Genomic DNA, 144179 nt, shown 5'->3' on the forward strand with positions numbered 1-144179 from the left:
ATATCCTCATCTAGTTTTTTCCATTGGTGTATCCATTGGATAGTAGATACAATATGGTCTGTTCTTACCTGATAATTAAACTAAATCGCTTTAGCGAAGGTGCAATGAAGCATAACATGGTCTAAAGTTTCGTTTTCATTACAGTTAATACAAGAGAATTGGTTACCAATGTATTTACCTATTTTTTCCTTTACTGGTAGACCATTAGTACAACATTTCCATAAAAAAAATTTGACTCTAGGAATCGTATTCATATTCCATATAAAGAACCAGTCCGTTTGATCCTGCATAAGGTTAGTACATCTAATTCTCAGAGAATTATACATAGATTTAATTGAAAAATTACATGATCTAGTCAGAGTCCATCTAGGAGTATCCTCCTGGTCACTATGGATGTTAATGCTCAGGATAGCATTACAATTATCAGTGATGAAACAACAATGTAATATATTAGTATTCCAAGTATTGTTATCCATTAATTGTGAAACCCATTTGAGATTAATCTCATTGTGATTCGTGATAGGTGGAGGGTAATCCGGAATCCAGAAGTCCTGCCAAATATCAATATTGTCCCCTTTGTTGATTTCCCAGAAAATCAGATTCCACATGTGAATAGCTTGTTTGTTGATGGATTTCCAGATCCAAAAATGGTTAGGTTTGGGAGGAGTGGGTTTAAACGAATTCGGGAAATATTTTCCTTTAAGAATTTTAACCCAAACTGCATTAGGATTTTTAATAATACGCCAGTTGATCTTGTTCAGAAAAGCCTGGTTATCCAAAAGAGGAAGACGAATGCCCAATCCGCCAAATTTGCGAGGTTTGCAAATAGTGGCCCAGTTAAGCGTATGAAAAGTTTTGGATTTTCCCCACCAGAAGGTCCTTTGAATGGACTCAACGCTATTGCAGATGCCTTTAGGAATGGCAAAGCATTGCATTTGGTATCGGGGAACGACCGCTGCTATGGTCGAAATGACTACAGAGCGACCAGCCTGAGAGAGAAGATGAGTTTGCCATTTGGCGAGTTTATTCCGCATCTGAGAAATGAGAGGTTGGAAAGCTGACTTCTTGTTGCTATTAATGAACAAATTGGTACCAAGATATTTGTCTCCTGCCGAAGAATAATGAACTTTGAGATCACGAGTGATCATCCGTTTAAATTTGGGGTGGGCATTTTTAGAAAAGAAAATATTTGATTTGGAGTAGTTGATCATTTGTCCCGATGCATTACTGAATTCCTTCAGAATGAATTTGAGATTGTGGATGTTCTCCAAAGAATTTTGATAAAAAATGAGACAATCATCGGCAAACAGAAGATGATTAATAATGAGCTCCGAATTCGGCACCGGAAAACCTATGAAAGTATGATTATCATTAGTCTTCTCCAGAAGCCTGCTAAGACCTTCCATAGCAATACAAACAGGAACGGCGAAAGAGGATCTCCTTGTCGAATACCGCGGCTCACATTAAAGGTCATTCCAGGGCGGCCATTGATGAGAACCGCCATGGAACTAGTAGAAAGACAAGTGTGAATGAGCTCAATCCACTTCCGATGAAAACCCATCAGATGCATCACCTTCTCTAAATAACTCCATTCTATCTGATCAAAAGCTTTGGACATGTCTAATTTCAGACCAAAGTAACTCTTAGCTCCTTTGCAATGTTTATAGGAATGAATAATCTCTTGGCTGATGATAACATTATCCTTGATTTGCCTGCCCGGAACATAAGCCGCTTGAAAAGGAGAAATCAAGTCAGAAAGAATAGCTTTTAGCCTGTTGGCTAGAATTTTGGTGATGATTTTATAAGTGGTATTGAAGAGACTAATAGGTCTATAGTCTGCCTGGGATTGGGGAGTTTTCGTTTTAGGAAGGAGACAGATATGAGTGTGATTGACCTTGTCCGGAAGATAAACCTCGCTAAAGAACTGGGACACCATATGAATAATGTCATCTTTAACCGTATCCCACCTTTGTTATTGTAAAAGGAAATAAACCTACTTTCTTCATTTCACCAGCAAGGGACGAATAGCAAAATTAAAAAGCCCCAATAGCACTATCACTTTATACTCATCACTTCCCTCATTCACTTATTGTCCACGTCTCCTCCACTAGCCACCTCACCCTTTCCCATTTTACTTTCAAGCTCAACGAATAAAGGTCAGGAGCAGTGGGCGTTTTGATATTTGGTAATGAAAACCCTCAAGTCTTTCGAATAGTTTTTTGTTGATTTCTTCGCATTCGGTAGTCGGAATTCAATGAAACTTCTTTCAGGTAATCTCATTCGACTTGTTCTATATATCTATCCGTTTAGAATTTTTAATTTCGTCCATATTTGGTGGTTATTTGATGGTTATTTCGATAACTGTACAGTTGTACTAATTTCATTTGGGATCAAAATTTGGAGCTATTTAGACGATTATTATTCAATTTCTTCGAATGATTTGTGTTCAGAAATATGTTTTGGAGATTGTAGACTATTTCGGGGTGTCCAAATATAGACGGGGTGCTGCCGAATTATTTTAGTGCTCGAATTTCATATTTGGATCAGTTTTATAATGAATTATAATAAAGATAGTTACCCGAACTTTGTCGTATTTAACATAAATGGATAGGTTGAGTTATGGATTCGTAACATTGGTTTCATTTTATGAATTGACGGTTCTAGATTCATAGTATTTGGTTCATTATATAATTTGTCAGCTTATGGGATATCGGAAATGTAAAATAGAGTTTATGGGAAGTTGGTTGGTTGGTTTGTATGAATTTCAGGTATCCGGCGGAATGTTTCTGTGATCTCTATAGTGCCGATAGGACATTCTTAGTCTAGTTTCATTCATTTTATGCATTCTTGCTCTGCAAGAGGACTCTTGACAGTTATGTAACTGTCAAATGACCGTTTTGCCTTTTTATATTCCAGTTGGACTAATGTACCGCAATAGGGAGCTCGAGGAGAAGTGGAGCTTAGTCAGGAGCACCGTTGGAAGCGCAAGAAGAGGTAGGATCCTGTGAATCTTACTTGGAGCACGAGTATACCCCGTTTCACCATTATATATATAGTCATTTACTACTTTTTATAGTTCTCTAGTTCAATTTATGATATGATATGGTATGATATGAATGTAAGTGGTGTGCTCTGTGTTATAGATGTTTCTCTTTTCAAAACAAATTATTTTTTCTGAAAAAAATAATCACATGGAGGCGGAATCACTTGATCTGTGTGATCGTTTTGTGTGAATTGTAAACACGTGGTGGCGGAATCGCTTGAGCTGCGTGTATAACATGGAAGTGGAATCGCTTGATCCGTGTTACGTGTATTGATTGTTTGACGTCGGGCATTGGTTGGTTCCCTTGTTTATATTTCGGTTATGGGTTAGCCATGAATTCATGTTAAGGGTTACACTCGGTGCGTGTGGCCAGCCGTTTGGTAATACGACCATTCTTGTTTACCCGGAATGGGGTCCGAGAGAGATTGGGAGTTGGGGGTATTCCGACCCTTGGAGTGATTAGGGGACTGACCAGTGCCATGTTTGTTTATTTATTCTGCTAAGCCACTGTTGAGTGTGGTTTGAATTCTGTAATGACTTGTGTTTAATACTTACAATGTTTCACCGAACTGAAAGAGGGTGTTTACCCAAGTTTTCTTAATAAGAAAATACGTAATCCCTGAAAATGGAAACTTGTAAATGCTTGGCTTTAAACAGGGTTTACCCTACCTTAAGACACAAGAACGCTCTTCTCCTTTGGTTGATGGGACTTGTTAGGAGGGATCTGTTTTTGTAGCTTTGGGAGCCTATCAGATCATTTAATATTATTATAGGTTCATGCATATGTTTGGGTATTCTTCGAATGGTCAATGAGTTACTTTGCGAGGAAGCGTCAGATCTGGCCGGAGATAGGACGCGCCTCAAGACGAGATAATTGTATCGCCGTGGGTATATGGCTCTACTGAGCGACGATACTCTTATTGTCGTCTGGGTAAGTCATGACATATTCTAAGCGTATCATTGTTTGGGTGAGATTTACTATTCGATGCGTATTGAGATCACAAGCCAGCCCCGATGGGCGATGATGACGAAGGTAGAGTTACGGAAGCTCTTACCGGGGTATTACGTGGATCCATGTGTACACTGCAGTAGTCAAACGTTCGATAAGGCGCCGCCTGCCTACGCACTAACAAAGGCCTACAGGTTCTTCCTAGCCGAATAGTATGTGACCCCGATTGAGGGCGTATTCAGTCGTGATCTTGGTAAGCTAGAAGAACTATCTTGCTATATTGCTTTGCTTCATGTGCATATTAATATCTCTATATATATGTCTGTATATATGTAACACTTATAATTATTGATATATTAAAACTGTTGATGTGTGTGGTGCGGGTAGGATGTCTAGGTATCCTACTGAGCTGACCTTCGGGTTATCTCATTCCTATTTGTTTTTGTTGAGTTGCAGGTATTGGTGGCCCGGAGTGACAAAGTTTACTTCGTTGGTTCACATTATGTAAGAATATAATTTCTATTATATTTTCAACTTACGATTTTATCACAACGTTAATATTATATATGTAACATCTAGAATAGTCAGGATCGTTCTCTCACTCGTTTGTGATTGTACGCATGTAAATTGTATGCACGTTATCACTTTTTATTTGATGTTATTGATATTTAGAAGTTTGTGAGATATGTATGAATGTTGACAGGTTTTTCAGGTTTGATATGTTCAATTTATAGAGGAGACTCTGTCCAAATTCAGTCTCTTCTATGAATTGTTCATATAAATGAATTCAAATTGTTTTTATCTTTATGAAAACTATTTTTGGGTTACATATATTTTCCGAGCATATTTTCGAAAGGTTTAAACTACATTTGATTTTCCGCTGTGTTTGTTCTCGATTTGTAACCCGTGATTAGAGTTTTGGCTTAGGTTTATATTTGAAACTGGTTTGAGTTAGTATTAAACCGAGTTTCTTTTATAAACTGCCTGGCAAACCGTGATTCGGAACACGGGGCGTCAAAATTCCTTTCTAATTTTTTTTCTTAACCTCTTTACTTTCACCTATTCTCGAAGTACTATTAATTGGATTTGGATCATACTTGGAAACCATTTGGAGCAAGGAATTAGGTGATTTCTTTTCTTTCTCTCATTTATTTCTATAAATTTTGTTTTATCAATGTATATGTCTCGAAATTTAATGAGTAGCTAATCTTGTATTTAGGGTTGTAGAGAAAACCCATACTTGAGTTTTTTTTTTTGAAATATGCTTATTGACTAAAATCCTTCTATTGAGCTTTAATGTCTATTAGTTGTCATTCCTTATAGATTTTGTAATCTTTTTATTATTCATGCTTCATAATAGATATTTTATGTTTTTGTTAAGTTGTTAGATTGAATATGCTTGTTAGATGATGAATGATAGTTAAAGAGTGTAGTCTTTATATGATAGTCAATTAAAATTATATGATTTTAAAATGTGTTAATGAAGAATATCTTCCGAAATCTAAATAATTCATTATGTTAGATTTTGAGTTATATTGGAAAAGGGTTAGTTAATCAATTGCATGTTTTAGGGAGTCAATTTATGTGGTGGAATAAATAACCTTAGATTTCTTTCCTATCTTGTTTTCTAGCTTCTTAGTCTATTATCCTTTTCTTTTTAAAATAGTTTTCACAACAAAACAAAATCAATTTTACGTTAGGGGTGTTAATTTAAGATTTAAATCAAAATTACTTATCCTTGGATCGATTTCCGGACTTACTATAACTTGATCCCGTATACTTGCGGGAATAGGCCCATTTTGGGCCTCTACTGAGAGAGATTATTCTAAGCTAAAATTGATCAAGTCTTATCTCCGTTCCACCATGGCACAAGAGAGATTGAACGGGTTAACTAAGTTATCAGTTAAACAAGATACGACGGAAGAATTGGACTATGAACGCATAATTAGTAATTTTGCATCTCGAAACGCAAGCAGAATATTTTCGAAACATATTTACTTCATCTCTATATGTAAATTGGATCTTCTTATAATATCTAGTTCAGGTTTATGCATTCTAGTTATGCTTTGAATACTAATTTATCTGTTACAACAAAAAAATTAATTTTTTTTATAACGAATTTGAGAAGGCCCTCAAATTTTTCTTCGCTTTAGGCCCCTGAACTACTTGGGCCGCCCCTGCACTTACCACTGCCGCCACTCCTTCTGGGCGATATGAATCATCAAGATTGATCTTCAATCTATTGCGCCTAGGAGGTCTCCATTCTTCTACTTGCGAGTGAAGAGAAAAGTGAACATCAAGAGATAAATGGATTCTGAGGTTTGATATCATAGAAGTGTAAATCTAGAGTTTATTATACTTGGGTATAAATAAAGTAGAGGTAAAGTAAAATGAGATTTAGGCCCCTTAAGATGACTTTTAAAACTAGACATGCCTTCAGGGTGCAAATCAAGCAGTTATAATGCTTATTTAATCCATGAATCTTGATATATCTTTGCATTATCTCTTTATAACGTATCAATGTCTTGTAATGATGACTCTTGTAGTCTATTTCTCAAAAATAGCATCATTAATTTTAATATGGTGTGGTTTTATCATTAATAAATACATAAATTGATTTGAAATATAAATTGAATAAGTTTGATAACTACCATAATCTTGGGGCCTACAGGCCATCCTAGGGACATGAAAACTCATTCATATCTTTTGTAACGGTTTCCGGCATAAGCCATTACAAATAATGTAGTTATATCGGATTCGTGCAAGCCGTTACAAATAACTCATTGCTAATGGGAAACATTTTTGTAGTGTAAGTCAATAAATGATAGATTTCATCTCTACCGTGAATGGAACCTGTTATTTACAAATTTTTGGAGTAGATACACAGACAAGCAATTGTTGGCATCAACCAGGTTTGTTGAAAACCTACTCCTTTACCATGGGAAACTGTACTCAACCCCTTAATACTACATGAATACAATAAACAATTCGACGAAGATAAAAATGAAAACTGATTGGTTTGAATCTTTGGTTTTTTTAGGTTTGGCTTTATGATATCTTCAAGTTTAAATTTAGAAATTTGTTATATTTTTCGAAGTTAAATGGATCAAGAAATCTTTTCGATTGGTTTTGTTTTCGGGGTAGATTCAAATCTGAGCGAAAAAACTACCGTTTTAAAAAGGCCGTGGCTTTGGGGAATAAAAAGAATTCTCCGCGGAATAAAGATTTTAGGTCAATAAGTATTGACTTAGGAGCATAATTTTTTTTGGTCCAAAAATTGACTTGATCAAATATTTCCCCCTAATCTTTATCTTCTCTCCCTCTTTCTCTCTCTCTCTTTCTCTCTCTCTCTTTCTCTCTCTCTCTCCCTCTCTCTATAAATATATATATATATATATCTATCAGTTTCCTTCAAAATTAAAAGAGTTTGACAAGCCATTACGAATCAAACTTACTTGAACTTAAAAGAAAACCCTAAACTGATTTTAAATTGAAAGCTAGTAAAACCCTAATTCCCATATAAGTTATAAATAGACTTACCATCTCTTGTTCTTCAACATCATGAAGGTACTCCTGAATTAACGTTGTATACTTCGTCTCGTCTTCAAACACATTAGCCATAATATCACAAATTCGAAGATTTTAATGAACTTGGGAAGTTTTCACTAATTTTAACAAACCAATACCAAAAAGCTAAAAACCGTAAATTGATACCCTAGAAAAGAAATGCCCTAAGCCTTAGGTTAAGTAAAGAAATGCCAAAAACGAGCACCAAGTTGTCTGCGGTTGATACTTCTCTTGTTCTTCAACATCATGAAGGTACTCCTGAATTAACCGTTGATACTTCTCCACAAAATATTGAATGGTCTTTGTATTTAAAAACATGAAATTTGTTTTAGCCACATTAGGGTCTTGCCACAATGATAGTGTATAAGCTCGAGAAATAAGGAATCACTTGTTGGATTGTGGTGAAAGAGAAAAGGTGGCAATGGTGGTCGAACGGTGGTGATGGGAAGTTGTTATGGTGAAGGTGATAAAGAGGATGAAGATTAGAGGGCAATGTTTGATCAAGTGAGTTTTTGGACTAAAATAAAATATTCTCCGGAGAATATAAAATAAAACATGGATTCCCTAGAGAATTTATTCCCCGGAGATTATTCTTTATTCCCCAAAGCCGCGACCTTTAAAAAAATGATTTGTTCAATCTATTTCTGTTTTGTTTTATATATTTTTGATTTCGATTGATTTAATTTTTGTTTAACTATCTTGTCTTTTGATCGAATTTCGACCCAACCAGATATTTTTTGTAGTTTATAATGCGAATTATTGAAATAAACAAGTATTTTAGTACGACGAACAAGTACTTTTTTATGACAAACAAGTACCTACTTTACCTGGAAAATAAATGAACAAACAATTGTGTATTGGTGATGAATAGTAATATGTATTTGCCAAAAAAAAAGAGGCTCTTAAGAATATATATGAATAACATTTAAAAACAATGAACAGGAAAAAAAAAAAAGTTCAAAAGATGGCGAAAGAAATGAAAATGGAAAGAAGTTGTCGTTTCGTTAAAATCAAATCACCAAATAAATATTTTTAGAACCATTTTGGGTTTGGGTATTAGGGATTAAGATATAATAGTCATTTTGTAATTGTAATAGATTTTAGGCGGGGGAGCCACATGTAGGCTGGCACTTGCGGCAACTCTAACCATCCCTATTTGAGCAGAAAGGTCCCTTTCATTATCACACAACTCGAATAATTTAGGTAGTAAGACATTGAGATGTTACTAGTAAACCCTGGTGTGGATCTCATAACTGCACTTGCTATTTTCATGGCTGTATTCTGTCCACATTCCATCCATGAAAGCAAATGGAAGCTGGTTGAATACAATTTAATGGTTAGGTGCAAAGTAGTTCAATTCTAACACCCAGCTGACACTCTTGCAGTGATATGCCCTCATGCCATGTCCTGAGGGATAATCATCATATGTACTTTATTTATGATCCAATCATCTGTGTTTCCATGTTATGGTGTTGGAATTGTGTCTCTCTCTGAAAGCACTATTTGTGCAAGCACTTTTAAATCTTATTTACTTGTTATTGGTTCATGGTGTTTTGTTTACATTGTTTTTTTCTTCTTGTGTAGCATATAATTAATCCGACGAGTTGTTTGTTACGTATTAGTTTTGGTTCTTTGTTGTTAACTTGTTTTGTATACTGTGTTGTAAATGTAACGGTAGATGTTTTTGACCGCGGCTTTAGAGAATAAAGAAAAATCTCCAAGGAAGAAAGACTCAGTAAACCATGATTGATTTAGGGGCCATATTTATTTTTTACCCAAAAAATTAATTAACTTGTCTCTTGACCCCTAATCTTCATATTCCTCAAACCTCATCCTACCACAAATTCCGGCCACTAAAAATTCTTGCCACCACCTTCATCTCTCACCCTTTCTCTCTCTTCCTCCTCTTTTAACTCTCTAAAACATATTCCTTCACCTCAGGTCTGAGTTGAAGAAGATGACGAAGGGGAAACCCCGTCATCTCTTCCATTAGTGGAGGACGAATGGGTTTCCCCTTCGTCATTGCTGCAACATGGCGAAACTAAAAATTCCACATAATCTGATTCTTCATTTTAGAAACTAAATCTTTAAAAAATGTGTTCTTCAACTCAGATCTGAGTTGAAGGAAAAGCCTTTAGAGAGAGAAAGAAAGATAAAAAATGTGTTCTTTAACTTAGATCTGAGTTGAGTTTGCAGCGCATGATTGTTGGGCCAAGTAACCCTAATATCTTCTATAATTTGGCGAGCACTTCTCGGGTAGTATCAACGGGCTCGGGCGTTGGCGGGGGTCGGAATGGTTTGAACTCGATCCCGCCCACCAAAACTTTGCGGGCCGGGCGGGGTGTGCCCGAGACAGGCCTTGGGTGCCCATGGTTTGTGATGGGCTTGGGTGCCCATGGACGGGTTCAAGCCCACAAGTAGAATTCCCGACCCTAGGTTTGAGGAAGATGAAGATTAGGGGGCAAGAGAACAATTAGTTTAATTTTGGGTCAAAAAATAAATATGTCTCTCCTAGGTCAATCATGGTTGAATAAGTCTTTATTTCCAGAATTTTTTTATTCCCCAATGCCGTGACCATGTTTTTCTACCTAAGTTATTTAATAAATAATTAGCAAACAACCCAAAAAGTCCAATTGTAATATGAAAAAGAAAAATAGAAGAAATATGTCCAAAACTAAAATTAGGGTACAAAAAGTCCAATTCGGGTTGTTAAAGTCAGGTTCGGGCTAAAATACGTTATTCAATAGATATCTCAGTATCATATGCACATGGTTTATATCAGCTGCACAATATCAAATGACACAACCCGTTTTGAAAGAAGCGGTATATAACGACATTTTTGTTAAATACAAGTTTTTTTTGTGTTTTAAACGATGACATTTTGTTATGTACGCAACGAATTTTAACTTTAAATATGATGAAGAAAAGTATATTTCATTACAAACCTCTTAGAGGTATTTATAGGATTACAAAGGATAACATAATATATTCTAATAATCCCTAATATGTTTCTAATTCCTTGGTATCATACAATTCCTATAGTATCTCAAATATTTGATTTTGATATCTTGATCTTTTGCCAACTATTATTATACACAAGATTAAAACCAATATTCCATAACATATTATCATGTCCACCCTCCCCCTAAAGGTGGATCATAAACATCATGCATCTCCAACTTGACAAGTGAGCCATTGAACGCTTGACTTGAAACAACTTTAGTTAGAATATAAACCAATTGGTCTGAGGTTTTCACATATGGAACTTCAATGATTTTATCTTCAAAATTTTCATATATGAAATTACGATCTATCCCACATGTTTGGTACGGTCATGTTGAATAGGATTATCTCCAATCTTAATAGCTGATTGGTTGTCACAATATAACTTCATAGGTTACTTAGGAGGAAAACCTAACCCTTCCATAAGCCTTTTGAACCACAATAGTTCTTGAATTCCTTTGACCATTGCTCAGTATTCAACTTCTGCACTGGGTAACGAGACAACCTTTTGTTTTTTTACTCTTCCAACAAACTAGATTACCACCAACGAATGTGAAGTATCCACTTGTCCAAAGTTGTTTAGCTTCGCACCCCAATCAGAATCACAATAACCTGTAATTGTGGTATTATTGTGCTTAGAGAACATGATACCTTTTCCTGGTGTGGACTTTAAATATCGTAAGATCCTAATGACGGTGTTCATATGAGCCGCACTTGGATTATGCATAAATCGACTTACCACACTAACTGCATATGCGATATCTGGCCGCGTATGTCATAAGTAAATTAAGCGACCAACAAGTCTTTGATATTTTCCTTTGTCACTGGGAACTTGATCAGGAACTTCCTCCAACCCATGATTTTGCTGAAATGGTGTATTGATGGGTTGACAACTTAACATACCAGCCTCCTTTAACAGATCGAGAATATATTTGCGTTTTGATAAAAAAAAATTCCTTTCTAGGACCTGATAAATTTAATGCAAAAAAAAAAACTTTAATCCTCCAAGGTCTTTCATATCAAATTCAGATGATAAACAAGTCTTCAACTTAGTCATTTCATTAATATCATCACCTGTAGCAATCATATCATCTACATAGATGATAAGTGTAGTTAAATTACCATTTTGTCTCTTAAAAAATAAGGTTTGGTCTGCATTGCTTTGAGTATAGCCATGTTTTTTCAGTGATAGTCGGAATCTCCCAAACCATTCCCTGTGTAATTGTTTTAAACCATATAATGCCTTCTTTAACCTGCACCCTGAATTTGCATTACCAAAAGTATTATAACCAGGAGGTATATTCATATAAATTTCTTCTGATAAATCTCCATGTAAAAATGCATTTTTTAAATCATATTATTGTAATGGACAATCAAGGTTAGCAGCAATAGACAATAGATATCGAACAATATTTAACAACAGGCGCAAAAGTCTCTTGATAGTCAACACCATATGTCTGTGTGAAGCCACGAGCAACTAATCTTGCTTTGTATCGACCAATCAAACCATTTGACTTATGTTTTATTGAAAATACTCATTTACATCCAACTGGTTTCTTTCCTTCTAATACAGTTATGATATCCCAAGTTTTATTTCTTTTTAGAGCCTGCATCTCCTCAGTCATGGATTTTGCCCACTTAGGATCATTTAACGCTTCTTCTGTTCTTGTCGGAATTATGATATTTGCCATTTTGTTAACAAACCCTTGAATACTAACAGGTAAATGTTTACTAGAAATATAATGAGCAATTGGATATCTAATGACCTTAGAGTTGTCAAGTGAATATCTCTCTGGTGGCTTTCTTCGGTTAATCCGAGAAGGTAATTGATACCTGTCATCATCACTAGGAAACACTAGAATATCACCATTGTTTAAATTACTAATATCAATATTATCCTCGAAATTAATACATACCTCAGGAACCACATCAGAAGAAGAATTATTGGTGGGTATTGTAGAAGAAGGGGGTTCTTCAACATTTCGTTGCATCACTTGATTATGAGTATAATCTATGTTAGGTCCTTCATCTACCATATCCTCTGTTGAGAATGTCGGATCACTATTATCTGTTGAGGCCAAATCATTTAGCAAACGTGACACATCATTATTGTCCGGTAGTAAACTGGTCCATTTTTCTCGTCACTCATATTCTCCCCTTGAAAAGTAGAAGTGGACGTTGGAGAAAAATACAAATCTGCCTTAGAAAAAGGAACATTCATTGTAATATATAACTTCTTGTTAGGAGGGTGTTAGCATTTATACCCTTTTTTATGAGGAGACTCCCAATAAATACACACTTTAATGCACATGGATCAAGTTTAGTGCGTTGATGTTTAGGGATATCACATCCAAACATCCGAGCTTCTAAATTTAAACGTGATGGGATACTGCAATTGCTAGAAAGTTTCTCGAAAGGAGTCTTGAAGTTTAAGACACTGCTAAGTACACGACTGATAAGATACACAACGTAGGTAATAGCATCTCCCCAAGAAACAGGTTGCATATTAGCACCAATTAAGTATGCACGTGTGACTTCTAGAAAATGGCGATTGTTCCTTTCTGCCACGTCGTTTTGTTGTGGTGTAAAGGAACATATTGTTTCATGAAATATCCCATTATCTTGAAAATAAAACTTCAAGACTTGATTAATAAATTCACCACCACTATCGGACCTAAGAACTTTCATTGTAGTAGAAAACTGTATTTGTATCATTTTATGAAACAAACGGAAGTATTCTGAAACATTAATTTTATTCTTCATTAGATAAAGCCAAGTTATACGACTACAATCATCAATAAAAATCACAAACTAACGAAAACCAAATAAAGTAGGAAATTGAGCAAGACCCTACACATCTGAATGAATCAAAGCAAATGGTTCGGTCACCTTACTGATGCTCAAAGGGTAACTAATACAATGACTTTTAACTAATACGCAAACATCACAATCAAAATTAGAAAGTTTGCAATCTGAAATTAAGGTCGAAAATAAGTGTTTGATATAACCAAAAGAAGCATGGCCAAGTCTTCGACGCCACATCCAAATTTTACTTTGTTTAACAAACGAAGAACCTTGATTCATCAAGACAATTCCAGGAGATACATCATTAACATAATAAAGCCCCAAATTAGTACCAAGCCCAATAATCTCCTTGCTGTTGATGTCTTAAAAAGACAAACTCGATGATACATTAACACTAGACAATTTAATTGTTTAGTTACTTGAGACACAGATAGAAGATTATTAGATAGTTAGGAAACATATAATGTATGTTCTAGAGATAATGAAGGTGTTAGCACCACTGTTCATGCACTGTTGACAGGGGATGATACTCCATTGGCGTTAGATACATGTGTCTGGCGCAGTATATTTGAACTTTGTAAAAGTGACCGGTCAAAGGTCATGGGATCAGTAACTCCTGAATCAATGACCCATCTGGAGTCTTTGTCTAAGTCAGTGTTTATAAAGACATATCCAATATTACCAGTTGAATGACTCGATATATCAGAGTCACCAAGTTTAGTTGAAACTGATGAAAAAACTTTAACATTAGATGGTGGATCACAAGTACTAAATGATACCAGGACTGCAGCTTTCCCATCTGTCTTGTCATCCTCTTTTCGACTACGTCATTCACGAGACTTCTTTTCATTAAAACCATCCCACCAATCTGTGTAAGTTGTAACCGTATAACTTGAATTTTTTCTACAGTATGCTTAGAATTGCCGCAATGAGTACACCTTTTTTCACTAACATTTTGAATTTGTAAGTGATTATTTCGATTCTGATTAATAGTAGTTTTAGCTACCATGGTCGTACCAGATTTTACATTATTATTTAACATGGTATTTGCTTGTTGTTCTTCACTATGAACCATAGCAAATGCAGATTCTGGATTTAGAAAAAGATTTATGCGAAGAATATCACTTCGCACTCGATCATAAAATCATCAAGACCGAACAAGAAAATATAAACACGTTCTTCTTCAATTTCTTTTTGATGAGCAATTACAACATCAGGTTGCGTGAATGTGGTTGGCTTGCGATAATCTAGTTTTTGCTATATTTTTGGTAAATCAGCAAAATATGTCGACATAAATTTACTGTCTTGTTTCTTACGCATAGCCTGACATGATAGATCATATATTACTGGTATATCAACTCCTTCGTAATAGGTTTGAAATAAAGTATCCCAAATCTAATTTGCAGTGGGAAGTCGAACAAATAAAATCATCAGATCGGGTTCCATGGCACCGACAAGCCAACCTTACACAATAGTATTCTCTACACACCATTTCTCGTACGAAGCATCATCAATAGAAGGTTCTTCTATTTTTCTTGTTAGATATCCCAATTTTCCTCGACCGGCAACAAAAGGTTCAACAACTTGGGACCAAAGAGAGTAATTTGTACCATGACGTTTTACTCCGTAAGGAATGGTCACTGGTGCAGGTGCAAGATTTGAGGTTCTAGATGAGTCACTCATGTTTGCAAAAAAAGGATAGAGAAACAATTTGCAATACCCTACTAACAATCAGTCAAAGTAACAAAGAATAAATCAAAACTTTTTCTTTCTCTGTTTTTTCAAGAAAAAAGAAAAAAATTGTAATAAAATATGGAACCGCTTTGTATACCAACTTAAAATGTGATGAAGAAAAGTATATTTCATTACAACCCTCTTAAGGTATTTAGAGGAATACAAACGATAACATAATATATTATAATAATCCAAAGTATGACTACTGTGAGGGTATGAAATCGCGGGTCAAGAAGTCAATAGGATTGGGTCGTTGACCGGAAGTTAAACCTTCCCTACTTAATATTTTTATGGGCACCGACAGCGTCTTTAGGCTTAACATGTGACAAGAGACAAAACGCACGTGACCGTAAGATCCCGGGGACACCAGGATGGTGTCGACCTAAGGGGGCTCCGATGGTCAAGTCAGTAAACTTGTCAAATAGTAAATAGGAATTGTAGACCAGTGTTTGAGCTATCGAGTTAAATATGTTGTCTGAGCAATACGATCGTTGGGAGAAAAAATGATAAAACCAGGTGTATCCTTGCCTAATTCTCTGTTCGTCGAGTGAAATAAAGTGATTGCACCCCTTAGACGTGTGGAGAGAGAAAAAAATCAATCATCAGCTGTTTGATCAAGTGGTCGTCAGGAGAGAGAAAGATCACTCGTTAGCTGCTTAATCAAGTGGTCGTTTGGAGAGATGGTGATAGTGCAAGAGGTTTGGATGATCGATGTGAGGGAAAAAGCAAGTGGTTAGTTGATTGTCGGTGTATTGGATGTCAGGTGTTATTATCCGTCCCCCCCCCCCCCCCCCTTTAATCGATCAGCAGCTGATCCTTATATAAAGTTTCGTGGTCAGCTGTCACCTGGTGGTGAGCTGTTTGCCTTAAATGTGGTAACGCATGGAGCTATTACCATGAAAGGGGACATGGTAACTCCCATCCAACGGATATATTGATGATATCTTTGACCAACTATTATATTGAGTAACAGTAACACCTCAACGGGTATGTGGGACGTAGGTTCGCTTAAGAAATAACGATCAACCTTTTTATGCAGGGCCGCCTTCGTCGTCCACGACCGACTTCTTTATTTAATGCGCGCGTCACTCCTGATGCTTGAAGATGAATGGATCGGGTCCATTTGTCGTTTGGTTCACAAGCTTGGCCTTCAAGTGGGCCCATTGATCGTGGATTTCTAAGGGCGCTCCTGATGACGTGTTTTGACCTATACAACTACGAAAGCAAACAATGTACTTATTTATAGAAGCATCATATCACGAAGCGGGGAAGCTGGAAGACACTAGTGATTGTGTACTCTATCTTGAGAGTTCGTCCCATGTCGCCAAAAATGTCGGGGAATGTTTACATGGAAATTCATTAAATCGCACACCTAACCTATAAGAAGAACAACAACTTGATTGTACTTATGGTGACTTCTTTGCACTAACGTTCCATTCCATAAAAAATGTGTCGCCTTTATCAGCACCCTACATTATCTACAGCTGGGCCTAAGATGAGTGGCAATAGCAAGATAAGAAATTCTTTAGACAACTTTGTGGATTATTGATTGACTCCGCCTAGTTTTTTGCATAAATAACATCGATTAACCGATGTCTTGTCTTTTAGAGTTTATGTGCAGCTTCCATAGAAAAAAGATGACATCATTGGTACTTTCGCAGTTTCATACTGGTCTACAATGTTCTGTTTTCAACTTGTTTTTTATTTTCTTGGTGTTTCTTAACTGCAATATATGCCGACATAGACTGCAATTTTATTTGTTTGCTTATGTACAAATGCTCTTGTTCTTTTGGCGTCTCGAAGTTGTCAGATAAGATATTCATTAACTTTCCGTTTACCATTTGACTCAGGAACATGAGAATGAATTTCTAAAGTCTTGGCAGACAAACCCTCATTTGACAACTAAAGTGAAGAACTTCAATAGCGAGGCACAAAATAACTCTGAAGATGATGCAATCCGACCTGAATGGATGACTGTTGATAAGATTTTCGCCAGCAGGTGTAACATCCCATGTTTTTAAGGTTAGTTGAGGGATTATTTGACATTTGGTTCAAGTCAAAAGAGGGGCTAAATCAGCAACTAATGCAAATTTGAGGAGTATTTTGTAATCCGGCCAAATCTAGGGACTAAAGTGAAATTTTGGCTATTCGGGGAAAAATTAAAACTGAGATTCAGATACTCTCTTGCTCGATTTTCTTTAGGATTTTGTAAGAAAAAAATGGAAGGAGAGAAGATTTTGGGTGGAATTCAAAGGGGAATACTTGATTTTGTCGAATTAAAGCATGAAGAGATGACTTAAGCATGATTACATGAAATTTTGGGTAAGAAATTTGTTCCTCTCTCTAAAACTCAACATTACTCTAATTGGGATTTCAACGGAGTCTTGTTACTTCGAATTTGTAGGAGATTGGGAGGAATGGATGAAATTGTGAAGAAGCAGCTTAGCACCATCTAAATCAAGGTAGTAATTGTATTTTCATGTTTGAATAACTTGTATAAATCCTAGGGTTTTATGATCTGAAAATTTAGGGATTTTTATGATTCATGAAATTCCAAGATGTATATAGCTGTGAATTAGGTTATTATGAGATATAAACAATGTTAGAGAAGATAATTTGGTTAAATTATCGATCGAACGACGAATCAAGGGATTGAAATTCAGTCTACTGTTATCGAAAAATATGGGCCTGTTATAGTATCCGATTGGACTTACCCAAAATACGAAAAGCTTAGGATGTTAGTGTTCCGAAATGGTGAGGTACAAGTCGTTTGGATCTCAGACGAGGAAGTTATGGATGTTTTAGTAAGCAGCACGTTGTTCCGCAAGCTTCAGAACTGCTTACTGTTTTTAGTGTTTAGCCAGACATAAATGTTTCAAAAGAATTTCGAGTCTTCAGAAATATTGTAGCTCGTCTCATGACGATTCCAGAAAAGTATTGTAATAGTTATTTAGAGTTCAGATGAAAGAGTTATGGTTGTTTAAGTGCGTAATGCGTTGTTAGAACTGTTGCGTGTACTCTACTATTTCGATGATGTTTCTCTCGGGTTTTGGCGAAGTCATTCATTAATAAATTGTTAAGGACATAAGTACCTTTCAAACGGTGTAGGATTTATCTTATTTGGACATGTCTATGAAAGTTAAAGATCGATTAGAATTCGAGTATATCTTCGAAGTCTTCCAGACTTGACGGTTTTTCTTTTATGTTTTAAGTTTTCATTATTTTCTTTTTGTTGTACGAAGAACTAATGTTTCCATTCGGTATTTTTGATTATTCTTCCTTATCCCAGGGTATGCGAATGAGGAGGAAAAATAAAATCGTCTGGCAGGCGGGAGGTATTTGGTTATGCAGGACTGAGGTAGGGGTTCTGAATCATTTCTCTATCATGGTTTTATAGATAATGAAATGTGTTAGGTCTTATAGTTTTATGTACCATTATAACTAGAGTTTAGGTAGCATGAAACTCGATTTTACGTGATGAACTGAAATATGCTTGAATGGTTTTGTGAGGGTAAGAAATCACGGGTCAAGAAGTCACCTGGACCGGGTTGTTGACCGGAAGTCGAACCTCCACCTGTTAATAATTTTGCGGGCACCGACAACGTCTTTGGGCTTAACCTGTGGCAAAAGATACAAAACACCCATACCTGACCATAAGGTCTTAGGGGACACCGGGATGGTATCAGCCTAAGAGGGCTCTGACGGTCAAGTCAGTAAACTTGGCAAAGAGTAAATAAGAACTGTAAACCAGAGTTTGAGCTATGGAGGTAAATATATTACTTAAACGAGTCGGTTGTTGGGAGAAAAGGTGACATAGCCAAGTGTATGTCTGCCTTAGTTCTCTGGTCGTCGAGTGAAGTAAAACGCTTGCACCCTTAGTCGTATGGAGAGAGAAATAGTCAGTCGCCTTCTTTGAGCAGGTAGTCGTTAGGAAAGAGAAGGATCACTCGTCTTCCTTGAGCAGGTGATAGTCAGGAGAGAGAATGATCACTCGTCTTCCTTGAGCCGGTGATCGTCAGGAGAAAGAATGATCACCCGTCTTTCTTGAGCAGGTGATCGTCAGGAGAGAGGATGATCACCCGTCTTCCTTTAACAGGTGGTCGTTTAGGAGAAAGATGGATCACTCGTCTTCCTTGAGCAGGTGATCGTCAAGAGAGAGAATGATCACCCGTCTTCCTTGAGCAGGTGGTCATTTAGGAGAGAGATGGATCACTCGTCTTCCTTGAGTAGGTGATTGTCAGGAGAGTGAATGATCACCTGTCTTCCTTGGGCAGGTGGTTGTTAGGAGAGAGAATGATCACTCGCCCTCCTTGAGCAAGTGTTAGTTGACTGCCAAAGGTTTGGATGAGCGATGTGAGAGAGAAAATCGGTGGTTAGCTGATTGCAAGTGAATTTGGATGTCGGGTGTTGTTATCTGGGATATTGCTTGGTCACCGCGTCAGCCTATTAATCGTGGATTTCTAGAGGCGCTTCTGGTGACGTATTTTGCCCATACAGGTTTTACTGTGATACGAGAAATACTTTCGAACGGTTTTTACTATGAAATTACTTGGGATTTTCTTGTATGTACCCGACTGCAGATTATGTCAACCTACGGGCACGTAGGCATGAGACCCGTGGGTGTGAAATTACTCTGAGATTACATGGGTGTAACCCGTGTGAGACTGGTGAAGTGGGTGACACTAGTCATGAGACCCGTGGGTGTGAAGTGCTCCACTTACTCGCCATTGGTGCTCGTGCCTCCCACTCGAGGCTCGGGGTCGTACACCCTGACCGCTCGCTTGGGAGGTGAATTGATTGGGGTCCCTCTGCTTTGTGTGTGATATGACTCTTGCTCGTTCTCATTTCCGTGTTTGATAAGATAATGAAGTGAATAAGAATATTGTTTTTGAGATATGAATGTAACTGATTGTGAAAGTTCACATCAGATGCATGATAGGGTACCGAAGATAATAAGGTTCAGGTCCTTCCATGGGTATTGGGGGACGACTCTCTTATTCGAAGTCGGTGATCAAAAACGTATTTAGGTACTTAAGGTATATATGTATCACGAGGTTAACTCTTGAATGATTGGTGAGTCCCTTGGTGGGAGAGGGACTTACCAGCTACGGGTAAGTCTCTTCCTCGAGGAGATGCTAGTGCATTAGCTAGTGCCGAAATGGGACGGTACTATCTTACGCACTATAGATTATTCTGAGGTACTATCACTGCTATTGCTTGCTAGATTAATCAAAATGTTTTATAAATAGTAAATACCGTTTTGATAAATCGTTTTGTCATAATGTTTACAACTTATTAAATGAACAACGTGATGGGATTAGGATTGGTCTTCTACCAGAATAACTCGTGTCATAATATTATAGCCTCGGGGTGGAGTGTGTATTCTAGTCGGTGATCTTGTCTGACGAGGCTAGTGGTGTTACGTCGTTTTCTTTGGTTGTTTTCTTATCGGTTATCTCTATTTCAAAGTTATGTACTTATTGCACAAACAAACCCGATTATATATATACTTAACACTTAGAGTTGTTTAGAAGTTGTATCAGTGTTTGAGAGGTTTTTGTAGTTTTTTGTGTTTCGGGCTTCGACCTGAAGTCATGTTGAGTTTGTTTAGCTTCTGCTTCGTAGTTTATTTTTGTGTATGCGAATGTATGGTTTGCATAACAGGTGCAACCGGTTCGATTCACAAAGGAGACTCGGCCGGAAATTTTGTCTCGTCTGTGAATTGTCGGGGTCTGGTCGTGTCTATTTTGGGACACGGGGCGTCACAGCAGCTATGCAACCATCGGAGCTATTAGAAATGATACTTACATTATCTAACATTTCAAGTGGGTTAAATTTAGAGATTGGAGCTTAATTTAATCCTGAACTGTTGACTACATTTCTGTTTTCCTAGTCTGATTTCATCATATTGTTTCTCCTTTTGTCTATTTGAAATCTTTGCGAATTCTATATCACCAAGTTTTAGTCTACTTCCCCTAGTTCTATGAAGAGTTTCTTGTAGAAGTCCCTCACTTTAGCAGACTACTGTGATGGCCCCCGAATCATATTCTACCAATCTTAAGCCGGAAGCGCAAAAATTGCAAAATCTTTTTGTTTCTTAAATATCCAAAAATTTCAAGTTGGCTGAGCACATTTATGAAGTAAAAATTCTTAATTTTTCTTGAAATTTACGTAGTTATTGTTTTAGTAGTTATTAGTGTTATTTCTCAATGCTTCCACGACATTTACATCATATAAGTAGTATTATTGTACTTTACTTGATTCTCTACAGGGATAACGACGATGAGAGGGAATCTTTTGTTAAATGGAAAGATCTTGACTATGACACGTGTAAGTGGGAAGTTGACTCAGACATTGCAGGGTTTCAATCCGAAATTGAAAATTTTGAAAAAATTAATATGCGGTCTTGCAATGCATGTTCAAGCAAGTTTAAAAGCTCAACTAGAGATGTGAATGTATGAAGAGAGAAGCAACAAGAATTTCAACAGTTCGATCACACCCCTAATTTTCTTTCTGGAGGTACTTAATCTATATGCAGTCCATTCCAGGGCAAATCCTATTACATAGTTCTTTTTTGTAAACACTATTTTGCTTGTGGACGGCCACAATATCTAATAAGCTTTGGCTCAATGAAGGATCCCTACATCCCTATCATTTGGAAGGGTTGAATTTCTTACACTTCTCTTGGTCTAAACATACACATGTTATTCTCACAGACGAGATGGGTCTTGGTGAGATTCTTTACTAGAAACTTTATAATTTACGAGATTTTCTTGCTAAGATTACTAATTAGTGTGGGTTGTCACTTAAAATTTAATTGTGTGTAGGTAAAACCATACAGAGTATTGCTTTCATAGCATCTCTATGTTAAGAGAACCACTTTCGCCATTTAGTAGTTGGACTCCACTTGAACGTTGTATGTAAATAAATTGACTGTGAGCTTATCGATTAATTCACGCATTCTCAGCTCATTTCATGTTAACATGTGTTATGCAAAACTGTCTTCACAGTTCTGATTTGAAACCAAACTTACTTCAGGTGATGTATCATGGAAACGGTAGAGCTCGTAAGATCATCAGAGACTATGAGTTTTACTTCCCTAAAGGTCAACTTAAGAATAAGAAGAAACGAAATATGCTCTAGCTGAAAACAAGCAAGACAACCTAAAGCTTAATGTCCTACTAACATCATATGACACAGTTAATTCGGACTCCACATATCTAAAACCAATAAACTGGGAGTGCGTGGTAAGATCACGTTAGATTGTTAATTTGTTTGCCAAATTTTTTTGCAACCTAAATGTTGATGTAGTGATATTGTTTTTGTAGATTGTCGATGAAGGTCGTCGACTTAAGAACAAAGATTCAATACTATTTCAATCACTAAAGCTACTTACGAATAATCACAGTGTGCTTTTAACAGCGACTCCCATTCAAGTTTATTTCTTTATCTAAATATTTTGTGTCTATGTTCTACCTCACTTTCCTTTCATGAAGGGTGGAAATAATCGTGGAAAAATAAAATAGTTGTTTGATATCTATCATACGTACCCCTGCTCGGTAGTTGATGGGTCATGAAAATGTCCCGTCTGGGTCGGTTAACTTAGGTGAGTTAGTACATTTCGAGGCCTTATTGTAATAAAATGATTGGTTTCCTTGATTAAGTGTCTTTTGCGGAGTTTGGTGTGAAAACAACTAAAAACGAGAGTGTATTTCGGTCATGTGGAGCCGTAGACACTCTTGGAAATTTGGTTAAAATCAGTATATGGGTGAAAAGTGGAGTCCAAGGCTAACTGGGAGGCGAAAAGGGAAGTCAAATCGGAGTCTAGATGTGTGAATTGTGCTAAGTTAGAGATGGATCAACATTAGGGACTGGTTTGGGATCTAGTTGATTAAGTGGCGCAAATCCTGAAGGCATCGCCACTCAGTTCTGCGTAACCGCAAAGTACCAAGTTTGTCCCTACAGGTGCGATTCAGTATATCACGACGCAACTTAGCTTCAGTAGTCTTGCACACTATGAACCGTGCATAGCCGAACTCCCAAATAAGACGTACATTCAGCCAAGAGACACACCTTTCTTAAATGGCAGCGAAGCATGAAAGAGCAACCCGGGAACGCGCTTCAGTGTAGCGCGTTATACGTTACCTTCCGTGGACCCGAGCACGTGCCCAACTCATCTGCCGTCCATTCCCGCGCTTTGCTGATCCAGCGGTCGCTGATGCTTCCACAACTTAGCTTTGTTGCTTTGTGCTCTATTGTAGCCTGCGTTTTCCATCTCCCAAACCCCAACCGCTAGGGACTTGAGGGAATTTATTAGGGTTGTGAGAAATTTACAGAATTGCGCACAACTCTTTCGCCACTTAAAACCCTAATTCTATATAAAGGCTTAAAAATGCCAATGATGGCTCTCTCTTCATTTGGGTTCTAACAAAAAAAAGCCTAGCCTCCAATTTCTCGTATTAGTCCTTCTGATCTACACTAATTTCTTTCTCATATATCTTTCTAATTCTTTCCTTATCTTCTCACAATTTCTTTCCTTCTTCATTTTCTTTTTTAAATCCATTTTCTCTCATCTTCTCAATTACAAAGATATAGCACTTGAAATTTGGAGCATAATTTAGAGATCTTTATCTTCTCCCAATTATACATCACTTCTCATAGTAAGCACTTTATGAAGTCACACTGGGAGCTAGTGCTTGTTATCCCAAATCTCGTGGAGACCCGTTGACCCCCCGAAGGTATGTGCTTCTAAAAGATCTTTCTTACTGTGCCCAATTCGGAAGTTAGTTTTATACATACGACCAGCAATGGAAATAATAAATGCAATAGCTAAATGATGATGAGCCAAATCGGTCAGCCATAAACTTTGTGTCCGTGGATGGAATCCCTTGAGAAGGGATAGTGTGAGATTTCGTAGTGAGCAAAATAGTTTGAGTGATTTTCATTAATCCAATTATGAGAATACAATCAGTATTTATACTGTTTAGTTAGAGAGAGAAGGAGTTAGTTAATCCTAACAAACTTGTCTTACGAAAAGACTAATCTACCCTTAGTATATAGACACCTCTCCTCTTCTTTATTCAAACACTCTTATTCTTACACCATAAGAACACCATCTCCCTAATACTCCCCCTCAATCTGAGCAAGAGACAAGATGCATTAGATTGGATAAAAGCCGAGAGAAGAGAGGATTGGAGAGTCCCTTGGTGAATACATCAGCTAGCTGCTCAGAAGTAGAAACAAAAGAGATTGAAAGAACCTCAGATGACACCAACTCACGAACAAAATGATAGTTAATCTCGACATGCTTGGTTCTTGAGTGAAACACTGGATTCATAGCCAAATGATGAGCTCCTATATTGTCACAATGTAGCACAAAAGGATGATCAATAGGAAATCCCAACTCCTCCATAATATAAGAGATCCATAGCAATTCAGATGTAGCATTAGCCATGGCCTTATACACTGCTTCTGTGCTGGACCTAGCAACAGTAGGTTGCTTCTTAGAAGACCAAGCAACCAATGTGGAACCAAGGAACACACCATAGCCAGTAGTTGATCTCCTTGAGTCAGGACACCCTGCCCAATCAGAATCACTAAAAGCAGTAAGAGAGGTGAGATCTCCTGGAACAATTGAAATCCCTGAGCCAAGAGTTCCCTTAAGGTATCTAAGAATCCTCTTCACCAACTGAAAATGAGAGGTCCTTGGTGCAGACATAAACTGAGCAGCATAGTTAACCCCAAATGCAATGTCAAGCCTGGTCATTGTTAAGTATTGAAGACCCCCAACTATACTCCTATAAGGAAGAGGATTAGGGAGTAAGTCACCATCATTAGCCGAGAGCCTCTTACCAAAAGGAACAGGAGTGGATAGAGGTTTGCTCTCAAGTAAACCAGCCTTTTGAAGCAACTCAAGTGTATATTTAGTTTGGGTTAAGAGCAAAGAAGTGGTTGAAGAGGTTTGAACCTCAATGCCCAAAAAATAATGTAAATGACCAAGATCCTTCATAGCAAATTCCAATTGAAGCTGAGTAATCAATATTTGAAGTAGATCAGAAGAAGACCCAGTCAATATAATATCATCCACATATAGTAATAACACCATAGTGGCATTGGCAACAGTATACACAAACATTGAATGATCAGTGGAGCTTTTCTGAAAACCATAATCCAAGAGGAAGCCAGCAAATCTCTGAAACCAGGCTCTTGGTGCCTGTTTCAGACCATAGAGACTCTTATGAAGCAAACACACTGAATCTTTATGAGAAGGATCAATAAACCCAGGTGGTTGCTTCATATAAACCATTTCATCAAGATGACCATGAAGGAAGGCATTAGATACATCTAATTGCCTTATTTCCCAAGAATTAGAAACAGCCACAGTAAGCACAGCTCTAATGGTAGTGGATTTAACCACTGGACTAAAAGTTTCATTATAATCCAACCCATCAATTTGATTAAAGCCCTTAGCCACTAACCTGGATTTATACCTCTCAATGCTGCCATCAGAGTGTAATTTTGTTTTAAACACCCACTTATACCCTAAAACATTCATAGAAGGAGAGAAAGGAACAAGGGACCAAGTCTGATTTTGATGGAGGGCATCAATTTCATCTTGCATTGCTTGACACCACTCTTTTGACTTGGATGCTTGAGTATAGGAAGAGGTAGGGTCAGGAGTATGGTCCAAGAGAGTTATATATGCCTCAGGAATAGGATGACAAATGGTATAATGTGTAACAAAGTCAGACAACTGCTTGGGCCTATGAACACCTGCTCTAGCTCTAGTGATCATAGGATGCACAGGTTGCACATCAACAGGCTCTGCAGAAGAAATAGGAGAACCACCACTTGAGATGATATTTGGGTGAACATGAGGTGATAGGGAATCAGACAATGAAGGATGTGGAATTGAGGCAATTGAGGTGATAGGAAGCATCACTTGGGTAGATGGTATAGGAAGCACCACTTGGGTTGGAACAGACTCAAGAGAAAATATAGGCTGAGTATCCAAGAAAGGATAGGACTCTTCATCAAACACTACATGTCTTGAGATATGAAGCTTCCCTGTACTCAAATCCAAACACTTATATCCCTTATGTAAAGAGCTTACACCAAGAAAAATACATTTTGCTGATTTTGGACTCAACTTATCATCTCTAGTGGCTCCCAAATGTGGATAACAGGCTGAGCCAAACACTTTGAGTGTGAAATAATCAGAAACCTTTCCATCAAACAAAACCTCATAAGGAGACTTTCCATCCAGAAGTTTAGTAGGTAGTCTATTCAATATATAAGCAGCATACTCAAAAGCATCATACCAGAATGTCTTAGGCACAGAAGCCTGAAAACACATGGTGTTACCCATTTCTGTAACTTGTCTATTCTTCCACTCAGCTCTTCCATTTTGCTGAGGGGTATAAGGACAAGAGACTCTTAGAAAAATACCATTGTCATCCAAATATTTCTTAAATTCTCCTTTAGTTAATTCAGGAGCACCATCACATTGGAAAAACTTCACCTTAGTAGATAAGAGATTCTCATAAGCAGCCTTGAATTTCTTGAAACAACTAAGACTATCACTTCTGAGTTTCATAGGATAGATACATAGAAATCTACTATAATCATCCAAGAACAAAATATAGTATCTAATACCAGAAGAAGTAGCAAGAGGGGCTGGACCCCAAATGTCACAATGAACAAGGTGAAGAGGAGTGGGAGTTATGCTAGATGAGAGTTCAAATGGAAGACATTTACTCTTACCAATTAGACAAGAGTGACAAGAAGATGGTAACTCTTCATCTGTCATATGAATCAAATCACTTTTATTAAGAGAATCAAGTACTCCTTTGGCAGTGTGACCTAATCTTCTATGCCAAAGGGTAGGTGAGGCAGTGAGATTGGCAGACAAAGCTTCTAAGTATGCACCAGAGAGATTATCAAATTCTATAGGATATAAATCATTAACCATTGGCCCTTGTGTAATGATAAGCTGAGAAAATAAATCCTTAACACTATATCCCCAAGGATAGAATTCAACTGAGCAATTGTTGTCCTTAGTAAACTTAGAAATGGATAGCAAATTCTTTCTAAGATTAGGCACAAGTAAAATATTGTTTAGATCAAAATGATGTGAAGAATGCACAACTTCAGAATGACCTGTTTTCTTAATAGGAATAGTCTTGCCATCACCAACTATGACAGATTCAACTCCATTATAAGGTTTAGAGATAGAGATTACCTTTTCATCATGAGTCATATGACTAGATGCTCCTGTGTCTGCTATCCAAGAAGATGACACTTTATTTGATTTAGGAAGAACACCATCTTCAGTAAAAGCAACATTACATTCTTCATGAAGAGAAGAATTATCATCTATAACTTGTTTGCCTTTGTCTGAACTATCAATATGAAGACCAGCAAAGTTTTGAGGAGAATCTGTCTCTCTAGCATTTGTATAACGAGAAGGAACATATCTAAACCGACATTTACTTGCTTTGTGACCCCATTTGTGACATATACCACAAGGAATTGACGAAAAATCAAAATTCTCAGCCTTTTGATTATATGTTTGATGATTATTTTGTGAATTTTGATTTGTACCTGTTTGATGTGATTTGGTTGCTTGATAATCTCTCTGTTTTGATTGATTTTGAGTAGTATGTTGTTGATCTGAGACAGATTTATTGTTTTGGCTGAATCTTTGTTGACTATTTTGCCTTGTATTCTGATTATACCTCTGATTTTTGGATGATTCTCGTTTGACATAATAGGCTTGATCATCTGCCTTTTCATGAGATGATAGCCACTGTTCGTGATGAAGAAGACGAGATCTAAGTTCAGGAAGAGTAATTCGAGACACTCGATTATCTATAGTTACTACGAATGAATCAAATTCTCTGCCTAAACCACCAAGTATGATACGAATCATTTCTTTATCTGAAATTTTATCATTTACAGCTGTTAATGCATCAGAAAGAGATTTAATCTTTCTCAAATACTCATTCACAGTTGCTGATCCTTTCCTTGCATTTTGAATTTCTCTTCTAAGTAGATCTTGTTTTGCCTCAAATTCCTCAGCATAGATCATATCTAAATACTTCCAGATCTCATGAGAAGTTTTCAATCCTAATACATCAGATGAAATTGACCAAGAAAACGTAGCTTTTAGGCATGATTTAACAAAATTGTCTTGTTTTCGCCAGATCTGATAATTTGGATTCACTATTTCTCGTCCTTCTTCCATAATCAGCATCGATGGAGCTGTGATAGATCCATCCACATATCCTATTAGATCATTACTGATTAGAATGGTTTCAAATTGATCTCTCCAGAGTAAGAAATTGGTTTCATCAAGTTTTTCAGATATGAAATTTGTAATATTCAATGTTTGATGATGATTTTGAGATAGCGATGGAGAAGAAGCAGTATTCGAGCTTGAATCCTCCATTAACGAAAATTAAAAACCCTAGAGCTCTGATACCATGTGAGATTTCGTAGTGAGCAAAATAGTTTGAGTGATTTTCATTAATCCAATTATGAGAATACAATCAGTATTTATACTGTTTAGTTAGAGAGAGAAGGAGTTAGTTAATCCTAACAAACTTGTCTTACGAAAAGACTAATCTACCCTTAGTATATAGACACCTCTCCTCTTCTTTATTCAAACACTCTTATTCTTACACCATAAGAACACCATCTCCCTAATAGATAGAATGGCAGTTTCCGCCCCTTGCGAGGTATCAAATAAATGAATCATTGCTACTGGCAAAAATTAATTTTTTTGCTATTATGATTTCAATCCATAAATCATTTATAACACCAAACTATTTTTTTACAACATGAACAAGTGAAATATTTAACCTCCTTTCAATACAATAAATCACTAAATCAATAGTATATTATGAAAATGGAATTTTAGTAGAAAATCCAAATATTAAATAAGAAAATAACTAAATAGAAATGAAGCAATATTTTTCAGATCCCATATAATTGGTTGTGGCATGAACTCGTTGGTGGTCCTTGGTTTAATCCGTCTATGTATTTGTTATTATTTGGTATCAATGTTAATGCCAAAAAATCATTAATTTGTTTGCTTTTTCGATTTCAAACCCGTTATAATTTAGGGATATGCTGCTCTTATAATAGACAATTGATTTGGTGATTTATTGTATTTAAAGGTGGCTAAATATGTATCTTGTTTTCATTGTTTTTAAATATTTTGAGATTATAAATCATAACCCCAAACTATATATTTGCAATGAAAACAAGTAAGTAATTATCCACCTTTAAATGTAATATATCACCGAATCAGTAGTAAATCAAAGAATTAAATTACAACATATTTTATATTCTGCAATTTTGGTAGAAAATCTAAACATTAAAAGAGAAAATAACTAATAAAAATGAAATAAGATCTTTCAGTCCCTATATAATTGGTTGTGGGAACTCTCTGGTGGTCATGGGTTTGATCTATTTTCAGAACAATCTAGGCGAGTTATTCATGGTGGTGCACTTTCTTGATGCTATGAAGGTTTGTATTTTTTGAAGATTCTTTCTTTGTTTTTCGCAGATCGCAAATTCTAGGGTACAACTTGTTATAACTTTTATGATAATTTCAGTTTTGGCTTCTCAATGTCGTTGTAGTTCTATAGTTTAGAAGAGTTCCTGAAGGAATTCAAAGATATCATACACGAGGAGCAGATCGGAAGACTTCATAAAATGTTGGCACCGCATCTACTGAGAAGTATGTATCTTGAATATTTCTATAAAACACAGTGACCTTTTCATATCTTTCGTTAAAGAAGGCATAATTACTACATTTCTAGTTTTTAGTTTTGAAATAAGGAAGGAGTTGAATATTGATGGAATATTTACATGGAGGGTTCTATTTTCTTCAAATAATTGGGACGAAGGCCCAAATTTTAAGTTTTTTTTGTTAAAAAGACAAATTATATTTTGTTTAGATAAAAATTCAATATAAGTATTTCTTTTTTTTTTTTTTTTTTGTTAAAAGGATAAGTTAATGATATTTATTTTTCAGAAGATCGAGTTAATTTGAAGAACTAATTTAAACTTTTCTTTAGATTTAAATTATACTTCAATATGTCTAGTATTTCCTTCGATGTATGTCTCTGGAACCTATTGGAAATTTAGACTTGAGTAAATGTGTTTGTGTGAATAAATAATACAATTTGTGAGGGAAAATTTTATTAGAGAATGACTTTAAAAAAATCACAGGTTCTAAACTATTAAATAAAACTTCCGATTATTAACTAAAACATGACTATCTTATTTGCTCTATTAGGAGTAAAAAATGATGTCTTGGAGCGGAGGTCTCCTAAGAAGGAACTAATTTTATGTCTCGAGCTAAGTAGTAAACAGAAAGAGTACAACAAGACATTACTGACTTGCAAGGGAGATGCACAGGTAAAAATGCCTTATTTTTGTGAACCAACCTTCTTTTCTTCGTAGTTCATAGTTAAGATGATTGTTTTTCTTCAATCTACTCAGGTTTCTCTTGTAAATGTGGTTATGGAACTCCGTAAGCTCTGTTGTCATGCATATATGTTTGACAGAGTTCAACCGGTGATAGAATATGCTAATGAAGCCTACAGGTATTGTAATTTAAATTTGAGTCTCTAATTATGTTTAAATTATTTCTTCAAGAAAGTAGTAGCATCAATTTGCCTATGATAGCATTAGCATGAATTTCAATTGATGATCTAAAGTAGGATTGTGTATATTTGATTTTTCAATCATATATAAATGTTTTTAAAGTCTAAATTTATTCCCCAAATTTTTGTTCATCACTTTAGCCTTTACCTTTGCCTTCTTTATCTTTTACTCTTTTAATTAATAGACAACTCCTGCATCCTTCTGGAAAAATGCATTTATTAGATCGCTTCAATGCCGATAACTCTTCAAAAAAAATTTATTTGAATTTGTCAACGGGTTAAAGTGCCCGACACTTCCAATAGAATTACTTTAAAATAAAGAATAAAGGACAGTTAAATAACTTCAAAAAAAACTAACAAGTACCTAATTGTGTCGAACTCTAATTACACCTCGTTTGTCTTCTCTCAATATCTTCTTGACATCCTCTGACATTTCTTGTGGTAACATTTCTAGTATGTTCGTATTTGATTTCATCTTTGATAGAAAGTCCGTTGTTTGGTTGGTCTCACGAAACACATGTACAATGGAGCACTCCCCTAACTTTTCCCAAAGTGAAATGATCTCATGGTAGATGCGTAAGACTCTCCAAGGTGGTCTAATTTCTCTGTTCGACAGAATGGTAACCGTGAGTGATGAGTCAGAGGCAATTTTAACTCGCCTAAAGCCAAACTTGATTGCTAGTTGCAATCCCAATTTTACTCCTTGCATCTCATGCATTAGCACCGATTTGCTCTCTGTTTTTGCTGCTGCAGCCACAATTGTATCTCCTTGTGAATCTCGTAGAACAGCTCCGAATCCCCCTAGTAACTCTTAAAAATTTTGTTTTCTGCTATCTACCAGAGTCGGTGGAGTGGGAATAAATCTTGGTACTATTGACACAATTAGTCTTTATGATAGGTACTTTGCTTGCTTTTTTAGTCTCAAACCCTCTATAATCATGTCCATTACGATTCCATTTTTATGAACCCTTTCCTTTCTTCAGTGATTGGAACCCTCACGCTGATTTACAAGCAATTGCTAGGGCTCACCGGCTCGGGCAGACTAATACGGTTAGACTTTGTTCCTTTGTTGTTCATTTTAAACAAGCATTTGGCACCAAATTTATGGATACACTATGTGCAACTGCTATTATTGTTTAGTGATGATGACGCTTGTTGCAGGTGATGACATATCGGCTCATAACCCGAGGAACAATTGAGGAAAGGATGGTGCAATTGACCACGAAGAATATGGTTTTAGAACACTTGGTTGTCGGCCGGTTAGAACCATAAAATCTTAATCAGGTAATATTTTACAATATGCCAGAAATGTTTAGTGTTGCGAATCTTACCAAACAAAATGGTGGTCAATAGTCTAAATATTTTTAAGAATCTAAGTGTGTGGAAAATATTAGTAAAGCCAACTTAATGATGCCTCTTTCCTTTTCCTTAGTTTTTTATAAAATTTTATTACTATAACCATATTACTAGTATAATTTCAGGCTTATAACCAAAAATCAATAGCCTACATTTTCTTTTGCCAAAAAGATTTAATATAGTTTTTCAGGATTCAACTCTCTATGTCACAGGTTTTGCACAGGTTTGCAGAGAGTATGTAAGGTTTGCACATTGTTTTTACATGTCCGCATAGTTTTTTACAGGTCCACGACCAAGCCTAAAACTATTGATATGTCTTTTTAATTTCTTATATATATTATCATTATTAGTTTTTTAGTTTGTATGGTAGATATTGTACTTTATATCTGAAGTCGTAGATATGTAATGCTTCTTATGCATGATATACCCAACTGAGAGAAAGCGCTAATTGAAGTCTACGCAGTTGAATTGCAATATTGTTTGATTGATGATATAATTCCTTAGTTGTTGCAAATTTCAATATTCTATTTTCGTGGTGTTTTTATCTTATATTTTCTTTAGTTTGTTTCCTTCGTGATAGGTTGTTTTATTTTAAGTCACTTCTCCAGATGTATTTTTCTCCTTGGTTGGTTCATTTATTGTTGCAATTAGACGTTTTTCTAACATGTCGTTTCAACATTTATAGGTAGAGGTAGATGACATATCGAGATATGTTTCAAAGGAACTATTAGTGACAAAGCGGGTAAATCTCGTTAAATACACTACGATGACGATGCAATAGACAAGTGAACTTGTTCTGCAACTTATCTCTATTGCATTTATTCTTCTAGGATCTTACTAGACATTCTTAGGGGGTGAGTTATTGATATGATCCTTCCATAAGGAACCAATATGGAGATGATACCGAGGGTGATATCTTGAGGAATAATCTACTCAAACCATCAATGCTCGTCGTAGGGACACCAGTTTAAAATCTCCAATCCCTAAAAACTAAACTAATTTGTAGGATAGATTTTTTAAATTTTAGACAAAAATAACGAAGGTTTAAATTCCTAGAAAATCGACCTACGTAGATGTGCAAAAGCTCAAGAACCAGAATCACCTGATTAAAATCTAGAATGAACTAGCGAGTTTATGAAGCCACAGCTGATATTAATGAAGAGATGAATATATGTTTGATTTCTTTGATGGCTTATATTACCTAGGTTTTTTGCTACTTTGCTTAGACGATTAGAAATTATTGACAATGGTAGGCGCCGAAGTCCTTTGGGAGGTTACCTTTTCTTATTCAACTTTGGTTGTGTTTCCACAGGCTGACAATGAACCAAGCGAGACAGCAAACACAGAGCCTGGCATTTTAAGTGTCAGATGTTCCTACTTCGCTGGGAAATGTTGTCCTATCCAGCAAACACAATAACTTGAAATTTTCCGAACCATACGTGGAAATAACTGATGCGGATCCTGAAAGACAGTGGAGTTGCTAAGGACGAGATAGAGACATGAATCCAAAAGATACTCCAGAGGCTTCAGGGATCAAGGTTTCATCAAGGGATCTGGTAGATCCCGAACCATACGTGGAAATAACTGATGCGGATCCTGAAAGAAAGTGGGGTTGCTAAGGACGAGATAGAGACATGAATCCAAAAGATACTCCAGAGGCTTCAGGGATAGGTTTCATTAAAGGATCTGGTGGATTAGGAACCATACATGGAAATAACTGATGCGGATCCTGAAAGACAGTGGAGTTGCTAAAGACGAGATAGAGACATGAATCCAAAAGATACTCCAGAGACTTCAGGGATCAAGGTTTCATCAAGAGATCTGGTGGTTGACAATTGTTCGGACTTGGTAAAGGTTGTGGCAGAAGCTGTAGTAGGATTCTGACTTATCGAGATGCCCATGAACCAATTTACGATGTCGCTGACGTTCGTCAAGAAGGTTACGTGCATTCGTCATACCGTTATGGTTATCAAAAAGATACTCCAGAGGCTTCGAGCATCGAGGTTTCATCAGCCAAAGAAGGCCCTGGCCAATGCACGTAACCTGCTTGACGAACGTCAGCGACGGAGACATCATAAATTGGTCCATGGGCATCGCGATAGCCCTCTGTCCTACTACAGGTTCCGCCACAATCTTTACCAAGATCGAATGATTGTCGACCACCAGACCGTTAGTCTGCATTACCAACAAGCACAAATCCTATGCGTAGAATATAATCACAAAGTACTTTGAAGGCTCAAGTATAGTCATTCAAGCAGAGTTCCACAACGTTGACTAAGTAGAAAGGGAAGTAGTAACTTCCTTTCATTTTTCTTCTGGTTACAAACAGAGCCGGAGCAGAAATTAATTAAGAGACGGGCTGAAAATTTTAACTGATGAAAATTAATATCTTTTATCAATAGTGCACAAAATTATATTTTAGTCGTACGTGTCTAGAAAAGTTGAATGCATTATCTATAAACTGCTCTCGGGAAGGCCATGGGAAGCACGCACCAGCAGCAGCCTCCAGCGTGCCGAAACGGCCGGAACAACAAAACGCACAAGCAGCAAGGCTGCTGTTTGCAGCAACTCGAGTTCACAAGAGTTGCTGCTCGGGGTGCATCCTCATGCTCGGGTCGTATGGTATTGCTAACGGGACGCGACATGCTCGGGACAGTGGGTATCTTGGCCGGGAAGAGCTACTTTGGCCGGATTTCTTGTGTTTTTTTTTTGCCAGATTTCATGGATCTTGGCCGGACTTTTTATGAGTTTTCCGGCCACCTTCTTGGCCGGAAACCTTAGGGCTTTTACTCCCCATCATCTTGGCTTGCTTCCCATATGGTTTAATTTGATTTTGAGCTACAAATTTCTAGAGAGAGAAAGCTAGGGTTAGCTTTAATGGAGGTTGTGTTCTAAATGGAGAAGATGATGGTGGTCGTTATGGGGAACCCAGAAATTTGCTAAGGGGAGATCGGGTGTAACTAAAGACTAATATTTTCTGACAAACTTAGCCTCGAACCACATCGAAAAAGGGGGATTCTCTCATCATTTTCTTTTCATTTCTTATTCAATCACCATGTTTAGCTAACTTTAGTTTGTCGATCATATGAGATGAAATGTGATGAATCCGTGATTGTGTTTAATGTGATTTGATGTTTTGATTATAAATTGATGTTCATTTATTTCGATTATCATTTTGATCGTATTTTCATGTGTCTTGTCAAGCACTTCACATAGTTAATAGACGAAACGAAGTATTCGATATCGATCGTAGTCTAAGTCATAATTTCATGTGTCTTGTCATGCATTCCACATAGTTAGGCGACTAGACAACACTTTCGTTGACTCGGGATTAACCGATTATGACGTTTGTTTGACTAAGTATGATCTCCGGATATACGTAGAGCTTATAGACATCACCTTAGGAGTCGAACATCGATTATACTTTGAAACATTAGATCGGACTACACATAGTCGTAGATTTATCATTATGAATTCCCGGACTTCGACACCTCTCTCACTTATTTGTCTCCCGACTCTTGTTCCTCCGACTATTCTCTCGAATCTCTCTCGCTCGTTCACTTTGATAGTTTAGTTTACTTTTACTCCTTTTCTTTTTTTGTTACTCTTTCGATCAAAACCCCCATTTATCTTTGTTGTTTTCCTTTTTAGCCTAAGTTAGCTTTTAATATCTAGACCGAGGGATAAGCCCCTTTGATATCCAAACTACCTTCCTATCCTTGGATCGATCCCGGCTTTGCCGGATTACTACTTGATACCTCCGCTTGGGTGTGCAACCTTTTCGGGTGCATCAAAATTCCACAACTAGTTTCTTTCAACAAAAAAATAAAAATAAAAGTCCATAACTAATTTTATTAGATCTCGAAGTTCTACCTGGAATTGGTATTTGGGTTGCATTCACAAGCTTTCTCTCACTAATCTCTCTCTAAGAGGAACTATTACCCCTTTCTCTATAACTGCTCAAACCTTCAAACCCTTAATCTTTCTTCCAACATTCTCACAGAATCCATTCATTCTGATATTCACTTATTAGTCAATCTTGTTGTTCTTATAACTTGAGAATGTTGGATGAAAGAACAACAAGATTGACTAATAAGTGAATATCATAATGAATGGGTTCTATGAGAATGTTGGAATAAAGATTAAGGGTTTGAAGGTTTGAGCAGTTATAGAGAAAGGGGTAATAGTTCCTCTTAGAGAGAGATTAGTGAAAGAGAAAGCTTGTGAATACAACCCAAATACCAATTCCAAGTAGAACTTCGAGATCTAATAAAACTGGTTGTGGACTTTTATTTATTTTTTTTGTTGAAAGAAACTGGTTGTGGACTTTGGTATATATGTTAAAGTTACCAACAAGAGTAGAAGAAATAATGGAACCCAAATACCAATTTAAGGTACCCTTTCTTTTGCTTATATTCTTTCATCTTTTCTATCTCTTGTTGGGTTTGTGTTTACCAGAGAGAAAAAGAGAGTGAGAAGATGAATACGTGAGTTGTATTTTTTCTCTTATTTCGTTGTTTCTTTTATTTTCTTGTTGAGTTATTTTCTTAGGGGATTATTGGGTTTGGTGAATGAGAGAGAAGAAGATTCAGAGAAGATGAATATTAGGCGTTAATGTTTGATTAAGTCAATATTTGGATTGGAAACAAAATATGTCCCTAAATCAATATTTATTGACTAATTATGTATTCCCCGGAGAACTTTTTTTATTCCTCAAAGTCGCGGCCAAATAAATTCATTTAGTTTATGTACACAGTTATGTTTATCTCTCTCCTCTCCAATTCTCCCTCTTTTGTTCCTCCTCTCATACTTCCATCTGCATAGTCATTCCCTCTCATCTTAGTTTTCCTTCTTTCTCTCGTCTTGATTCAATTTTTTATGAACACAAATAACAGTTATCAAGGTTCAAATAAGAGAAATCCTCAGTCAACACTTACTTGTGCGAGTGGTTGAAAATGTTGACATAAACTCCAAAACTCTAGAGATCTCAGGTTTTTCTCTCCATAATCTTTCGAAATAACCACTGTAGAAAAATCCTAAGAAATCCCTCTCCCAAAACCCTTCACTTTTGAAGAGGGGGCACTCGTTTTAGTGTTTTATTTTTAGATCTAATATAAATTTCTTGGAGTAACACAAGGTAGAAGAGATTTACAGGAAAGAGAAAGTTAGAATGTGTACAAATTTTTTCTATCTTAGAAAAATCATCATCTCGATTTTCAAAAAGGGTGCGGCTAAAGGCCCCTTCCCAAAATGTTATAGGCCCCGGATTACACCCAATTTGTGAGAGGCCCCGTGTTTAATCCTTACAAAAATATCACCACTTTAGATTCTCAACATAAAATAGAGACATCAACACGATAAAAATACTGACACGAAGAAGAAAAAAATAAATCAAGAAGAGAGGAGCAAATGAATCTGAACAAGCCAGTCTTTTACAATGTTGGATTTTATGATCGTTTCTGACCCAAATAAAACAAGGTATCAAAAAGAAAGTTAATCGGGTTCGACACAATTTGATGTTCTCAGAAGATTTTTGGGGAGTGCTACACTAATTTAAATGTTTGACTTGATGACTCACCTGAATTGAAAGACAAAAAAGAATTTAAAGTGTTGACTACATCAAGACCGTTCTTTTACATGGTGTATCATTGAGTCATAAATTAAGTTAAGATGTTTTGCGCATTCGCCGTCTTAAAAATATATGTGGTAGAATGTCACTGACAATTATGGACTTCAAAATATTCATAATTGAATGTCACTAACAATCGCAGACTTTGAAATGTACATGGTTGAATGTTGCACAGATTTTGGAATGTCATCCAATGTCATCATTAACTATTCCTCTTTGTCGGATTTTAGGTCTCTTTCACATTATTGGGATTTAGACATCTTTCAAAATGGTTTAAATTAGACGGTTATCGTGCCTTAGAAACGAAATTCTGTTCCCCTTTTCATTTCATTCTGCCACTTCTCAAACCGGATTCGATTGAAAAGAAAAAGGGCGACGGTGATGAGAGATTTGGTTACGGGAGGAGCTCTCATTGTGCAGTACCAGGATCTCCTGCTTCAGATTTGGTGCTTCTTCTTCTTCTTCTTCTTCTTCTAAAACCCTGGTAACCACTCTCTCTCTCTCTCCCGTCTCTAATACTTCAATTTCACATCCATTAGTTATGTCAATCAAACTTGTCTATTGTGTAATTTTGTTTTTAGTGCTGCTATCTCCTGTTAACTAGTGTTTTCTCTAACTCAGATCTGAAATCTGACTTCCGGATTGATTTGAGTCAGATGTCAGTATGTTTGTTTTCGTATCACTCAGTGATGTGTGAGTCGTATTTTTGTTGATTTTTGGGTCCATTTGAGTTAGACGATTCAAAGTCAGATTGAAACGACTTCGTGTCTATTCTCTATAGAGCGAACGAGCAGATTCCGATCACTTCAGTTGGTATCGAGTCCATTTATTTAGATGTAATAAGGAATTGAAAAAGTTACGTCTTTATATTTGCAGGTTGTTTTATCGTTCAATGAAGCTGCTATTATGTTCACATAGTTCTTGGTGTCCTGCACAACTTGACCAGAGATTTCGCCAAAGCTATATCATCGTTCCAGACTCTGCGTTGAGCCTCAAATTAACTGAAAGCTAACGGTGTTCAGAGTCCAGATGCAATGATGGCTTATCAACAGGTAGTTTGATATTTATGTTTCGGTGACAACTTGTGATGTGTGGTTTAAGGGTCTCAATCGTAGTAAATTCAAGGGTAGAGCCTACTAGAAGTCGATAAGTGCATTAGACAGCATCCATATATGATTCTTACGACTTAGGCTCTTTTTGTTAGTGTTCTTGTGACCCAATAGTATGACACTCAGATTTCTGGTCTTGGAGGTACGCAAATTGAAGAACACTTAGGACCTAGGACAACTTGGACTACGGGGTTCTACCGTCTAATTGCTGGCGGGTTTGGACCTAGGAATGGACTAGGTTTTGTGCCAAGTTGCAATAAGTTAATGAGAATAAGCGTGTGGAAAGATTTCTGCTTTAATTTTTTTTTTTTTTTTATCTAACTAGATTATCTGGGTAATGGGGGCTAGACTGATAATGCCGCGATAAAGCATGGAGCAGTCTAACTGGATTGGCTTTATGCGTTTCTGTATCTCTATACGTTGCGTAAGCAGAACTAGATTAGTCATAACTAAGAATATTCTAGCTATCTAATCAATCTTGAACAGACCAACTTGGACCTCCTTGCTTATGCTGTCGAAAGCATGGGCGAGAACCTACAAGGCTCTATCCTATGTTTTGGCACAGCTCCTATCTGATTTCTTACCTTTTTAATTGACCTAGTAAAAGATTCCACCTCATCTTCTCTCCCGACAAACTTATTCTGCAGTTTTTAACCGTCTTTCTTGGTTTGGAACTGGCTCATTTTGACCTGATCGATAATTATTCGCACGTTTTTTCTTATCGAACTCGTTTGCTAATTATTGACTTAGTTCCTTGAATACCACTTCAAGGCTGAGAGAGTTTACATCATAAATTGATATAAGTTGAGTTCGCTCACATTTCTAGGTAGGTGGGTCTTTATTATAGTTTTACCCTTACCTACTAGTATCTTTTCAACTCCCTTGAGTTTTGGGCTAGACTAGACTTTTGACTCAGACCGAGTCAATAGAGGAAGGTAAGTTTGATATGTTCGTTGAGTTATATTCATTGAATTTTGGTTGCTATAGGTGTCACGGGGGCCTGTTTCCAACTTGCAACTTCATGCTATTCCCTTCAGATACTAGCAGTTTATTGTAACAAAGTCATATCTTGCTTATACTAGGAATCAGTTAACAATTGCGATTTTCTCAGGTAAATGCGCTATTGCATTCTTTGGAAATAGATAATGATCTCCGTGCAAAAGGGTATATGCGAGCTGGAATGCATGAAATGGAAAAATATTGGAATGATAGTCAAGGTAATCTGGGAGCTGGAGTTCCTCAAGCTGGAGATGGGTGGGCAGGTGAATTTAACCAACAGATGGTGTTACGTGGTAATCCAGAATCTTCGGCCCATTCATTTCCACAAGAGCATGGGTCTAAGCATGGGTCTAATGGTTGGGCATCTGAATTTGCACAGGTTAGAAAGCATAGTAGCAATTAGCACCTATTCGTATATCAAATTTAACTTAACCCGCTCATATTTAATAAATCCGGTTATTGAATGTAAACTTATTTTTCACCTATTTTGCATAGACTCAAAGCATAAAGCGGTTTCAATTCATGGGAACACTGAAATTAAACCTGTCATTTCTTAAAAAAAATATTAGTTAAAAGAGCCGTTGTAGATTATGAATCATTACAACTATTTGTAAGTTAAATTTGATTATCTAATTTTAAGCTCTACATCTTCGTATTATAATTTTTTTATACATTACAATTTCATAAATTTACAGGAGCAATCTCAGATGATCTTCATGGGTCAAATGCAAGGTGCTTATCATTGATAATTAATGAAGTCAAGCCAGCGGGAGCACCTATGTCTGGTTATTGGGCAAAGGAATGTGAACAGAAGCAAAATGCTGGTCCACCTCTTGGACTGATAAGTTCGCTAATGAGGTAGATTCATACTATGTATTTAGGCAGGATTTCCGTGAAACTGCAGTTAGTTAGGACAATTTGGAAGTACAAGAATGCAGAAATAAGGAAAACACATGTCTCTCTTTCATCTATTGTAATACAAAGTTTCTGCAACAAAAGAAGAAAGAAACTAAGAAAAATAGAAGATTACAGCACAAAATTAGAGCACCTAATGAAAGAATAGGACCACACAAGCGATAACTCATCAAGAGTAAAAATTACCCATACGTGATGAAATCACACCCACATAGGTTTCCTTCTATTATCGTCTTCTTTAGTTTTCTTCTCAAGATGTCTCTGTTTTAAAAAAGAGTCATATTCAACAAATCAATCTGCAAATTTGAAACGATATATTCCGCAAGGGCATAGCAACATGTTAATTGCATACTGGTTTTCCTCCATTTTTTGCAGCAGGTGTTGCCTCCCACAGCTGGGGCAAAAGAAATCGAAGCGAGCCAATTCTGGTGGTCCTTGTATTATTACAGACTTTATCATTTGCTTCTGATTCTTTGGGGCAGGAACAGAAATCATCAAGTTATTAGTAACGGTCTTCTCAGCCTGTTTGAAAGACCAGTGATCTTTAATGATGGTGGAGGAAGGTTTTTTTTGTTTTGGGGTGTAAATGGTGGTGGTGGAGGAAGGGGTGACTTGGTTGGTGGTTGTCATGGTGGTGTTGGAGGAAGGGATGACTTGGTTGGTGGTTGTGATGGTGGTGTTGGAGGAAGGGGTTTCTTGGTTGTTGGTTGTCATGTTGTTGGTGGTGGAAGAGGTTTCTTGATTGGTGGTTGTCATGTTGTTGGTGGTGGAAGAAGGGGCTTCTTGGTTGGTGGTTGTCATGTTGTTGGTGGTGGAAGAAGGGGCTTCTTGGTTGGTGGTTGTCATGTTGTTGGTGGTGGAGGAAGGGGTTTCCTGGTTGTTGGTTGTCATGTTGGTGGTGGTGGTGGAGGAAACAATCTCCATAATGTCAGTGGGACTTGTAGAAGGAGAAAGAGAGGTGGTGGTGGAGCTCCTGAGAGGGGGCTCACTGGTGGTGGTGGGGGGATTAGTCTCCATATTTTCTCTCTTTTCTGAAGGCATTCCTTCTCTCACTCTGGTTCTCTGATTGATTGGGTGATCAGGCAAGGGAGAGATTGAAGAAGTGGGGGAGGGTTTAGCTTATAAAGGAGGAGGAAGAGAAGACTGAAAATAACAGTTTAAACTAACTGAAATCTGTAACAACTTAACTAACTTTCTTGATTTCAAGACTTCATATTATTCTGAATGTTGAGATTTCTTAAAAGGACAGTTTGATTATAGAAAGAATCTGACTTAAGTTAATGCCTTCTTTGGGTAAGTTATATATCTGAAATCTGAGTTGACTCGAGCTAAATTTCAAAATGTTTGGGGTGCTTCTAAAGGCACCAGGCCAAAAAGCTGTTAGCATCCAGAAATTTTATTGACACGGATCAATGACCATTGACCCGGGTTTTCTATAAGCACCGGTTTTAATGTGGGTGACGTTCACCTTCTAATGCTTCTTCCATCTTCTTCTTCCAAAAACAAGAGAGAGATGGGTAACATTACACTTCTTCTCCATGAAACTCCAACCTACATAATATTACGTACAAATAGTTAATTTAGAACATACAATCATCAAAATATATGAATAGAAAAAAGTATTATTAATTGCTCAATAGGGTTAGGGTTTTGTAAGCAGCTCAAAGGAACTTTGTTTACTCACCCATCAACATCACCCATCATCAGGTATTCCCATCTCTCTCTCTTGATCTTTTTGTTTTCTTCTTTAATTGACTTTCTTATATACTATTTTCCTCAGTTTATGTTCGTTTTTCATGATTCAACCATTCTTGTTTGTGTTGGGATTACCCTCTCGTTTGTTGCTTCATACATTAACCAAACTACCCTCTCTCGTAACTTTGTTTTTTTATGGACTAAAAACCTAGTTTCATCTTCTTTCTTCCATTGCCTTAAGAATTGCTCAACTCTTTTCAATCCCCATTCGTATTACAATTCAGACAAAAGAATTTCTACTAAGAATTTGTTATTGTTGTTCAACTCTTCAACTCATCATCATACTTCATTTATTCTTTCTACTGAATATACAGAAACAAAAGAAAGATGGATTTCTCATCCTCAGATCAGTCACGGCAGCTGGTTACAACTACTGATCAAGAGAAGACTAAGAAGTTGAAGACGGTGGGGTTAGTGTTAACTCTACCTTGACCGGTGCCTACATAGTTGGACGGTGCTAACAGAGAAATGAGTAGTTGGACCTGGTGCTAATAGAGATGGATGCTAACAACCTTTTGGTCTGGTGCCTTTAGAAGCACCCAAATGTTTGTTATGGTTGGAATCGTGTTGTCTCCTTTTAAATGTGACGAGCTAGAATCAATAGATAAACAAAGACCACCTTAATAACGAGAAATCATTATAGCTAGATGCTTTGCCTTGCACACAATGTTGCTTCAATCTAAGATTTGACTTCACAACTGACATCGAGAAGATGAAAAGAAAAGAATAATTTATCTCCGCTCAACAACTTTAGTCTGACAGACTTAAGCACACCTCAAGTTGGAGGTTTGGTTCTAAGAGCCTCTTATAAATTGTTCAATCCACCCCTTTAGATTTCACCTAACGACAAAGTTAATATCGTTAGGTCAAAGTTACCCTATCCCCTTCATTTCATCTTCTCTTTTCATTTTTTTTCAGTGACTTAGATTGAAACCCGTTTTCTGTTACACCCTGGTTTTATTTAGTTATTTTTATATTCTGATGTTTGTTATGGTGTGATGCATGTTTGTAGTCTTCACGAATAGATCTCGGTCTGTTCTTCAAGAACAGACCACTCCGGCGAAGGTCTCCCTTCGCCGGAGTAGTTTTAGAGAGAGAGAGGAAGAGAGAAATTTTTTTTTTTTTAGTTTGAAAGTCGCCGGCCGGCGACCTCTGCCGGAGAAGGTGATGATGTGGCGTGACTTGGCAGAGAGAGAAAACATGATGGAGGAGAGAGAGTGACGGTGTTATAACGGAAGGGGGACATATGGGTATTTCTCGTAAAGTTGGGGGTCAGGCGGGAAGCTAGTCACAAAGTAGGGGGCCATTAGGGAAATAACCCAAAATTTAATAGGGGCAGTCTGAGTTTCTAGTTTACATGCGGATTGGGTTTAGGAAGCATATTTCTAGTTAAACACTCTTATAATCCACCTAGAATCTAGTGGTCTCCGTTTTACTAGTATAGATTATGTTTCCTAAACCTAATCATATTAAGATTTAAGAAAGAGTATATAAATAGGAGGGAGATACTAATTAACCATAACAAAACACAACCTATTCTCTGTCTCCACTAAACACACAAAAAGAAGAAAACCTAGCTAGTTATGTCGAATATCAGTAGGTCCAACCCAAACCCAGTGGATGGAATTGATGAAGATGATAGCATGTCCTCTACTGGATCATGTTACCTTGATGAAGTATACAATGACCCTTTTCCTTATCCTTCTCCACCGGAAGTCTTTCCGACCGGTAGTGGGTTTGAACCGAAGATGTTGCTTTCGTTCCCAGAGGATGACGACAAAGCCAACGAATACCTCAGACAAGCTACTCTAAATAATACAGTTTATCGTCGAGTTCATGACGATTCGCATTACATAAATCCTCTTCCATTAACTACTCTCGTGAGTTTTTCTTCCTTCTCTTCTTATTCTTCCATATGTACCTTATACTATTTATATTGTTAACACAATTTACAATCCTAATTTTATATATCATTTGATATTAATACCGTTACGTTTTTGCACAATATTGCAGAGTTATTCTTGGCGATGTGCTCGTTGCGAGAAGCGATACATAATTAGCGAGGAAGTAGAAGCACCGAACCAAATAATTATGGGAACTTATGCTTTAATGGAAGACATAATATTTCCTTGTACCATATGTGATTTAAAACACTATTTTCGTCCTTACATAAACTGCACTCCGCTGTAGAAGATAAGCGACAACAAACATCATGAGGGTTGCTGCCGCGGTGGAAGTATATATATAGCTCTATATATATATATATATATATATATATATATATATATTTATCACTATTTGTTTTCTTTAGGTTCTTATTGTTGGTCAAATGGTCATATTCGTTTTTTTTTTTTGTGGATTTCGGTTGATTATTTGATGAACCAGATATAGAGATCGGTACATCTTCATTAAGTATTGAAGTATTTGTGGAATTTATTTGAATCTGTTTTAGAATTTTTCTTTTAATACATTAACTAAATATTTGAAATCTAATTGTCTGAATCATCTAACTTAACTATTAGGCCCAAGTCAAGCAGAAACACAACTCTTGAATCTGATTTTAAGTCAAATTCCAAACGTGGCAGAAAAAAACACCAAGTAAAGTCGTCCGACCTAAAACATTAAAGCCGAGTAGTACCCGGACGAGCTCGATTCCATTCCTTGTCTGAAACGAATTATATTCCCATTTTTTTGAATTTATAATGAATATCTATATAATAAAACAGAAGGGAAAACGATGACTGAGACAAATATCCTTTCTTAATAAAGGATATTGTCTAGAAGCCCTTCTCAAAATTTAAAATATGGTCCTTCGTAGAAATAAAGTTACCAATTTAAAAAACAATAATCGTTTCCTTCTTAGAAATAAAATAACTAATTTAAGAAATAAAGAAACAAAATAAATTTCAAGGGTTGAAAAAAGAAATTGAATCTCTCTCTCTCTCAATAGAATAATAATTAATTTAAGAGAAAAGAAACAAAAAAGTAATACAAAAAAATGATAACTAATAAAAATCTCTCTCTCTCTCTCAATAAAATATAACAATAAATTCAAGAGAAAAAAATAAATTGTAAGGGTGGAAAAAAAAAAAATTTCAAGGGTGGAAAAAAGAAATTGAAATCTCTCTCTCTCTCAATAGAATAATACGTAACTAATTTAAGAGAAAAGAAACAAAAAAGTAACTAATAAAAATCTCTCTCTCTCAATAAAATATGACAATAGATTTCGTAACATTTGATTGATACAAGTGTCCGTGCCCTAGGGCACGGGATATACCCTAGTAATATATGAATGAACAAACCTTGCTACTACCAGAAAAAGTTTTGTTCTATAGCCGCTTTTAACACGATCTTTTATCAAAAAGTCAGTACTAATTAAGTTAAAATCAGCTAATGATGCGTGGCTCTTCACAAAAAACTTTTTATAACTCGGGTATTTAAAACTATTTGCTCGTTTTTCTGTAGGTTTATGGGTTCGCCCCAAACAACATTACCGTTAATAATTAAGCTAAATTATTACTATTTATGGTCCGTAGTTCGTTACTTTATCACTATTTATGTGGCCTAGTTAGGGGTGGGATCTAGTCCCGGAACCAGCCCACGATCGTCCGATTCCGAGACGTCTGTGACCGCCCGTCGCCTAGTTCAGTAAAATGGCCGGAGTTCCCTTACTGAACTACTACTATACATGCTTCCCTTACTGGACTATTACTATACATGCATACAGGAATTCATGGTGTTTATTTCTTTTATGCAATAAGTCATGTTTTTCACCATTAAGGTGGTGTTTGTTTGATGTTGCCTAGTCTGAATTTGAATAGACTACTTAGGATCCGTTTGTTATGCGGGAATGTCTGAGTAAGAAAAACCATTTTTTTTTCTAATGGGAAAGAAAATGAGGTGCCTTTAGAAAATCGTGGTGGGTGCTTGTCGAAGGTTATATAATGTTAAGCATTTGAGGAGTGCCTTTAGAATTTCGGGTTCTTTTCTTTCCCAAATCCTATCGAATTTCAACAAACCCTAAAACCCCCATGTGTTAACAGAGATGAAGAGAAAGAGAGTTACGGTAGGAGAGAAATATAGAGAGAGGGCTACGGGAAGAGAGAGAGTGAGAAATCAACTTTCTCATCTAAAAGGTGGGAAAAAAAATTAGATCATTTGCACACTATTTTTTCTTAGAAAAACGATTTTCTTACTTAAAGTGGTCGATCAAACAGCGGAAAACTGATTTTCTTGAGAAAACGACTTTCTTACTCACGTTTTCACACGTACCAAATGGGTCCTTAACCTAAATTAGTCATTCAGACGAGTAAGATATTACGAATCCAACAAAATAAACATTTTAAAATCCAGCTTGAATCAATTAAAACATCCATTTAGTCAACCAATCATTCGAAGAAATCTCAACATTCATCAACTTTCATGATTTTCTTAGGTTTTCCAATGAAATAACTTCACTTGGACCAACAACCAAAGACCTGAATTCGACCCTACCTCGTGCTTATCGGGAGAAGGTCAATAGAAAAATCCCCATCATTATAAATAAAGGTGGTCGTTTCAGAAAATAAAAATAGAAAAATAAAGTTCATCAAAACATGTGATTTTTCTTGATGATGTGGGTTAAACCACTTTTAGTCCCTGTTTATTCTTTAATGGGTTGACGTTAATAACCGGGCGATATGAGAAAATATACCGAGTTGGGATGTCGAGTAGCACCTCAAAACCCAAGCTCGACCTGTTTAATTCATCAAGTCGGTTGAGTTGGACTCGCCTTCAGGTTTCGAGTCTCTGTGCTCTAACGGGCCTGAGCATCCATGATAGACTTCGGGTTTTCAAACTTTTTCCCCGCACTAACCACCTACTACTTTTAGCCAATCGTTTTGCGTCAACCAATTAACCAAAGAGTAATGCTTGAAGAGACTACATATCAAAGCCTAATTCAAACCTACACGAAATCAACAATCTCTATTTTTAATCAACATCCTCTCTTTTGATGGACTTTATAACTCTCGGTAGACCGTTGATTCCTATTTAGTTATGGAGCAAGTCTACTTTTGTGGTCTATTCTTAACCATATAAGTCTTCCTCGGCTAAAAGGTCTATTTTACTTTTATTTATTTTTATAGAAGATAAGTTAAAAGTGAGTATAAAACAAAACTTTTTGTGATAATACAGAGGATATTGTTCATCCAAACGTTACATATTCATTAGACATCCAAAAGAATTAAACACACTAGGATTTTGATAGAGGTAGAAATCAGGCTTGTCCTGGTACTACCATGCTTTAGTGTCATCTATCACACGATTCAAGCACATTTACTTAGTGTTCTGTTTTTTTTTTTATGCAGCCAGGGTTGAAATTTGATTCGAAATCAAATTCTAAAGTTGTTGTTTCTCTCAGACTCATCCAAATAGTTAAGTTGGAATGTTGGTTGCCTTAGATTATGACTAGATTTTTTATATTTAGTAGACGTATTATAAACTTCTAAACAGATTCAGATAAATCCATGTAATTCAAAAAGTACTTATTAACTAAGAGCATCTCCAATGCAACAAAACTTACAAAACTCAATTTGACACATACGACTACTTGAGTTTTTGACAAAAAGCACTCTCCAATGCAACACTCAACTAGAGTCTTAATATGACGTGGCAACAACAAAAATTGAGATACTCAAAAGAAAACTCAATTGTTGAGTTTTCTTTTGAGTATCTCAACATTTATTGTTGTATCTCAATTGATCCACATCAACATTTTATATATTAAAATAAGAACCAAAAGTAGATCTAAACTAAATGTTGAGTTTTTCTGAGTGTTGCATTGGAGATGAATTTTGAATTGAGTATCTCAGTAGTGCAACCTAGGAAAGAGAAACTCAACTCATACTTGACACATTAGATTAATTGAGTTTTTGTTGAGTGTTGCATTGGAGATGCTCTAATGTAGATGTGCTAATCTCTATATCTAGCAATCTTAACAAAAAAATCGTTATATCTAGCTCCTCCAAAACCAACCAAAATGGAATACCACAATGATTTCTTAATTAACAAAAAAAAAAATTCAACTATGACCATTTAGCCAACTATAAGAATCTAAAGAAAACAAATACTCCCTCCGTCCCATTTTGTTTGACCTTTTGGGAGATCCAACTTATTAAGGATTATCATTTATTGCTTCCTAACTAAAAGTATTTTCCTAAATTACCCATGTTTACTTTAAAGTATTACATTGAAAACTACATTGGAACTAGTGTAGAACCAATAGAATTTTTTTATTAGTATTAAAAGTAAGGGTAGTTTAGGAAACCTCACTAAAACTAGTAATAAATGAGTCTTATTTAAAGTAAGTGGACAAACATTTTGGGACTTCCTCAAAAGGAATAACACCCAAACAAAATGGGACGGAGGGAGTAGTACTAATAAATTTAGTAGGAGAACTATATTCTCAGGGGTGGAGCCAGGATTTCATTCTGGGTAAGGCTAACTTAAGTAAAATTTGCATATTAAATTTGTATTCAGAAAACGTTAGTGCTTGCAAAAGATAAAGACATTTATCACTCGATAACAATTACTTCGTTTTATACATTTATTCATTTTATGATAACTTTTTATTGTTTGTTTTCAACTAGTAGACATGCTTAGGATTTGAGAAGTGAGAAATTTTTATAGTTATATTCCATATAAACAAAAAAAATAGGGCATAAACTCTTTTGTCTTTCCGAGAAGAAACAAAATATTGTAAACATTACTAAACTCTCTATAAAGAGATAAAAAGATTACGACAAAAGAATAGTCACAACAACTCTCTATAGAAGAGAACCTCTGACCTTGAGGGCGCAAGAGTCAACATCAACCAACCGGGCTACATCTCTTAAGTAATATTATTGTGGTCTGGATCTATTTGAATCTAACCCAGGCTATAGCCTGGGTTAGTCTTCACATAGATTCGCCCTTGCTTATTTATATTCAAGTTCAATATTCTTGAATTTACACTTCTATAGTTCTATGTGATCGAACTTAGGACCTCCTTATATGAGGAGTAGATGCACTTACCAACTGGGCTACCAATTGTTGGCAAGAGCCAAAAAGTCTTTACTAATAAAAAAGAATTTTCTTTTAATGAAATTGACTACGACCTACGTTCGTCATTACAAGAGGCCTAAAGTCTAACCACATAGAGTTTTAAAACCCGACAAATTTATTACATTATTTATACATTTAATAACCCAAATTCAATGATTATAAATTCCACTTTCTTTAGAAATCGAAGCTGGGATCTTGGAACTTTTGAAATTGATGTCAACACTATCAAACACTTGGACAACCAAGTATTTACTATTCTATTAGGATCAGTACTGAGTATAGAAAAATCAAAGACAATTGTCAAAAGAGGACTGCATTGCAAACTAAGTTAACTGCCATGTGGCATTCTGTAAAACAATCACTTTGGAGGAGTTACACACAAGCTGCATCAGATTACTTTCTCCAGGACACGATTGAAGGTGCACGTGGAGCCTATCCAGTCGTACACCGAGTGCCCAATTTTAGCCGACCTATTTTGTCCTCTGGATAGAGAGGGGGTGAACAATACCCTGATGTTTGGAGGAGTTAAAGGGCCCATCATAAGTGCTGTAGGCGCCGGATTACAAGACGTACTTGAAGGAGTTGAAGGAGATGTCCTTCGACCAAGGTGACAATGCGAACAATTTGTCGGATAGGACAATTGATGTGGAAGATCATCAAGTCCGATTGATTTAGGGATCGTAGAGTTGTAGCTAGAGACCAACTACGATCGTCGAATTACGAAGTAATTCGCGGCTAACTTCGATCGGATCCTACAACGGGTTACACATAAGAGTGACAAATTGATCTAGGATATGACTAGTGGGAGTGAGATATAATCATGGGAGTGTCCCATAAACATATCTCATAGGCCTAAAAAGGAATTAGGCAAAGATAGTACAAAAAGGCCAAAAACAGGGTTTTGGGCCTAGACCGGTTCGGGTACTTCTAGGACTCGGATTGGGCTGAATTTTGGAGGGTTAGTTGCTGATATAATAAAAATTATATCTGCCAATTTTCGTGGTGTTTGAACACCTCCTCCTTAGGGAATTGAGAAAATACCAATAGTTGCTATTTTCGACTATTTCCCTAAATCTTATTCTAAAGGGTGTTTTAGGAAACCTTAAAAGAGGTGTTCTATATAAACACTCTTAGGACAGAGAATAAGGTGTGGAATTTCTCTCTAAGCTTTCTTACTCTACCACATCAAGTAGAGAGGAGAAAGTGAGCTAATTCCCATTACTATCTATCTAGTCAAAGAAGAAGGTGTTCTTCTTTCCAACCACCATTGGTGTGCTAGCTATACAACAAGGTGGGAGATCAAATTGATTGCTCGTGTCCCAAGTAGAGGAGCTACGTTTGAAGCTCTTGGTCTTATTTAATCAATTCAACTAGTTCGAGGGAAAAACGATTAAGGTAATCTACTATCTCCATTAGTTTAATTACTAGTTTTGCATGATGATCTTGGGGATATTAGTGTTAGACATTAGATGTCGTTATCCGATATAAACACTAGTATAAGGGTATAAATCCCTACAGTACCCCCTTAAAATTTGGTTGTACACTACAAGTACATGCCCCATGCAATATAACTATAATGGGAATATGTAGAATTTTAGAGGGAAATTTTAGTCGTACATTTTTTTTTGTTAAGAAGTCATTGTGGTATTTTTGTTTTCTGGATTTTGGTTGATTTGGAGGAACTAGATATAAATAGGCCGCGACTTTGAGGAATAAAAAAAATTCTCTGGGGAATACATAATTAGTCAATAAATATTTGATTTAGGGGCATATTTTGTTTTCAATCCAAATATTGACTTAATCAAACATTAACGCCTAATATTCATCTTCTCTCTCTTCTCTGAATCTTCTTCTCTCTCATTCACCAAACCCAATAATCCCCTAAGAAAATAACACAACAAGAAAATAAAAGAAACAAGAAAATAAGAGAAAAAATACAACTCACGTATCCATCTTCTCACTTTCTTTTTCTCTCTGGTAAACACAAACCCAACAAGAGATAGAAAAGATGAAAGAATATAAGCAAAAGAAAGGGTATCTCAAATTGGTATTTGGGTTCCATTATTTCTTCTACTCTTGTTGGTAACTTTAACATATATACCAAAGTCCACAACCAGTTTCTTTCAACAAAATAAATAAATAAAAGTCCACAACCAGTTTTGTTAGATCTCAAAGTTCTACCTGGAATCAGTATTTGGGTTGTATTCACAAGCTTTCTCTCAGTAATCTCTCTCTAAGAGGAACTATTACACCTTTCTCTATAACTGCTCAAACCTTCAAATCCTTATCTTTCTTCCAACATTCTCACAGAACCCATTCATTCTGATATTCACTTATTAGTCAATCTTGTTGTTCTTTCATAATTGGAGAGAGAGAGAGATCAGTTATTGGTCAATCTTGTTGTTCTTTCATTCCTTCTACTCTTGTTGTCAGTTATTAGAGAGAGAGAGAGAGATAGTTCGTGGGAGTCCGTAAGAGAGAGAGGGTAACAATTAATTAGAGAGGAAATAGAAGCGTTGGCAATGGTGGTCGGAGTGGTGGTGGTGGGAAGTTGTGGTGTTGAAGGTGATAAAGAAGATGAAGATTAGGGATCAATGTTTGATCCAGTGAGTTTTTGGACTAAAATAAAATATTCCCCCGAGAATGCACAAAAAAAATACGGATTCCCTAGAGAATTTATTCCCCGGAGATTTTTCTTTATTCCCTAAAGTCGCGACCTATACTTATTAACTCAACCACAAGAAACTTCTGGCTTATTATAGGTTAAAATATATTTATAAAAGGGCAATAATATGAGAAAATAAATAGCTTGAAGCGTGGGGCCCACCAAAAAGTACACTTTTGGACTTATTTACCATTTCATATTTTATTTTGGTCTTATAGTGTTTATTGGTTTAGGAGTGGATATATGACTGATTAACCCCCCTATTTTTAGACCTTAGACAAAAAATTTCAACTTTTATAGGTTGCAATGACCGGTTGCAGAGAGGCAGTGATGATAATGAGGCGGTTGAGATCCACTGTGTTGGATTGAAAGTACTATTTCGTAGTATGAAGATATCATGATTCTTCTTTGGGATTATCTCGTATATTTGATATTTAGAAGTTACCTTGTTCAAAGATACTTGATAGTTTATGTTTCCGAGTTTGTAGATCATTTTAGGAGAAGTTTCCTCCTTGAAGGGACTCTTGAAGTCCAAGTCTAATAAATGCTTAAGATCCTCACCGACTGGGATCTTTGATAGGATTTGGGATTAAGTCGGTAAGCATCAGACACGCTTCTAGCCCCCATGTTTCATGATTGAGGTGTCAGTCCCATTTACGTGGACCCTCTAGTCTTCTCTTAAATTTTAGGACAGACCTGGTTGTATTTGAGTCAAGGTTGGGCTTAAGGCACCTAGGATAATCGTATCGACCTCCGAGTTTGGGAGTTGAGTGACAGATCTCTTTCAAATTCAAACTCCCTGTCGACTTGATACTTGTTGACCTATTGGGTTGGTAATCAACTGATGACCATTTTTAGGATCATCACACCTCATCTTATCTTTTTTCCTCCACTTCATCACATCTCACCTCCATCTCATAGCTTCTCTCTACCATAGAGCACCGGGCAACCAAAATCCTACGTCAACCTTGAAACTTTATTTTTTTCTTCTTCCTTTTTCTTTCTTCTCTCTCTTTACTTTAGGGTTTGGAAAATCCCAAACCCTCTACCTAGTTTGGGGAAACCTAAACTAGATTTGAAGCTTCAACGAGCTTTTACAGTTCGTTGAAGCTTTTCTCGTTCAGGTTTCACCAAACCACATCTAGTTTAAGGGAAAACCAAACCAAATCTAGGGGTTTGAAATCCCAGACCTTACATAAAGAGAAGAAGAAAAAAAATGTTGAGGTGAAGAGATGAAATAGAGGTGAGATGTGATGAAGTGGAGGAAAGAGGAGGAGTTTATGTGGCCCTTAATGTTTTTAAAGTGTTGGGGAATTCATTTCATTTTGGCCCAAGGTTATTTCCATTTATTTTTTTGTCCTTAGAGACCAAAACGAACTGCCGAACGCTATAATAGTATTAATCCATTTCTTAATACTTCTTTTGCCAAAATTCATCTTTTACCTTTCGATCAAACTCCATAACCCTTTAAAATTTTAGAGAGAGAAAAGAATGCGAAAGTGAAAGAGATGAGAACTCGGACAAGCAATCATGGAAGAAGAAATTAGAGAGAGAAAAAGTCCTAGTGTGAGAGAAAGAGAGGAGAAATCATCTCTTCCAAGGAGCCTTTGTGAGAGGCAGACAGATTTTGGATGGAGTGTTGATAGAAAATGATTTAATAGATTCTAGGAGAGAAAGACGACAAGGGACTAGTGATAAAAGCTTATATAGAAAAGGCATATGATTGCATCAATTGGGAATTCCAGTGTCCAGCTACAGAGAAAATAGGCTTTGGTTACAAATGGAAGAGTTGGATTTACTCTTGTATATCCTCTGCAACATTCTCAATACTCTTGGATTGGTAGGCCCACGAAAGTTTTCCGGAGTTCTAGAGGAATTAGGCATGGCGATCCATTATCACCTTTAATGTTCCTGCTAGTGGGAGAGATTCTAAGGCAGTGTATGCAACAAGCGGAAGACAAAAATTGGATCAGAGGTTTTAATGTATCACGTTCAGGTAAAAGTATCAATCACCTGCAATTCGCGGATGATACTTTGTTTTTCATACAGAAAGAACTAAATCAAATCAGAAGACTCGGGGATATTTTCATACTCTACGAAATTGCTTCAGGGTTAAATGGCAACATGGAAAAATCTTACATCTACAGAGTAAAAGGGTAGGTGATAGAAATGTGCACCATGAGTTAATCAAAGAATTCAGATGCCAGGAGGGTATACTACCGACTTCCTACTTAAGATATAAGGCTAGAAATCCATAGAATCTTATCCTCGAAAGATGAGGAAAGATTACTTTCATAAAATCTGTTCTCCAGGCTCTCCCCACTTATTTCTTATCCTTATTTACCATGCCAATGGGGATTCTAAAGGAAATCGACAAAAAGATGTCGGTCGTCCTATGCGACAACACCAAAGATCAGAAACAACTGGAGTAGGTTGTTTGGAAATCAATATGCATAGGTCGCCATAAAAAGGGGCTAGGTGTAAAAAACCTGAAAGTGATGAATCAAGCCTTATTAATGACGAGTAGGAACATGGCAACTCGCAAAAAGAAATAATAGAGGACAAATATGGTAGAAACTCAGAAGAATGGGAAGTATGAACTCTACATATGAATGTGGAGTATGGAAAGGGAACACATGCCCTCTAAAATCAATACCATAGGTTTACAAGATAGAAACTGGGAAATGGTGAAAATATAAAGTTTTTGTCAGATGTTTGGTTGGGCTGCACTACACTTAGAGAGAGACATCCGGAGATGTATGCAATTTCAATAGACAAAAAAGCTAAGTTTAAGAATTTTTAGATCACGAAACTCAGATATGGGTTACTCCCACTAGAAGAAATTTGAATGATTGGAAAATCCAAAGTACGTGGATATAATGGGAAATCTTCAACAAGTCGGATTATCAGACCATCAGGATAAAAGGGTTTGGAAAAAAAAAGGATCAGGAAAATCTTTCAGTTTACAATTGCTACCCTCGTCTGGACCAAGAAGATCAAATTATAGACCCAATATTAAGCAAGCTAATCTGGAAAAAACTTTCCCTGTCTCTCCTCCATCTTATCGCCTCTCTCCTCCATATCATGTATTGCGCCACCTCATCATCTTTTCCGATGAAGGTCGCCGGCTTGCCAAATTTTCCGGCGGCCTTCAAATTTTTTTATTTTTCTCTATTCTTTCTCTAATCTCCCTCTAATCTCTTTCTGTAATCTCTCTAATTTCTCTCTATATCTCTGATTTCTCTCTCTCTCTCTCTCATCTCTCTATAATTCCGACGAAGGGGAGGAGCGTCGGAATAACCAGACCTTCAAGGTTTGGTTTCAAAGTGAAATCATGCCGGGATCTGGTTTCAACCTGCCAGACCGAGATCTGGTTGGTTGAACCCAGATGCCAGTCTGATTTGAAACCAGACCGAGTCTGGTATTAACCAGACCTTCAAGGTCTGGTTATTCCGGCGAAGGGGTATTACAGAGAGATGAGAGAGAGAGCGAGAGAGAGAGAGAGAGAGAGTGAGAGAGAGATTAGTTAGAGAGAGATTAGTTAGAGAAAGATTAGAGAAAGATTAGAGAAAGAATAGAGAGAAAGACATAAAAAAAAGTTTGAAGGTCGCCGGAAAATTGGGCGGCCGGCGACCTTCATCGGAGAAGATGATGAGGCGGCGAGATATATGATGTGAAGGAGAGAGGCGATGAGATGGAGGAGAGAGAGGCAGAGATGAAGTGTTTTTACAAAAAATTTATATGTATTCTGTTTGGCCCTCTGGTTTCTTCTAAAGTAACTATAATTTTTTAGAAATTGACCCAAATTTAAAAGGGGGTCAATTTTGAATTTAGAAATCATTCTTATAAGAAGCGTAAATACGGAAACAAAAAGATTATTAACCATAAAAGTTGACTGACGGTGTTAACAAAAGGGGGCCATATTTGAATTTACGGAAAATAGGAGGCTATAAAGGAAGTTGGTCACAAAGTAGGGGGCCAAATAGGAAATACCACTAACTTTTTTTCAGGTTTGTTTCGAGAATTTACCACCTGATTTTCTTTACTCTCATGTCAGTGGCGGAAACTGGAAGCAACCAATCACAAAATTAACTAACGGTTCAATTTTTTGTTGACGATTGAATGAGCGAAATTATTTCATAAGTTCCAATTTCTTAGTCCCACCAAACAATCAAATTTGAATATCTCAGGAAAATCCTAGTCGTATCAAACACTTAAATTTGATTTGGCTGTTGGAAATCCTTTTTTTTTCCGTGAGAAAGAAAATGACTTTCTTACCTAAATATTTTCACGCGTACTAATTTTTTTTTTTTGTTGAAGTAGATTTCATTAACTTAAACCAAAAAGTTGTTACAATAATAATCAGCAAGCATAAAAGGAACAGTATTCCACACTTTACAAGAATTCTTCTTTCGCGCCCATTTAGCTAGGGTGTCAGCACTGGAGTTGAGCTTCCTCTTCGTGTAATGAAATGTCACCTCTTCAGGCGTACTAATTTGATTTCAGAGTTCACACATACTCTTGTTAAAAAAAATTGATTTTCTAACTTTGATTTTCTCACGTATCAAACAGACCCTAAATCCAAAAACTTATTGGAAATGAAATCAACCAACCAAACGGTGCAAACCCGAACTTGAGAAGGAAGAAATTTCAGTGAGATCTATTTACTCACGATGCCACTTCTAACATTTCAATGCGGTGGTGGAACATCTCTATGATCTCAAGTAAAAACCCTAAAACTTGATACCATTTTTCTATTTTCCCAACATATTACAGCTCTAATATCTCGATCTAACTCTTTTTTGTGAATTTTGTATCAAATTTCCATTAGATCTTCAAGTGTGGTAATCCATACGTGATCTTTATTGCGTCAAATTTTGATTTTGTATACTTGCATTTTAATTTAATGATCGCAAGGAACCTCAATTTCCAAGATTCAATTTTATTTCTAGGGTTATTAGTTTGAATTGAATTATCTCCATCTCTCTCTCTCTCTCTCTAGATCAGCTGCGATCTTGCTCGCTTATTGGACGATATGGCTGCTACGATGACAAACGAAGTGGTAAAGTGACTTCATTATTTTTGAACTTTTCGTGGGACTTCTCTATCTTAATTGCCTAGGTTATGAAATTTGTAAAGATTTCCATTGGAACTGAAACGACTAACTTCTATGAATTAGTTTAGATATTTCAAATTATTGAGGAGTTAATGAAGAACTAATAGTCAAAATGAATATTGATGGAAACAGTAGTGAACCTGGAATGACTATATTACTAGGGTTAAGCTTTTGTTTAATGTATTCTAACACTAATTTCCCTTAATTTCTTAATCTTGGGCAGGGTGAATCTTATGGGGAGGCACATGATATCCATAAAGCTGGATTTGATTTGGGTGTTTTTGTAGGAGATTTGGCTTTTGAGGAAGATTTAAGCAGGTACATATCATTGTTATTTGGTAGTATGCACAAGCTATTGAGATTTCACTATGTTAAATTTAAGAATGTTTGACACTAAAATGATTATAAGAAACTAAATCACGCACGCGGTCAACCAACACAAGCTAATTCATACTACCAAATTGATTATACTCTGGTAATTCATGCAGTTAAACCCCCTTTATTACCAAATTTTCGAAGATACAAGAGTAACACCCATGTCGGGCATTGCCTCCACCCTAGTCTGTTATACAAGACACGATTGTATTAAACCTTTTTTATTTTTATCAACTCTGGAATGATGTAAAAGCTTTGTCGGAAGATCCATGTCCATTCGCTCTATGCTTAAAAGAAGTAAAAAAGTACTAGTAATAATAGAAGTTTTAGGCACTGATAAACCGACAAAATATGTAAGTTTCTAGAATTTCAGATCCATGTCCACGTGCAGTTTGAATTTCAAATCTTGGTTGGGTCTAAAATTTATTTTAGTGCTTGTTGGCAATATCTCAGATAGTCGAATTGATATTCCTACAAACAGTTAGTTCCATGTCCTGAATAAAAGAATTTAAAGTACTATTCCTACTTATCTAGTCATCCATCAACTGGTTATCCGTTATCATTGATGAATCTCAAACAGTTGGATGGGATACTAAAATCGCTCATGGGTAGTTATAAATATTATAAAGTAAAGAACTTCAAGAAATTTTTTTTTATAGTTTTGGTTGTTCAAGACATGCAGCCCTGCATCAAAGTGTGAGTTGGATAAGATGATATTCTCACGTCACCAGACTCACCATCTATCAATCTATAATGAATTACATGGTTCAGCACTTAAGTATGCTCTAGCTAATGACTGCCGACAGTTGGATACATTCGGCACCCTCTCTGGAGATAGGACTCTATGGTAAAAAAAAACTGTCCGTTGGTATCTCCTATTCTCCTGTACCCACAAAAGTCTGCAAATAAATTATTGCGTAACGAATATATATTGATGATTATATAACAGAATATGATGCAACTAGAGCTCATCATTTCAACTTTCTCTTGAAATTTGAACTTGTTTGTGACAAGAACAAAAATAAGTGAAAGTGTGAAAAAATGTGGATGAAGCAATGTTGGTAGGAGCTGGTAACAATAAAAAAAATTTGTGAGAAACTTGGTGTCTGTTTATCTTATTGTCCATTAGCTTGAGTGGACCTCTGGATTTCTTGTGCAGTGATGATGTCTCGTTGGAAGGACTGCAAGAGGAACTAGAAGAGTGTAAGAATGATGAAGTAAGTAACTTGTGTTCAATCTTCTGAAGGCTTTCTTTGGTTTAGAGATTAGGTGTGCTAATTTGGCCTTAAGAGGGATTTGATGGTTGGATTTGAAATTCATTTGTTTGGTTAGCTATTTAGACTTTAGAGCGGATTTGGAATTCTCGAGAACTCCAATGACTCAAATAAAGTAATGCTAAATCCAAATTTTCTCGTATTTGGGAATCCCTTTTTTGTTTTTTCTTCGGGCAGGTCACTTCATACCTAATTCCTCCTCATATGGTCATACCAAACAATACAAATTTACAATTTGGAGGAATCGTTCCTTATGGATCAACTTACAAACTCATTTTTGTCCTCCACACCTTTACAAACCAGTTCTACCAAATAGACCGTAAGACAGCTGTGAGACGTAATGATCATGGGGTTTTTCCCTTATATTATAGGTAAACTAGGTTGTTAAATATTTATGTCTTAACTCTTAACTTGTACTTGCCTGCGTATAAGTAGCTTTTTTGTTACTCACGTAGAGAACCTTTCTACAAAATATGCTCCTTCACCGTATAGTAATCATGTAAATTAAGTTCAGATCCACCTCTGGAAACAGTGAACTTTTGGAAGAAGAAGTTATTTGCATGTAGTAGACCACTTTCATTTACTTGGATCTAGAAATCCTCTATAACTCCTGTTTGCTAGATGTAGTTATGTATAATTTTTAGTTCATTGCTTCTGGTACTTGACATTGGACTTCGATCTCAGGTTGTTGCAAATATACTGTCTAAAGGTACAAAATTGCGGGAGTACACGAAAGGAGTCGAGAATGATGTGCGGCAAGTGGAGTTGAACTCAATTCAGGTAATTGCTCATAAGGATGATTCGACATGAGGATGTTTTCTTCCTTAATATTTTTAATCACATCAGAATCACCGGAATATAAGTTTCAGTAACATTTTCTATCGAAATTCCATGATATTTAAGCCTGTCAGCTGTTTTGGGTGTATAATGCTGGTCTCTCTCCACTAGGAGTTGGAGAACTGTATAATGATTTTCACTCTCTATGCTTATCATAATGTGCTTGGACTGAACTATCTATCAGCCAGCTTATGAGCTCATACGGATAAAATTTGTTTCTCACACTAATCAATTGTTAATTAGAACCATATAAGTTATTATACTGAGGACGTTTACATCCCAATTTCCATTTATTGGCTTGTTTCGAACTTTCGATGTTCTTACCAATTATGTAGTCCTCCGGGTTATAATCTATTCTTCAAATTGTGCAGGAATATATAAAAGAGAGTGATAATTTAGTGTCCCTTCATGATCAAATTCGTGATTGTGATAACATTCTATCACAGATGGAAACCCTTCTCAGTGGATTCCAGGTGTCTGCTATCCCCTTTTTTACTTTTTTACTTTGTTACTTCTTTAATTCTGTTTTCTGCTATGTTTTATTTGCAATTGTGGAACATGGTTGAGTTGGAGTGGCCAGCTGAATATTGTGATGTACTGATATACGTGTATTTCACTCAAATCATATTATATTGTAAGTTGTATGATGCATTTGTTGTAGCTGTTTAGGCACTATTCTTGCACATGTCTCCTGGACTAAAGTCATGCTTGTTCCTAGTTTATGTTATTGACTAATATGACCAAGTGGAGGTACACTGTTCTGGCTTGACTTTGATAATCTACAATAATGCTCATAATTAATTGAAGTTATCCTATTAGCATTTTAGTAGACGAAGAAGCATTAGATATTTCTTTCAAAGTTTCAACAATACCTAATTTCTAACTTGTCGTAACCGACTTCTGGTTTGGAAATTCTGTTTGTCGTTCTTCTAACAACGAGTAGGTATATATAGCTTGTTCTGTATGGTTTTATCTTGTTATATTGTGATATTACTTGTTAATCAGTTTGATTTCATTCGTTAGGAGTAGGTTCATTTCATATTCACCTTTGTAAGCTGTGGCTTTAAATCTCAAAAGTTAAGATTTTTTCTTCTGCTTCTTTACTATAAGTGGATCTCCTATCATATAAAGTTCTTAACAAGTTGCAAACTGCTTGTGTTAGGGAGAAATCGGTTCCATAAGTTCTGAAATAAAAAGTCTTCAAGAGAAGTCCATGGATATGGGATTGAAGCTGAAAAATCGCAAGGTAAGACCTATAATTGTTTATTAAGCCTTGAAGGGTTGAAGACTGAAGTATTATTTCCTGTAGATAATGTAAGAACATAATAGTTTATGCCTAGGTACTCGAAGAAGGAACTAATAATTAAACTATACCTGTTTGATCCAAAAAACACATGTACCTTACATCTAGTACATAAAAGGTAGTCTACATGGTAACTCATCCAACGAATTGGTACTTGGACGTGCTGTTGTCATAGGGTAATCACTATTTGTAAGAGTTCCAAGCTAAAACAGTTGGTCGTTGCATAGCTCGTCTCAAAAGCTTATCATATCATTGAACATCGGATAAGATTTTAGTTAGTACTTAGCATTCAGTTGCTTGAACTCTTCTATGACCTCAAATATGTCTTTGTAAACTGATGCAACTATTTCCTTTTCCCGTACATTTCAACAGTGCTTGAGCCTTGAGGTAGACATAGGACATTGACTATGTAACTGTCGGTTACATGATTCTTGACATCTACACATGACTTAATTGACTTCCCACATATTCATTATGTTCTTTCTGTATGCTTTGAAATTTGAGGAAGTATCATAACATTTTGGTTAAGATAGTTTTTATAAATTGTAGTTTGTAACAACATTATATTAGCCTGTCTTTCAACCAACCAAGTCGAATGCTTTAGGAGAACTGTGTACTTTAGTTGCACACTTTCTAGGGAACTTACCTATCCTGTGGAACGGTGCAAAGCACATATTTATACAGTGATATTGGTGTATCTAGAACACCTTAGTAGCTAAAGGCTCATATTCCCTCCTTTAATATATTAATTCAAATTTTCAAAAAAAAAAAAGCTCATGTTCCTCTTACGTGTCATGGTTTCTGGACACCATGCTTTTTTTTCGCTTCAGTTCATTTATCTTGCATTTCTCTTTGCTACCCCATTGCGTTTGTCATTCATGCTTTGGTGGCTTGATTTTGCTCCCTACAGGTGGCAGAGTTGAAATTGGCAAGATTTGTTGAAGATATCATTGTTCCACCAAGGATGGTTGACATAATTGTTGACGGGGAGGTAGTTTTTGCTTAATCTCTGGACTTTTTTTTTTCTCTTCTCTGTCTTCAGAAATCATATTGTATCATTGCGGTATGAATACATACAGGATCTTATCTTCCTTTTCATCAAATAGATAAATACCACATCTCACCGAAATTATTTACTCTTCAGTATCCTGATAGAAGCAGTTTATTTAAACAAACTAGGTTAAGGTATCATTTTAGTTTCTTAAGTTTTCATTTATAGGAACTGGAGGATAGAAATAAAGAATTATGTAAACTTAGTATGCATATCCTCTAATATTCTCACTTCTCAGGTTAGAGTCTATAGGGTTACATTAGTTGCACCCCTACTGAATGTAGAATCTGATTTGCTTCACTTGTCAGTTAATCCCCAGTTGACTTGACAACAAGGGCTTTACTGTGCAGGTTAATGAGGAATATATGAGAACTCTTGAGATACTTAGTAAGAAGCTGAAGTTTGTTGAAGTGGATGCTATGGTCCAGTCATCAAAAGCTCTAAAGGATGTTCAGCCTGAGTTGGAAAAACTTCGACACAAAGCCATCTCAAAGGTTGGTAGAATTAGCAGATATGTTTTTGGACTGATTTTCCTTTGTGATCGTGGATGTGTTTACCTAACCTTATGGAAGATTGTGAAAGTTATGTCAATATGAATTTATTTCGAACTAATGGAGTCAGCTCGGCTTGGTGGCTTCAAATAATCTATTTTGCCATGTATATACTTGATGAAATCAATCACATGACACCATCTTAAGCTATGATCTTTGAAGCGCTAAGTGAATAGACATATCTCCTCAGTCTCGATTCTCCTGAAATTGCATAAACATTGCTTAAGCGGACACCTCGAACGTGGCTCCAAAAACGTCACCTTTTCAGGTTGTGCTTGTAAGTTGAACATTTTTAACAGACATGAATAATAGTTACGTTTGCTGCTGATTGCGACCAGGTAATCGATATTCACCTTAAGTATGAAGAGAGATCCCTAACCACAAAACAACGTATATTAGTGTATATTACCTTTTCACAATGATTAAACAAAATTGTAAAACTACAAATTATTAACCTTTTGGTAAAGTAACAAAACCGATTAAGTGATGATGCCTTGTGCAGAAAGGTTACACAAAATAAGCGCACAGCGAGATGAGTTCCTTCTAACCAACCATCTGGCAGCTTAAGTGACGCTTAAGCACGCTTTTTGCATCCATTAATCTTTTCTAAAACCATGTGCTGAATGTCAACATACTCCCACAGAATGACTGCAGTATTTTCATTTAGGCTCCACCTATGGGAAATTTCCCATACAGTTCCTTTGTATACGTTTCTGCTAAATCAACGGAATGTTTCATTGAAGAACATGTATTGAGTGGGCATGGTGGTAAAGATTAAGAATATTTCAGAATTCTGGAGATTAGTTTGGTTTGCCCTTGCAAAATAACATAATAAAAGATGAAATTCTGGTAAACATCATATACTGGTCTTCCTAATTTAGAGCTACACATCAGATTCCATGATTTGTGAGTAGAACAATAGCTGGAGGCTGATAATTCTTTTGAAACTTTTGAATTATCTATTGAAGCGAAAGAATTACTGTCTTGGGATAGTCACTGAAATTAGTTGCTTCTTGTTTAATCATCTATTGATTATGGATACGTGGTTAATTGGTTTAGCATTTTGTTTCATAAAATTCACTTGTAAGGAGGACAATTGAATTTCTTTTTATATTCATTTTTGCAGGTATCAGAATTCATGATTCAAAAGCTTTATGCCTTGAGAAAACCAAAAACAAATATTCAGATCCTTCAACAAAGTGTTCTTTTGAAATATAAGTAAGTTCTGTCTGTAGGGCGAGGGTTCAGCTCTATGAACCTCTAGTGGTTACTATCTTCAAATCATTCATAATTTATCTTTGGTGTACATGGTTTACTTCATCTAGTTTTAATTCTAAGATATTTTGTTTTCAAGCATTTTAATCTGACTCAATTTATGTTGTGCTTCACATTTTCAAACATGAATATATGTATGTTTTGGTTTCTTTGATGAAACCAGTTCTTAAAACAAGTCTTCTTATCAAATTCATGCATTTTGAAATTGGATAGTTTTATTTAACTCCATTAGATAGATAAAAGAATGCTAAACTAACATGTTTAACTATCAAAATTAATTAAGATTTTACGTTTCAGAATCTAGAAAATCACTATCCTATGCCTCTTTTATCATCTTATAAATATGTTTCTTTTGATCACAATTACTTGATTCAATTAAAGTTGTACATCAGGAAATTTCTGTCTTCGTTATCTGACTGCTGTTAAAGAGTATCATATAGTTACTAGTTACTACCAATGTTAAAAGTTCCTTATTTCATTTACTTTATCGATTTCAGTAGCTTTATGATGCAAACATGTAGATGTTCAAGTAAGAATCAGCAACTAAATAGAGAGAAGAACAGTGAAAAACAATCTATAAATCCAATTTTGAGTCGATAGCATGGATGTGAGTCTCGAAGTGTGCACCTTGACCGACTTTCTTAACATTAGTTACTAGAATGGTTTATTAGGATATTTTTTTTTGAAAGATTAGATTGAATATAAGGAAGAAGAAAGAATATACAGCGAGAAAGAAAAGATGAGAACTTGGGGAACTTGTTACATTACCCAAGTGCCCCAATTAACAACCATATCAAAAAAAGAAACATCCTTGAATTCTATAGCAATCCTAGACCAAGCGAATATAGTTCCTTTGATATCTTCTATGTCGACTTTGCTTGTCAAATTAGCTTACTTGTTTTATTAGGAAATAATTGTTCTTGTTGTCTTTTTTCCTCTTTTTGGTTTCTGTATACATATATTAGTATGCCATCTAGCTCCTGCCTGATTGTCAATTTGTCATAAAACAAGTAAGATGTATTAAGTTTAATTTTGTTTTATCAGAGCTAGGTCAAAGAGATGTCTTGCCATACATGCTAGTGGTTTCTTTTGTTTTATATATCTTTTCATGTTCATGGGATTATAATTGTTTTGGTTAGTTCCTTCCTGAGAAGTCATTTGTGCAGCTTGTGAGTTGTGAGTGAATGAGATGTAATGGAAGTCCTAGTTATTTGTATAGAAAAGAAAAAAAGAATTACCTTCACAAAAATGTTAACCAGGAAAGGTAACTTATGAAATTCCATCTTTTAGTGTTTCTGTTGTTCTCATAATGTTTAATGTTTGTTGTGGGCCTACAGTTATTTCCCTTCTAGTGATAATGGTCCCTAGATTTAAGCAAACTAAATTGCTCGTAACTAAACTGGGCCAGTGATATATTCCAATTTCCAACTAAATCTTTTTGATTAATTGATTAAAAGAGAAAGGAGTTCACTATAAAAAAGGCGTTTTTAGTACTAAATTCGTTGACAATTTTTGTGCCCTCACAATAGAAATATTAAGTGTGCATAGCTATTCCATATTTTAGTATATAACATAAAAGAGTCTGAGAGTCCTCTAATTACTTTTGGTTGGTAATCGACTTCACGAATTAATGCTGATATAATCTTTGTGTCATGGAAATCCAGGTATGTGATTATTTTTCTTAAAGAACACGGTAAGGAAGTATACACTGAGGTTCGTGCTGCATATGTTGACACAATGAAGTCGGTGAGTAACTGCAACTGTTCCTTATAATTGTTCTGTACAAACTTCATATTCGTGTTACAGTAACTGACAGGGGTTGAAGAACCCCAATTTAATGTTCTCCCTCAGTACTGTAAGCAACATCTCATTTTCTCACTGAAAGAACTTTATTGTAATAAAGCGTTATTCCTAGTAATTGATTCAAACTTTTTAAAATTAATAAAATAAAACATTATTCCGAGCACCCAACTTAATAAGTGAAACCAAGTATTGTTGCATGAGCGGCGATCCCTCTTTCATGTTTTTAAAGGTTCAAGTGGAGTTGGTTCTTGTATTCTAGTAAATTCTGTGATGGCAAAGAGGTTCAATTTTGTGCTTGTTGAAGTTTTCATGGTTTGAACTCTGACTTAACCAACATCCTACCCTTTTGGCTAAGTTAATCACTAGTTAACTGTACCGCAGTTTTATTCGCTTCTATAAACAAATACTGTATGCTGCGTGCTACGCCAATCTACTTTTACATGAAATTATTACTGACCTATTTCCTTTTTTGCAGGTATTAAGTGCACATTTTCGTGCTTACATGCAAGCAGTGGAAAAACTACAACTGGATATAGCAACATCAAGTGATTTGATTGGTGTTGAGACCAGATCTACTAGCCTTTTTTCGAGAGGAAGAGAACCTTTGAAGAACCGATCTGCTGTGTTTGCTTTAGGGGAGAGGATAAACATTTTGAAGGTAATTTCTTACCTTTAGTGATCCCTATTTAGCAGCGCAAAGTAGTCAGCTTCACTGCATAACCATTTTTCCCAGTTTCATACTTTTACTAATGAGTAGATTTTGCATCAGAATTGCTTCTTATACATGTAGTAACTCGGATATTCTTACTGTCTTCTGTATGTGTGGTGGTAAAATCACGATTAAATGTGGTGGAAGGTTTATCATCTAATGTCTTAAGAATCGGTCAAGGCTTACGCGTCAATGCGTGCCTTGAATCGAGTCGGTCCCTTCTCGCCTAAAGTGTACGCTCTTTCATACTCAATAAAACATATGCAATTAGGTTCTTAGCATGAAAGTTTGTATGCTTTTGTCTCTCAAGTAAAATTAGATATTGAAACAAGTTTCCTTTCAACTTCAGTCTTGTTTCTTTAGTTGAAAACAGAGGCATTTGAGATGAAAGTTCATTCTTAAGATCTAACTCCACTAAATAGAAAATCCTTTAAAAAAAGCATACAGAGAATCAGGTTAAACTACACGCAAGTCCAGGTTTCAGATTTACTAAACAACAAAAACCAAGACTACATTATGAGTTCTGTAAAGTTATAATTGTCTCCTGTTAACCAACTCCTGATCCTTATCAATAACTTGTACCTATACGAGTAATGATGATTCACAACCATTCATAGGCATCTACCCCCAGCTCGTATGTTAAGATGAACCGATGAAGATTATATTATCGTTTGATTTTTCTCTTACAGGAAATTGAGCAACCTGCATTAATTCCACATATAGCAGAAGCAAGCTCTCTCAAGTACCCATACGAAGTTCTCTTTAGAAGCTTGCACAAGCTTCTTATGGATACTGCTACATCAGAGTAAGCAAAACTTTGCTTTACTTCGCAATATTTTATATAGTATTTGTGCATCAATTGTTGAAGTTTGGCATTTTTCTTCCTTCAGGTACTTGTTCTGTGACGACTTCTTTGGCGAGGAATCCATATTTTATGAAATTTTTGCAGGTAACAATGAGCTTCCCTATTTTAAGAGATTATCTCATTTCTTGGGGGTATTGGTGCTTTTTCTTTTGAAACTTTGAATTAATATAAAGAAAGGAAAAAAATGTACAAGAGATTTCCCAGCCTATTCGGGAAAGATTAGGAGAGAAGAATGAGAAGTTAGAACGAAAATAAAAGAGCGTCCCAGTTTTCCACTATATCTATAAAAGTCCAGAATTTACCCTGTGAGGAACTTCTACTCCAACTGAAAATGAAGCACTTAGAATTGAGAATGATACTCCCAATGTTGACCTTATCCTCTTTAAAAATGAAATCGTTCCTAGCCTTCCATTAAAGAGAAATGGAAGGTTTGTTTTCACTTTGATGCTTGTACTTATTCTGTTTCCTACTTAGCAGAAAGTTTCATCATAGAATTGTTTCTCTGAAGATGTCACTGAATAGATATTCCTAAATTTTTCTTCTTAACATCTTTGGTTTGGCGAAACATTTGAAAAATCATTATCTGATGACCAAATATTGCTTGAGATGGTTGTATCAGGTCCATTTGCAGTTATTGACGAGCATTTCAACTCTATCCTTCCAAATTGTTATGATGCTATTGGTCTAATGCTTATGATACGCATAATACACCAACACCAAGTATGTTTTGACTTTTGAGGTTCTTATTCTACATAATTCTAGTTTAATTGATCTGACCATAATTTCAGTTAGGAAGCCTTAGGATTCGTTTACAGCAGATATGGAGATAAAAACATTATGACTTGTACTTTTCTATATGTATGTCTATGTATTTAACTCTTTTCGATGTCACTACGTATTCCCAAATAAGGCAAGACATTAATAGATTCTTTATCTAGAAAATACCTAATAACAAATTAAATTGTACTTTTGCAATCCAATGTCACAAGGAGCCAAACTGTGATATTCCGGCATCCAAATGGACAGTAAAATTAAAACAGATGTGAGTTTGAGTTTTTGATGATGGCCCATCTAATTGAGAGAACCCGAAATGTCCAGCTTAGACCCGTGAAGGGGTTTCCTATTTCTGTTAGAGTAGTAACCAAGAGTTTCTATTTTATCAAGAATTAGTATTTAGAAGTTATCTCAATTTAGGATTCTAGGAATCATAGTTACCAAAGGATATACACTAGCTGATCCTAAGGGTCGGTTTCCTCTTGTTTTACAGATTAATGAATTATTATTCGAAATCTTGGTTGCAACTTGCAATATTTTTTTAATTCCTTAATTTAGTTCCTTTTTATCTTGCTTTTCAGATTCGTTTATAGCTCTTATTCCTCGTTCTTCTTTAATTCGTTTGCGCTACATTAGTTTTGCTCTTAGCTTTTGGTATGTGGTGCTTCACTTAGTGATGTTATGATGTTTTTATCCAAAGTACATGATGCTTCTTCTGTAATCTTGTGGAGAGTTCTAGCTAGTTTTAGAGATTTTTTGGTGAAAAAACTACGAATATAGGGGGGAAAAAGAAAGAAAAAATGAAGTAAACAAAGAGGAGAAGAGAAGAAAACAGAAGTACAGGAAATATATTGAAATTTGGTACTAAGATAACTGTTCTATTTCTTGTGATTTTATGTGCACTTGAGTATACTGATTAGCTAACAGAAACTGACAATCAATGACCATTTCAGTATGGTTCTTTTGGAGAAAGGGGTCATTGTTAATATGGTAATTGTAGCTTATTAGTAGGGAAGTGAAGCAGCAATGAACTTTGGTTAGGCCAGCTATTATTTAGGGTACAAGTCATAACTTACGTGATTCTTTTTCAGCTCATTATGTCTCGGAGGCGGATTCCATGCTTGGATTCATATCTAGACAAGGTATGCGTTCCACTTCAAATTATGCAAAACACAAATTTTAAGAATCCCGATGTAATAGTCTTCTAAATAGAGGTGCTTTAAGTAAATTTCGGATAGAAAGTCTTCCCCAAATAGTAAATGGAAGATAAAAAGTTATTTTCATAGACCACTTGTATTTATCACGAATTGGATTTGATCAGGTTAACATTTCACTATGGCCTCGTTTCAAGATGGTGTTCGATATGCATTTGAACAGTTTGCGTACGGCCAACGTGAAGATACTATGGGAAGATGATGTTCATCCTCACTATGTTATGAGACGTTATGCCGAGTTCTCAGCGTCACTTGTTCACCTAAATGTTGAATATGGAGACGGTCAGGTAGGCAGATCTAAAATTATTCCATAGATCTTAAGTTTGCGTTATGACCTTAATCATTTGATTCTCCTCAAATTTGATGCTTGCAGCTTGAATTAAATTTGGACCGTCTGAGAATGGCTGTTGATGACTTACTTATCAAGCTAGCAAAAACATTTACAAAGCCGAAGTTGCAAACAGTTTTTCTTATTAACAACTATGATATGACTATTGCTGTATTGAAGGTGAGGACACCTTTATTTGAGTCTTCTTTCTGCTGGAAATAATGATATTCACTTGAGGACGATCTTGATACGTCCCACGAAAAACTGCAAGACTTTGATCTTTAGTACGCAGTGTCTTTTACGGCTCATTAACAACATGAATGTGGGCCCTAAAATCTAGAAATTATCCCGATGCCTGGATGATAATAATGTCTAACGCTTTGAGGTGTATTTGCTGGATTTCGATATTCTTTATTTCTTTCTGGGTAGTGAGAACCCACTGGTTGATCACCGATCTGTCCGGAACTTATAACCTTTTTTTGGGCTGGAAACTGAGATTTGTCAAAATGTACTTTCCATGAGGCGAAGCGATGTCTTTATTTTTCATTTCCTAATGCTATTTTAGACTAGTGAATTCACTCCTCTGAAAGTACCTTCGTATTCTGCTCCATGATTTGGGATCCTATTTTCAGTTCCTTTTTCATTTGATTTTATACCTGAATTGGTACAGGAAGCTGGTCCAGAAGGTGGAAAGACGCAGATGCATTTTGAAGAACTTCTTAAAAGCAACACGGCTATTTTCGTGGTAAGGACAAACTTTTGGTTTCCTAGATGGTATTATTACTTGGCAATTAGTTCGGTGATATGTATAACAAAACCTATTATTATTTTCTCAGCACATCAAGAATGTGCTAGTATCTCTCGGAACCATAATACCTTATCGAATGACGTGATAATTCAAATGTTACTATACGGTGTTGAACTAAAATTTCTCCTCTACGCGGCTTATTTGAAATTTGATCATATTTCTTCCCTGCAGGAGGAGTTACTACTGGAGCATTTCAGTGAGTTGATCAAGTTTGTAAAGACTCGAGCTTGTAAGTAACGATGAAATCTTATCATAAATTTGATGGGAATTTTGACCTTACAAAGCTAATTTGTTACTGGGTTTAGCCCAAAACTAATGCTTAACTGCACTTGCCCCAAGGAAGGAAATTTTGGATTTCTCCGCGCTTTGGTTACACATTATGATCTTAACGAAAATTCGTCCCTCATTCACCATTAACTTCTTTACGGGGCTCGTGGGGATGGTTGGGTAAATTAAATTACAAGTTCAGGAAATTCCTGTTGGTCTTGGATAAAGAGACACGTCAGTATCTTTTTCAGCTCGCATATTTGTGCAAAACTTGCATACTATTTGTGAACTTGCACAAACGTGATATGGAGTTGAAGCCTAAAAGAATCAGCGAAAGAAAAATTGTCCTAGGAAGTTTTGGCCATTTTTTCCTCTTTAGGTTAATTTGTTTATTGTTTATTTTTCATATTATTAGCTGAGGACCCAAGCTCAAGCTCAGAGAAGTCCATAACGGTAGCAGATGTCGAGCCACTAGTGAAAGACTTTGGGAGCAGATGGAAAGCTGCAATAGAATTGATGCATAAAGATGTGATAACTTCTTTCAGCAACTTCCTTTGTGGTATGGAGATCTTGAGAGCTGCACTGACTCAGTTACTGCTGTATTATACAAGACTCTCTGATTGCATCAAACGAATCCCCGGTGGTTCTGCTCTCAACAAAGATCTGATTTCCATTTCGTCGATAATGTATGAAATCAGAAAGTACTCTAGGACATTCTAGGTATCTTTAATCTCTCACAATTAACTTTCTAACTGCCGAAAACTAAGAGATAAATTTCTGAAACGTGTCTGGGTAACTGTTGAATTGGTCTCTTTTCGTTTTCATTTGTTTTTGGTAGTGTCATATCAATGAACAATCTGTATACTTAACAATGTATTTGTATATTGAGCATTCTCAAGTTCTTCGAGATGGGAATAAATGGTAGGTAGTCTTTGATTATAATATTGCAAGTAAAACTGGATCTCCAACTAATCATCTTGGAAGTTCTCCACTTTTGGGTGGTAGTGGCAATAAACATTCGGATTATTGGTTGTGACATTTGAAATGTCTTTAAATAAATGTTCCGATATAACAGTGTTATTTGTTTAAGACATTTCAAATGTCTCAATGTTTCTACTATTCGTTTAGGGTATTTCAAATGTCTCTTGTGTCTTTTATTCGAGATATTTCAGTTGGGTGGACATAGTAGTGTAAATATGTAGAGTTTTTGAAGAGCGATGTTTGAAAATATGAAAGACAAATTTAACATTTTGTTAAGGAAGATATAAAAGTAAATAATAGTGATAATCATAAGAGTGAAACTTACTGGTCGTCCAATCATAAGAGTGTTTGGGATGCACACATGAGATCGAAACGGTTAAACATGTAGTGCCAATTCATATTCAGCCCCTGTAGTTTGAGGATTCTTTTACCGGGAATGGCCGTGGAGTATAGTTTTGGTTTTCAAGTACAACGTAAAGTAGATTTTGCCTAGTGAGACAATCTGTAAAGTTTTCTTCATAATCTTTGGTCCAGTGAGTACGAGTCTTAGGTGCTGTTTGTTTTTTCAAATTTTCAGATCTGAAATCTGAATTGGATTCCAATTCAGATTTCAGATGTTTGTTTTTTAATTTTAGCTTCATCTGAAATTTTAACTGAAATTAGTATATGTCTGAATTGGCTGAATAAATGCCCCAACATTTCAGACTTTAAAACAAGTCTGAAAATGTGTCTAATATCTGAAAATGTCCAAAAGACATTTATACCCCTCTAGAAAATTAAAATACATAACTAGATCCCTCATCTTCCCTTCTCCACCACCGTACCAGAGAACAAACCACCACTAAACCACAGAACACCACCACCACTACATCACACCGAACACCACCACCACAGAACACCACCACCACTACACCACCGAACACCACCACCACTACACCACAGAACACCACCAGCAGGACCACAACACAACCTCCATGGCCCAAACACCACCACAAAAAATTAGATAACGCCACCAAAAAACAGATCGCAGCACCACAAACCGATATTCTGTTAGAGGGAGAGAGAGAGGGTGTTCCAGGGGTTGGTGGAAGGGCCGATGGCTGTGACTGGTTTTGGGAACTAGACCCAATTGCTTCTCTAACTACCCCAGCTCTTACTAAGAAATCCTCTAGTGTCATCTCTCCCAAAGTTGGTTGTTGATGTGTAGTTACCGGATTTCCGACATTGTTACCTTGCTGTTGGTGATCTCTGTGAGTTTCAGACCAAACTTCTTGAAGTGTTTCCCGACAGAGATGAGCAGGAAGAGTAATAGATTCTTGGCGGGGTAAACTTGGGTGAGATTTGAGATGATGGGTTTTGATTGTTGGTTCATTTTGATTTGAGGGTAGTAAAGTTGATGATGGTTCATTATTGTTACCGAGAAATATGTTTAGGGTTTTCTTTGACTACCCTTTTTCTAGAGAGATGGAGAAGGAGAATGAGGGGTTTAGGGTTTTTTCTTTACTTTATTCACAATAGAAGAGAGGGGTATAAATGTCAACATAATAATTCAGACCTACTAATTCAGATTTATAAAACAAACATCTAACTAGCAAAACAATTAAGTCAATTCAGATTCAACCAATTCAGATTTAGTCAATTCAGATTCAGCAAATTCAAATTCAGACGTTAAAAAAAAAACAAACAGCACCTTAGCCCAAACTGGCTGCTAGTAGCTGGTAGCTACCCCAGACCAGACACATTTTTTATGTATTCCCCTCTCTTGACTAATCGGTTCGTCACCCCTCAACCAACTAAAAAATTTCTGAGCAGTCCCGTCGCCCTTTGAGATAGTTTTTTTTGTGAAGTTGATGCTCTTTTTACATACAAGTATGGTTTCTGTTTTTTTTGAGCTGTGGATGTAATTTCTTTTGTATTTTATGTCCCTATTGCAGGTTAGTTTTAGTTTTTTCTTATATTGTTGTTGTTGTTGTTGTTGCTGCTTACCTATAGAAAAGTCGTCACTAAAAGTTAGAATATAGGCAGAACACAAGTTGTTCCGGCCAATGGTGACACCTTTTTGTGGCGGCATTGGTGATCTGCACCATCATAGTACTTTGGCTGTCTGGCAAGGGAGTCAAATCGTCGAAAATAGAATTGCAGCTGCCATTGTTTCTGACAACACGATAATTTTTCCAACCTCCCTGACATTGAGTATAACAACACTTTTGAGGTATTACCGACAATTTCTTTCTGGCGGAAATATGCTTGTTTTACAATGACTTTTGCTGTATGCTTATGACTTACAACTCTACTAGAATCATACTACTCGCACTGTTTATCTTCACAACAACCCCGACAATAACTCTAGATTGCGAAGTAGACTTTAGATGTTCTCTCGAATTCGTAGGAACATTTTCTAGAGATACATGCGAAGTCTTTGAGATATTTACTATAAGTATATTTAGATATGATATTTTTTATAGAGGTAGAAATCTAGTGGTAGAAATTTCTAGAGCGAACAGGGAGACTGCTTACATTTTAACAAAAGATTCATGACCATGGAGTCTGGGTGAGCATGAGAAAAAATATCATCGAAATGGGAAGCGAAAAACTTCTTGTCTAGATGCGTTGGGTGGTTGTCGATGAAACAAGCTATGTAGGGACTTCTTTGCAATAGTTTGGTTCGTAAAAAAGAAGCTAAAACACCAAAATGATAGGAGACCGATGTAGAGAATTAACTAAAAATAACTTTATAAATTAACATTTTTGTGTGGGCCTCGACCAGTGGCTAGAATGATACAATACATTAATAGTTAGCAGAAATTAAAACAAAATAATTCTAAAATAAATATGAAAAAAAAAGGAAAATTTGTTAGCTTCTGCCACTACCATTTAACGGAATTTCTAGAAGACTTGTTCAGGTAACAAAACCCTGAAAACGGCGTAGTGATGATTCAAGCTTTTCTCTCCTTGCAGTCTGTAAACACTCCCCAATGCACCACAATTAGAATTCGGTAAACAATAAAATATACGTCGTATTCTTTGATGAACAAGAGCCATTGCACACCTACAAACACAAAAGGAATTGAAATAACAGGTCAATCACAGATGGGGTTCAAATTTGTTAGTAACTGTTACTAAAGAACCTGCAAAATGCGAGTTAGTTGGTGACATGATTTTTCTTTTTATACAGTTTGGAGGTATTATTATTCGAACACATCCAAATGGAATGGAGAGAGAGAGAGAGAGAGAGAGAGAGAGAGAATGTGTTGAATGTAATTACGTAAATTACTAGATTCGAGCTTGAAACTTACATTGCACAAGGCTCCCAAACAAGAAAGATGTCAAAACCAGTGCACAGGTAAGGCCTCGCAACTTCAGAATCAGAATTATTATGGCAAGCTTTCAGAACTACATTGTCCATTTCCTGAAAATATGATCATGAGAATGCCAATACCATAAGGATATAAGAGTTTACATATGAAAGAACAACTAAGACTGTTAATTTGTTTTTATCAAATGTGTCATTTTGTTTGGTGACAATGAACACGTATGGCCTTTGGGCCTACCACATGTTGGTGTCTAACTCTGATACCATGTTAATTTGTGGTCATCCAACTCAAAACCGATGGCCAATCGGCGACGATATATATATATGTATATATATATATATATCAACAATGCAGCGGAACTTGTTGAGAAATAAAAGTAACTCACTTTTAGGGTCTGGGTTTTCTGTCTTTTTGCTGGTGAGCTCGTCAAAGAAGACACGTCCAGTTGATTAGACCGATCTTCTGAATTCCCTGATCCTGAGAATAGACGCCTATCCCTAGAAGCTGCATGTTCAATTGCAACCAAAGCTGCATGTTTTAGAGGATGCCAAGGCCGAGAGTTTTCTGTTGATAGTCTTTCCTCTGTCCAATTCCAAGGATATAGACATGAAACTCCAGTAAGTAGTTGTTTTTGTTCGTCACTTTCAGAATTGGAGACTAGAGATCTGTCGATGGGTACGGGATCTGCATTAGATTGGTGGGACAGAAATGATTTTGGTTGCTCGATGCAGCATCCATTTTCCAAGCTGGTATTTGTCGTGGCAGGATTTCCACATGTTTGATCATTGGCACTAGCAATTACCCGCCTAGTTGAAGGATCTACTATAATGGCCGCATTTACTACCTGCACCATAAATGTAATATGTGCATATATTAACAATAGAACTGTATATATACATATATACATGGAAGGATAATATAATACGTGCTTACATCACTTACTTTCAATGTTATGTGTGATAAGAAAAACAAAATCGGTGTTTTGTCATGTCTTGGTAGCAAAGCAGCCTGGGTTCCATATATTTTTTTGCTTTTTTAGCAAGACAAGGATTAGATTATACGTTTGTAAGCTACCTCCCCCAACCTTTGAACAGCTCCCCTTTTGAGTTTTGACATTCAAAGTTTGTTCAATTTCACAAGCTACTAGTTTGCTCAATATTTAGTAACTCGAAGGGGCTCAGAACTGGATGGGCTTGGACAACCCAGGATCCCAGAGTTACTTGGGTAGATAGGTCGATTGCAACTACTAAGATAATGTGTTGAATTAATCGTACATTCGAATCATTTTCATCACTTGGTAAACAAAATGACAACCAAATCAGATCAAAGAATTTTAGAACAAGACTTCATGTGTAAGTAGACAGTGCCAAATGTAGGCTAGCAAATAACATGAACAATTACCTTATTGTTGCAAGGACTTGCTTTTGTTAGTTCAAGTGCGAGTTTCATGTAGTTGAATATAGATTCTGAATCCTCTTTACTAAATCCGGTAATGCCCTCAATATTGCTGTAATTGGAAAAATAAAAGGAACAACCAGATCAGGCAAACAGATGAAGAGAAGCACCCACATAATTTATCTTTCTAAGTAGTTGAAATAGAAATGATGAAGAGAAATTTCTTTTAATGAACCTCTTTAGAGTTTTATTGTTGTTTGTTAATTAAATAATTAAATCGAATTTTACAAAAGAATCTGGGCTATACTCTATAGATAGTCTACCCTTTTAAACAGGCTCTTGAAGGAATACGATCATTTAGAACCTAAGTCAATATCGAGGAATTCAAAGGGTTTAAGAACAATTAGTGAAAGTCGAAGTCCTCCTACGCAAAATATAGACGCAAATATTCAAGATCTGGGTAGAGAACCTAATAGTAGTCAATAATACTGACGAGTAGCAATATGCTGTACGAGGATGGGCATGGAGAATTATGGAAATATGCTACCAGAAACAAAGAAGAACAGGATCTACACTACCTCGAGGAAACTATCAACTCTCTACTTACAAACTACTAAAATGTTTGCTAAGTTTATTTTCCATGGCTGCCACTAAGTAAACTGAATTAGAATGAAGTCATGAACCAACTCTGAGTTAACTGAAAATGAAGTAATCAAAGATTCAAAGTTATAAGCCCTTCCTTTCCCTACTGACTTGTTCTGAAAAAGGTTGTGGTTGGATTTTAAATATTTGTTCTAACAAAGTTTAGATGAAAGTAACACAACAAAATTGGACTTACAAAACTCATTACAATGAGATTGCAGGAAGATGACAGCAAAAGAGTTTAAAGGTTGAAGATTAAGTTGGAAAACTTTCATTTTAGAACTGGTGAGATTTATTAGACCAGTTCTGTATAAACATTAGCACCAATGGAAGAGAAAGATGTGCGTATAACATCATAAGAAGTTTCGGAATTTTGACTTACTAGGTTGGTGGATGGTATGACGTTGGCCAAAGCTTGCTTTGTTCTTCCCACTCTTCTTTTGATGTTGCAGCATACTTAGCAACCTAACAATTGCAACAATCCTATAAGAGTAAGGGAACTCCAAAAGATGACTAAAGCCTGCTCTATAACTTTAAGATGAACTGATGAAGTATCGACTATCAACAAATCAAAGAATAATAATTTTATCTTTAACTTCACTAATTAGAGAACTTTGGCACGGATAAATGCTCCAAAATGTAAGAGAACCACTGGAAAGATGTCTATGAAATCCACAAGGAAAGACTCGAAAAACAAACTTAAGGAAATATATAATTTCTGTCACACACGAGGCTTCTAGTTGTAGATCCTACTTGTCTTTGTTTTCTTATATTTTTCTCGGTTATCATGAGGTATTGACCAAATGGTTATTCTCCTTATTCCCAAATACAATGACAAATTGTGCTGTAAATCAATATATACAATTATACTTAACTCTAATTTTACAAGTTGTTTCATGTTTTGCTAATGTTTTAATTACATAACCCTGAAGTTTAAAGTGTTGCAGTCATCTGATGCAACGTGAAATTGCATAAGATGGAAAGTCACGTAATCATATTTTCTTTTTTTTTGAAAAGTTTGAATTGATAAGGGGGAAAAGAATATACAAAAAGAATAGAGAAGATTACATCACTGAGTTGTTACTTCATAATATCATCCCAATTTGAAATAAAATCATGATACGACAAATTTTTTGCCCACCCAATATTCCTACTCCAATGAAATAAAAGACCTAAGATGTCCTCCACTTCTATGTTAAGGCCTAGATGAAAGCCTTCAGCGAAAAGGAATTAATCAAGCCACACATCTTCAACCAATTGTTGGTCTTCTGATGATTTTAGTTAATCACTTAACCTCTCACAATTATATGATCGACTCTAAATAACTCAGCTGAAAAATTGTAAACAGCTGCAACACAGACACTGGCAGTTTGAGCAATCTTTCCATTTCGTCTATCTTAAAATTGGAATTCATCAGATGAGAACTTTAAAAAATTCAAATCTGAGTTCATCAATAACCAAAACTCGTACGTCATATCAATTGCAAGATAAGTAAATTAAGGCACGTTTAATGATGTCGGATAAGATAATGTATATAGATTTATACCCCAAATGTCCCGATAATGCATTGGAAATTGCTGGTGCGCAGATATATAAAAAAGAAAAATGAATTACCTTCGCGAAAAAAGGACTCAACTGGTAGGTATTTACTAACTCAAGCACATCACTTGGTATGCACTCTAACTGATTCTCGTTTCCCCCAGCAAGACATAAGATCACTAATAACTGGATTTCACCTGTAAGAAGCAACTAGAATTTACTTTTACATAATGAACTTCCATATATTATATTATAATTTTAGTATACTATTTACATACACATTTTACACACAGATAAAGCCAAAATGAGGTCAAAATGGGATAAAACATTATACATCAGAATTTTATTCATGCAGACCTTCAATAGACTTCTTCTTTTGAACCCGCTTAATGTGGCGAAAATCTTCCATTGGAGCTATTTTGTTTAACTTCCTGAGCCATAAAAAATAAAAGTTCGTTCAGGCAAATAATCGAACACCTTGTTATGCATTGGATATTAAACCGTATCGGCATTCGCGATGGTAATGGGTAAGAACCATAGCAATAAAAGAGATTTTATTAAAACCTTATGAGAATGTTGGCATGTTTTGGCTCTATAACTGAAGCACATACGTCAACTGTGTAAAATACACAAAATAATATCAGTTACATCATCCAATAGTGGTATCTAATGGAAGGGGATAGAGATAATAGAGAGAGAGAGTACCAGAGAGAGAGAGAGAGTACCAGAGAGAGAGAGAGTACCAGAGAGAGAGAGAGTACCAGAGAGAGAGAGAGTACCAGAGAGAGAGAGAGTACCAGTGGGTTGTTGGTTAGGTGGTAATGGGAGTTTATCAGGGACATAGATGATCTCCCAATTTTTCATTGTTGTCTTCTTCATCTTTGACTCTCTCGTACTATTGATTTTGGGCTGATAGCTCACGCTTTGTTATCAGTACCATCCATCTGAAAATTTGACCTTCATTAATGAAAGTAAATTGCAGCTGAAAAAAGAGGATAAAGAATTAACCAAGGTGCCAATATACGGACAAAAGGATTCCTTATGTGGGCAAAGAGAGCTGGGTATGAGTAAATTTAGTTCGAAGCAACCAAATTGAATGATCTAAAACTAAAAACACATTTTTTTTTTTCTTTTCCATCTTCATCACCATCTTTGCTAGCAACGACTAAAATTCATTGCATTGTGTCCAAAAATGGCACGAGAACATCCCGAGAATTCACAGACCAAACTAAAATTGGACAGAGTCTCCTTTGTAAATCAAACCGGTCAAACCTGTAAAACTTTTCATGCAACCTATACATTCACAAATATTCAATCTAAACACCACGAAGATTTCATGAACAACTAGAGGTAAAACCTGCAACAGCTTTAATAAGAATTACAATTTACAATGTCACTTTTATTCAGGAACTTCTACATGCACCCTTAAGTCATAAAGTATTTCCACCTCTTACGAACAGTTAAATGTTCAACTACCCTGACTGGTGTTCCAATTTGAGTATTTCTCATTTGATCAAAATGGAATCATATAATGTCAATGAAAACTCTTTGTATTTTCTCTTTTATATAATTATTTTTATTCTTTAGTAATTTATGAATGTCAGTAGGTTCAAAGGCATCTTCGAGGATTGAAGCACAAGGAAAGTACATGCAGACAATACTAGAAAAAGCATGTCAAACACTTTCAGGTGAAAGCAGTAGCAGCTTGGCAGCTGCAGGTAGCAGTAACAAAAGGTGTGAGTCGTATTGGGACTCACGGAGGAGTAGTTTCAGATATTCAGGTTGAAGGACATGAAAGATTTTTCTGCTTCTCCAGTCAACTTACCTTCTCTTCAAGATCTTCATTTGTATGGGACTGGAGATCATCATCAGCTTCCTGGTATACAACAACAGATGGAGAAATCATCTACTGATACATTCTTCCCATCCTCATCAAATTTAAATGATAATATATCATGTCTTGGAAAAAAAAAAAGACCTAGTTCATCAATATCAAGTTATGGTACTACTAGCATTCCGCTAACAAGAATCATCATCTGGTTTGGACTGAAGATGGTATCAGATTACAAGAACTGAAGATGGTATCAGATTACAAGAACTAGGATCTATTGTTACATGTTTCGAGATTCAACATCATCATCAAGAGGATTCTAATTTCATCAAAGGAGGTAACCATGATCAGCTCCATTTAATTCAACCATCAACAATTGATCATAGTACTGGAACTGGAGAGATGGATTGTCTTGGAGATGTTTATGAAGCTAAACCTGTTATTCTATCTGGTCATCGTAATCATCAAGATAGTGCAGGAGATAGGAAGTATGATTCTTCTACGACTTAGAAACTTGGAAGACCGTCCCCTCGAAGGGCGAAACCTATCGATAGGATTAACCCAGTGATCAAGCCGCAAGAGAAAAACGTTTCTTTTAGTTGATATTAATCAGTCATGAGCTTTACTCGAACAATTTTATTAACTGCTAGATTTTGTAACTGTCCAGTAAACTTGAAGCATATAAGCTTCAAAACCAAGTATTTTTGTGGGTACAATAATAACAAATGAGGATTTTCCATTCCTCTATCATATATTGAAAACTTGTCAAGGATTAACCCAATGTTCAAGACACAAGACAAAAATGTTCCTTATAGTTGATATTAATCATTCATGAGCTTCACTCCAATAATTTATTAATTGCTAGATTTTGTAACTGTCCAGACTGTCCAGTAAACTTGAAGTATATATAAGCTTCAAAACCAAGTATTTGCGTGGGTACGATAATTACAAATAAGGAATAAAGAAGAGGATGAGAAGAGGAAACAACTTATAGAATGAAGAAGTGCCCGAGAAGTCAGAAGAGCGATAACTTATATAAAGAGTAACAGAAACTAAATTACCGAGTAATAAGAGTCACAAATCATAATTGATGGAAGCATAGATAGAAATTGGTGATGTCCAATATAACCCCATACAGAACTCAATCATAATTGATGGAAGCATAGATAGAAATTGGTGATGTCCAATATAACCCCATACAGAACTCACTAGAACGCCAAAAAAGTCTTAGGTTGTGAATATCATGATTAATTTAACCGCTATATATGCCAATGAGGCATGTATTCATGATTAATTTAACTTCTAACTTCCTCAACAACAAGAAAGAAATCATTTCAAACCTACTCTCTTGAAAACTTCATAGTGGTTGATAATTAATCTTGTGGCTGCCCATTTGGATACTTAGAGTTATACTTAAGATGCTACTTAAAACAAATAACATCATGATGCTAACTAACATTTGTCGATTGTTCTGTCTTATATTGTGGTGTAATTCTTCAGTTAGTCTCGAAAAGTATCACTCAGCTAGTGCGTGTACCACAGACAATGAAAACCCTAGCCACATCTAGGCAGCAGAGGACACAGTTGAGCAGATTTTAAATGCAGGAGAAATCGGCTGCTAGTATACTACGTCAGCTTAAAACTCACTATAACCCCATAAATTGATGGAATCATAATTGATGGAAACGTAAATCAGACAACATTATTTAGATATTATCTCCAATCTTCTCACAATTGAGTAATTGACCATAAGAAGACACTCGAAAACAGAAAGGCTAGCACTTTAAGACAAAACTTGCCCAAACAATCAACTACAACACAATATAAATCAAGAAATCGAAAAGTATGAACGAAACAGGAAGGACGAAACAAAGATGAAGATTCATAACCTCCAAAATAAAGTGCTTCGTTTTTCCTGCAGATGCCAAACTGGTTGGTTCCATTTGACTCATTACTTTGTAAAGGTATAATGTGATAAAGTAGCTACAATGTGCGGATAAAATGGCACGAATATACGAGTAATACAGTATAGTTGCCATCTACAACCATCTAACTCTTGGTTGGTAACTAGAACCTCCATTTCCATTTTTATTTATCAGTAAGAAGGCTTTCTTAGTCTATGTTCTATAACACTCGTATGAAATGTAATAACCAGAGGACTAGACATAGAGATCTACAGGCAATAAGTCATCCCTAAAAAATCCCAAACTCAAAAGTCTTGTCCTCGGAAAAGATTATTGGGTATATATCTAATAGTAACACGTACAAGATGATGGCCGCAGTTACATTTTCACCTTATACCAAGCAACATCGATAAGTTTTTCAAGCTCAATTAAACAAGCGACATATGTTCGGTATTACGTGTGCGTAGAGATATCTATCTAATTCACAGTAACGAGGCAAAGATACATTACAAGATCCCACCAAAAAACGGTACACGGATACCAACAAATTTCCCACCAAAAAACCCTAATTTCAATTTCACAAACTTTATGTGAATTTTGCATAAACCCTAATTTCAGTTGGTTTGTGTTCACATCAAGTTTGATAACCCTAATTAAACCCTAGTTCAAAAAAATTAAACCCTAATTTCAATTTCTCATCAATTTCAAACTAATTACCTTACCCTAGCTCATAATACACATCAATTTCAGGAGGTTTGAGTAGTTTGAATGGATTACAAGAGAGAGAGAGCACCTGTTGATTACAAGAGAGATGGAGAGAGCACCTTCGAGATTCAAAATCGGTTTGAATAATTGGTATTGCTGCTCGTTTTTTGCTGGGATAGAGATGATAGAGAGATCACCTTCGAGATTCAAACTTGAGTAACCCTAACTTGATTATCCACCGAGATTCAAACCTCTGAAACCCCCACCTTTTCGAGTTTCAAACTCGGTTTGAACAACCAACAAAAGCTGGATTAGTTTGGGGTTGGGATGGAGAAGATAGAGTAGCTTATTTGCGCCCCACGTTTTTGCTCGAAGGCGCCCAGTTTTTTTGGTTTCAGAAAGGCTGGGCTTGTTTAACCAATGGGCATTTCGACTCCACATTACTAACGGCACCACTCCGTTTGAAATCACCAAAAAGGTGGGGGTTTCAGTAATTATAAATAAAAGGTGGGTGTTTCAGTAATGTGTATTATGAAAAGGTGGGGGTTTCAGTAATTGTCCCAATATTTTGTTATTCCAGAAGTTGACACTTTCTCTCTCCTTCCCTCTCGTCTCCAAAATTTTGAAACTTACAGCAAGTAAAATACCGAAATACCCCTATTCTATTATAAAATTGTGAAGATCGGCCTCCAAAATTTGAAAACTTACACCAAGTAAAATACCGAAATACCCCTACTCTATTAAAAAATTGTGAAGATCGACCTGTGTCGGTCTTTACACGGCTCCGCCCCTGGTAGTGGAGATGAAAGTATGGTAGTGGTGGTGGAGTGGTATTGATGTAGTGATGGTGACAGTGGATGTGTGGTGGCAATGCAATGGTGATGGCTGAGGTGTGGTGGAAGTGTGGTGGTGGCATCAGTGAAAATGCAGGAGCAGTGGTGGAGGTGTAGCAACGGTTGTGGTGAAAATTGTATTGTGGTGGAGCGGAAGTAGGCAAGAATGAAAAAACAAATAATGTAATATTGGTCTATACATTGAACTTTAGTAACTTTATTTTGAAGTCAAAACAAAAATTTCAAACTTGTGAAAGTCGAATTTTAACTCGAGTAAAATCTTACCAAAACTAACTTTTTAACTTAATTAAGTAAAAAAGTTTTTTATTTTTGTGTTGACAAACTACACGTTAGCAATTTATTACCTATAAGTTAAAAGTTAATTTACAATATAACATTTGGATGTTTTATGGAGTCTCCCCAATTTTGTTAAAAGGCCTCCCCATGAATCATTTCACTTGGTAAATAATCATTAAGAGAGGGGCTCTTTTAACAAAAATGAGAAGGCCCTATAAAATCTCCCTATAACATATTTTCAAGAGTTTCTTTTTCATCTACTGACTTTTGTTAATTTATGATTTTGCAAGAGTCTCGCAGAGGAGTGATGGTAGAAGTAGTGGGCCTGCAATAGTATAGGTTGATCTTGGGGTTTATGATTTTGCAAGAGTCTCGCAGAGGAGTGATGGTAGAAGTAGTGGGCCTGCAATAGTATAGGTTGATCTTGGGGTTCACGTGTGGTGGTGATGGTAGAAATATGATGGTGGTGGTGGTGGTGGTGGCAGTGGCAGTGGCAGTGATGAGAGTGTCATGTTGTAGCAAGAAAGCCAAGGGCCTATTTCTGTTTTTTTTTTTTTTTGTTGAAAAGGGCCTATTTCTGTTATTCATTATAAATGTTATACTTGAAAAATCTTAAATCCAAATTCACAAGCCAAAAAATAAAAACTTTAAAGAGAAAAATAAAATTTGACCCAGTTAAGTCAATAATACAATATCCTCTCTTCATCACTTTGGGGGTCTCACGATTTTAAAATGCATAAACGATTAAGCAGACCCAGCACAAACAAAAATGCATAAACGATTAAGCAGACCCAGCACAAACAAAAAATCGCAAGTCATTTTCAGTCCCCACAGGTTTCGGTACAAATAGTATGTGCAAGTATTTGTACTGAGATTTAATCGTGAGTCGAACCAATAGTGTAGATTCTTTTCATGGTTATTTCAGTTTCGACAACAGAGAAGGAAGGTACAAAAGAATTGGTCAAGATTGAAACCCTATATTGTTTACTCTAATCTTTTCAATTCACAGTGAATAAAAGCATTCAGAAGAAACAGAGTTCTCAAGTAATCATTATTTCATGTACTAGAGTAACAAAGCTCAAATGAAAAAACTAAATGGAAAGCATTGAGATCCTTTCTCAAACAAGAATGTCAAGAATAATGAAAGTAACAACTCTCATGGACTTAATTTGTCGCCATTGTTGTCTTATTTAGAGCTTACTGCTTTCAGAGAAATCACAAAACAGTGTTTCAAACAGACAATACTGCAGAATCAAAGAGGACCTGGAAAAGTTCCATTCTCCCTCTGTTCGTTCCATCTTTCAATCTGCAACAATTTAAGTGAAGGAAAACGTTAGTAGCAAACATGAAGACTTCCATCCACAACATCGAAATTGAGTAGAAAATGGGTATATGATGCAAGAATAGAAAGAAAACAATTGACCAACTCGATCGATTAATAGTCGGGCCTTAAGACTATCGGTTTCCAGGAAACCAAATATTTCTTACCCATTCTCCTGGACAGAGTGCACGGTAATATTGGGCAAACTTTTGACACTCACTGGATTCTTCACCTTTAGCTGCCAGACATCTGTGTGATAACATGATTGAGCTTATTTTTCTCACATATAACGAGCAGAAGATAGCATGAGTGTGTCTGTGTGTGTCGTGCTTCGATATTAATAGATCATACCTGTGAAATTCGATGTATCGGGTAAAACAGTGTCTGGACTGGTTTGTAGTAGGGAATCGAAAATCAGCAGGTGCAGTTTTCAACTCAATCTGCAGGACATAATCATGATGGAAAAAATCATAATTCCGAGAATATAAGGTATAAACAATTTGAAACTATACAATGGGACTAAAGAAAAATTAAGATGCATACGGAATTCACATAAGCTTAACTAGAAGATGTATAAAACAGTGAATATTGAAGAAATCAAATGTAAGAGTACTATACTGCTATCGTGTTAAGAATGCAAAGGTCTGAAACACATAATTTTGGGATTATTGAACGAGCCAAAGTGAAGCTCTTAGCTCCAGAATATAAAATGATTGGAGGTTTAACTAAAGTTCCAGATAACAAAATGACATGAAAGTGCGTGACAATGGACTCTTAGGCCTTGGCAGGGGAACTCAGGTAATAGACACCCTTCTTCAAGGTGAAAGCCACACAAGCCCTAAAGAGGAACCACCATTGGTGCTAACTAAATCCTTCATTCACTTGGAACATCAATTCTCACCGTTGCTGTTGAACATAGAGGGAAAGAAAGAAAGTTTGTATCTTCACCATCTATTTTCTTACTTTTCAAACACCACGTATGACTCTAAGAGAAGGGCTGATTTAGGGCTTCTCCTTTGAGCTTTACATTTTTAATTTCATAAGTTCTGATTCCAACCCAATTTGTAAACACTAATAAGGTCCTATAACGTTTGCACTCTTTACGAATTCTTTCATTAGTCTGCCGATTCTTTAACAACAACAATGTTTTGACTTTAAACACAAACCCTAGATCCCTAAAAATCAGAGATACGAGCTCCAAAATCCTAATGCTAGCAATTGTTATGTCGATAATAAGGAGAAAATCAAATTAAGAGAATCCAAAAGCATAAACTTTCAGGATCCAAAATCGCTTGTAATCATCATGCATACAAATTCTAAGGAGAATGATATGAAAACACAAAAACGAAAAACTGAAATTCATTAACAAAGTTATGTCAGTCGATATAGAAGACTGAAAAAAAAAAAAGGAAAACTAGGGCTAGGAATCTCCATACCTCGTCCTCCATTTTTGCGAATGATGAGATGATAATCAGCGATGAAGATGTTCTTAAAGGGTAATTTCGATGGCGCCCCTAATAGTTAAGCGCTACTCCGTTAAGCACCCCCTATTGTTTTGCAAAATTGTTACAAGCGCCCATCTTTATTTTAGGGTTATTTCCCAAATAGCCCCCAACTTTGTGACCATTTTCCTGCCTAGCCCCCTACTTTATGAAAAATATCTAGATGGCCCTTTTTTTCAGATTCCGTTATAACACCGTTAACTAGTCATTATTTGTCTCTCTTCCATCTCATCACCTCTCTATGCCATCTAACCTTCTCGCCACCTCTCATCTTCTCCGGCGAAGGTCCCCGACCGACCAATTTTCCGGCCGGCGACCTTTTGACCATAAAAAAAATTAATTAAATTTTTTCCTCTCTCCTCTTTCTCTCTCTAAATTTTTTTTTTAAGAATCTCTCCCCTCTCTCTCTCTAAATGTGGTAACCAGATCTAGAGAGAGAAAGTGATATAGTAAACTCCAAGCTCATCTTCAGGTTTCCAAAACCCTAAAAAACAAGTAGGGTTTATAGCAAACGCAATCAAAAGGAAAGACAGTTTCATTCAGCTATTCCCAATGGCAGGAATCTTACTTCTAAGTATGAGATCTATTGGTCAAAAGTACTGTCTTTATGATCTTCAAGAAGATAACTATGCTCTTAGAGATGAACATGAAGTTCTTATTGAGAGAATGAAGAACATTAAACGTAGTCTTCTTGAGCTCTTGATCCTTCTGGTCACTTAGCTTCCCGACTTCGCACCCTTTTTTCCTCTGATGAAAACTGATCCGAAAGTGAGTCATTTTAGGGCTTTTCGTTTTGTCTCCTTTAATGAATTTAGGGGTTTAATTTACATCTTTTCTGAATGTAATGATACTTGATTCTTCACTTATTAATATCTTTGAATAAATTAGTTGAAAATTTTTCAATGATTTGATGTCAGATTATCAATTCAACTGTTTTTCCCCTTCTAATTACATTGTTCATATCACTTTCTCTCAATACTATAGGTAAGATATTTCTTTTCAAGTTCTAGTTATGTTTATATGAATTTCTCTGCAGATTACTTGGAATTTTGTTGTAATTTTGGTATAGAAATGATAAAATTTCATCTGTTAAAATGTGTTTTTGTTTTCATTTTCAAACTTGAAAAGACCTGGTTGAGTACTTTAGGTTTGGTAAATTTCTGGTATAAATTCCTGAAAGGAAGGATTTTTATGAGTTATCTTCTTCAATTCTTCATGGGTTTTGTTTAGATTTTTGTATTGTTGGGTTTGGAGTGATATTAATGGTTTACTTTCTATCTTCCTGTGAGAAATATTGACTTGATTTTTAGGGTTTAGTTGGAGATATTATTAATGGTGGCAAGTCTCTTTAGTTTTAGGTACTTAATCATGTCTTTTATTTCCTTACTGAAGGCCTGTTCACAGACCTAGATCTGGTGAACCAGATCTGGTATCTAGAGAGAGGAGAGATTCTTAAAAAAAAAAATTTAGAGAGAGAAAGAGGAGAGAGGAAAAAATTTAATTAATTTTTTTTATGGTTAAAAGGTCGCCGGGCGGAAAATTGGTCGGTCGAGCACCTTCGCCGGAGAAGATGATGAGGTGGCGAGAAGGTTAGGTGGCATAGAGAGGTGATGAGATGGAAGAGAGACAAATAATGACTACTTAACGGTGTTATAACGGAATCTGAAAAAAAGGGTCATCTGGATATTTTTGATAAAGTAGGGGGATAGGCAGGAAAATGGTCACAAAGTTGGGGGCTATTTGGGAAATAACCCTTTCATCTTCCTCAAACCCTAGGTTTAGTTTTTTGTGAAAGTTTGGTTATCACCAAAGTGAAAGAGGTGAAATGTTTAGGGATTTGACTTTTGGAGAGATTTAGGGTTGAGATATGTCAATTGCTAATGTGGGTGGTCTACACCCTCAAAGTGGGTTTTTTTAAACCATCGCATGAGGGCCCTTTAACCAAACAAGGTCAATGACTATTTACCAAGTCAATAAATTCATGAGGACCCCTTTTACCAAAAGTGGGAGGGCCTATAAAACTTCCCAAATTCTAAGAGATTATCTAATTTCAGGGGGCGCTTTTAAGATTACCCAATTTATAAAGAGCCCACTCTCAATGCATGCTACTTTTTAGGCCTGTAAACGGTAGCTTATCGGATCGGATATAGGCATATCCGTATCCGAATCCGATAAGCTATTCGAATATCCGTATCCGATAATTATCCGACGGATATTATAAATCAATATCCGATAATATTAACGGATATCGGGTAATATCCGATATCCGAAACTTTAACAAAATTTCAAAATTTTCCTTTAAAATTTTAACCATTAGATCTAAATAATAAATCTTAACCATACATTTTATATATTATTATGAATAAATTTAAATTTTTATTATATTTTTATATTACTTATCGGATATGGATATTTATCGGATCAAATATTACTGTATGCATATCCAATATCCGATAAGCAAATGTCCGGTAAGGAATATCCGAATCCGTATCCGATATTAGAAATTTCAGATATTTTTTAAAATTCGAATACGGATGCGGATTGGTTGTCGAATATTCGGATATCCATTGACAGGCTTACTACGTTTCTTTTCTTTTTAGAATATTCACTTATATTAGGTCAATATACTCATGTTCATTTGTTTTAATTAACTATAATTTTGTTAATCCAATAACTAATTGTAGTATTTGCAAACATATAATACTTAAGGATTTTCAAATCGCTTCACTCTCCAAAAATCTCATAACCTTGATGATAAAATAATTTATTGTAGTATTTGCCTATCATATAACGAATTAAAGACTTGGATATCGCTTCTCTTCACTCTCCGCGAATCCAGTGTCTTCCACACAAATATCTCGTTGGCTCTTTGAATTTTTTTTCTTTTTGTCTCTCCGTATAAAATCTATCTCTCTGAACTTTAATTTTGAACGGTGTAAAAAGACAACGTCGGAGCTATGATTTCAAATAAAAACCTATACCAACCAACAAAGTTTTATTTGAATGTTAGGCCTATGATAGGACAACACCATTTATTGGGTTTAGATTCATCAAATATTTTACATAATTTTATACGGGTAAAAAGTTAAAAATTTGTGTTTATAACTTCGCATTGCTTGTACAAAAATGCCCCCAATTAAAGTTTGACATCAGATCCCTAAATTGTTAACCATGACCCTGGTAATTTGTTTACTTATCACAATGGAAAATCATCGTGTCGTTATTCGCCGTGGAGAAGGTCTCACCAACCGAACGATGTAAATTCAGGGTCGTGCTTAAGGATTTATGGGCCAGTGCCAAATTTCAAACAAGGCCCTTTTGTATGCAAAACACGAAAGTTGAGAGAACTTTTTGCGTAATTTTTTATTTTGCAACGACCTAACGGTAAAAAAAAGATTAAATCATTCATAAATCTAAACTCAAAGTATGAACTCAATATATTATTGACTTAACATTTTTCATGTAAAATTTTTCTCTCTTGACGAGTCTTTTATTTTCATAAAATATAGTCTTGGAATTTAAGAAATGAAAGTTAAACTATGAGAATAGGGAATCCACATTCGAGGTTGTTTGATTTTTCCATGATGACAAATTTTTACTTTTTAGATAATCCAATGTTAGAGTCTTGTAAGATTCTTGACAAATTATTGTATTCTTAATGTGAAGCTATCTAAAAATTATGATTTTGACTCCGAACGATGTCCAAGAACAAGAAAATAAGACAAACTTTGGAATGAATTATACGGTAGAGAGCGAAGAGGAATTTGTGATTTGCTATCTTTAGTTCTTTTTTATGCCCACATACTATACGAATTAAAATTAGTATTGAAATCAACTATAAAACTTTTCTTTTGAATTAAACTATAAATATATGGCAGAATTGGCAAAGGAGACAAGTATTGTGCTTTTGATGAAAAAGCAAAGCATATTAGCAACAAAGAGGGTCGAACTCGCAACCTTGTGCGCAAGAAAGGAAGGCAAGAATCGGTGGAGCTACTACAACTTTAATGTCTGTCTATTGATTTTTCCAATACTTAATAGTTTAACTCTACTGCCTTGAGTCAAATTGGAGGCCCCTTGTGGTGGGGGCCTGTGCAGACGCACGGCCCGCACCTCTCGCCACACGCCCCTGCGTAAATCTCTTAGGTTATGTGTGATTCTTTATTTTCTGCTGATTTTCTTGGTTTACTTTCTCCGTCGCAATAATATATCAGATGTCGATATAAAAAAATATTATTTTATGATATTTAAAATAAAATATCTAAATAAGATATATTATCTTACAAAGTTGCGCTGTAATTTCTTTAGAAATTTGTTGTGTCTGTTATTACGAAAAACAAACAAACTAAAATAAGTAATTATGAAAGTAAATAATCATTCAAAACTAAAAAAAAAAAGAATCCAGATTTCTATTTAAAAGACTTGGCCTCGTTTGGTTCCGCTTAAAAAAAGCTAAAAGCTGACTTTTAGTTTTTTTTAAGCGCTTATTGAAAACTTTACGCGTTTGGTTCAAAAAAGCTGTAGCTTATTTTAAGCTAGAAAAGCTCATTTTCTCTAAAAAGCGGAAGTCACAATTTTGTATTTAAAAGACTTGGCCTCGTTTGGTTCCGCTTAAAAAAAGCTAAAAGCTTACTTTTAGCTTTTTTTAAGCGCTTATTGAAAACTTTACGCGTTTGGTTCAAAAAAACTGTAGCTTATTTTAAGCTAGAAAAGCTCATTTTCTCTAAAAAGCGGAAGTCACAATTTTGTGGCTTTTTTATAGTTGCTTATTAAAAGCTAGCTATGAAAATAAAATAAAAAATATATTTTTTATCACCATCAAGGCCGTGCTTGGGCCAGTGCGGGCAGGGCGCTTGCACTGGGCCCCCCAGCCGTAAGGGCCCAATTTCGATAATGTCCTAACAACAGCTATATATATATATATAAAGATCCCAATTTATTGCAATACATCTAATGGGTGAGATGGTTAGGTACCGTGAATTTCATCCCTTTGACAGAGGTTCGAAACTCCAAAGACCTATTTATTTTTTTTGGTTTTGTGATGTTCAAGGTAACATTGTTAATTGGATCTCTATTTCTACTCTGTTACACCTTTTGATAATTAGGTGCATTTCTTTCATTTTTTGAAATATTTTTTTGAAAATATAAATCTAAAACTACTAAAAAAAATCAAAATATTTAAATATATATATATATATATATATATATATATGAAAATCATGATAAAAATACTACATTCAAAAACTCACTTTTAGATTCTAAACTATACCTTCAATTTCAACAACAAAAAAAAAAAACTATACCTTCAAATTTTGTTTGTAATATTTTTTTTGTCTTCCAAAAGACCCTAATTCAAGTTTCGCACGGGGCCCCGAAATTCTCAGGCACGACCCTGATCACCATCACAACCACCCCACCACCTCTACTACCACAATCACTCCACCACCTCTGACCATCACCCCACCACCTATGCCACCATTCCACCACTTCCATACCACCTCCGGCGCAACTCCATCACCACCACTCCACCACTTTCGCCGCAACTCCACCACCATCACAACTATTCTACAACCATCAAATTCTTTTTACAACCACTCCACCACCTTCGTCACCACTCTACCACCATCACCGAACGCTTCACCATCTCCCCCGCAACTCCACAACCCCCGACATTGCTTCACCTTCGGTTCAACTCCACCACTACCACAACCACTTCACCACCATCGCCACAAATCGACCATTCCACCACCACACTATACCACCTCCACCAACCCCATTTCACTACCGTCGTTGCAACTTTACCCCCTAACCACTAACACCCCCTCCATTCTATAACCACCATCACTACCATAACTCCGCCACCATTGAGCACCACCATTGAGCACTATCCCCACTGCATTAGGTTCAAATTTTGATTTTTATGTGTTTATGAAAATTAAAAAAATTCTATTATTTTATTTTAGTATTTAATGTTTATAAATTTTTTATTAATATAATCATATAAGCATATTGTTTGATAACTACAATACAAAGATTACATTTTTTTTACCAAATGTCATACCTAGTTTTTTAAGATATAAAAACACTTTTTATATAGCGTACCAAACGACTCAGACAGATTTTTAAAAAACACTTTTATTTATGGGCTTATAGAAAAGCTCATAATATAAGCTATGTGTGTACCCAAACGACTCAGACATATTTTTAAAAAACGCTTTTATTTTGGAAGAACAATAAGGGGATGAAATTATTATATCTTTCTCTTTGTCATTACTAAAGTAGAGATTGGTTTTTCATCAAAAAAAAAAAAAAAAGTAGAGATTGGAGTTTTGAAGACAGATCGTTTTGGTGCGCAATGATAATGCAACTGCCAAGTGCCAACCCTTTAGAAAACATGGAGACTCCGTGATTTCAGGTTAATAAGTAGGGGACACTAGAATGGGAGAGCAATTTGTGGGGTTGATGTGGAACCCCACAAGGACTTTGTATGTTTATGTTGCATTAAGTGTGTATTTGGGATCCAACATGTGCACACATGGATGGGACCTTTGCTTATATCTTTGACAATGGCTTACATGCCCTACTACCTTCAATGGTGAGACCACCTGGATCAACTCTTATGGTTCTCTCTTTGAGTCTTTCTCTTTCTTTTGTTATTTTTGTTTTGGTAAATTTTAGGCTAAGTTTGTGGTACCATCTCTCAACAAAAAAAATTAAAGAGTTTGTGGTACCATGAATGTAGTGGCAATACTGTATTGAAGTAACATGAACAATATTACTTGCACTCTACCACAAAATTTAGAAAAGGACGTTTTAAAAGCGTCCCCTATAAGTGTTTTAGGCGCCTCCCTCAAGACGATTTTGACAAGGAGTTTGTCGAAATAGGAGACACCTATAATAGTAATGGGATGCGCCTATAAAACTTCCCATAATAGAGAATTAGAATAAGTCTTCGGTTTATCAGCCTCAGAGAATGTCTGCTTTCTTTTGGGGCTCAACTTTTTTGTGTAAGTTGAACTCAACCGCTCCATCCCAAGATAAAATAATTCAGAATGTCTGTTTCGATCATATTTGTACAAAAAATAAACACAGTCTATTGCTCGAAAATATTTCTAAATTGGGAGAAACTAGATTGTCATTATGTATTTTTTCTACATTAGTTCTTCTCAATTTACAGACTTTACAATATATGGAAGACATTCCCCGCAAAATAAATTATAAGTAAAATTAATAAAGTCTACTAAAATATAGTACAACATCTTAAACACAAAATTTGTAACTTATGACAACCCGTTATCGACTATTTTCTTTTCTTCTTTTTTTGTATGTAAATTAAGTGTGAGTAGCATTTAAGTTTTATACTGTGACACCCCAAGCCTTAACAATTATCGATATTATTTCCGCTTTATGCACTTCAGACTCAAGCTCATAGGTGTAGGGTTTTGTTCTTGACGAAGACTCTACGAGTCCATCCAAATGCTTTGACACTTACCAAGCTTGGGTGTTCAGATATTAGCTGTGAGGAGATGAAATCGCTAGTTAAGAAGTCAAAATAACCAGGTTGCTGGCCAAAGGTCAGACTGTCACTCTTAGTTAATTTATGGGCACCAACAACGTTCTTGGACTTAACGTGTGACAAGAAACAGAACACACGTGAACATAAGATCCTTGAGACATCAGGGGGGTCCCAACCAAAGAGACTCTGACGGTTAAGTTAGTAAACTTGACATACAAACTATAAAGCAGAGACGAAATTATAAACCTAAAAATGTTATCTGAGTAAGACGACCGTCGTGAGAGAAGGTGATACAATGGAGGGTATACTTGCCTAACTCCTTGATCGCCAGGAAAGATAAATTACATGCACCCTTTGATCGTCAAGAGAGAGTAAATAGTGTGACAGCCTTACACCAAGTGAAATGAATTATCTTTCTCCGCTTATCACTTTTTAACAGTGGGTATGTATCAGAGAGAAAGATAGGTTTCCCTCCTTGGCGAAGGCTTCACGAGGCCACCTATATAGAGGCATCAACCCTTACTAAGCTTGAGCACTCACCTATAACTAAGACTCCGGACACTAACGCAAGCGATGTGTGACTATCACATAAATCACTACTCAAATTCTTGACAATAACGAAAATTATGTAAGTATATATAGTTTTCAACACGGTTTATTACTTCTTTTAATAAAAAAAAACACTGTTTATTACTTAGGTGTTTTTTTTTTAAATTTCAGATCTGAAATCTAAATTGGGATCAATTCAGATGTTTGTTTTTCTTATTTAAGAAAATCTGAAATGTTGGCTGAATGGTGTTCACGTCTGAATAGGTTGAAAAGTAGCCCACATTTTTCAGACTTCAAAATAAGTCTAAATACAAAGGCCCTAATCTGAAATGAGTTAAATGACACTAATAGCCCCATAAATTACAAATCTCTCGTATGGCCGCGACTTTAGGGGCATAAAGAATAATCTCTGGGAAATAAATTCTCTAGGGAATCCATGTTTTTTGTACATTGTCGGGGAATATTATTTATTAATCCAAAAATTAACTTGATCAAACATTGCCCCCTAATCTTCATCTGATCTATCACCTTCACCACCACAACTTCCCACCACCACCATTCCGACCACCATTGCCACATATTCTCTCTCCTCTCTCACTCACTGTTACCCTCTCTCTCGGTCTTTATCTTTCTCTACCTCTCTTTATTGCTCTCACTATCTATGTCTCTCGATCTTCCATTGGTTCTCTCTCAATCTTTTATTGTTTCTCGATCAATCTCTTATTCTTCCCTTTGCCAGAACCAACCATCAAGGAGGGGTTCTGGCGAAATCCTACGAGAATTTTGAGGCCACAAAGCGTTTCGTGGCCCTGACCATTTCGTGGCCACGAACACTGTGATCTCCACATAGAGATATCTATACAGATCGCAAGAGAAAGAGAGAGGGAGAGATATAGACTGCAATAAACGAAGATAAAGAGACGGAAGAGAGGAAAAGAACGCGAAACTAATCTACAGAGAGACATGTCTACAACGAGAGAGATAAGAGTGATCTACAATGAGAGAGAGAGAGAGAGATCCACAATGAGAACGATAGAGAAATAGTTAGTGAGAATGAAAGAGATAGTGAGAGAAAGAGAGACAGTGGGAGATAGAGTGAGAGAGATAATAAGTAAGAAAACGAGAGAGTGTGTGTTAAATTCACGATTATGTGATAATTGGAGGTAGACGTTGAAATAATGACCCGATAATATAACGTGGTTCGATCGGATAATCATGATTGTCATCCACGGAGAATAATTACTTTATTAATAATCACCATATACAATTGTGTGGTTGATCAGTTACAATGGTCAGACATAACTTGATGATTTAAATGTTAAAACTCTCTCCTATTTATAGAGAAGTTATGGTTTAGGGTTTCCCAGTTTCTCATAACTAAACTAGGAAATAATACAAATTCTATCTAATAGTACCATTAGATAGTTACATGAGATATTCTAAATATAATAGAGTATATATTATGGATCTTCATATATCTTGAAACATCTTCTCAAATCTTGAATTCTTCTTGATCGCCGGATCTCGTATTCTCGATCCGTCACGTACATACACGTGTTACACACGTATCTTTATTCTTTGACTCATCTTGATCGTCGGATCTTTTTATTTCGATCTGTCTTATATCACGTATGTTATTACCCCCTCGCAAGTTGGAGCACTTAAATTTTGAAGTGTCCGACTTGGAGAGAAAAAAAGACTTGTTGGTTTTTCGTATTTGTGTACTTGCAACTTCTCGAATTTGGATTCTTGGTGAAGATGAGTGGAGGATAATTAAGTCACAACGACAACGTTGGAAATTGTGGAAGCTTGAACTAAAAATAATGACAACGAAATTGATTGTCATGTATGAAAAGATGTCATTGTATGAACAATGTGAAAGAAAATGTCGACAACAAAAAAGTTGTGATGATTAATATCGACAAGAAAATTATTGTCCGATAAAAAGTATAAAGTATTAACTTAATGAGTGACAAAAAAATAAAGGTGTTGTGTGTAAAATTGACAAAAAATTCATTGTCAGAATACCAAAAATGTGTAGAGTTAACAATCAAAACGATGGTGTCGGGATTGTCGACAAAGCATTTAATGTCGTGAAAATGTCAAAGTCGCGGGTATAATTTTGCAAGAAAACATAAAATAGATCATGAAAAAAAGTCTAATTTGGGAAAAAATAAAGGTTATCATAGATAAATTATGATCGTGAGAATGTCACGGGTCAATCCAGTGTAAAGTCAAAATAGAGATACTCTATTCATTTGGGGAAAGCCCAAAATATTTGTTGGTACAAGAGAGAAGTCGTTATAGCCAAAGTATGATTCCGAAAATGTCTCAGATGAATCCGGAAAGGAATAGATAAAATTAATCTATGTAGTGTCACAGATCGAACAGAAAAGGTGACAAAAAAATTACGTCACAACTTGTGAAAGTTGGTCATAAGTGATAGGAATAGAAAACAGTCACAAAAAATAATCTATTTCCAACAGCAGAAAACTGTGGCAAAATAATAATGTAGGGTTGCAAGAGATTGTAAAAAATCTCATAGAATTGAGTCGTCACAAAAAAACTATAATAAAAAGAGTAGTGACAGTATGAAATAGTGTCACTTTCCTTTGGATAGAAAACAGTGACAATGCGCAAACTGTTACACTGATTCAATAATGTTGTTGTTGAAAGGAATTCGTCACAAAACAAATTGGGGAAATTGGAAACTCCATTTCCCAAACTTGGGTTTTCCTAATCCTAATGGTTAGGAATTTCAGTAGAAAGTCGAATTAAAGCTGTTGTCTAACGAAGGATTTAGACTGACTAGGTCTTAGAGTTCGTAAAGATCGTTTTGAGTAGAAAAGAAATGGTGGATTAAGGCTTGCACAATGCAACCGACAAAGAACTCTAGAGAGAAAGTGATCGGAGGTAGACTAAAATCGAGAAGAATGCGATCGATTCTTCACCAAATGGAAAAGGAAATCATTGGTGGTTTGACCAAATCGGTGGAAGCAACGATTGATAATGGAAATCTCGCGGGAAAATGCAGTGAAGCAAACCCTAGGGTTTGTGTCGTGGGAAGAAGAAGAAAGAGGACAACGTTTGGGGTCCAGGGCTGGTCGGGTCTGATTTCCGGGTTAGTCACGGGTTGAAAGAACTGGGGTTACAAATGGGTATGCGGTCAATCTTGGCTGACTGTGGTTAGCGTGGTCTATTGACCTCGGGTTGTTTGGTTGTGGGTTTGAGGAAAATAGGGACGAGCTTTGGTCTAGAACGGGGTAAATACTGTTCTGATTGCTTGAAAACGAATCAGATCTGAGATTTTGGTTCTGAAACCTGTGTTTTCAATTTTAAATCTAATTTAGGTCTAAAAAAAATCATTTTTTTTTTTTAGAAAATTTCCAATATTAACGAAAAAGTTATCTTTGTTGAAGAGGAAATCCTTGATGCTTCATTGATGAACTTCGGTAAATCCTAACGAATCAATTAAAAATTAAATAATCTCGGGTCTCATATTCTTGGTTAAAAAATCTCTTATACTTTTACTTGATTTTCTCATCTTGAAGATGAAAACGTAATCACAAGAAAAATCTTGGAAAATTTAAACAAACCAAAAAAATGATTGAACAATAATATAATCACAACAAAAAAAAAAGTTGGAATTTTGCGGAAGCATAAATAAGGATCAATTAACCTGCTCTAATACCATGTTAAATTCACGACTATGTGATAATCGGAGATACACATTGAAATAATAACACGATAATATATCGTGGTTCGGTCGGATAATCATGACCTACATCGACGGAGAATAATTACTTTATTAATAATCACCATATACAATTGTGGGGTTAATCAGTTACATTGGTCAGACATAACTCGATGATTCAAATCTTGGAACCCTCTCCTATTTATAGAGAAGTTAAGATTTAGGGTCTCCTAGTTTCTAATAGTACCATTAGATAGTTACAAGAGATATTCTAAATATAAGAGAGTATATATTATGGATCTTCATATATCTTGAAATATCTTTGCATATCTTGAATTCTTCTTGATCGTCGGATCTCGTCTTCTCGATCCGTCACGTACATACACATTTTACACAAGTATCTCAATTCTTTGACTCATCTTGATCGTCGGATCTCTTTATTTCGATCTGTTTTATATGACATATCTTATTAGAGAGAGAGAGAAGATGAAGATTAGGGGGCAATGTTTGATGAAGTTCATCTTTTTTTTTTCTTCCACCTTCGATTTTCAGTGGAAATTGGAAGAGGTGTTGGTGATTGAGTTTACAAAAAGATTGTGTCGACGAGAGAAGAGCTTAAGTTTTTTTTGTCAGCTTTCTGGTTTTTTTTTTTTCATTTCTATTTTTACGGATCCTCATCACGCTTCTTAAATTCCTTTTACTTTCTAACTCTTTAACTTGGGTAGACAGAGTAAAGTTTAGGGTTATTTTCATGTGCATTTTAGATTTTCTCTCTCATGGTTAGGTCGAGTTAAAATTTTGCTTCTTTTTTTTTTATATTCCACATAAATATATCTTGTTTATAGTTTATTCATCATGTATTAGATTATGAATTTTATTATTTAAATGAGTAATGCTAGAAAATGTGAAAAAAAATAATATTTCTCAAGGTGGATGTCTTAATTTTTCACCTTTGCGAATTTAGTGTCAAAATCGTATAAGTTTCTTAAATATAATAATATATTTTCAAGTAATGGAGTTAGCTTAACGGTATTAAAATTTAACGGTGTTAGAACTTAACTGGTAACACTTAGTCCACGACCCCTTTGCAAAAAAATAAAAGGTCATTGCCCCTTTCGCAAAACCGGATACATATCTATGACCCTTCTGCAAAATAACCCAAAAAGAATATGCCCTCTAAATCAATCTTTATTGACTAATTCTTTATGCCCCGAAGATTTTTCTTTATTCCCTAATGTCGCGGCCTTCTCATGTAGTCAAACATCTTACCACCACCACCACTACCACCACCACCACCACCACCGAGACAGGAACAAGTCACCCCCGAGACAACCACCACCACCACCACCACTGAGACAGGAACAAGTCACCACCGAGACAACCACCACCACCACCCAGACAATCACTGCAACAATCCACGACCACCACATGAACAAGCCACCACCCAGACAAACACCTGCATAAACCACCACCACCACAGGAACAAGCCACCACCACCACAGGAACAAGCCACCACCACCACAAGAACAAGCCACCACCACCACAGGAACAAGCCACCAGCCAGACAACTACCGGAACCATAATAAACCACTACCAACCAAACGACCACCACCACAGAAACAAACCGCCAACACCACAGAAAAACCACCACCACTAATAGAAACGGATCGTCACCACAACCAAAAACCTACCGCCACCACAAAATACCATAACTACAACAGAAACCACTAAATCTGGCGAGGGGCATCGTGTTTGAACCCTCGCCAGATCCTAACTTTGCCGAATATCAGTTATAAAAAGAGAGAGAGACTCGAGATCGATTGGAGAGAGGGTTTCACTCGCCCATCTAGAGAGAGAACTGAAGATCGGTTAGAGGGAGAGATGGAGAGGGAAAAACTGAAGATCAGTTAGAAAAAAGAGAGGGTTTCACTTGCCGAGAGAGAGAGAGACCTCCATCGCTGGATCTCCCTTGTCGGTCCTTCATCTGTTAGAGAGAGGGAGGTTGAGGGAGAGAGATGGTTATTAGGTTTAGGTTTTGATTTTCTTTTTATTTCAACTAAAGGAGGAGTGAGAATTAGGGTTTAGGCTTTGTTTGTCTAGAGTATCAAATATGGGTATAACTGGCAAAGTCTTAATTCAGACTTTATAATTCAGATTTAAAAAACAAACATCCAGCTTGTAATATAATTCTGTCAATTCAGATTCAACCAATTCAGATTCAGACCCAAAAAAAAAAAACAACACCTACCATAATGTTGTCTGATCTTTAGATTAAAAATATAGTGGATGTAGTTTTGTAAGTATCAAAGCACGCCACTTTACTTGAGTGATGCACATACTAGGAGGTTTGAGTATTAGTTCTAAAACATTAGCCATTTCACAAGGATTTGATAGTCAGTCTGTGACCGGTTTGGCTAGTGTAAATCTATATAAATCTTAAAGGAAGTAGTCTCAGACTATTTGAGTTTCTCATTTTATCCGTTTTGATTAAAATTATTAACGAGGGTTAAGATCAAGAGCTTCCAGGGGCGGCCTAGGCCCAAAGCAGCCAAAGCGGCTGCTTTGGGCCTCACTTCATGGAAGGGCCCCAAAATTCCTTTTAATTAAAGTTACCCGATTAGAAAAATTGAAAAACGAAAAACCCAGTGAAAGTAAAAGCCCACTAAAACCAACCGAGACCTTTCCCGAAGGTCATTTAGTAACAAGCAGCAAAATGTGGGGCCTACAATAGAATAACCCTACTTCCTTTTTCTCGGCTATCTCTAAATTTTTGTTTCTTTTTCTTTATAAATATTTGTTCTCTCTCTTGCATTGTCTCCAAAATCTTCTATTTTCTCTCTAATTCAAAGACTGAAACAAAGTAAAGATTCTCTATTTTTCACCCTCATTTTTATGGTTGTTTTTTTATCTTCTTTTTTTTAGTTTTTGAGTTTATTATATTTGTTATCATCTATGTTAAAAAGAATTGGTTTGTATCCTCTTTAAAGAATAAGTGAGTTTTTTTTTACCAAAGTAAGTGTTAAGTTTATTAATTTAAAAAATAGGTTTTAACAAAGATATCTTCAAAATCCTTTACTCCTTATAAAATATGTTTTTAACGGCCAACCATGTTGTCAATTGAACAAGATATAAGGGAAGAATTAGACTATTAACGCATAATTAGTAATTTTACACCTCGAAAGGCAAAAAAAATGTTTTCGAAACATGTTTAGCTCATCTATATATAAATTAGATCTTCTTGTATAGTATATAGTTCGAGTTTATGATTTTCGGTTATGTTTTTCATACTAAATTACTTTTAGGGTAAAAAGTTAACACTTTATAACTAGCGTAAGAAAGGCCTCAAATTTTTTCTTCGCTTTAGGCCTCTCAAGTACTTGGGCCGCCCCTGAGAGCTTCTAATTTAAAGTTAAATTACTATACGTTATAAGTTCCACCCAAGTGTCACGACCATAAGCGCCGCACAGTTCGTTTGAATTAGATATTCCACATCTCGGTCCGTGTGTTTTGAGAGTATTATGCCGGGTCGACCTAACGGTCCGTGACACAAGACTTTCCTTCCAAATGGAACATTGTTCCATAATGTTGGTGATTTGCTCCAAACCGACTAGGATGTCTCCAAAGATACAACTTTGTTTCTTATTTTTCATAAAGGCCATAGGCCGCATAAGAAACACACCTCTACATTTTCTTTGGAACTCTAATCTAGGTCGTAAAACACATGCCCAAGGTATATAGTCCCACATAGACATAGAAAGTCACATTATCTACCAACTAAATAATGTTTTAAGGCATATCCACTTATAATCAATTATTTTTAATTAGATAACGTGAGAATAGTCCCACATGAGAGAATGTCATTCTAGTAACCAATAATATAATGTTTAGGTCTTCTCCACTCATTGCCAAATTGTCAATTAATTTTGAACTGGATGACCACAAACTTAACAGACATCAATAATTTTAATATAGCGTCAGAACAAGCTCCATGTGCAATAGTTAAAAGTAACACTTGTTTCATCTCTACCAAATAAAAAGGTGTGAGTTAAACTCGAAGATTACCTTATTGAAGTGAGTATATATAGTTTTGCCAAGAAGGAAAGTCTTATGACGAGGAATAAAATTTAGACTAAATGATTTTGTGATTCCCATGCTACAAACTTAAGAAGCACAACTTCATATAGAACATATAAATCCATGAAGAAATTCCAAATATTTTCGTATATATTAGGCAGTACAAAAGGTGGTTATTAGAGGTTTCCAAGTCTTTATTACACATGATGAGCACCCGGATACGTACCCTTCCCCTAAGATCGCAAGCCATAGTCATGGCATCTCTGCTTTCACCTGCTGACCACTTACCACCCTTATGCAGACAAATCTTTAGGTTCCATTTCTATTATCTTCTATTTTTATGTCAAAAGTGATCCATGGACAAAAAATACCACTAGACGTGACCCATAAGTCAGCTTATACGACAAATAATGTGAAGTGAAACTACTACCATGTGAAGTGTTTGGACACTCCGCAATCCATAAGTTTAAGGTTCGATTTCATAGAACGAAAATTCAGGATATATTGAATTTTGTTATAAATAAAGTAAAAATAAATTAGATGAACTTTGAGCTCTTTAAAACGACCTTTAAAGTTGATATATAACATTTAAGGGTTCAAAATGTCTTATATTAGACTGTCATTGTTTTTCAATTCATGAACCTTGATTTATTTTTGTATTATATTTCATTTTTGTATTATATCTTCATGATGTTTCAATTTCTTGTAACGACGGTTACAGTGTATATCAGAAGAGAAAGTATCCAAGTGAGTGGAGCTACGACAAAGGGTGATCTTTAATAATTTCCACAACCCTATCTCTGGATGGCCCAGATGTTGAAGGAAGAACAAGCTTGTTGGTTATGAATGTGTGACTCTTGTAATAGCACGTGAATGTCTTTATCTATCTTGACTTCCAAATTCAAACCCACACACGTGCAGGGAGGCAAACATACACCAAGTTGGGGGACTTGCCATACCTTATTTATCAGTTTCCATTTAGTCGCCTTGTGCTTGTGAGTGAGATACAATCTTAGATTAACTTTTGAAGGACAATAAAATAGAAAACTAAGATAGAAGGATGAAGGTCAAACAACCAAAGACACTCGAAAAGACACTGGAAAAGACACTAGTAAAACGATTTTAGCTAAAAATATAACAAAACCACAATTTAACAATAATATTTTCAGAAAATTGGGCCGGAGGCTCAATTTCTTGTATTTTTTTGTTAAAAAGACAACCCATCTTTTTAACTAGCTAGGCCCCAAGTAAGTTATAAAAATAGGCTTGAAGGACATTTTTAAAAGCACCAACTTTTTAAGAGTCAAAAATACCCTTCATTCAATTAGAAATACCTAGTAATAATCTAACTAATAAATTAAGAACTTGAGTTTTTCTCATGAACAAACCGAGTTGGATTGTCGATGCCGATTAGAATTTCTGGGGTTTGAATCGATTTTGGCTATAAGATAGGTTGATGTTTTTAGGTTTTGGTGATTTAATCTATTTGCTTGTTGTTTGAAGAAGCTTTTAAGGGGTTTGATTTAGTTTTTGGTTCTAAATTCTAGAGAGAGAAAGTTTTATATACTTTCAGTGGAAGGAGAATTTGATAGTGTTTCAAGGTGTAATCCAACTTCTTCATTGCTTTATTTTCATTGAGTTATGAATGATGGATGACAATTTGTTAGTTTTGATGTTTATGTTCAAACTTATTTGTTGGGTTTATATGGAAGTTGTGAAAGTATAGTTGATGCAAGCAATGTGTTTGATAAAATGCTTGAAAGAAATGTTGTTGCTTGGAATGCAACGTTAGTTGGTTATACAAGACTTAGGTTGATTGAAATAGCAATAAAGTTGTTAGATGAAATGCCTGTGAGAAATATTTTTTCTTGGATAATCATGATTGGTATTTATGTTCAAATTAAGAATTTCATGAAAGCTTTGGAAGTTTTTCAAAGAATGTAAAATGATGGTGCTAGAGCTTATAAAATGACTATTATGAATTTGTAGGGGTTTTAGCTAGTTTTTCGATACAACATTCTATTAGACAATATATAATAATTTGTAACAAATTTCATGTTAAATCAATTCAAAAACTAATTTGCAAACCATTTGCATGGCATTGCAAGGTGTTTGCAAGGCTCTGTAAGGTGTTTGGAAGGCTCTGCAAGGTATGTGCAAAGCTTTGCAAGGCTCTGCAAGGTGTTCGCAAGGTTGTGCAAGGTATTTGCAAAAGTTATGCAAGGTGTTCGCAAGGCTCTGCAAAGTTTTTGCAAGGCTCTGCAAGGTGTTCGCAAGGCTCTGCAATTTGTTTGCAAGCCTATCTAAGGTGTTTGCAAAAATCATGCAAGGTGTTTGCAAGGCTCTGCAAGGTGTTTGCAAGGCAGTGCAAAGTGTTTTGCAAGGCAGTGCAAGGTGTTTGCAAGGTATTTTCTTAGACTAAGGTTAGGTTGGTCTTTTTACTGAAATTGAAAATTACATAATTGCCATCAGGGAGGTGAAGCCTAAAAAACTTTGATGAATCCTTTTTAACTAAAGTCATAATTTCTTAGGGAGTTTTGGCCAAAACTCCCTAATATTTTTTCAACTTTATTTTTTAAACTATTGTGACTCCCATTGCGGTCAAATTCCATAATTTAGGCTTCAAATCGGACTTTTAGTAGTTATTATATATACTATTTTTGGTAACTTTTTTTAAAAAGTTTTATGGCAGTTTTTAATTTTTCGAGAATCTCTAATTTACTTATGTAAAAGTTGTTAAGTCGAATTTGATTAAGTTTAGAAATCCCTAATGTTAAAAGGGATTCAGTTGTTTAAATTATGCAGTTTTACCAATAAAATTTCAGTATTTCTTTACTCTTGCGGAGTTTTCCGAGTTCTAAAATTTTGGACATAGATCTAAGGTTTTTTCTGACCTTTCCGCAGCGTCAGTTGGCATAAAGGGTAACGTTTATCCTGGTTCAATGGCAGAAGACGAGACTAAAAACACAACCGTTGACGGTGGCCGAGGGACCGATGTTGTAGGGTTAGCACTAGAAGATAGATCACTTGATGGACCAATTCATAGAGGAGGTTCTTGAAATGTTGAAAAACCATCTGACTACCTATCAACTGTTGTTTCTCTGGTTATCAAATCGATAAGTCGATTTCTGTCTTGGCTTGATTTAGACAGAGTTTCCTTTCTCTAACTTATAGAGAAATAAATAATTACAGAATAATGATATATCAATATTCCTTCTTTCTAAATATGTAGTCGAGGCGAGAATAGATTCTCTTTCCTTAAGACATTTTACACCCCCGTAACAGTACCAAACGTTAGGGTGAATGCCTTCGGGATACAACGACTAACCTTTCAGAATTTTAAGATGGTACTTCTATATTTTGAAAGCGGACGAACCTTTGTCAGTATTATGAGCTCTTGGACTAATGCGGATGAACTTCTAGATGCTTCTGAAATTCAAATTTCACTCGAGACTTCTTTCTTCCTTTTCTAGATATTCTAGTCTATCCAGAACCTCTAGAAAATACTTCTTTAATTAGATATTCTAGGCTAACCAGAACCTCTAATTGTTAGAAGGGAAGAGAAGAAGAGAATGAATTGAATTGATGAAAAATGAAGTGAGTTTGGGTGGTATTTATAGGAATTGAATAGGTGTATAGTGTCTTTTGGGTTAAAGAGCACAACTGTTCGAAACCAGGGGCTATAACTGAATATATAAGAGTCGGTTCATCTTGGGCCATCAGATTGCGCTTGAAAACGCGGACGGAACGCTGGCCGTCAGATGCGTTCGCGCGTGCCCGCGAGATGCCCGCCCGAGAAGAATCGCGACCGTTAGATGTAGCCCGGAGTGTGCCCGAACGCGGAGAGAACGCCAGACGTCAGATCTCGCGCAAATCCGCGCGATGAACGCCCACCGTCCAGATCTGAGCGCGTTCTCTTCGCGCGAATGCCCCCCAACGTGACTTGTCCTCTTTGACAATTTAGTACCTATTTCAACCGATTTTTCGTTCAAACTTTAACCTTGAATTTCTCATTCATCCGGAATCGGATTTGAGTGATTCTTGGCTCTAAATTGTAGAGCTCGACGAGACGAACGCAATGGCGCGTTCCGTTTCTGAGTTTGACGAGTCGGCTCGAGCCAAAATAGGCTCCGATTCCAACAATCCCCCACATGAATGAAAATTTGAGGTTTTATGCTATGATATATGCAGACATACTATACTGACAGACTGACACTGACAGAGCTCATAAGCGGAACTTCGCTGCATCGGAAGAAGGTAGTCTTTCGACTTTGAACCTTTCCTAGTGAATAACTACAAGGTCTACAAGGACGGCAGTGAACTTTACGTCTTGAACTGAGTCCTGGGAATTGTAATCCAAAATAGCTATCACACAGCTAATCCCTTACTAACTTAGGTTCTCGGTTGTGTTCATTTCGGCCCTGAACATTCCCGATTTCGTGTGTGCTTTAGAGAAGTCGGCCTAGACGACCTTCCCATAGAACCGGCATCAATTCACACACATATAGGTTATCCGTAATAAGGTATCCTGCTATACCTCACGTTAGAATCAAGTTCTAAGTTTTCGGATTCATTAAAAGCTTAATGCTTAACCTCTCAATGCAGGTAACACTGTTGTCATCCTAGGAATGGGTAAGAGATAGAGATCTCTTACAGTGTTACTGTCGAGTCAGGATATAGCTTCAGTTGCCCTTTGAACCTAGATCGTGGGATCTCCAGTCATCTAGGTAGGGTTTCACCATGCCTTTACTCATTTACTTTAGGCGTTAGCCCCATTCCCCTTGATGATGCAACTACTAACTCTCTAGATAACCCTTTTGTAAATGGATCCGCTAGGTTATCTTTGGATCTTATATAATTTATAGTTATGATCCCTTCAGAGAGAAGTTGCTTAACGGTATTATGTCTCCGACGAATGTGTCGAGACTTACCGTTGTACATCTTGCTTTGTGCCAGTGCAATCGCTGCTTGGTTATCGCAGTGTATGTTGATTGCAGGCACCGGCTTTGGCCATATTGGAATATCTTCAAGGAATTGTCGCAGCCATTCTGCTTCTTCCCCTGCTTTATCTAGAGCAATGAATTCTGAATCCATTGTTGATCGAGCAATGCACGTTTGCTTCGAAGATTTCCAAGATATGGCAGCCCCTCCCAGTGTAAACACATATCCACTGGTAGACTTAGTGTCGTCGGTATCTGATATCCAATTTGCATCTGCATATCCCTCTAAGACTGCGGGATATGTGGTATAATGGAGTCCGTACTCCTTCGTCTTTCTTAGATACCGTAACACTCTCGTTATGGCGTTCCAATGTGTGTTATTCGGGTTACTCGTAAATCTGCTTAGCTTACTGACTGAGTAGGCTATGTCTGGTCGAATACAGTTCATTAGGTACATCAGACTTCCAATAATCCGAGAGTACTCTAATTGTCTTACTGCGCTCCCTGTATTCTTCATTAAGTGAATACTTGGATCTATCGGAGTATTCGCCACTTTGAGGTCATCTTTGCTGAATTTTTCTAAGATTTTCTCAACGTAATGCGTTTGAGATAAACTTATCCCTTCAGCCGTCTTGGAAACCTTAATTCCAAGAATGACTTCCGCTTTCCCTAAATCTTTCATGTCGAAAGTTTTCGAAAGCATCTTTTTAGTTGTATTGATGACATCTAAATTATTTCCCATAATTAGCATGTCATCCACATACAAACATAGAATAACACATCCTTTAGCAGTTACCTTTGTATAGACACATTTATCACATTCGTTGATCTTAAATCCGTTTGATAATAATGTGTCATCAAATTTTAAGTGCCACTGCTTTGGAGCTTGCTTTAGCCCATATAGTGATTTCACTAATCTACACACTTTCTTTTCTTGTCCCGGAGCTATGAACCCTTCTGGTTGGTTCATATAAATCTCTTCTTCGAGTTGTCCGTTTAAGAAAGCGGTTTTCACATCCATCTGATGAATTTCTAGATTATATAAGGATGCTATAGCTACTAACACTCTTATTGAGGTGATTCGACTAACTGGAGAATAGGTGTCGAAATAATCTAACCCTTCTTTTTGTCGGAATCCCTTTGCGACAAGTCTTGCTTTATACTTGTCTATAGATCCATCTGTTTTCAATTTTCTTTTGAAAATCCATTTGCAGCCTAGAGGCTTGCAACCCGGTGGGAGGTCTACTAGCTCCCATGTATGATTTTGCATGATGGATTCTATTTCACTATTAACAGCTTCTTTCCAGAATGGAGCTTCTGGAGTAGCCATTGCTTCTGTGAAAGTTTGAGGTTCATTTTCTACCATATAGGTTAGAAAATCAGGACCAAATGTCTTAGCTTTCTTTGTTCTTTGGCCTCTTCGAGGTTCGAGTGTTGTTTCCTCGATTTCCATGTCATCTTCTTTAGATGTTTCTAGATTTTCCTCTTCCTCATCTCTTACACGTTTTCTACTTTCAGATGAGACTTCTGAATTCTGTTTGAAAGGAAAGATGTGTTCAAAGAACTTAGCATTTCTCGATTCCAGAATGGTGTTTACGTGTATATCTTCGATTTCAGACTTCTGTACTAGAAATCTATAGGCGCCACTATTTATTGCAGGCCCTATGTATACACAGTCCACAGTTTTAGGTCCTATCTTGACCCGTTTAGGAGGAGGAACTAATACCTTTGCTAGGCACCCCCACACTTTCGTGTATTTAAAGGATGGCATCCTTCCTTTCCATAATTCATATGGAATTTTACCGGTTTTTCTATGGGGTAACTTATTTAATAAGTGATTCGCCGATAATATCGCCTCCCCCCACAAGTTCTGAGGTAAACCAGAACTTATCAAGAACGCGTTCATCATTTCCTTTAATGTTCTGTTTTTCCGTTCTGCTACACCATTTTGTTGAGGTGTATAAGGAGCCGTCGTTTGATGAACTATGCCATTCTTCGCACATATCTCGGCGAAAGGAGATTCATACTCTCCACCTCGATCGCTTCTCAAAGCCTTAATCTTTTTATTAAGTTGAGTTTCCACTTCGGTTTTATAAAGCTCGAACTTATCGATTGCTTCATCCTTACTCCTTAGTAAGTAAACATAACAAAACCGAGTGGAGTCATCGATAAAAGTGATGAAGTACTTTTTACCACCTCTGGTTTGAACCATCTTTAAGTCACAAATATCACTGTGAATTAAATCTAGAGGTTCTGTGTCTCGTTCTATTGATTTGAACGATGTCTTAGTCATCTTTGATTCAACACATGTTTGACATGTTCGTTTTGAATCAATTTCGACTTTCGGAATTAACTCTAAGTTCATTAATTTCTTTAATGACTTGTTATTCATATGTCCTAGTCTTTCATGCCAAATATTAAAAGACTCAGCAATATAAACGGAATTATTAATTTTATTAATAATAATAGACGCCTTTGGCGTTACAGAGGTTACATTTAGTTTAAATAACCCCCCACATAAGTAGCCCTTCCCAACATACATCCCATTCTTAGATAAGACGAAGTTGTTTGACTCAAAGACTAGTTTGAACCCATTCTTACTTAGAAGAGAACCAGAAACCAGATTCTTTCGGATATCTGGAGCATGAAGTACATCGTTCAAAGTTACTTCCTTTCCTGAAGTGAACTTTAGTATGATCTTCCCTTTTCCTCTGACCTGGGTGGTTGAGTCGTTTCCCATGAACAGGGTTTCTCCTTCACATATTTCGGTATAAGAGGAGAAGAGGCCTTTGTCACCACAAATGTGACGAGTTGCTTCGGTGTCGACCCACCACTCTCTCTGGTTGTTAACCAGGTTGACTTCAGATACCACTGCACAGAGGTTCAAGTTCTGAAGTTTCTCAGTCACTTCTTCGGCTTCAGTAACCATAGCACATAGGTTCTGAGTTTCGGTATCTTCTATCAGCGAGGCTTGGTCATTCGACTTCTTATGTCTTTTGCCGGTTTTGGAACGACAATCCTTTGCCATATGGCCTCGTTTGCCACAGTTGTAGCATAGGCCGAGCCTCGTCTTTTTCTTCGGCTTTCCTCCGTCTTTAGACAGATGCTTACGCTTCTTACTTGGACCGGTCTCTACGACGTTCACATTCGAGAGTCTTTCAGAGTTCTTCTCGGCAGTGCGACTGCCCTCTTCGATTCGAAGCTTTAGGATGAGTTCTTCAAGGCTCATATCCTTATTCTTGTGGCGGAGATAATTTTTGAAGTCTTTCCACCCCGTGGGTAATTTTTCAATCAGAGCTCGGACCTGGAAAGGTTCATTCGTTATCATATTCTCTGCCTGTAGTTCCTGTAGGAGACTCTGTAGTTCCTGGACTTGGGTGATAACTGGTTTTGAATCAGTCATCTTGTAGTCCAAGAATCGTCCTACGATGAACTTTTTGACACCCGCCTTTTCAGTCTTATACTTATTGATAAGGGTGTCCCACAGTTGTTTAGATGTTTCTATAACCGAATATAGATTATAGAGCCCGTCATCTAAACTATTCAGGATATAGTTCTTGCACAAGAAGTCTTCTTGTTTCCACGCCTCTATTTCAGCGGTACGCTGTGCTTCATCCTCTATTTCTGCATAGGTGGGTTTATCTTCGGTTAAGTATTTAACCAGGCCCAATGTTGTGAGGTAGAACATCATCTTCAATTTCCAACGATTGAAGTCAGTTCCCTTGAACTTCTCTGGTTTTTCCCCATTCGTGGTGTTAGGCGGAATAACCTGTAGAGTGGTTCTTGTTCTTGCCATTTCTGAAACACACAGAAATTAAAACAAATCAATTTCTTATAACTAGAGAAATAAAGATAAAATGTCTTAAGATATTTGTTTCTCTGGTTATCAAATCGATAAGTCGATTTCTGTCTTGGCTTGATTTAGACAGAGTTTCCTTTCTCTAACTTATAGAGAAATAAATAATTACAGAATAATGATATATCAATATTCCTTCTTTCTAAATATGTAGTCGAGGCGAGAATAGATTCTCTTTCCTTAAGACATTTTACACCCCCGTAACAGTACCAAACGTTAGGGTGAATGCCTTCGGGATACAACGACTAACCTTTCAGAATTTTAAGATGGTACTTCTATATTCTGAAAGCGGACGAACCTTTGTCAGTATTATGAGCTCTTGGACTAATGCGGATGAACTTCTAGATGCTTCTGAAATTCAAATTTCACTCGAGACTTCTTTCTTCCTTTTCTAGATATTCTAGTCTATCCAGAACCTCTAGAAAATACTTCTTTAATTAGATATTCTAGGCTAACCAGAACCTCTAATTGTTAGAAGGGAAGAGAAGAAGAGAATGAATTGAATTGATGAAAAATGAAGTGAGTTTGGGTGGTATTTATAGGAATTGAATAGGTGTATAGTGTCTTTTGGGTTAAAGAGCACAACTGTTCGAAACCAGGGGCTATAACTGAATATATAAGAGTCGGTTCATCTTGGGCCATCAGATCGCGCTTGAAAACGCGGACGGAACGCTGGCCGTCAGATGCGTTCGCGCGTGCCCGCGAGATGCCCGCCCGAGAAGAATCGCGACCGTTAGATGTAGCCCGGAGTGTGCCCGAACGCGGAGAGAACGCCAGACGTCAGATCTCGCGCAAATCCGCGCGATGAACGCCCACCGTCCAGATCTGAGCGCGTTCTCTTCGCGCGAATGCCCCCCAACGTGACTTGTCCTCTTTGACAATTTAGTACCTATTTCAACCGATTTTTCGTTCAAACTTTAACCTTGAATTTCTCATTCATCCGGAATCGGATTTGAGTGATTCTTGGCTCTAAATTGTAGAGCTCGACGAGACGAACGCAATGGCGCGTTCCGTTTCTGAGTTTGACGAGTCGGCTCGAGCCAAAATAGGCTCCGATTCCAACATCAACCACTAACAGTGAACATGTCGAGAGATTCACCCACAACCAAACTTTTTATAGATGCGAAGGAAGAGCATAACAACTTCAATAATATGCTAATAATTCAGGTAGAGTTATCACTCTTCAGTGGTTATTACCTGATCGAAGAGTTCCTTGATTGGCTACATTAGATAGAACATAAAGCTGAGATGTCATCTACTGTTTCAAGTGAGCAAATGGGTAAAGTCATTGCTTGTAAACTTAAGGGAAGCGTCGTTGTTGTGGATCAGTTACAACGTTTAAGGATGAGACAAGGAAAAACACCGTTCCAGAGTTGCCACTGTATGAAAAAGAACCTTATGGAGAGATTCCTACCTCTTGATTACCAACAACACTTGTTCAAGATATATTAGAACCGCAAATAAGGATTACGCTCAGTGTGTGAGTATTACTAGGAGTTTTCAAGGTTGGCTCAAAGAAACATTATGAGAAATGTTACAGAATCAAATAATATTCGAGTAGATTGGTATTTGAATAAAATGGATTAAAATAGCCAAGAGAAAATGTGCTGATAGTTATAGTATGGACAATTCAAGACGCGTACAACTTGACCCTCAAAGTTGAAGCGTCAGAGCTGGAGTCCAGGAACTCTAGATTATGAAGGAAAGACTAAGCTCGCTTTAATGCACAAAAAAGAAAAAGAAACTTTTGTGGATGATGAATTGATGATCCAAATATTGGTCATCAGTTGACTGAGTCAACAAGTCAAGAAAAAATCATCCAAAAAATAAGCCCTTCTTTTCAGGTCATAAAACAAATAAGCTCCGGTAGTCCAAGCGATAGTCAGACCACCCAAAGAAATAAAAAAGTCCTAATCCGGCAATAAAAAAAATATATATATATATGTATATATACATAAACATATATATGCATATAAGGTGATGAGCTTTGATTCTTCAGGCGGAGCAAATCCTACTTCGCAAAGTATAATTAAGTCAGAGAAGTCCGACCCTCCAGACAGGATAAGTCATGCGTAGTCGGGCAACAAAGACAAACTAAAACTAGTTCTGACATATTGGGAAGGTAAAACATATCGAAACGAACCTCCTCAAAAGGAACAAAACTGCAAAGTCGCTTCGAAATCCAATACACGATTATTCTCTAACACTAGTTTTCTAACACTCGTATTTTGTGTTTCAAGTATGCAGATATTACAGGACTAACAAAGAGAACTAAGATTGGAGGAAAGATCAAGCAAGTACCAAATCAAGGAACGTACAACAACAGAAAAGTGTAACTTTATTCGTAACGCAATGGTGTTTTTTGAGCTCGACTGTCGATTTATCTCTTAGGTATCCATGTGCGTCGGATTTAAGTCTCTAATTCTACGATTTAATGGTTGATTTTCAATTTTAGAATAATAACAACCCACCCACAATTTTCTCCATAACTTAAATTTTGTCATCCAACTTCCCTGCATTATCTCCACCACTTTCAAGTTTAAATAACAACCCACCCACGATTTGTTCAAACTTTAAATCAGACTGTTCAAGTTTCTCCCACTAGTTAAATAACTTCATATACACTACAAAAATGGGGGTTATTTGTGACGCACTTCTTCCGACGGATCACAGAGGGCAGTCACAAATAGGCATGCTTTTCCAACGAAACTTTGAAAAACCTTCAAAAATAGGCCTATCTATTTCCGACAGTTTTTTTGCGTCCTGTCGAAAGTGGTTGGTATTAACGAGGAGTTCTTACTTACCAACCAACGTAAATATGTATGTTGCTATTTGGGATTTTTTTTGTTCCGACGATTTTACTTTTCGTAGCAAAAATTCCATATTATGACGGTAAAAGTTTTCTCCGTCAGAATAGGAAATGATTTCCTGGGGCGAATATTTTCCGCGAAAACTATTTTCGGCGGCTTTTATCCGTCGAAAATAGTTGCCCTATAACCAATTCCCCCAAATCTCTCTGTCTCGCGCGTATTTCATTCTCTATCTCCATCTCTCTTTCACCTGCACGGAAATTTCTCCATCTCTCCCTCTCCATCTCTCTTCGTTCTCCTTTTTTTCTCTCTCTCCTTCTCCATCTCTCTCTGTTCTCCAACTCCGAGAAAAATCGACCAGGTAAACCCAACGTTCTCTCAATATCTTTCTCTCACTAGGTCTGTTAGATTTTTAGGGCAAGATAATCGAATGTTAATTAAGTTTTTCTAAAATTATTTGTATTGTTGGGAATTTTTTAATTGACTTAATTTCTAAAAGTTTACTGAAATAAGCTGAAAATCGATTTCTGAAAATTGAATTTGTTTTTACACCATCTAGGATTGGGTAGGGACCTATGATTCGCATGAATGCGAATTACAGGTCTCGGTACTATTGGATGGCGTAGAAATAAATTCTGTAATGCATACACGTCTAAGTAAATGTAAGACCCTAAGTAGCCGACTTAGGGCGTTAGCCAAAAGGGATCTACCGAGCCCTACGGGGTAGAAAAAGTATTGGAGGAAACAAGTGAAGGAGAAGACGGGGTAGAAAATGAAACAAAGACGTTTTCTTTAAAAACAACACCTGGCGGGAACCCTTAGCATTAATAGCAAGTGCCCCCTCACGTTGGAGAATACTTCACGAAAATCACTAAGGACTTCTTCGTTGATTTGATGAAAGAAACATTGTGTGATAGTCCCACATCGCTCACGAGAGTGTCCGGAGCCTGGGCTATAGGTGTATGCTCAAGCTTGGTAAGTGTCGAGGCCTTTTGGGGGAGTCTGTGGTGCTCTCGCCAAGAACAAAACCTCCTACCATCCGTGCGAGGGTGGTGGCGTAAAGGGAGGACAATATCGGCAACTGTCGGGCTTGGGGCGTCACAAGTGGTATCAGAGTCGAGGACTGCTCTTCGCTGAGGGTGGGGGATTGTGATAGTCCCACATCGCTCACGAGAGTGTCCGGAGCCTGGGCTATAGGTGTATGCTCAAGCTTGGTAAGTGTCGAGGCCTTTTGGAGGAGTTTGTGGTGCTCTCGCCAAGAACAAAACCTCCTACCATCCGTGCGAGGGTGGTGGCGTAAAGGGAGGACAATATCGGCAACTGCCGGGCTTGGGGCGTCACACATTGGGGTAGGGCTTGCCGAAAGCGGGAAGGATTGGTAATATCATAGAAGCGGAAGGATTTGTACTATCAGAAAAAAAAAAGATCAAAGTCAAACCCCATATAGAAAACAAACACATGAGAAACACACCCAAAGACTAGATAAACAAATACGCGAGCAACGAGAGAAACCATGGCAATATCTAATGAAGAACAACACTTGGTATGTAGAGATATTTATAGACGAAGAGATAAATCTAAATATCGAGAAGGCGTGCGCCCGAGTCAAAGCATTTACGAATCGCATTAAAGCATAAGGTTGGATGCTTGCTATGGAATCACGAGACTTAAAACAAACAAATGAAAGATGGAATACCTTAAAGAATTCAAAGCAAACATCATGCACTTAAAAGTGATGTACTCCCTCTGTCCCAATTTAAGAGTCCCGTATTCCTTTTTCGTCTGTCCCAAATTAAGAGTCCCATTCCTCTTTTATCATATAAAATCCATAGATTTTCCAATTATACTCATGTTGACAATATATAATGTATTTATTACTTAATTAAAACAATTCTTATTTTGGTAATCTTTTAGAAAGAGATGAGAATAATTTGTGTTTATGGAAAGTATATAATCTTATATATAGTACTAATTCTTTTGAATTCCAAAAAACATGTTAAAACTTAATGTGGGTAAAAATGAAAAAGTAAAAGTTGTGAAAAAAAGTTACGTTTTTAAAATGGGACTCTTAATTTGGGACGGAGGGAGTAACATAAATGTTATTACACTAACTCTGTTAGTTTGTGTAGAGTGACAAAGCTTTAGAGTCTCTAGAAATTTCATTATTTTCTCCTTCATTTCTTTGTTATCCACCTTCTCCGCTACACAATTTTTAGATAAAAAAGTAGCCGAAAATGTTCATCATTAAGACCATTTATTAGATGAAAATTTGAGCAACTGGAAAAAAAAACGATTCTGGTATAGAAATTTGAATTTTTGTAAGAACTATAAAACGTTTATCTTACTTATAAGTGTGAAGAGGTATAAACCTCTTTATATGATTAAGAGAGAGAGAGAGAGAGAGAGAGAGAGAGAGAGAGACCGGGAGAGAGAGAAATCGACTGGAGCCTATTTGTAATACAACAACTCTATAGACCGGGTCCTCGGTTTGGCCGAGTGGAGTGGACTGGTGGACTTCCTAATAATAAGCACTAGTCGTCATTTAAATATTGTTGTAACTGTCTAAGAAATTTTTTAGAAGGATTCCTGAATATCAACCTCCTCCACTAATAAAACTTCTTTGATGTCAATCTCTATTAATGCAACTTGCGTGTATTTCCTCCATTAATTTAACAAAAAATGAACTTCTTAAATTAGTGCTTCAAATTTGGTGGTTGGTAGTGGTACGATATTGGACGGAGATGGAGAAGAAAAAAAAAATCTTTTAAACCTATAAAAACAAATAAATCACTTATAATCAATTTAATCTCTAAAAAAATTTATTTAATTTTTAAACGATTTGAGAATAACAGTGTTTTATTTGGAGAGAAAGAGCTAAAAAAAAAGTCTACTCTCAAGAGCTTTTAGTGCTTTGTAAATACTAGAGACCTAAAACTTTAAGAAACCTTGAATTCAAATTTGTTTATGAAAGAAGCAATCAAACATCTCAGGTCATAACGCACTCTTGATCTACTTTGAAGTTGACTTATTCGCTCGGCCAGTCGTCAGAATGTGAACGAGATATCATAAGAGCTCAATATCTCAATAGCACCTTTGTCTAATGAGACTTCATATCCGAGACGCAACGCAGGATGATACTAGCGTGTATACGTTTGGATATTTCTTAACCACTAAAAAATGGACCAATAATTTCAACATTCAATTGAAATTCAAATGATTAATACTCTGGAGTCTGACCCATTCAAAGATCAAATTTCAGTTGGAAAAAAAAATTATTAAACGCCAAACCCTAGAGATACAGGCTATTATACGTACAGGGGAGAATTACTGAAACCCCCACTTTTGATAATGCGTTCACTGAAACCCCCCACTCCACTCTCGTTAGATTTAACTTTGATATTTACAATATTACTTTCTTGCCCTCTTACGTTGTACCCCACCTTTCGGTAATGCGTTTATTGAAACCCCCAACCTTTATTAGTAATTACTGAAACTCCCACTTTTTCTAACACTTGTCCCCTTACTAAAACCCCCTACCATGTCAGACAAAGATGGCAAATTAATGGTAAATTCCAGACAAATTATTGAAAGTCACTGCAATTTGAGACAAAAATGGAACAAATTAATCGTAAATTGCAAACAAATTAAGTCACTGCAATTTTAGTAATTACTGGAACAAATTAATGGTCAATTTCAGACAAAAATGGAAACCTAATTGGACAAATCCCTAATTCGAAGAATCCTAGCTCGAAATTGAAGAAGTTCTACTGGAATACACCACTAATTCGAAGATTCCTAGCTCGAATAACTGTAATTCCAATCGACAATCTTTAGAGAGAGAGAGACAACTCGAAATTGAAGAAATTGTGTATTGACTTCACCCTCAATTCGAAGAACCCTAATTCGATTAAAGGGTAGTTCGACCAGTACGAGAGAGGGAGATGTATTACTTGGTTTTGGCAGTCTTTAGAGAGAGAGAGAGAGAAAACTCGAAATTGCAGAAATTGTGTATTCACTTCACCCCCAATTCGAAGAACCCTAATTCGATTAAAGGGTAGTTCGATCAGTACGAGAGAGAGAGAGAGAAGGAGAGAGAGAGAGAGAGAGAGAGAGAGAGAGAGGGAGAGATGTATTACTTAGTAGTTTGAATCGTTAGAGAGAGAGAAAGCCTCCATCGTTCTTCTTCCCTTCGTTAGATTTTGGGTGTTTTGGTTCCTGATTTGCTTCCCTTCCTGGTTTGACCGGGGATTTGGGTGAGGGGGAAGGGGGCTTGTGATATAAGCCCCGCTCATTTCAAACGAAGGCGCCCCATTTTCTAAAAAACAACAAAACGCTGGGAATTAACACATGGGCAGTTAAGTAAATACACAAACACTAAGGGAAGTTAAGTAAGTAGACAAGCACTAATCAAGATTTTCTGTTAAATCCAACGAAGTTGGAGATTTCAGTAATTACTAATAAAAGTTGAGGGTTTCAGAAAACGTATTATCAAAAGCGGGAGTTTCAGTAATTCTCCCTATATGCAGTAATAAAATAAATGTGCCATAAGTTTAATATTTTATAAGTATATAAAATAAATGTTTGAAAAAAATAGCAACCAATTATTGGGACAGATATGTACTTTTGAGCTCAATAACTAATCCTTAGGTTTTAAAGAGAACCCATGTGGACAGCATGTGGAAATTGTCCTCTTTCTTCCTTCTCTTTTGTGGTGCATTATAATTAAATTATTAATTAGTCTTAGATCATGTACCATGTTCTTGCATGAAATATTTTCTTATGGGACCCATCAGACCATTGAAGCCTGCATCAGCATGTTTCTTGGATCCAGCCAAACCATTCTCTTTTTGTCATTGAGTGTGTTTTGATCTAATATGTATACTGGGATGTCCCACTATCTGACTTTCTTCATCCAATGCTGAGGTGGGTGAACATAACGTGCAATACATTTTGATGTTAAATATGGGTCTACATTTCGGGAAATAAGAAAAAGCCGGAGAATAAAATATCAAAGGGTGAAAAAACTAAAAACGTTCCCCAAACACACCTCTAATTTATTTCGCCGGAATATTAGTCGGCGGGCAAATTTTGCCAGAATCTTATCTTTCTATCTTCTCTCTTTCTTCTGTTTCTCTCTCTTTCTTCTATATATCTTGACGAAGGGGAGGAACCTGTAATAGTCCCACATTGCTCACAAGAGTGTCCAGAGACTGGGCTATATGTGTAAGCTCAAGCTTAGTAAGTACCGAGGCCTTTTGGGTAGGCTTGTGGTGCCTTCGCTAAGGACAAAACCCCGTACCTGTATGAGGTGGTTAAAGCGGGGACAATATCGGCAACTGCTAAGGCTTGGGGCGTTACAAAGTGGTATCAGAGCCGAGGACGGCTCTTCGCTGAGGGTGGGGGATTGTAATAGTCCCACATTGCTCACAAGAGTGTCCAGAGACTGGGCTATATATGTAAGCTCAAGCTTAGTAAGTACTGAGGCCTTTTGGGTAGGCTTGTGGTGCCTTCGCTAAGGACAAAACCCCGTACCTGTGTGAGGTGGTTAAAGCGGGGACAATATCGGCAACTGCTAAGGCTTGGGGCGTTACAGAACCCCTTCAACGGAGTTCGTCTAGAAACTAGAGCTCCGGTGAAGGGCTCCTAATGGAGTTCGTTTGGAAACCAGAGCTCCGGTGAAGGAGAGAAGCCCTTTCGCCGGAGCTCGTCTAGTCTGGAAATGTCGCTGGAGATGGTGGAGGTCGCCAGAGTTGATGGTGGTAGTAGGAAATGAAGAAGAGTGAAGAAGAAGTTGAAAAGTATAAGGATTTGGGTGCCTAGGGAAACAAAAATTTCTACTTTTTTTGTTTTCAACCAAAACTTGCACCCAGGAAATTTTTTTTATTTCTCCATAACACCGACCTAAATATAAGGATTAATTATCTTTTTAGCCCCATATTATGACAATGTTGCTTTTTTGGCTAACATATTTTTGACCAATACTTGTTTTGGCCCCAAATTGACAGTTCCTTTGGTTTTCCTTTTCTTTTCTTTCACCTCTAGTTTTACTTTCACATCGTTTCTTTTGCCTTTGATATATAGAAAGAGGAGGGGAAGAGAGATTATGCACTACTTCCATCACATCCCCTTACTCCATCATGAGCCATCACTACTATAATCATCCACAACACCACGGTTATGATCATCCACCATCCTGGTCATCGTTTTACACTAAACTTAATCAACACGCTCCACATGATTTGAGAAAATGTTGGAATCGGAGCCGATTTTGGCTCGAGCCGACTCGTCAAACTCAGAAATGAAATGCAAACTGCGTTCGTCTCGTCGATCTCTTTAATTTAGAGCAAAGAATCACCCGATTCAGGATGAATGAGACATTCAAGTTTAAAGTTAGGACAAAGATCGGTTAAATTAGGGAATAAAATGTCAAAGCGGACAAGTTAAATTGGGGGCCATTTCAGCGAAGCAAGCACTTCCGAATCTGGACGGCTCACTTTCACTCTGCGGGATTTCGCGAGATCTGATGGTTGCGCCACTTCCGCAAGGATCCAATGCAGCGCGTCACTTCCACGTCGGGTTATTGGTGGGATGCTCTCAGATTTCGATCTGACGGGCATCTAGCTGCTCTGATGGTCATAGCTCGGTACAGATCCAATGCCATCCAACGGTGTGCGTTCCTTCCGCATTTGTTAGCCAAATCGAACGCACCAGATCCTTGCCAACAAAATCAGTTTAATAACCGACTCATATTCAAGAGTTGTGCCCCAAAAAACTAATGGATGTGTCCCAAATTAAGTATCCATTCGATTCCCATATAAACGACCCAAATTCATTCAAAAATTCATTCAATTCATTTTCTTCTTCTCCTCTAAAATCAGTATTATGGCGTGTCTTGAATATAGTCTGATTTTAGAAATATTCTGATGTGTCCGGAATTCTGAAAAAAAAGTTTCGAGTGAAGTTATGACATTAAAGCATCTAGGAGATCCATTCGCATCAGTCTAAGAGCTCACATTATTTACAAAGGGTCGCCCCCTTTCAGAATATTTCTCTGGTTATAAGATTTTGATTTGGTTTATTTTCTGTGTGTTTCAGAAAAATGGCAAGAAAAAGAACAACTCTACAGTTGAAGATGATGTTCTACCTGACGACATTGGGTCTGGTTAACTACTTAACCAAAGAGAGACCCGTCTATGCAGAAATTGAGGATGAACTACAATTATCGCTGCCATAGATGCATGGAAACAAGAAGATTTCTTGTGCAAGAACTGTATCCTAAACGGTTTAGGCAACGGACTCTATAATCTATATTCTGTTATAGAAACGTCTAAAGAACTGTGGGACACCCTTATCAATAAGTATAAAACTGAAAAGGCGGGTGTCAAAAAGTTTATCGTAGGACGATTCTTGGACTACAAGATGACTGATTCAAAACCAGTAATGGCCCAAGTCCAAGAACTGCAGAATCTCCTGCAAGAACTACTTGTAGAGAATATGATAACTAATGAAGTTTTCCAAGTCCGAGCTTTGATCAAAAAATTACCCACGGGGTGGAAAGACTTCAAAAATTATCTCTTCCACAAGAATAAGGATATGAGTCTTGAAGAACTCATCCTTAAGCTTCGAATCGAAGAAGACAGTCGCATTGCCGAGCAGAAATCTGAAAAGCTCTCTCATGTGAACGTCGTAGAGACGGGCCAAGTAGGAATTCGAAGCGTAAGCATTGTTTTAAGAACAGAGGAAAGCCGAACAAAATGAAGAAGTTCAACAACGAATGTTACAACTCTGGCGAACAGGGCCACCTAGCTAAGATTGTCGTTCTAAAACCGACAAGCGACATAAAAGGGCGAATGACCAGGCCTCACTAGTAGAAAATCAGAATTTATGTGCTATGATTACAGAAGCCGAAGAAGTGTCTGAGAAACTTTAGAATATGAACCTCTGTGCAGTGGTATCTGAAGTTAACCTGACTAACAACCAGAGAGAGTGGTGGGTCGACAGCGGAGTAACTCGTCACATCTGTGGTGACGAGAACCTCTTCTCTTCTTATAAGGAACTTGCCGAAGGAGAGACGTTGTTCATGGAAAGAAAAGTCTAACGAACAGAGAAAAATGGTAAAAGGGTTGAAAAAGGAAAGAGAGATATGGAAACAAAAGGAGAACGTGGAAGGGAGGGAATGAGCAAAACATAAGTAAATCTAGCAACGAGATCAAGCAAAGAATAACAACGCAATAGTTCTGGATAAAGATAAAGAAAAGTAGGAAAAAGTGTCCGGGGAGAAGAGGGAGCGTGTGGCAAGGTGAGAAAAAATGAAAAAGAATGAGAGATAAAAAGAATATCTTGTAGAAGCCCAACTTCTTCGCTCGAAGCAAGTCTATTTTTCTGAGAGAAATGAAAAGAGGATGAAAGATATAGGAAAAGAAAGGGGAGAGAAACAAAATGGGAGGTTGAGGTAAAGAGAAAGGAGAGACATTGGGAAAACCAATACTACGACAGTAAAGTTTTTATGCGGAAGGAAACTATGCTAGAGGGCTAGTCAACTATTAGCTAAAATGTAGTAGTGGTTGGAGTGGCATGGCTGAGAAATTGGGGGTCTGGTGCCAAATATTAACGGGGCCTTTTACATGTGTAAATTTTTTTTACACAAAATAATGAACATAAAATTTAGATATTGTAACCATAAAAATAATATTTCATCGGCGAATCGAATCTCAATGTTGTATTTTAAACTAAATGATTACAATTAATATCTTTCTTTGAATTTTTTCTTCTCGCATTTTTTGATGCAAAATCGTCAATTAAACTTTCATAGTCAATTTTGTCTAAGGATCCACTTTCAATAGTAAGCAAAGCAAATCCATGTAGCCTGTCCTGCAACATGTCGATCTCAAGTATGATATTAAAATCATGATGGTACAAAATTTAATAGAAATTACTTCTTGATGGTAGACAATTTTCGTTTTATCTCGTTACCGAGTAATTTTTACTTGTCCAATTCGATCTTTAAAACTTAAATAATCTCTGCTAGACTTCTACTTTTTCTTTATAACAAGAAGTGAAGAAACAAAACTAATAAGTAATAACTAGTAAGCAGTTGATTTTAAAAAAAATAGTAAGTTTTTTTTTTTTGTTGAATTACCCTTACATTAATTAATATAAACGTTATTACAATATTTATTAACCAAAATACAGGGAGTATTATACCACTTTTTACTTCTATTCTTCGTTCTCGCCCATTTAGCTAGCTTGTCTGCATTCGAGTTGAGCTCTCTTCTAGTGTAACTGAATTGAACCCCATCAAAATTTCTTCTGATTTCTCGGATTTTCCTGATATGAATTAAGGATTGCCAGTGAACTGTATGATTTCTATTCTGGATGTGCTTGATGAGATTCATGTTGTCGCTTTCTATATTATTGATTTGTGATTCTGTTCTTTAGCCCATTTCATGCCATATAAAATGGCCATTGCTTCACATTCCTCACTGTTTCTTGCCCTCGAGGTTTTCACTTGAGCTTCGATAAATTTCGAGTCTGCATTGTGAGCTATTAAACTGATTCCCGTATTGGATGTTACATTCACAAAAGATGCATCAACGTTAATCTTAATGAAATGTACGGTAAGAGGTTGCACTTATCAGTGTGTTTATGATTGATTTTCTCAGGTTTTTTGTTGGTTTTTGAGAATGTTTTGATCATTCTGACGATCGTATTAAGCTCGTTTATCTCATCACTGGTGTAACAATGCTGGGGATTACCTTCCCAGGAAAAGATCCAATCTAAGATGGATGTTATGTTCTCAGAAATAATATTAAAGTTAAACCAGACATTTTTTGCCAGTGCACAGTGTAAAAGTGCATGTTCAATTGTTTCGACGTTCATACAGTTTGTGCAAGTGGTGTTATTGTCAATGTATTTCCCTATTCTTTCTCTTACTGGAAGAACTTTATTACAGATTTTCCACATAAATATTTTAATACGCGGAACAGTCGGAAGAGACCAGACGAACTTCCAGTTCTGATGGTTAAGGTTTTGAGTGATATTATTAGTGCTAAGATGATGATACATGGATTTTACCGTGAAGCTACCTGATTCAGTTAACTTCCATTTGAGTTGATCATGCCCTTCGCTGTTCACCGGTATAGCTTTGATAAGGTTTTGGGTCGTAGCGTCAAAGTTTGCATTGAGAACATCATTGTTCCAAGAGTTATTCGTAATAAGTTGGGCCACCTTATTCAGATTAGAGTTATTCGTGTTCGGCACTGGTCCATTGATTTCGGGGATCCAATTATCTTCCCAAATGTTAATATCCTTGCCCGACTGAACTTCCCACGTGGTTAATTCCTCGATAAGATTGTAATGCTTTCTGATAGTAAAAAAAATAGTAAGTTGTAGTAGACTAGTAGTTATTAAATAGTACTTACATTAAGTAGTTGGAGAAGAATAACTCTAATGTAGGTAGAGAGAGGAAGAATCTAAGTGGGATTCTTGTGTAGATAAAAGCCTGAGAACAGGTAAATAAATAAGAGATAATAAATTAAAAAGAGAAAGAGGAAAGAGAAATTCGAAAAGTAGCTAGGGTAACAAGTCACCTCCTCTTAACATCTCAGGTGGGTTGGGGGCATCTAAGCTATACCCCTACTTCTTTGTATAACAGTAAGGCTGGGGAGACCGTCCAAAGGGACTGCCAAGTGAACCGTGTGAGAGAGGAACCCCAGTTTCTCTCTCCTCACGTGTGAAGTCACGTGAGGAGAGAAAACTGGGGTTCCTCTCTCACACGGTTCACTTGGCAGTCCTTTGGGACGGTCCCTTAAGAGTTTTTGTTTGTATGATAATAGTCAGTAGAAGTAATAAAAGAAATTTTATCTGGGGTCCCATGTGGTGGGGGTCCTGTGCGGGGCACACACCGCACCCCCTCCTGAATGGTTGGTTGTGATTGTGAAAAAGGTGAACATGAAGAGGTGTGTGTTTTTTAAATTTTGAAAGCATAGCCTTATTCAGTAAAAAAAAATGAAATAAAACTTTGGTTTTTCTGTAAGTATTCTAGAAACATATATAATTGCTTACTTCAAACTATTGTCACCATATGAAATCTCACCATCCTTAAAGGGTTGGCGAATAGAAAAGGGAAAGTTAAAAGAAAAAGGTTATTTCCCAAACAGCCCCAACTTTACAACCGATTGCCTGCCTAGCTCCCTACTTTATCAAAAATACCCAGATGACTCCTCTTTTTTAGTTACCGTTATAACACCGTTAATTAGTCATCCCCTTCTCTCCTCCATATCATTACCTCTCTCTGCCACCTCACCTTCTTGCCACCTCATCGTCTTCATCGGTCAAAGTCGCCGGCCGGAAATTTTTTCGACTGGCGACCTTTACACATAAAAAAAAACAAGTTTTTTCCCTCTCTCCTCTCTCTCTCTCTCTAAATTATTTTTTCTTTCCCCTCTCTCTCTAGAACAGATCTAGAGAGAGAGGAAAAAATTTTGTTTTTCTTTTATATTTAAAGGTCGCCGGTGAAGACAATGAGGTGGCAAGAAGGTGAGGTGGCAGAGAGAGGTGATGAGATGGAGGAGAGAAGATGATGACTAGATAACGGTGTTATAACGGTAACTGAAAAAGGGGGTCATCTGGGTATTTTTGATAAAGTATGGGGTTAGGTAGGAAACTAGTCACAAAGTTGGGGGTTGTTTGGGAAATAACCCAAAGAAAAATGACCATTTTGAGTTGAGTAGTGGAGCTGATAGTTCAGAGGGCTAAAATAGAATTAATATCTCGGCTAAAATAATATTTCTTCCGTCCCATTTTGTTTGACCTTTTAGGAAATCCAACTGATTAAGGATTTTCATTTATTGCTTGCTAACTAATAGTATTTTCCTCAATTATCCATATTCACTTTAGAATATTACAATAAATACTATCTTGGAATTCGGAAATAGTGTACAGCCAATTGGAACTTTTTATTAAAAGTATAAGTAGATTGAAAAATGTCAATAAAGTTGGAAATAAATGAGTCTTATTTTAAGTAGGTGTACACCCGAACAAAATATGACAGAGGGAGTAAGTTAATTAAAATATGGACCACTTATGAATTATACCTAAGTAGTGTACTTCATGACAGGGTGGATTACAAGTTCCAACATGATATAAAATAAGCATCTTTTTGTAGAGACTAACTAGGTTTCTCATGGTTTTAGCTAAACTTCAATCACACCATCACACACGATACGGCGAACATTTTTTTAGCAATATAATGTTGTAGAACTTGATAGAGGAGAAGAAAATAAGATATTGCTAGTGCAATATTTAGAGTTTAAGGAAGGAGGGGACAAGAAATTAGAATTATTTTTTAAATATTTTATTATGTTTAGACTTTTGGGTTTAGGGAACCATAATGCAAAAAAATGACTTTCTACTATGGGTCTGCAAAACGAAGAGGTCTAGCTCCCCATACTAATCGCAAAGGTTGTGGTTGGCAATTTACATGCCCAGTGAGAAGATTTTGTAAGGGCCCTTTTGAATGAACTAAAAGGTTTTTTGTATACTCTATAAGCAAAGTAATAAACACAAAGATGATGTAATCTAACTCTGAAAAAAAAAGTTTATCGTTGATGAATCCAAGTTTAACGTATGACATTACTACATAATTGACTTTGCATTTTTCTAAGTAAGGCTTAGCCGAAAATATAGAAGTTTTTATTTTCTATTATTTAAAATTTTGAAAAGTAAACATCTCTGGATAAAAAATCAACATTTAGTCTTTTTGCTCGTGTGAAAAGATTTAGAGAGGAAATCAATATTTTTCATGAAAACAAAAAAGAATATTGTTATGAGATTATCGAATGTAAGTAAGCATTTAAAAGATTAAACTCTCTCTATCTGATCCATGTCAGTATCCAAAATAGGGTTTTGGCATTTTTCTCACACGTTCACACCGTTTAAAATTAATATTTAAAATGAAAAACTTGATAGAGATAAATATTAGTTGTCGAGATAAAAAAAATGGGTGGTTTAAGGGAGTGGAAAAGAAATAAAGGGGAAATTACAAGATAAAATGACGAAGATGCCAACAATCTTTACTTCGAATGGTTACTAAATTGATTTTTGTTTACTAGGTCTCGAGTTCGAGAGATAACGACATCATACACCTTCTGGTATGCTGGGAAATACAAAAAAAAATCAAAGACGAAGATTTATGACAGATCACAAGAGAAATTACAGAGATGAAAATATACGAGGGAAAGAGAGAGGAGAGGAAAGGAAAGAAAACGTAGCGACAAAATTTACGAGAAAATGTATCAAAGAGATTTGCGGGGCCTTTATGACTTGTTTGCTATGTCATCCTTTACCCAATGAGTTACTAGAATATTAAAATTAGACAATTAAAATAAATATGGTAAATATGAGACTCGAAGTATTGATTATGACTCTTGCAAGAAACTATAAGAAAAAAAAATGAAGCTAACAAAAAACTATGAGAACACCATAAACTAACTAAAAACCTAAAATAAAAATAGACTATGACACTCGATTCCATGATCCCTCCTACGTAGTGCAATTACCAACAAGAGAGGCTACCATTATCCACTGTTTATATTTTAACCTCCAACTAAATATATGCACCTCTTCTCCACTCTACCACTTCACAAACCCTAATCCAACACTCAAATCCTGGTTTTGAATCAACAATAGTAAGGAAAAGATTTTAGAAATCAATACCTACCTCATCACAATTTTAGACCCAATCTATTCCAATCCCTATCAAGTTTCACCGTAAGCAGCAAATAGAGACCTTAACCACAAACCCTAGATCCCCTTTTCGTCAAGATTTTGCATTGAGTAGTTGGAAGCAATGATGACTGAATCTTAGAGTAAATACCAACTTCTTCCTAACTATCATATTCAGGATCAAAGTTTCATCATCAGGAATCATATGCAATCCTGAAGGGTCAGTGTAATCTCGAATCACAAATCAGTTTATCTCTCAACAAGGAAGCAATCTACACCTTGCACTTACTCGAGAAGAAAGAAGTGTTTCGCCAAGTCAACCCAAGAAAGATAACAGATCTACAAGAACACCAGTCAAACCAGGGAAGTTTTATCTAATCTTTGATTATCTTAATATTAATATCAGATCTCCTAAACTAGATTAACTATTTGTCTCATAGTAGTCTTTCCATAGATTTAGTTTATCATCTTTCAGATCTTTTTCACATCTTCTTCAGACTAGGTTTTCCTAGGCTCAGATCTTCTCTCTAGTTAGTCATTAAATCAGTCTTGCATGTCTATTTTACTGCATCTCTTGGTTATTAGCCTTGCATCTTTAGAGGACGAGCTTAGAGCTCATCAAATGACGGTTTTTTTCATCCCTCTCCTATTAATCGATGACCAAACTCTTGGTTCAAACATCTCTTCAATCTCAACTGAACACAACTTAAACCTTGTACTTCCTTCTACCATCTTTCATTACTACACCAAGAAAGCTTTTAACGCATGGGATCAAATTATATTTATTTGGATCCATCGATTAACCTTGTGGCTCATGAGTTCATATCGATGCTCTTATAAGAGATTTAATATTAGTATTAACTTACCTTTCGACCCTGGACGACACAATATTTCGAACATCAATCTCCACCCTTGTCGTGTTGTTTTTGTTTCTAATCTTCCTGTTCACTTTTTGATGATCACCTTGGTATTTGGTTATCTTATAGACTTAACTTTTTATCAAAGTTCCGTAACATTTTCACTTCCACCCCTTGTCGCAATTCATTTGCGATCATTTGTTGGATTAGCTGGATATTTATACTCGGGCTATGTCGGCGATCCCATTTTCCAGGTATCTAACCTGTTTCTACTATGTAGAACTCGTGTGGATATGGTCTCTTTATATGGAGAATACTGGCGGGATAACTCGGAACCATCTAATGGTTCCATCTTGCAGACATCCTCGTTTCTTCTTGAAACTATGGATGTATGTTTAATCCATCTTCAATGTTACAGGAAGTTAGATACAAGTTTCATCTCTCAACCAACCAGAAGGACTCTTAAGATCAAATTGCATATCATTCCCAAGAGGAGCAGCCAGATTTGCAAGCTACATAATGAAGAATGCTCGAAAAATCGACATTATCTTATGCAATTCCTCAGCTATGCTATTTTGTATTTCTACTTTACTTATTGTATTTTTGTTTTTCTACTTTGTTTGTTGTAATAGACTCTTTATCTTAATATATTACCCTTCAACAAAAAAAAAACTAAATATATGCAAGATAGGTGATAGTAAAGGATTCAAAAAAGATAGCCCCCTTGTGGTAGGGGCCAGTGTTGACATCCGACTCATATTGTCCCATCCACAGGTCTACCAATCGCCATTTGTAAAGAGTGAAAAATTGAGATTGGAGAGAGAAACTATATGTGATAGGAAATAGCGAGCGAGAGAACAAAAATTAAATCTAAAAAGAAATCAGAGAGAGGAAGTACTTAAAGAGATAGTGTGTGGTATTTAAAGAGACTAAAAATTGGAAAAGAGTGATCATGTGGACGTGGTGAAGGGGAAAGAAAAAGGAGAAGTAGGGCACATGGGAGGAGAGAATGTGCGTGAAGGGAGTTGGTTGTTCCAATGGCATTCACCTAATTTCGTGAAAAAATAAACTCGAATTTCACCTCGCCTTTGCCTCCTCTCTTAATTGGACGTGCAACTTATATTCCAGGGCAAAGGAGTTGGACCTTTTTTTCTGTTGAAATGTATACTTCATATTAAGAAATTAAAACGTTATTACAATACATTTTAACTAAAAGATAAGGTACATTGTTCCATACCTTTGATCTTCCAAATGTTTGTGGACCTTTGGCCAATCACCCTATATATATATATATAAAACAAATAATTACTAATTACATTGTTCCATGTATTTTTTGGGGAGGATCCAGGGGTGCGGCCGCACACCCTCGCACCCCCTTGGATTCTTCCCTGCCACGGTGCCACCACTCCAACCATCAACACCGCCACCCTTCCGACCACAACCACTAAGGCCATGCCATGACTTATCATTCTCTTCCCCTTAACAACATCATTGTTCTCAATGACTCTCAACAACCCTATGCATTGTCACCTGCCTAAAAATGTATTGTTAATTTTAAAAATTATAACTTATTAGTGGTTACGTCCCTTATAACATTTAGGGATGACTACAGTTTTGTCGCCAAATTTTTTTCCTCGACCCAAATCACTTATTGGGGCTATTAACATTCGTCCCCAAAAATTACTCGTGACAATGTGAGTCGTCCTAAATAAATAAATGGGACAGACGACAACCATCTTTATATCTTCCCTAAACTAATTATGACACCACTAGTGACGAGAAACTCGTAGTTGTCCCTAATACGCACTAGGACGGGGTTACAGTCAGGGGCGAGCCCACATAGGGGCCCGTGGGGGCGCGTGCCCCTACAACCCTAATGTGACTCGTATGTGTTAAATTGCACTTGCGACTATATTATGTATCTATAGTTCCACATTTTAAACATAATTCTTCTCTAGCTCAAGTGGTGAAACACTTGAACTATATTGTGGAGGTCTTGGGATCGATCCACACTACTTACATTTTTTTTTGAACTAATTCAATTTTGCCTCCTCAAAGTGATCAACTTAATAAAACGACCTCGTAGAGATGATGAATTTTCTAAATAACTCTCTTAATTTTGATTCTGTCTGATTTTTAAGTGACTTGTAGTTTGGACTTCAAAATTGTTTTTCTACACGTTTGTTATAGTAAACATGTTATTAGAAAGAAATCTTTATTTTTTTCCATTACGATCACTTGCTTCATCATCTCCACCATCGTTTTCTTAATCTTCACCACTATCTCTTCATCCCTTCCTTTGTTTTTTATTTTAATATTTTTTGAGAAGGCATTTGGGGGAAAGATCCCCAAACCATATTGATGAGAAAATTATTACTCGTTGTACATCAAAATTACCATGGAATATCTGAACTATAAATAAAATTTTGTTTTTTGATTCTAGCTTGATCGTATACTGTGGAATTCTTTCACTAACTATAACAAAAAAGTGCCCCCACTCATAAAATTTTCTGGCCTCGCCACTGATCATATAGTGTTTTAAATAGAGTGACTTGGGTGGAGGAATCGTAATAACTATTATGCCCATGAAAATCACGAAGCTCAATCCTTTGGTTTCTTACTAGTGAAACAAACAAAATGTGCCCCTCACTCTGTCTATTCATTTGAGAGTAATAAGTTGAAATCATTTCAATTGTGTTTCTTGAATACGAAATTACACCTTCTAAAAATTATTAGTAAAGACTGCATCTTTACCGGATACAATTTATTGAGGAACACTATGAAGTTTGACCATATTATCCACAAAACTAATGGCTATGATTTGAGTTATGTAAGGATGTTATAATTTATTTTATGGAGTAAAATCTAAACTTGGTTAAACAATCCACTGCCACCAAAATTATTACCTTAATCTTACATATGAGAAGACCAATTATAACATCCAAATAACCCGACTGATGTAAGAGTCCTATATTTATTCTTTAGAGAAACCTCACTCATTCAAATGAATCCCCTCGCCTCTATATTATACCATGCATTCAATAAATGATTTTGGTCAACATCTTTACGGTCATTAGATATCCCACATGTTAGGTGATAGATGACGCATAAGCGTGCTTCAATATTTATTTCCATCTTGATTGAAGACTAAGTAGAATTTATTTATCATGATAATAGAGTAAGGCCTCCTTACTTGTGCAATAACCCTGGTCTCAATGCCAATTAGGTTGTAAACTGCTACATGTGATCCTTCATTGTCGTTCTTTTTATATTTTAAAGAAAAAAAATGTATTGAATTCACTTGATATTTCCAGCACTTACATAAGACCTTTATAAAAAGTTTTACAAGAGAGAAGTTTTAACAATTGTACTATGTGAGACTATATGACTTGTTCTAATATTCCCCCTCAAACGAAAGATTTTTATAAGTGAAAAAATCATGAGTTCGGTAACAAGTAATGTTGTAGAATCTGAATTATAGTTGCCTGACATGGATACATATCATTGTGAGGTTGCTCTATCTATATCTTCTATTTGTATCTTGTATCCTTTTATCTGTTATCTGTTATTTGTTATCTCTATTTTCTCTTTTCTCTATTTCAAGAGTTGTTTGACAATGACCGACCATTGCTTGGTGTTGGCAATGACCAGCCATTGTCCAGTTTTGATAATTACTAACCATTAACGTCTGATTTTGTTTTGAAGAGTTGTTTGACAATTATACGCAATTTTCTGCTTTTTTTTGGAGTCCCACCTCCTTAATTTTAATATCCCACATGATTTTTACTCCAACATCATCAATGCAATAAAATTCAATTCCTTGATGTATTTGATCTTATTCTTTTTCAAACACTAGCAATCATCATTCTTGATTTTTCTCATTTTTCTTCATTTGCTTCTTTATGACATCAAATTACTGAGATGAAGGTTGCTGGCAAGGAAAAACATGGTTATTTGACAGGTGTTGAGCCTCAACCGGAAAAGACGGTTTCGCCTTATAATAAGTGGTGTGCTGCAGATTGTCAAGTTAGAAGTTGGTTGTTTGATGTTATGCAACCCACTTTAATGCGACGATTTATTCATTATACGACTTTAAAGCAAGATTGGGATACAATTAAAAAGACATATTCTGATGGACCCGATGAAGCGAAAACATTTGACCTACATAGAAGAAATTTTACTATGAAACCAAACGTGGTTTTGTTGCTAATTATTATGGTGAACTTACATGGATATTTCAGGAACTCGATCTATTAAGTTTGAGTAACATGGAGAACACGACAGGATAAAGAAACTAGATGTAAGGAAATCGAGCGTCTTCGAGTTTATCTTTTTCTTTCAAGATTAGATTCTTATTTTGATCAGGGTAGAGGTGAAATTTTAAGAATGGAACCAAAGCCTGAACTTTAAGTAGTGTATTCACATATTAGGCGAGAGGTTAATCGACAACATATTATGTCACTTGATAATACTTCTTTTGAAACCACAACCTTAGCTACATCTAAATCCAAACAACATCATGCAGGCAACCAGAAGTCAGATTCTACTCAAAATCGACCACCAATGAAATGTACTAAGTGTGACTTAGAAAATCATACAATTAAAAGTTTTTATGAGATTCTTGGTTATCCAACAAGATGGGTTCACAAGGGACCAAAGAAAAATACAAGCAGAGCATAATTCGCATCTACAAGTGTCGCTTCAGAGACATCATCATAATATCTAGCAGGTACATCTAGTGTTACGACTTTAGCTACTGCAGGTATATCACGCGATCCCTCATTTACTTGTAATAGATCATGGATAATTGACACTAGTGCTACTGACAACATGACATCTAGATTTGACGGTCTACATTTCACTAAACCATCTAGCCGAACCCATATTACTAGTACTAATGAAACTACTTCTCCTATCCTTGGAGAAGGATATCTTTCTCTAACTCCATTATTGAGTCTTGATCATGTCTTGGTCGTTCCCCCTCTTGATTATGACTTATTATCAGTTCCACCAATAATTGACTCTTTTAAATTGCATTGTGTGTCTTTTGTCCTCGTATTGTCTATTTCAGAATCTTCTCACCAGAGTCGTGATTGGATGTGGTACTAGGAAAGAACGAGTATATTGCCTGGACTTGACAGAAGGTTGTAGTCAAAGGTTAAGTCAGACACATCATGTTAGAGGAGATGAATCGGAAAGAATGAAACAAATTCTGTTATGGCATAGGTGTTTGAGGCACCCATCATTTAGTTATTTGAAACGTTTGTTTCCAGGTTTATTTTATAAGTTTACAGAATCAGATTTTCATTGTGAAACTTGTATTTTGGCTAAACGTCGTCAAATTTCTTATCCTTTGAGATTAATAAAAGTTTTATGCCTTTTATGATTGTTCACTCTGATATTTGGGGTTCGACTAAACTCCCTACCATTAGCGGTTTCCGGTGGTTTGTGACATTTATTGATGATTTTTCCAGAATGACATGGATTTTTCTTCTCAAGCAGAAAAGTGAATTTTTGACAAGTTCAAACAGTTTCATCAACATGTTCAAACACAATTTGCGAAAAAGATTATGACACTACGGTACGATAATAGTGGAGTGTATACTTCTAATGAGATGAGTAATTTTTTGATTCAAAAAGGCATTGTTATCAAACGACATTTGGTAATACACCCCAGTAAAATGGTGTCGCTTAGCGAAAAAATCAACATCTTTTGGAAGTTGTTCGTGCTTCTTTGTCGAGAGCCCATATGCCACAGTATTTTTTGAGGTGGAGCTCTTTGTTCCGCTACGTATCTTATAAACAGAACACCATCTAGTACTCTTTAATACCAAACTCTTTTACAGACATTAAGTTCATTCCATAACATTCCGTCTTCACCAAGTTTAGAACCATGCATATTTGGTTGTGTTGCATATACTCAAATTTATCCTCATCAACGTAGAAAGCTTGGTCCAAGAGCACGTAACCCTTTGTTGGTTATTCGAATACTCAGAAGGTCTATAGGTGTTACATTCCACCTACTCAGAAAATGTATGTTAGCGCTGAAGTAATTTTCTGTGAGAGTGAGTATTATTTCTCAGGGGGAGACTTTGAGTGTCCCCTGTAGGGAGAGAACTTTAAATTTACAAAGGATACTATTGACATCACTATTTCACCAACCGCAATAATTGAAGATGTGGTAACTCCAACTAACGAGCATGAGACATTGATGACTTCTAATATCCAACAAGAGACAGTAGTACTTGAAGATGTGATAGTTTCTGATCAGTCTACAATAAATGTTGAACAAGATATCATTGCAACTCCAGCTCCTTCTGTAGTACCACCCCACTCATCCAATCAGACCCTGTGGATCTCGTTGATCCTGCACAGGTAACTGAACTAGCTTTCTCTGATAATTCCTCCATTGTAGAAGGTATATAAAATGCAAGCTACCCGTTACCTACTCGAACTACTAGAGGCATCCGAAAAAAAACAATATGAACCTGATTTCAACTCGAACACAAAATATCCCATAGCCAATTATGTATCACTTCCAAAAAAAATATATTATGTATCTATGCGTAGACTGTCTCCGTCATGTGCATCATACATGAAATTATGTTTGGTCATGTCATGTTGCACTGGGTTATTTACTGTAACACCCCAAATCCATATTTTCACGTTGGCCGCCATGAAAACCTAAAGTTAAAGCATTTCTCCGCAGAACAGTAAAATATACGATATTTTCATCAAAGAGACAATATCATCTAACATGAAGCTAAAAAAGTAACGATAAATCAACTAATGAAACTTTATCAAGTTTCCCAAAACTCACATGATGTCTCTAAATCATCGACACATATGTCGGACAATATCAAATAAAAGTAACAACGAGTATTTAGGAGATACAACTCCAAATAACTACCTAAAGAAAGAAAGAAGACCACTAAAGAAACTCCTCCAAGGCTAACTATGACTCAAGCAGGTGGCACTTCCCGATTTCCTTGACCTGAAAAATAAAAGGTTGGGTCAGACCCCAAAAAGTAGATTTCGAAACCTCTAAAGCCTCAATAGACAGTTTCAAGAGCTACCAAAACAAATAGACAACCACATATCACGTAAAGATGTCCAAGTATAGTATCCGAGTTGTGACCATTAGAAATAAAGTATACCACATATGTAACAAACAACCAAAAGCGACATGATGAGTTGGTGTCCACCTTATGTAAGAGTGTGGTCCACAAGGTTACCCTTGTGTTAGCGCCGACCCCATACGCTCCATACCTATATCACATCCGGTAGAGAGGGTCGAACCAACCACAAAACTCTTACAACCTTTCACCAACTCCATCACGTCACACATACATAATATCACACCATCTGTAATAAACAACCAAAAGCGATATGACAAGTTGGCATCCACGTTGTATGAGAGTGTGGTCCACAATGCCATCCATTGTGTTAGCGCTGACCCCATATGATCCATACCTATATCGCATCTGGTAGAGAGGGTCGAACCAACCACAAAACTCTAACAACTCTCCACCAACTCCATCACACATCACACAGATATAATAGCATCGTACCACAACATACATAAATCAAAATCATATTCGTAACTATATTATGACATACGAGTTTCATATTTATAATGTTTGCAAATAATGAATCAATGATGATAATAGCCTAAAATTCTCATATCATGTTGAGTTCTAGCACATGTTCATGTATCTATATAAAGAGTATTGTCCAATAGTAAGAGGCATCTAATTATAAGAGTTATATACTAAAATCATGGCAAATAAAGAGGTTTAGCCATAAATATCATTGTAATACATGAATGTAGCATGAGAATGTTTATAGAGATTGTATGGTTCATCAAGTATGTCATTAGTGCAAATATCCTACAAAACCTAACACATATAGTTGGGATTTCAAAGTGACCTAAAAATGAGTATGTAGAAATGAAGGATCTAATCCTTCTAATATATACATTTGTCTAGGTTTTCTATAAAAATTGCTATTCAAGCCCTAGAGAGATAGAAATCTACCTTAAGCAAAGCAATGCAAGCCCCCACACCAAGAATAACAAAGAAAAGTCACCAAACTTGATGCCTCATTCTTCTCCTTCACTTGCCCTAGTTTCCCTCTCTAGAGCCAAACTCCCTCTCTCTAACACTAATGGTTACAATAAGAAAATGAAGAGATGACGAAAGTGGAAACTTCAACTGATGTAGAACGCAGCGGAATTAAAAGAAGATAATAAAATAAACGAAGAACGATAAAATAACTATAAACTTGATTAACTTCAATGGGGTTTTTCTCTTCAATGTGAATAATAAAGACATACTGGACATCCTTTTATAGGATATTGGACTTTCCTAGATAGACTCAAACTGGACTTTCCTAAATAATAGAAATACTGAAATAATGCAACTTCTTAGACCTAGATTCATTATGAATCTTACTAAACTATGACTCTTTCTAAACTAATCAATATGGTCGGTTGGCCTACGTGGTCGTTAGGTCCACGGTAAAAAGTGTCCACGCCGGGTGCCCCTGCATCAGCTTCCCCTTCTCCCACGAGGTTCGTCCCGAACCGTTTTGATGAAAAAAATAATGTGAGCCGCCCGTATACGCTGAATTCCGCCATGGCGTACCCGAAGGCTAGAGAAAGGGACCAAGTCACCAACGATAAACTGAAACCCATGATGCGAAGATTTGCACAAAATTGATAGTAGTGAAGTAACGTCCACTAAATTTCGACATCTTCCAGCATCTTGTAGTTTGACGTATAAGAATGCAAATACCATATTGTTCTCCAAAAAAAAACCTTTAAATTTCTTCTGATGTATGACCTTGTTTGCTTCTTCCTTTTTATGAACTCTGACTAACTTTCCACGTTCATCTTCATGAAGTCTATAGACCATAACCAAGTTGCGGTCCGTTGTTATAACTATCTTGCCGACATCTAACGGAATAAACACAATGGGTTGATTGCTCGAGTAATTAGAGAGGACTTGTGCCTTCTTGGTAGGAATGGTATTGTACCTAGGAATCAACGCAAAAATAACATCTTCAACCGTTTCCAACCCTAGAGAAAGAGGGGTGACAACCAACAATGATAAGTCATGAACCGTCTCAATACCCTCAACACTCACTATAGCAGCGTGGACAACAACCCTATAAGCCACCAATTCATCAAGGTAGATGCGTGTGCAAAGCTCCTGTCCTTCAAAGAAATCCGACAAAAGGAATCGATCTTTCAAAGTCTCAGTCGATCCACCAACAAGAACAACACCAGGAAAAACTATTTTGGCATCACTCAAACACTCCCAATTGGCTTCATAAACTCTTTAAATAAATTCATATTAATAACTTTGAAACTAGCATTGGTAAGGGTGGAGTAAAAATCAATGCCTTCAAACAGGGAATCAGTTTTCTTATCTTCAACTACTTTTTCAATGTCACCTTCTTCTTCCTTCGTCATTTCCTTAGTTAATTTGTTAACTACGGTTTCGTAGATGTTTCTAGAACTAGAATTCTCTCCATTCTTCATCTCAAACTGTGCAAACTTAGTAGGCGAAACATCAATAAATTTTCCTACACCTTGGAATGCAACTTTCTGTTTCGCGTGTTGACGCTTCTCAATTTTCCTTACAACATGGTTGCTTTTATTTGCTTCCTCAACAACAACTTCTTTCTTAGTGGAAGTACTCTTCTTCTTACGTCCAATAGCAAGACCATAATGTTGGAGATACCATTGCTTGAATGGAGCGGCATCAACCTGAACAATGACACTCTTCGCTAGAGTTTGAGTTCGAACCAACTCGTTGTTAGATACGTTATATACCACATCAAGGATATGAGATTTTCCAGTAACAGTTTCACTTCCCCATGAGTAATTTCCAGTATCTAATCTAAGGGCTCTCCTTTTAATGTTTCCTCCACGAACCCTAACCCTTCGAACTGTGTTGGAGCTTGAAAGCTTTGTGTTTGCTGGTTGTCTTCCAAGCTTGTACTTTTGCTTCTTCCTCCAACCCGTCGTCCTGCCTCTAGTTGCACGTCTCTTGTGCATAGACTCTCGTGAAATACCCATAATTGACCAATCAAGACCAGAATGACTATTCAAATCAAAGAGGGTATGGTCATCTCCAGGACGTCTAGCAGCAGGTGTGACTGATTTTATGTCTGGTCGAGCAGCCATTGATTGAAACCTGGATGAAATTGAAGGTTGTTGATAATAGATGAAATTGATGGTGGAGATAGAGGAAGAAGAAAAGGAGAAATTGATTGGAAATTAGGGTTATTGAGATTGTCGGTGAGAGGAATATTGTTCCCTAAGAAAGTAGAGACAGAAGAGTTGGGATCCCGGTTATGACCTTCTAAGAAAAAAAAACTTCTTCTAGAGCGGAAGTTGTGATTTCACAAAAAGTTTGAACCAAGATTTTGTTTTGATCTTCCAGATTATCCCGATGAAATCGGAAATTATCTTCTTTAATATCATCGGAGTATGGTTTTTCAACATCGAACTCATATTTTTCTATTTTCATGCCATGTCTTTGTTGAATATATGTTACTTCTTCATGGTTTGGAGATATAATAGGCGGGGAATACGATGGTGAATACGGTGGTAAATCTGGTGAAGAACAAGGTGGTGGTGTATAATAAGAGTACGGTGCTGGTGGTGTTTCTGAGGATGGTGTCGGGTAATAATAAGATGAAGGTGATGGTGTATAACACACGGGTGGTGGTGGTGGTGACGGTTGGTACTGAGAAGGAGAAGGTTGTGGTGTATAATTAGAGTACGGAGGTGGTGGCGGTGTTGTTGGTTCGGTTTTGGTTGGATAATAAAAAGACTGACGTGATGGTGTAGAAAACACTTATGGTGGTGACGGTTGGTATTGACAAGGAGACGGTTGTGGTAGGTTTTCTTGTACGGTTTCTCCCGGATTCCAATGATAATTATACGAGTCTTTATTCGCATATAAACATGATGAGCATGAGCATCGATTCGGTATCTCTTGATGAGTATAATCTGGTTGATTATAATCTTCTTGAGGGATAGAATATGATCGATACTGATTTAACTAGTCTGGAAAAAAATTCCAGAATCATTCACCCAAAACTTTGGTGGCTCTGAATACCACATGATGTAGAACGCAACGGAATTAAAAGAAGATAATAAAATAACCGAAGAACGAAAAAGAACGATAAAATAACTATAAACTTGAGTAACTTCAATGGGGTTTTTCTCTTCCATGTGAATAATAAAGACAGACTGGACATCCTTTTATAGGATATTGGACTTTCCTAGATAGACTCAAACTGGACTTTCCTAAATAATAGAAATACTGAAATAATGCAACTTCCTAAACCTAGATTCATTATGAATCTTACTAAACTAGGACTCTTTCTAAACTAATCAATATGGCCGGTTGGCCTACGTGGTCGTTACGTCCACGGTAAAAAGTGTCCACGCCGGGTGCCCCTGCATCACCAACACTAAGAACCCAAAGAAATAAAAAGCCATCAACACCTTGATCTTCCTCTTCTTCTTCTTGGCCTCCACTCACAAGAGCATCCAATAACCTCACCCCCTTTCTCTCACTAGCTCACAATTAAGGGATTGAAGATGAGAAAAAAGTGGGCAGTAGGTTTTATTTTGGCTATTAAGTGGTTTAAGAGTTGGTGTTATACTGTTATAGGCACCTACTAGAATAATAGGGGCACTACATTTACAATATCAATTAAACTTTACAATCACAATGTGATTCAATCATGAAAAAAAATATTTTCTCTCCTCGACTATGATTTTGTTTGTTTTCTCTATATTCAGATATTTCAGGATGTTCCTCCAGAAGATGTTCAACGATAGGCACCATGCGGTTAGAAGCGTAGATAACTTGTTGTCCAATGTATTTGCCTCCTTCGCGGATAGAAGACCATATACCAACTGTGACTATAGTTGATTGTAGCGAGCAATGATGGTGAAAACATTTGAAAACCTAGTTGTGATGCCAATTGACAGATGACTGGTCATCAACTACCATGTCTCTGTGAAAAATGACTGGGACGATGATGAACACAAGAATTAATCAACCATATTTGTAAATAGTAATAAATGTTCGTCTTTCATTTTAAAATGAATTACTAATTGGCTGAATTCAAAACATAGCAAACAAAAATGATTAAAATCTAATTAAATTGTTTTAACATTGTCCGACCCCTAAGGCCACTAATCACTTCAGCTCAATTACAATCTTTTGTCAATACTTTTCTCTAGAGATGGATCTTACGTGTGTAATTAGCAATACTTTGCCCCATAGATGGATCCTATGTATGTAATCGCCAAAATTTTGCCCTAAAGATAAAATCCTATGTATGCAATTAACAAAGAAACATTATTATAGCACTTCCACACAAAATGAAGCAAAATGAGTTTCATACATAAGTGGTTTATGCAAAAATTTGCATACATAAGTAGTTAGGTTAAGAATTATGTCACTAAGGAATTTGCACTTTTACCATAAAAATCAAATATAGACACTAGGGTTTTCTCTTGTGGGGTCTTTCCACCATGTGCACGCATGTGATGTGTCCTCTAACCGGACCGACCACCTCCCTACTTTGAGCAAATAAATTGAGTTTTCTCACGTTCTCAACTCATCTCTATCTCCTCTTATTTCTCTCTCTAAAGTACCTGCATTTCCAACTTTTGTTATACTTTCTGAAATCTCACTCTCTCTCTCTCTCTCTCTCTCTCTCTTGCTAGATATCTGTTTTCAAGTTGTCACTAACTTCATCTATATACAAACATATACACACATATATACATATCTTAGAATGATTTGATCTATATTTTCAAGACACTCCAATAAATATAGCTAAGCTTTTACTTCCCAAAAAAGTTGAGGTATATATATATATATATGAGCATAACCCCATCTCTATTCTAGCTCAAGGAATAAAAAAAGGTTCCCATCTTTGAAGTAAAAATCAAACAAGTGAGTCAAGTGAAGTTCAAATCCCAATTTCCATTTTACTAGAATTTATATCTCTAGCTAGCTATCTAATTTTTTTTCTCTTTAAGAAGATTAATAGAAAATCATAACTCTCTCACATCAACTTGTAAATATGGTTGGAGTTATTCATTAAAACCCACATGAAATACTTTTATTATTGATCATCATCAACCTCTCCTTATAATCCCTTTCACTACTTCATCAAAAGAACAAAAAAAACTCCTTGGGTATTCATTTTTTAGGTCAAAATCATGCGTCCTCCTACTACATTCAAGAAAGAGTTTCTCAAGAATTGGTTAATGGGTCTTAAATTATGTAGTTCTTCAATGAAGAACATGAGCTTTTTGGAGAGAAAAAATACTATCAAATTATCTGCAGATGTAGCAATGGCTTCAACTAGAGATGGAAAAACTATTTGGAGCAAAGCCCTTATTCAAAAAGCTTCAAAACAAGGTGATGAAGAAGATAATCAAGAAAGCAAGATTCTTGTTTATAAAATGTTGCCAAATAGTACTAATAAAGATTTTAGTGAGAAGCTAAGAATGAACAAGATTAGTACAACTACTACTGGATCTTTCATGAGAAGCAAGAATATCTTAAGACGAAGTCGTTCTTCAAGTAGGATACGATCGAAATGTGCATCAAGTCGATCGTCTCAACGGGTTATAGCTAGGTCTATTGCTAAAAGATTAATGGTTAAGAAGAAAACTGAAGTTCTTAAAAGTCTAGTACCAGGAGGAGAAGCAATGAATAATGATTTTACTTTATTAGAAGAAACCCTAGATTATATCTTCTCTCTTCGAGCACAAGTCGATGTAATGAGGCGACTTGCTAATGCATCATCTGAGGTTTCTGATTGCAAGTAAAGCCATGAATGAGATTAATCTTTGTTATTTTAGTTCTTGTTTTTAGTAAAATTTAGGTTATGATTAAGGAGAGGATCAAGAAGTAATTTATACCAGTTACTCATGTACAGTTAAGCTGATGAACTATTATGTTTAGTACTACTTAATTAATGAAGGTCTTTCTCTTTTAAGTGGTAATGTCTTTTTTTTCTTCTCTTTCTAATCAGATTTCAGTTAAGAACTAGACTTGAATTTAGTTTGTTGAAAATGTTATTTGGCTCAGAAAATGGGAGCTGACCCCAGCCCCAAAACTGATGTGGCCGGCTCCCATTTGTCCGGATGTAGAGAGTAAACCGCCCGGACCACTAAGAGCGGGTCACGTCAGCTATCCGGCTTTGGTCTAGCAATATTTTCGTACATTTTCAAAAGTTTTAATGGCAATTTTACTTTAAGAAGCTATCTTCTTCTTTTTTAACTTGGCATCTCTCAGGAGGAAGGAAAAATTAGGACATGACTATTGAGCTAATTTGATCAATGAGGAGGGAGAAAAACAAAACCCATTCCTACTTTTAAAACAAAAGAACAAAAACAAACAAATTTGTTGTACTTGACCACATTTTTAAGTGAATTTGTAATTTAATTTGGAGAAATTCTATTCATTCCTCCATTTTTGTCCCTCCCTCGCTCTCCGCCGATGTGGCAACATATCACATGAGTGTGGAGCAATTGGAGAGAGAATTGTGAGAAATATACTCTAGTGATATGTTGCCACATCGGTAGAGGGTTGGGGGAGGGGCCAAAATGTAAGGATAAATAGAATTTTTGATTAATTTGAAATGTCTACTAGTTTAGCCAAGTATGCTCTCTCGTGTACTTCAGTTCACCTAACTAACCTAATATTTTTAATGTGATATTATCTGTTTTACCACTTCTAGACTTCACGGTTTTAAAAAATCTTACTAGGGAAATGTTTGACCTCTTAAGAAGACTAGAAGAGCACCTCACTCTGTCTCACCACATACGTGGAATTATTTTGGGTCCAAAAAGTGAGCCCGCCTAAGGTCCACCCATGAAACAAATCCCAACCGAAGTCCATAAACATGTCCAAAATCTACATCAAGTCCAATACGATACAGGATCTGTATGTTCCATTTCAAATCTCTAAGCAACATCGCAAACGCCAACTTTAACCCTCTCTAT

At 36.4% G+C, this 144179-nt stretch overlaps 6 protein-coding genes and 1 pseudogene across 33 annotated transcripts in view; 4 read left to right on the forward strand and 3 right to left on the reverse strand.

Moving 5' to 3' along the window:
* The window catches only part of LOC147556558 (uncharacterized), a 2264-nt gene extending 646 nt beyond the window's left edge, over window positions 1–1618 (reverse strand). Inside the window, exons 1-2 of the mRNA XM_086658661.1 lie at window positions 1463–1618; window positions 1–68 (exon numbers count right to left, since the gene is read on the reverse strand). The exon at window positions 1–68 is cut by the window's left edge and continues 646 nt beyond it. Of these exons, the coding sequence (XP_086514787.1) occupies window positions 1–68; window positions 1463–1618 (224 nt within the window). The remainder of the gene's footprint in view (window positions 69–1462) is intronic.
* Window positions 1619–19996: 18378 nt separating this feature from the next.
* On the forward strand, window positions 19997–32056 carry LOC147556559 (CHD3-type chromatin-remodeling factor PICKLE-like; annotated as a pseudogene). The gene is made up of 13 exons (XR_015234111.1): window positions 19997–20064; window positions 21373–21620; window positions 21737–21832; window positions 21929–22017; window positions 22140–22348; window positions 22430–22537; window positions 29584–29634; window positions 29748–29847; window positions 30409–30530; window positions 30615–30718; window positions 31620–31676; window positions 31762–31828; window positions 31940–32056. The product of XR_015234111.1 is annotated as a CHD3-type chromatin-remodeling factor PICKLE-like (transcript).
* A 6018-nt stretch (window positions 32057–38074) lies between these two features.
* Window positions 38075–42049, forward strand: LOC147556560 (peroxisome biogenesis protein 5-like). 5 transcript variants are annotated; one of them, XM_086664571.1, is made up of 6 exons: window positions 38075–38247; window positions 38640–38815; window positions 39984–40250; window positions 40567–40729; window positions 41162–41519; window positions 41563–42049. In XM_086664571.1, the coding sequence occupies exons 2-4, from the start codon at window positions 38798–38800 to the stop codon at window positions 40615–40617; spliced, it is 336 nt and encodes a 111-aa protein (XP_086520697.1). In that variant the 5' UTR covers window positions 38075–38247; window positions 38640–38797; the 3' UTR covers window positions 40618–40729; window positions 41162–41519; window positions 41563–42049. The 5 variants fall into 5 exon arrangements, with proteins under 5 accessions (XP_086520697.1, XP_086520698.1, XP_086520696.1 ...); XM_086664572.1 differs by having other exon boundaries at window positions 38076–38247; window positions 41165–41519; XM_086664570.1 differs by having other exon boundaries at window positions 38076–38247; window positions 41162–42049.
* Window positions 42050–56501: 14452 nt separating this feature from the next.
* On the forward strand, window positions 56502–71778 carry POK (Vps52 / Sac2 family). Of its 3 annotated transcripts, XM_086664604.1 has the most exons (22): window positions 56502–56583; window positions 56776–57013; window positions 57292–57351; window positions 57629–57723; window positions 58940–58997; window positions 59739–59834; window positions 60263–60364; window positions 61054–61137; window positions 62105–62185; window positions 62596–62739; window positions 63923–64014; window positions 65736–65817; window positions 66350–66532; window positions 67273–67388; window positions 67474–67532; window positions 68068–68168; window positions 69314–69364; window positions 69544–69723; window positions 69810–69944; window positions 70435–70509; window positions 70744–70801; window positions 71255–71778. In XM_086664604.1, exons 3-22 carry the CDS (start codon window positions 57325–57327, stop codon window positions 71557–71559), a joined length of 2124 nt encoding a protein of 707 aa, XP_086520730.1. In that variant the 5' UTR covers window positions 56502–56583; window positions 56776–57013; window positions 57292–57324; the 3' UTR covers window positions 71560–71778. The 3 variants fall into 3 exon arrangements, with proteins under 3 accessions (XP_086520730.1, XP_086520731.1, XP_086520732.1); XM_086664605.1 differs by lacking the exon at window positions 56502–56583 and having other exon boundaries at window positions 56718–57013; XM_086664606.1 differs by lacking the exon at window positions 56502–56583 and having other exon boundaries at window positions 56777–57013; window positions 57297–57351.
* A 2751-nt stretch (window positions 71779–74529) lies between these two features.
* EMB2820 (Cytidine/deoxycytidylate deaminase family protein) lies at window positions 74530–83521 on the reverse strand. 21 transcript variants are annotated; one of them, XM_086664583.1, is made up of 11 exons: window positions 83168–83521; window positions 80536–80746; window positions 79508–79654; window positions 79275–79326; window positions 79068–79141; window positions 78786–78907; window positions 77554–77636; window positions 76536–76641; window positions 75520–75978; window positions 75117–75229; window positions 74530–74869 (listed from the first exon to the last, which is right to left on the reverse strand). In XM_086664583.1, the coding sequence occupies exons 3-11, from the start codon at window positions 79587–79589 to the stop codon at window positions 74707–74709; spliced, it is 1254 nt and encodes a 417-aa protein (XP_086520709.1). In that variant the 5' UTR covers window positions 79590–79654; window positions 80536–80746; window positions 83168–83521; the 3' UTR covers window positions 74530–74706. The 21 variants fall into 21 exon arrangements, with proteins under 21 accessions (XP_086520709.1, XP_086520720.1, XP_086520706.1 ...); XM_086664594.1 differs by having other exon boundaries at window positions 80536–80616; window positions 83348–83511; XM_086664580.1 differs by having other exon boundaries at window positions 80536–80586; window positions 83239–83459.
* A 1796-nt stretch (window positions 83522–85317) lies between these two features.
* On the reverse strand, window positions 85318–87184 carry LOC147556563 (Cytochrome c oxidase, subunit Vib family protein). Its single transcript, XM_086664607.1, has 4 exons — window positions 87038–87184; window positions 85953–86041; window positions 85769–85850; window positions 85318–85586 (listed from the first exon to the last, which is right to left on the reverse strand). The coding sequence occupies exons 1-4, from the start codon at window positions 87047–87049 to the stop codon at window positions 85533–85535; spliced, it is 237 nt and encodes a 78-aa protein (XP_086520733.1). The 5' UTR covers window positions 87050–87184; the 3' UTR covers window positions 85318–85532.
* Window positions 87185–141796: 54612 nt separating this feature from the next.
* LOC147556564 (transcription factor IBH1-like 1) lies at window positions 141797–143170 on the forward strand. Its single transcript, XM_086664602.1, has one exon. The coding sequence runs from the start codon at window positions 142386–142388 to the stop codon at window positions 142998–143000; it is 615 nt and encodes a 204-aa protein (XP_086520728.1). The 5' UTR covers window positions 141797–142385; the 3' UTR covers window positions 143001–143170.
* Window positions 143171–144179: the final 1009 nt, after the last annotated feature.

Source organism: Eschscholzia californica, unplaced genomic scaffold, assembly GCF_041429995.1.
Source record: "Eschscholzia californica isolate CP2 unplaced genomic scaffold, dmEscCali1.0.p SCAF_2, whole genome shotgun sequence".
Classification (NCBI taxonomy): Eukaryota; Viridiplantae; Streptophyta; class Magnoliopsida; order Ranunculales; family Papaveraceae; genus Eschscholzia; species Eschscholzia californica.

Bases quoted from the DNA above. Each gene is read 5' to 3' on its own strand.
- POK (XM_086664604.1), top strand. From the start codon at position 57,325: ATGGCTGCTACGATGACAAACGAAGTG. The intron at 62,186-62,595 runs GTAGTTTTTGCT...TTTACTGTGCAG, and splicing joins ACATAATTGTTGACGGGGAG to GTTAATGAGGAATATATGAG. The intron at 66,533-67,272 runs GTAATTTCTTAC...TTTCTCTTACAG, and splicing joins AGAGGATAAACATTTTGAAG to GAAATTGAGCAACCTGCATT.
- EMB2820 (XM_086664574.1), bottom strand. From the start codon at position 79,589: ATGAAGAAGACAACAATGAAAAATTGGGAGATCATCTATGTCCCTGAT. The intron at 79,142-79,274 runs GTTTTAATAAAA...TTTATGGCTCAG, and splicing joins CATGCCAACATTCTCATAAG to GAAGTTAAACAAAATAGCTC. The intron at 74,870-75,116 runs GTAAGTTTCAAG...TTGTGTTTGTAG, and splicing joins GTTTGGGAGCCTTGTGCAAT to GTGTGCAATGGCTCTTGTTC.
- LOC147556563 (XM_086664607.1), bottom strand. The intron at 85,851-85,952 runs GTATGATCTATT...GTTATCACACAG, and splicing joins CGATACATCGAATTTCACAG to ATGTCTGGCAGCTAAAGGTG. The intron at 85,587-85,768 runs GTAAGAAATATT...AAATTGTTGCAG, and splicing joins CACTCTGTCCAGGAGAATGG to ATTGAAAGATGGAACGAACA.
- LOC147556560 (XM_086664568.1), top strand. From the start codon at position 39,243: ATGGAGCAGTCTAACTGGATTGGCTTTATGCGTTTCTGTATCTCTATA. The intron at 39,297-39,983 runs GTAAGCAGAACT...CGATTTTCTCAG, and splicing joins TCTGTATCTCTATACGTTGC to GTAAATGCGCTATTGCATTC. The intron at 40,251-40,566 runs GTTAGAAAGCAT...ATAAATTTACAG, and splicing joins GGGCATCTGAATTTGCACAG to GAGCAATCTCAGATGATCTT.
- LOC147556564 (XM_086664602.1), top strand. From the start codon at position 142,386: ATGCGTCCTCCTACTACATTCAAGAAAGAGTTTCTCAAGAATTGGTTA.